At 46.8% G+C, this 144,179-nt stretch overlaps 2 protein-coding genes across 2 annotated transcripts; one reads left to right on the top strand and one right to left on the bottom strand.

The window, feature by feature from the left end:
* The first annotated feature begins 18,111 nt into the window (after positions 1–18,111).
* On the top strand, positions 18,112–18,767 carry LOC139595675 (histone H1-like). Its single transcript, XM_071439207.1, is given in 2 exon segments — positions 18,112–18,262; positions 18,265–18,767. Coding segments are annotated over 2 exon segments (654 nt in total).
* Positions 18,768–28,428: 9,661 nt separating this feature from the next.
* FBLN2 (fibulin 2) lies at positions 28,429–124,081 on the bottom strand. The gene is made up of 17 exons (XM_071440087.1): positions 124,034–124,081; positions 98,022–99,476; positions 63,332–63,443; positions 60,056–60,185; positions 55,652–55,838; positions 54,669–54,875; positions 52,608–52,724; positions 51,047–51,148; positions 44,115–44,249; positions 42,879–43,016; positions 42,448–42,591; positions 38,279–38,407; positions 36,922–37,047; positions 35,804–35,920; positions 34,717–34,845; positions 32,397–32,520; positions 28,429–30,270 (listed from the first exon to the last, which is right to left on the bottom strand). The coding sequence occupies exons 2-17, from the start codon at positions 99,349–99,351 to the stop codon at positions 29,913–29,915; spliced, it is 3,585 nt and encodes a 1,194-aa protein (XP_071296188.1). The 5' UTR covers positions 99,352–99,476; positions 124,034–124,081; the 3' UTR covers positions 28,429–29,912.
* Positions 124,082–144,179: the final 20,098 nt, after the last annotated feature.

Below are 144,179 nucleotides of genomic sequence, written 5' to 3'. Positions count from 1 at the left end.
ACACCCCATGCTGAGGAGGGGACCCTGCCCCACGCTGAGGGGGACATAGGGCCCTGCACTGCAGGGACACTCATGCAGAGAAGGGGACCCAGCATCTCCCGCTCCACACCCGATAAACACCCGATATTCTCTGTGCCTTCCCTTAAAAACCCGCAGGGGGTGGGGGCGGGGGCGGCAGAGGGGTCCCGCGGCCATCCCCGGGCGGGAATTCCTGGGAAATCCCAGGGAAATCCCAGAATTTGGGAATTGCCGGGAGATGCGGGACGGCTGCAATAACCCGAGCAGCCACGAGGTGCCGCTGTTGACTCAAAAAAGCAGCGCCCGGCAGGGCCCGATTTCCCATTTCCCGGGAATTTCCTGCCCCTCGGCCCCGATTTCCCATTTCCCTGGAATTTCCTGTCCCTTGGTCCCAATTTCCCATTTCCCGGGAATTTCCTGTCCCTCAGCCCCGATTTCCCATCTCCCGGGAATTTCCTGCCCCTCGGCCCCGATTTCCCATTTCCCGGGAATTTCCTGCCCTTCGGCCCCGATTTCCCATTTCCCGGGAATTTCCTGTCCCTTGGTCCCAATTTCCCATTTCCCGGGAATTTCCTGTCCCTCGGCCCCGATTTCCCATTTCCCGGGAATTTCCTGCCCCTCAGCCCCGATTTCGCCTTTTCCCAGGAATTTTCCTGCTACACACACAAAGCATTTATTCCATTTGTTCAAATGGGGTTAAGCAGGTTTTCCCCCATGGATGTACTTTACATCAGGAATGCTGATGAAATCCTTTTTGATTTTTTCTTTTCTAGAGTACAGCTAAGGAAGGGGATGTGCAGAAATAGGCTCACAGAAAGATGCCAAGAATAAATGGCACATCTATGCCCTGAAGAGCAAAGGAGAATCAGAGGAAAAAGAAAGAGGAAAAGAGCTTCAGGGCAAAAATAAAGATAGATACTGCTAAGCAGAGGAGGCAGGCGAAGGAGTGAAAGCAAAGTAATACATCCTAACAAATTCTGGGATGTTTTGAGGTTGGAAACAAGGATAAGGTGGCACTTGATATACCTCATGACAGTAAATTGACCCAAGTCATAAAGGCATCATCTGGTAGAGATTTTGTGAGTGGTTACAGCAATGTTCACCTAATAAGAACTAAAAGCAAAATATCCCTAGTAATTGCAGAAAATACATTAAAATTCATGCTGCAGAGAGGGAGCAAAGACCTTTTCTATATTTGTTTGCACCAATAATTTGCATAAGTAGAGCTATGCTGATATAAAACTTTTTAAGAGAGAGCTGGCCTTGTATTTGGCAGCTTTTTTTAAGTTAGATTCTTATGGCTTGGCTAATTGTTCTCCTTCCTTTAGTCCCTAAAGAATCCTGATTGGCTTCAAGTTAATTTGCTGAAAGCCAGAAATCTAGTAAAAATGTAATTTTACCCTTGCTAACAGCTGGAGAAGCAAAATCAATTTCAGCAGCTTGCTGAGTAATGAAATTAGAGGGCTCAGAGCTGACAGGAGCCTCCCCTGCCCGAGTTGAAGGGCAGTGCCATGGCTCTGCTCTATCCCCTGCTGCAGGCACCCTGCACACAGCCCTCAGCAGGCAGCCCCAGCCTGACCTCCCTGAGCTCACAGCATGCTTCTGTTAAAGGTGGATCACAGAAAGGCTGATCTGAGTCAAATCCTGAGCTAACCACAGGGAAGGTGCTCGCTGAGCTCTGATACCCGTCCCTGCACATCAGCCCTGCACAGCTCACACCTCTCCAGGAGCTGGGAGTGGGAAAGGTCCACAGCAGAGTTTGTTGTACTCCCCAGTGCTCCCCTGGGAAGCTGCCAGAGCTGAGCTAGCTGTTTTAAAGCTCAATTCTGCATTTCATTATCACCCAAATTACTGTAGAAGGTGTTGGACAAGCTGCACCATCGTTATTCAGAGTTCAGTTCTGTTCTTCCTGCAGGAGATCTGAAGGGAAGCTGCAAGGGAGCTGACTCGAGGGGAACAACCCTCCCAGTCCCCTTCCAGCTGCTCCTGAGCCTCCCCAGGCTGCTGGCCTCTCACCCTGCACAAAGCTCATGAGGAAAAGGGGCTGAGCTCGCTCCCAGCAGCCAGCACAGGCTGAGCTGGGGTTTGTCTGCAGCAAGCCCAGGTTTCTATCAGGCAGAGGGTGAGAATGACAGAGCTGCATCCCTCACTGCTCCACGGGGGAGCCAGGTTGTAAAACACACCTAGGCTCCTGATGTTCTTCCTACCAGATACACATAACTCCTCTGAGAAGGGGCAAGGTGGACATTGAAAACTGAAATCTCCATTTTGCAAAACTGTGAGCTGAGCCAAGGGCCCGGAGAGTGAACAAATGTCCTTGGACTGTTCTTGCTGCTGCTGCACTGCTTATCTGGCACCCCCACCTTAATCCAGAGGATCCTACAGCCCTAAGAAGGGTGAGCTGAATAAACTCTTAGCTGTTTGTGGTGGGCAGATGGGTGACAGACCTGGAGAGACCTGCAGGGCTGAAGAGGCAATTGGAAAAGGTGCACAGGACACAGCTCTGCCATGTGCTCCTGCTCTGCTGGGTGCTTCTGGTCACTGGGAAAGGCAGGAGGATGCAAAAGATTGTGCCCATAATGAAACCCCCAGGATTCCTCTCCTGCCACCCAGCTTCTCCTGCTCTCTTGGCACAGGCTGCAGGACTTCTCAGGGCACATAGAGTCACAACAAGGGGGAATGATTTTAAAATAAAACATGACAGGTTCAGATTAAATAGTAGGAAGGAATTCCTGGCTGTGAGGGTGGGCAGGCCCTGGCACAGGTGCCCAGAGCAGCCCCTGGATCCCTGGCAGTGCCCAAGGCCAGGCTGTACAGGGCTTGGAGCAGCCTGGGACAGTGGGAGGTGTCCCTGCCATGGCAGGGGTGGCACTGGATGAGCTTTGAGGTCCCTTCCCACCCATACCATTCTGGGACTCTGTGATTCCCCTTCAGAATCACCACAGCTCTGGCAGATGACAAAACACATCACTCTGCCATCAGTAACAGCATTGCCAGTGCAGGGGTTGGGTTTCTTTTATTCCCTCTGGACATGATCTATCACAAACTTGGTAGTATTGTTTTTACAGATGATTCATTTTGCACTTATGAAAACTGACTGCAGCCTCTTGACAAATAAGGAGGAAGAAACTGATGCTTTGCAAAAAAAAAATTAAATGAAGTGATTTAAAGGCAGAAAGGAAGACTAGAAGATGATTCTTTATGCAACCACAGGAAGAATAAAATCAATTAGAGCAAAAGGTTCAAGGACTGGCTTTGGGATTAGAAAATCTGATATTGGAAAGTGGCTGATGAACTTATTTATTCTTTTGCAAGCAGGTTCTGAGTTTGAAGCAGACTGCTTTATATGGCAGTTGATCTATTTATCACCAGCATAGAGGAACCTCCTTTCACATCACCAATTAGTGATGATGGCAAAGTGTGTACCAGGGAATGGTCCTTGCAGGGGGAGTACATTTGTGGGTTGGACTCTCCTCTGAACCGACAGCAGCAGCAGCTGATGTGTGTGGGCATGGAGCTGCTCGTTAAAATCCATGATGTTTATTTGCAATATGCAGCTGGCAGGGGTTCCCTGGCACCCAGCTCTGCCAGCAGGTGAATCTGCTGGGTGAGAACTGCAGCAGCAGAATAAACCAGGTGTTCTCCCATGCAGCTGAAAGACAGGTGAGCAGTGTGTCTACAGGGAGAAAACAAAACCCTGAAATCAGTGTATGCAGCTGTGTACAGCACCTTTTCCTCACCCTTTTCCTCAGTATTTAATCAAAACTGGAACTGGGTTAGAAGCAAACTCCTGGCTGGGTGTGCAGAATTCAATTTAACATGAGCTGGAAGCCCTCAGAACATTCATTGCATCTCCAGCATGAGTACCCAAAGGCATTTCTAGCAAAAAAACCAAACCTAATTCTTTTTACATGCTGGCCACACCAGTTCCCTTCTGCTTTTACTCCTCAGACATAAGAAATAGAGACAATGACAACACCTAGAGAGAGGGAAATTATCTTAATTCCATCTCTGTATTTCAATTCCATTCAGGTCCTGACTCAACTGTACATTACCTTCCTCCCTCCTTTATTGTTTAAACTAATTTCTTTTTCTGAAGAAAAAATAGGAGTGAAACATAATAAAACACAAAATAAACCACAAAAAAAACTCCATAACAATAAAACAAATAGAAAAATTTCCACTCACAAAAAAAAAAAAAACCAACCCCAAAACAAAACAAACAAAACCCTAAAATAAACCCAAATACACACACACACACACACAAAAAAAGCCAAAAAAACAAACAAAACCCAACCCATCCTCACCCCCAAAAACCTCAAGACAAAATACACCCCCAAAATAAAACCAACCCACAGTGGTGGGATTTACTCCACAGATGAGCCATTGAGGCCAAGGGTAAAACCAAGAGGAAAGGAGCAGAAGTAACAAATCAAATCAAAAGAAACTTGGAGGTGTTTGTCATTTTTAAAGGGTACCATGCATTCACATTTCTCTGTAAGGCAAACCACCATACCCTTTTTTATATAACATTTTCATTCTTTGCAGGCAAGAACATTCTGAGAAAACTTGGGACATTTTCCCAGGCTAATACAAGACACCTCAGCATTTATGTTTTGGGGTTTTTTATCACTGATGCAGGTGTATTTATTTATTTTTAACACTAAAGAATAATTAAGGTAGAAGCTTGACATCCTGGCTCACAGCCTAGAGGTCTTAAATTTTTTTAAAAACAAGAACCCCTTGAGACTGTTATAAGAATGTACAAATAAGAAGTTTAAAAACTAAAATGGAAATCTAAGAGGCCATTCTTCAGAAAATTTTCTTCATTTTTTTTTCTCTTGGGCAGGGTCTCCATCCTGGGCAGATTCTCCTGGAGGATACCTTTCAGCAAAACATGCTGCAGAGAAGTATGAAGTAGCTACTGGCATACAACAAATCCTCCCCCTTTTGATTTACTGTGGAGGTGGGACTGTGTAGGATTTACATGCCTTGTAAACTCTGGATTTACAGGGAGCAGGGTTGTAAAAGGGCACTGTGTTTGGGTGAACATTTACTTTTTATATTCATTGTGATTCAAGCATGATTTAATATGCATATTTGCAAAGTTTCCAAGAGGAAGTTGGATTAATTTTGCTCCATTTATTATTCTCTGCATCACTCACTCCAGCAGCCTAGCATTTGCCAAATTTTAATCTGCCTGGGATTTTTAGAAATAAGTGTTGAACAAATAAGTAACTGACTGATCAGATGGGTTGGCCAGCATCCCAGGGCACAGCCAACCTGCCTCAAGAAGAGCTGGGAGTGCTGAGCTGTGCTCTGCACTGCTCAGGATGAAAGAAACCAAACTCCCCTCAGGAACATCTTTCAGCAATGAGATTATTTAGGTGGCTCCAGTTTAATATAAATTCCTCCTGATCTATGCAGAAAAAGCATGGATCTAAACCCATCCTTGCTCTTTGCAACAATGTTCAGTTTGACTTTTCTTTTGTTCAGGAATGTGTGTCTGCAGTTAACCCACCCCAGTCCAAACCTCTGTGAGGTCACTGTGATGCCTCGGGTTTAGCTTCTATATTTTATTCATTCTGTGCTGCTTTAGTGTGTGGGTCTGGGGTTTGTATCAGGGGATGGTGAGCTCTGTGCACAGAGCAGGGAGACAAAACAATTCCTGCTCCAGCTGGGCACCAAGGACAAATGATCCAAATCTCAGCCAAGAGCACAAACAACGTGGGCTGGAGAGAGAAAAACAAGCAGGGTGGGACTGCAGGGGCTAAAGCTGGAATGGGACAATGAACTGCAAGATGCAAATGGAGCAGAACTGATCAAAGTGACAGACCCCGAGCCCGCTCATGCATTTTGGGACCATTTTGGTTCATCTTGGGTGCAGCCCTGGCTGGGCTATTGTGCTGCCCAAGGTGCATCCATTGAGGCCTTTTAATAAATCCCTGCTTTATTCTTTAGCTCCATCCATCCTCTGCTCTGGGTCAGCCTGCACAAGGCATCAGCTCTGGACCCCTCTGGAGCACCCTGCTCCACCTGGAGGACAGCACCAGCCCTGGGCCACGGCCCAAGGGAGACATGGAGCTGGGCTGAATCCAGGGGAGGTCACCAAGCTTATCCCAGAGCTGGACCCCTCTGCTCTGGAGCCAGGCTGGGGGAGCTGGGGGTGCTCACCTGGAGAGGAGAAGCTCCAGGGAGAGCTCAGGGCCTGAAGGGGCTCCAGGAGAGCTGGAGAGGGACTGGGGACAAGGGATGGAGGGACAGGACACAGGGAATGGCTCCCACTGCCAGACGGCAGGCATGGACGGGATATTGAGAAGGAATTCCTGGCTGGGAGGGTGGGGAGGGGCTGGGATGGAATTCCCAAGGTGGGAATTTTGCAAAGCCCCGCAGCAAAATGCCCGGCCGAGGCTCTGTGCCTGCAGCAGTGGAGCAGAGCTGTGCACTAGGGGGTGGTCACGGACCAGCAGAGAGCAGAGCTCAGCCTGGGCAGCGCTGAGCTCCAGAGGAAGCGGAGAGGAACAGAAATGAAAAACATTTAAAGAAACAGCACCCAGCTGGTCCGTGCAGAGCAGATTTCAGCCGTCACTGGGGAGCTCATCCAGCCCAGGGCTGTGCAGACACCACGCTGACACCTCCTCTGTGCAGGAGGGACACACAGGAGCCCCTGGGGCTGCTCAGCCAGGACGGTTGGCACAGCCTGTGGTCACTGTCTGCAGGAGGGGCAGAAATCTGCTCAGAGCATCTTGGAGCTCCTCTCTGACCATCACAGCTGAGGGTGGGGGCTGAGGGGAGGAAGGCAGGGCCCCCCAGGGCCCCTGTGTCTGTGTCTGCTGGACGTGATGGTGGAAGAGGTGCTGGCACCCAAACAAGGTTGTTCAGAGTGGAAAGCCTCCAACTCCCAGCCAACCTTACAAAAACTGCAGGTTAACCTTTTCCTAGAGACTCTGGTTTAGGAGGCAACAGACTCAGATTTTCACAGCCTCCCTCAGGGTTTTGTTCAGAGTGCAGAACTATGCTGCTTTGTCAGGTAGAAAATTATTTTTCCATTAGTTTTTTCTCACTGCAACTGGGGTTTTTTAAGACTCACATTCTTCAAAGGAAACAATTCTAGACCACACATATGAGCAAGCCCTTAAAAGAGCCCTGTGTTGCTTTCCTGTTCCTAGAAGCAGTATGTTTTTAAAACAATGCTTCTCCCTAACTCCTTTGGGCAGTCAGTCCAAGATGAGAAAAGTGAGGGTAGGGGTGGGAGCAGTGCAGTGAGGCTGCAGCATGAAGTTAAATGACAAAAGCAATCTGTTTGGCTTGATTTAAACTTCAGTCCTCACATTAGAGGCTGCAATAGAATTGAAGGTCACGAGCTGCTCAGCTCTGCTGAAGGACAACCCGAGCCCTGTCTGACACTCCAGCAGGGCTCCAGCAGCAGAGTGGTGCTGCAGCTGTGCCACTCATCCCCATCCTGGCCTCCTTGGGTAATTCCAGTGACAGACAAAGGAACAGCACCAGACTGAGAGATTCACCCACAATGTTGTATTTCAGCTTCTCTTCTCCTCTTCTCTTCTCTTCTCTTCTCTTCTCTTCTCTTCTCTTCTCTCTTCTCTCTTCTCTCTTCTCTCTTCTCTCTTCTCTCTTCTCTCTTCTCTCTTCTCTCTTCTCTCTTCTCTCTTCTCTCTTCTCTCCTCTCTTCTCTCTTCTCTCTTCTCTCTTCCCTCCCCTGCCCTCTGAAGCCAGCTGAGGAGGCAGCAGACCCCAGGGTGTCTCAGAGCTCCACAGGCCTTTCCAGCACAGAGAGTTTTCCCCACTCCTGATGCAGGAATTGTGAGGCAGAGCCAGTGCACCAGCAGGAGTAGTAATGGGAGTAATGGGTAGTGCAGAGCTAACTGAGGTGCTGAGGGACTGTGACACTGCCTGACACTGATTGATTAAGAGGTTGAAGCTCTGACTGTGGCACTTGGCTGTTGAGAATAAAAGGAACTTTCACTTCTCCCTCGCACACATCCATCACGGGCAGACAGGCGTTGGCTGCTCCGTAATGACTGCGGTGCCTTTTGTGAGAGGGAGGCACGAGATGGAAATTCAGCTCCTTCTGTGATCTGAAAAGCATTTTAATTCATCAACTTTTCTGAAAGGATCTTCAAAGAAGAAATAACACTCTTTGGTAGCACAGCTGGGTTTCAGCGTGTTCAGCATCGCAGCTATCAAAGACTCTCCTGGCTTGCCTGAGAACCTGGCTGGGGTTTTGGAGACAATGGCTGGGTGCTGTTCCCAGGAGGATGCAGTAGTGCCCAGAGCAGGACAGACACCAGCACCCACCAAAATGCAGCATCTGGAACGTGTCTGCCAAGTCAAGAATATTCCAAAGCCCTGCCTTGAACAGAGAACAGGTATGAATGCCATGAAAGGCATCTCTGTGGTTCCAGCTTGTGCATTACAGGGTGCTCTCACATTTCTGTACTGCCCTGTGTGTACAGCTCCAAGTATTTTGGTTTCAGGATTGACCCTAATGGCAGTTATGTGATCCAGGGCCAGAGAAAGGCCCATGACCACAGAGTCCCAGACTGGTTTGGGCTGGAAGTGTCTTTAAACCTCCTCCTGTTCCGCCCCTGCCATAGGCAGGGACACCTTCCACCAGCCCAGGTGGCTCCAAGTCACACTTCTAGGGATGTTACATCTTAAAAAAGAGTCAAGTGAGCTCCCCTTGCTTTTGTCTTCTGCCTTTAGCCTTAGGGCACCCTCATGCCAGCAGCTCTTCCTGGGACACTCCTGTGGCCATGGGCTGTTGTGGGAAGATACCTGAAAATTTCATCAAGATGTCAAGTCTCAACACTGAATCAATAGGAATAGGTCCATCCAAGGTGCTAGAAAATAAGGATTATCTTTAGGAATAATGACAATACCACAAATCTCTGAAGAGGTAATTGTCCTCAGGAAGAAAGTATTACAAAGTCATTCAAACTGCAATTTGAAACTGTCACTAAATAGAGACGGCAAGTGTGAAAGAACAAAGACCAACTCAGTTCCACATTTAAAGCAGCAAATTATCAGATGAACCATTTACTGCCTGGACTGGCTCATATGCAAGTGATTTGCTGAACCATTCCTCTCAGTGCTCTTGGCTTTGCCATGTAGGAGCTGTGTTACAGTTTCCAGCACTGATCTCTCTTGTTCAGATCATAAAGCGACTTGGGGTTTTGTAAATTAGTTTCACATTTGCCTCAGCTGCATTTAGCTCCAGTTTACTTTGATCTCTCTTGCTCAATCCCAACTTTGGCCTACCTTCAAAAAAAAAAAAAGAAGAATTTACATTATGGTCCAATTAAGGCCCATTCAAACATTTGCCATTTTGAGAAGCTTATTTGCCTTTCCAGAAATAGCAAAATCTTCAACACAAATTTCAGGAGGATCTCATCCATCCAGGATACTTCCAAACTCCATCAGCCTCCTCAGAGTGCTGCCACAGCATCTCAGTAGGATGATGGCTACAGAAAAGAGCTAATTAAGACTACAATCATCTGCAATGCCACTTGCTTGGTTCTCCACTTTGTCCTCCTCAGCTCTGCTTTCCCCTACACTTCATGTCCCTTGTCCTAAGGTGTGCTCCAGCTCTGTCCCAAGTGTTCAGCCACTGTCACCCCCTGCTCTCAGCGCTCTCAAATGCCCTGGCAGCACCAGAGAGCACAGGATCTTCTCTGCAAGTGGAAATGGAAGCTCCCCAAAGTCAATCATTGCTTCATTCAGACCTTTGTGAGCCTGAGGTAAAATATTGTACAAATGTTGACATCGAGTATCAGCATTTGAACAATTCTTTGCCAGGGTTTTTTTCTTTACTATGACCCACCCAAACACATGCCTGCAGCTTTGATTATTCCCCAGACACATACGGGGCTTTAAGTTCTCTGACAAGATGAGCATAGCTTTTTTATATTCTTGAGCAAAACAGACTTCAAAAGCAAAATTAAGAGCTGTCATTTGCTGTGTCCACACTCCCAAGTTAAAATGCAATAAATTCAACTTCCAAGTTAAAATGCAATAAACCCTCAGTGCCTGTCTGTCTGTACTCAGGGAAACACCAAGGGCTGTGAGCCTGGCCACAGCTAATCCATTCAGAAAGTTGCACAGCTCTCTGCAGAAAGCTTTTTTGGAGTAGTCAATCAGTGCAGGCAGCTCGGATGCTTTCCTCTTCAAAGCACGCCAGCCTGTCATGTAGGCTGGCTTTGTGCACAAGGAAAGTATTTTTAGCAATGCACTGAATGGTTTGACATTGAGAGAACTGAGGGACATTGTCGTGCTGCGAAAACTTGGATTGGTAATTCTTGTACTGAGGACTTCCTGGGCCCAGAGAACAGCCTGGAAGCATTCATAGACACTATAATTATTCCCGTTTCTACATCATGCACTCAAAAGAAACTCCTGTTCTCTCATATCATTGTCCAGTCTTCCCAGAGACTGCTAAAATTTTCTTGTGGAGACATCCCTCCTCCCATTTCAGACTCAGGATTTAGGTAGACACAAGGTCAAGGACATTGGAATGGATGCTAAGGAGTCTTCCCTGGGACTGGTGCTCTGGTAGATACAAAACAAAAATAGAAGCAAATTTATTAGCAAATGTAACCCAGTTTCCCAGGGAATACAGAGCCAGGACAGCAGCTGCATCCTTCTGGCACTTACAGTCTCAGGATGATTTCATGATTAAAGGGGGTTTGCACAGAAAATCTCTCCCTTGGTCATTCCTGTTGCAGGAAACAAACCTTTGGTGCCATGGCATCCAACTTGATCTAATTTGGGCAAGAACCCGTCTGAGATGTGGAGCACAGGAAGGTGTGGGTGGATGGTGCCACTGTCCCTGTGAGTGCCCCTTCCCTGTGCCACAGGCCCCAGCACAGCATGGAAAGGACCAAGCAGGTGCCCCAGGAAGAAGCTGCAAACTGATGTTAGAACAGACTAGGAAGGAGAGACCAGGTAGATATAAACACCTACAACCATAAAACTGTATTTTCACATTCACTACAAAAGGTTTTAGTCCTCACATTGACAGTCTGCCCTTGCAAGTGCTGAATTCTGTACTTAGTTAATTAGGAGACAAGAATTATCTATATCATATAAAACAGATCAGTGCCATTGCTTGCTAATACATGATGAAAACCTGCAGTCCTTAAACTATTCAAAGCACAACATTCTTTATGTCTAACTGAAAAGTAGGATAATTAGTCAATATGCACAGCCTTTCATCAGCCAGAAGTCTTAAATTATGACTGGTATTAATTGTATATAATTGAAATTATAAATTTCCCAAGATAAATCATATCTCACTTGTAAATCCTACAAATATTTTTCCCAACAATTATAAATAGTTCTCATTCATAAGCATTTACAGATTAATGCAGAGCTATGGATGTAATTTCTTTGCAAATGAAGCTATGCCAATGTCACTGCTATTCATAAATCTCTAGACTCCATATTTTTTAATGAAGTCTAACAGGTTATGAATCAAGGCAAATTTTTATTGTTTGGTGTATAAGCCTTAAGAATCAGAAACAGGTTTTATAATCTAATTTCCCCAGAGATTATGTAACAAAAGTGATAAATTTACAGTTAGCCCAGCAATGGTTTTGACAGCTATGACTTTTTCTCCAGAAGAAAGTAATTTGAATTTAGATTAAGACACATCACTGTATCTTTCCTTATAAACTGTTGGATTAAGTTTCCTGATCAGTCTGTGTGCACATTTGACTGAGTGAACCAAAATGTGGAAATTAAAAATGTAGGAAGGGAGCAGCTTCTGCATTCCATTGACCTTTATATTAGTTAAGCATTTGAATTTTAATATATGTATGATACATCCTTTAATTAAAGTGTAAATCAGAACTCTTGACTTGCTCAGATTTATGAGCCGTGTATCAGCAAAGCTCCATTCAACCTTTCCAGCAGCAGCTCCTTCATGGCAGCAGCACTGCTGCTGCATGACACACCAGAGCTGATAGCAAAAGTATCCACAGGCCAAAGGTGAGAACTTCTGGCCACTTATCTTTGGCTTTAATTTAAATTTGAATATGAAGGCAATCAGAGGAAAATATTAGAGAGAGAAAAGAATTCAAGCTGGCTGCTGAAATTAGTAGAGACAGAGGAGTATAAAATCTCTTTCTACTTGTACTAATAATTCTATAGGGCAGCCTGTCTGAATTATCCCCCAGACAAACACAGAATCACAGAATCGTCAAGGTCAGAAAGGACATTTAGGATCATTAAATCCAACCATCAGCCCAGCACCACCACCCTGTCCACCACTGAACTGTGTCCCCAGGTGCCACATCCACACCTTAGGGACACTTCCAGGGGTGGGGACCCCCCCACTGCCCTGTCAGCCTGGTTCCATGCTTGACCATGTTCTCCATGAAGAAGTTTGGATAAGCACATCCCTGTAAAGAGTTTACACAGCTCTCTGAGTGAGTGTGTTGGGCTAACAGGGGGTCTGCTGGCTTCCCTCTTGCCGTGGAAGGGAACTCCTGCTTTCAATGCCATTCCAGTTTCCTTTTTTTAAAATTCCATTTTCTTCAATACCATTCCATTTCCCTGTTCAGAAAAAAGGAACAAAAACCCTAAAAATAACCCACACCCTACTCCTCCCTTTGCAAGCCAAAAACTACTCCCTCAGCACAAACTCCTGTGCTGGAGTTGGAGGATGTGATGCTCAGAAACCAGCCCTATGTACATGTTTTATGGAAGTGGAACACAACAAGCACAAATAATTACTCTGGAGGATGTTAAAAAAAATAGTAGTTCCTCAGATTGGCTCTTTACTTCTTTTGTAAAAGTGAGTTGTATATTTAAGGTAGCTGAAATACATTCATCACAATTGCCATTACTCAGTCCAGCATGTTCCCTTTCTCTCCTACCTATTGTCATACTGCACAGCTCCAAAAGATGCCAAAACCAGTCCCTCTGGTGGAAGAAATCTTATTCTGAATTTCCTTTGACTTTCATCAGATCACTCACACAAATAAGTGAGTTCTAGAATACCAGTTTGGATGGAAGGCTCCCAGCAAGTTGTTTTCTTGTTTGGATCACACTTCTCAAAGGGGCACCAAGTGTTCCACAGGAGAGATCACCCTGTGACCCTGCTGCTCCCAAAGGGGTGCACAGCCCAGCCCCAGTCTGACAGCCCCAGGAGTAGCTGTGGTGTGGCTGGAAAGCAAGAGCACAACAGAAATGAATCCCTGGCTGGAAAATTGCTGGAAGTTTGCTTAGCTCAGAAAGAAACCCTGAAGCTGTGAGGTCTGATGCTGGCTATACTTTTTTTCCTGTGTGAGCCAGTGGTACCCAGCATCTTTCTGACTCTTTGTGCTGATGAATGCAGTGTAGTGCTGTGAATTTTATCTGGGTTTAGATCAGCTGATGGTCCTCTTCAAAAAGAGACCTTCATCCTCTGAAGCTGAGGAACACCTCTTGCAAGGATTCATCACGAATGACAAAGGCTTTAACGTGCTGTTGTCATTCTGGCCTATCTGTAACTCTTAGATGTTGTTTCCCCTGGCACAATGTTACCTGAGAAGAGCAGGATGGTTTGGCTGCAGGCTGAGCCTCCCAACCCCTCTGCTCCTGCCTCCTGCCTTGACATGGGCACTGGGAAAGGACAAAAGTCCAGAGGGCAGAACTGCAGGAATGAGGGAACACAAGGAAATGAGAGGCTACCAGTAACTCTAGAGTTAAATAAATCACAGAATCCCTGAATGGTTTACTTGGAAGGACCTCAATGCCCATCCAGTCCCACCCTGATGGGCAGGGACACCTTCCACTGTCCCAGGGTGCTCCAAGTGTTCAACCTGGCCTTGGGCACTGCCAGGGATCCAGGGGCAGCCACAGCTGCTCTGGGCACCCTGTGCCAGGGCCTTCCACTCTCAGGGTAGTTCTTCCCACAGGGAAAAATTTCTTCCTAAAATCTAATCTAAATCTACTCTCCTTCAGGTTGAAGCCATTCCACCTTGTCCTGTTCCTCCATCCCTTGTCCCCAGTCCCTCTGCAGCTCTCTTGGAGCCCCTTCAGGCCCTGCCAGGGGCTCTGAGCTCTCCCTGGAGCCTTCTCCTCTCCAGGTGAGCACCCCCAGCTCTCCCAGCCTGGCTCCAGAGCAGAGGGGCTCAACCTGGTGGCTCTAGGGAAAACTGGTGACCTGCAGTGCCCAATATGTTGGGAAGGTGTTTAATCCCCTTGTGCATGCTGCAGTTTTTGCCTGCTTGTTTCACAGAGCAGCTCAGCACAGTGCTCACCTCACACCTTCTTTGGCAGCCAGGCTACATCAGCTACATTAACTCATAACTGGAGGCAGTGGCCATCAGCTTCTCCTCTATTTCGACTTGGAAAACTCAAAACATTTGCAGAGCCAGAGGGAAGACTACAACCAAGTGGGGAAGGGGCACTGTGATGTCCTTCTTGTCCCACTTCAGAGCACGTGAGCACCCTGTGAGCCCCCCCAGCCTGCAGAGGGCCAGCCTGTCCCAGGGCCAGAGCAGCTCTGCAGAGGCTGACTGAGCACCAGGCTCTGCAGTGAGGGCATTAGGCAAGGTCACTGTGGGGATAGCTCTGCAAAGGCAGGGGATGGCAGCAGGCAGGACCTGGGCTCAGGGCAGGCAGTGCTGGCACCCCCCGAGCCTGGCTGAGAGTCTGGCTGGGGCTGCAGCCAGAAAAGGTGAAGGGATGCAGGTGTGGGATGGAGTTCCTGTGAAAGTGCTGTGGTAAGAGAACTGCTAATTAATTCAATACCAAAATACTTGCTTAGGTAGAAGGCTGCTTCTGAAAATCATGCAGATTGAAACAGCAAAGCTGCAGCTTCAACACCACTCTGAGGTTTGCAGTCCTCTCCTGAAAGACTCCAAAGATGTGAATCTTAGCAAGGCAGTGAGACAACTGCAAACCAGTTCCCTCTCAGCCATGTGTGGTGGGACCCCCATTCAGCCCTTGCAGCAGAGCTCCCACCCCTGTCCTCACAGCAAATTATCTCTAAAACTGTCCTGAAGCCCATTCCTCTCCTCTGCCTCAGTCAGAGCCCTCCAGATTCCCACTGCAGGCAGCAGAAATTCATTTCCCTTCACACATCTGAGGGGTAGAGAGCACACGTATCACTGCCCCAGGGGAATGTAAAATAAATTGAGGAGCACTGGCATGCTCAAAGCCCTGGAACAGCTGCCATCAGTTTTATATAACAGGTTGTGGTTTCCTCTGACAGCTTGACCTCGACTATCATCTTTGCCCTGAAGGCTCCTTTCCTTGGGCAGGTTGGTCCCTCCCCTGCTCCTTCCTTCTCTCTCATCCTGCCCCATCTCCCTCCCAGCTGTGGCTGCCATTTGTTCCTTCCCAGTTACCAAATCCAGTTTTGTCCTGGAAGAGACTGAGAACACCCTGCTGCACCATGCCCCCTCCAAGAGCTCACACAAAGCAGGAAACGTGGTGGCTTCCCAGTGAGCTCTTCTTTCCCCGTGCTGCTGCAGGAGCACAGGCAATGTTTTAATGGGTTGTTATTCCTTCCATTTCAAACAGGGAGGGAGGAAACTCTGGAGCAGGAATGGTGCCATAGGGTCCTGGTGATCCAGGGAAGCTCATCTGAGCTGCACAGCACAACAGGCTGGGCCCAGGGCTGCCACAGGATCAACTCAAAGTGCTGAAACCCAGGAAACACTGAAGGCTTTTGTCAGTTTTTCACTTTACTCCCTATTAATGCTTCACCTAAAGGTGAGCTCTTCAGAAGTTAATGGAAAACATCCAGCCAGCACTAAATTCTTCCTGCCAGTTTTTGATGAAGAAAATCCCTGAAGTTGTAATTTCAATCAATCTCTTAGGATTTTAATATATTTTAATTTAACATATTTTAACATATTTTAATTCCTTATTACTATTATTTCTGCTTATATAGAAGACAAATAATGTAAGATTCAACTCCCTGAGACTCAAGTTTTGCAGAAACTCACTTAGAATCATCCCAATGTACAGCTTAAGTTAGGGCTTGAGTATTTCTCAGTACTTCTGCAAATAAATCATTAGATCTGTACCCATCATTTACCAGCCCATCTCTGCCTGTTCTAATGAGCAACACATTGCATTTATCACCCCCTCTGTCATCATTTATCATGGTGTAGTCCATTAAAATCCTTGAACAAACCTCTCCCCTGCACTGAGGAGCTGCAGGATTTGACCCACTTAAATTTAATAAGAGACAGATTCTTTCTGAAGTCTCTCTGATGTTAGTAATTCACATGGGTTTCTTTTTTTAGATTAGGTATTATTGCCTGGCATTTAAGGCTCAGATAATTAAGTAGATTTATATTTATATTGTCTTATTATTTACTCATGTCTGTTACTTAAAACCTAATAACAAACAATGACATTACTACTCAAGTACTTAAGTTATCCATAATTGAAATTAGGATCCAGTGCAAATGACTGCTTATTCTGACTTGATGGATAAATAAACATTCATCAGTAAAAGCAATGAAGACAGCAAATGAAAAATAAACCCTTGCTCTCTTTATCCTGTGTCACATGGCCAGGACATGCAGCATTGCCTTGAAGGTAGGAAGACGCAGACATCAATATCAAGGATGGGAAAGCAAGTTGGAAAGTCAATATAATTTTGGACATGAATATCTTTTGGGTATAATTTTGGACATGAATATCTTGGGATACAAGCAAGACAAGATTTGAAGGAGGAGATAACATCTTTATTGCACATAGGGATAGAATGATAAAAAGAAATAAGTATTCAGGCTCAAAATGCTTTTTCAGTTTGCATGCTGTAAAGCTTATCTGCTCTTCCAAGTATATCATTATGTCTCAGGAATGATATTATCTCTCCCTGCAGACTCTATAGTGCTTAAAATGTCAGCTCTTCTTGAAGATGTCTGCTTTGCACCTTCCATCTGTTCCCAGGGATGAAACTGCTGTCCATCTCTGCTTCCCACCTCTCCCACAGCAACGTGGGAAAAGGCAGAGAAGGGTTTCCAAATAAAATATGTCTTTTAGATTAATATTAACCTCATTTCCATACCTCAAACTGTTGGCAGAGACCACAGAGCATGGGTATTATATGCCTGCCATGTGAAATACTATTTATAGGAGCCAGCTCTATGAGTAGGCACAAGAAAAAGTTACCAGTTGTTTCAGTGCAATATGTGTACAGTAAAATTAGTCTATAATTCTTAAGAAAAATCTTTTACTTGGAAGAAAAAAGAGTCAAGAAAAAGAGTTGGTGGGTTTAACAAAATTAGTTTGAGTTCTTTCTAAAAAGAAATAAGAAAAAAATAAAGCAAACAGGAAATACCCTAAACTCACATTGTAGATGCTTAGGTAGCATTTATTTTTATTAGAAGTGTACAAAAAAACAATCAGGCTTTTTGTTCCTGTAGTGTGGATAAGGGATGGTATAATCCCCATTTTTGAGAGGGAAGAATGTCGCTATAGGACACAAAATAAAACAATGTGGACACGCAGCTCTCCAAGGTAAAAAAGAGGGAAGTTTAATTTCTGACTCCAACATTTATGGTTTTCCAAAAGTGACAGTGGATTGGAGGGTGACAGTGCCACCTCTCCAATGACACTGGACAAACCAACAGTCCATCAAATTTCTCCTGCTCCATAAAAGAATACAAAACAGTAAGTTATTTACATAAAGTGTGTGAGAAAGTTCGTTACAAGAATATAAACATCAGAAGGCTTAGAAAAACTTAAAAAACAGGGCGACAGATGAAAGGTAGAGTTATCTGGTTTGCCCAGTCACACCACATCCCTACCAGCACATGGAATTAAGCCTTGCTCCTTTCCCAAGGAGGTGCCCATCCTGCTGTCCTTTGGACAGAGCAGCCCCAGGCAGGGCTAAAGCCAAACCAGCCCTCCCAGGGAATTCCCGCCATGGTTTTCCTGCAGGCAGAAGGGAGGGCTGGGCGGCCTTTTGGGCAGCTGTGACAGCGCAGAGCTGGACTGTACATCATAAAAGCTGGACTGTACATCATAAAAGGAGGAAGGTTTGGCCACAGGAGCCAGTGCCTGAGGAGAGCACAGGCAGGCAGCTGCAGTGGATTCCCTGGGTCATGGATGAAGGCCAGCACGATGTTGGACACGGCGCTCGCTGCCCCCTGCACCAGGAAGCTGAAGGCGGCGGCGAGCGGCTCCAAGGCCTGCGAGGCCGCAGGGCCCAGCGTCACCGAGCTGCTCACCAGGGCCGTGTCCGCCCCCAAGGAGCGCAAGGAGCTCTCCCTGGCCATGTCAGGAAGGCGCTGGCTGCCGGTGGCTGTGACGAGGAGGAGAACAAGAGCCACATCAAGCTGGGGCCCAAGAGCCTTTCCAGCAATGGAGCCCTGGTGCAGACCAAGGGCACTGGGGCCTCTGGCTCTTTCAAGCTGAACAAGAAGATGGGTGAGACAAAAGAAAAGGCAACAAAGAAAAAGACAGCTGCCAAACCCAAGAACCCAGCAGCCAAGAAGCCCACAGACCCTGCCAAGAAGCCCAAGAAAGTGGCGATGGTGAAGAAGAGCCACAAGAAGGCCAAGATGGTGAAGAAGAGCCCCAAGAAGGCAAAGAAGCCAGCAGCCACAGCAGCCAAGAAAGCAGCCAAGAGTCTCAAGGGAGCCACACGGGCAGGCCACGCCAAGGAGGCAGTGAAGAGCCCAGCTAAGGCGAAAGCAGTGAAGCCCAAAGCAGCCAAGCCAAAGGCAGTCAAACCCAAAGCGGCCAAGGTAAAGAAGACAGTGCCAAAAAAGAAGTAAGATGACTGAGAGAAATTGAGAGTCTACTCATTTAAATAAATCCTGTCATCTTGGGTGACAGTCTAGTGTCACTAGTCTAGTCCTCTAGTGATGCTCAGTTACCTAAACTGAAGGTACTGGTACAGGACCTTGTCACTCAGGGCAGGGTGTGTGTGTATTCCCACAGACACTGGTATCCAATGGTAACAACCCTCTGCACCAGCTGGATGGAAACCCCAGACCTTTGGAATGACAACTCGCCTGTGACTTCACCTGGACCTCAAGAGTCAGACACTTTAAGGACATTACCAGCAAAAAGAAATGCTCCCTCTGACAGTTTCAAATATTACCTCTGATAGTTTTTAAGTTGGTTTGTTTGTTTGTAACATTCAAGTTGTAAGTTTTAAGTAATTAGCTGGCAGCATGCCAGGCAGCAACATTGTACCTTTGATAGCTCCTGGACATGATAGTAAAAAATTGATGGGACACACCAATACCTAGAAAGATTAGGTTTGTCAGTTTAGTGAAGAATTTCATTCTCCTTGTACTGTGTTTGTTGTCCTTTCTGCAAAGGGGCCCCACAGAGAGATAAAAAACATAGCTTTTATATTTTAAAACAGAAAAGGGGGAGCTGTGAGAGCACACAGCTGGATTGTGTGTGCCATAAAAGGAGGAGGGGTTTGGAGAGCCAGCCCTTGACAAGAATGCAGGCAGCTGTTGGTCAGTGAGCTGGTGGTAACCAGTCATAGCCAAGCAGGTTTGAACATGGAGTATATTGAATAGGGTGTGTGAGAGCTGTGCAAACCAATAAGGTCTCTGCTGCACAAACCATGAGTGCTGTGCTCTCTGTCTCCCCTCATTGTGACAGCCAACAAGGCATCTTTTATACCCAAACCATTTTGCAGCTTTCTGCCAGGACGAGTTGGCCTTACAGTGAGCACAGGTACAATTTACATCCCCAGAAATCCATTTACACACTGCTCAGGTGGTGCCTGGACACCTCAGCATCCATGGAGAGGAGGAACAGGGATCAGTTTCCAGTTCTGGGCTGGCCTCTGTGCCAGCACAGCCACCACCCAAACACAGGGGACAGGTCCCAGACAAACACCTGCATTCCCAGGGGAGACCCAAGCCTCCTGCCAGGCACAGGAGGGGCAGCCCAGCGTTTGTCTCCTTGTCCCTGTGGCTCACAGCCATGTGCCAGCCACGCTCGTGCACGCGGCACCAGCACCATCCACCCACTCTGCTGGCTCCTTCCCTCAGCATTATGTCAGCCTGTTCCACAGCACCAGAGCCAGCCTGCTCCCTCGTCAGAGCCCTGCTCCCAGAAACTCAAAAATATCCCTCCCTTCTGTTCCTGCCAGCCTCCAGCCAGGCTGAGTTCTGCTTGGCTCCATTTCTGAGCCGCTCTCATGCCACACTGCCAGGACTTCACCTGAGTCCAGGACTTGTCTCACCAAGAGCCCAGACCTGAGCTGCATCCCCTGGTCCACAGCACTTACAAATAGTGGAATGTGATTCCAGGCAGGGAGCTCCTAAAATGGAGCTTTTCAACCCTTCCTGGGGAGGCCTCTGAGGCCTTGTCTGTCACAGTGTCCCGCATGGGGCTCCGCGTGCGTGGGGGATGGCTCAGCACTGCTGTGGGTGTGCATTGCTGTGGGTGTGCATTGTCCCTGCTGTGGGTGTGCATTGCTGTGGGTGTGCATTGCTGTGGGTGTGCATTTTTCCTGCTGTGGGTGTGCATTGTCCCTGCTGTGGGTGTGCATTGCTTCTGCTGTGGGTGTGCATTGCTCCTGCTGTGGGTATGCATTGCTGTGGGTGTACATTGTCCCTGCTGTGGGTGTGCCTTGCTCCTGGCTGTGTCTGGAAAACGTGGGCATGGCAGAGGGTGTGGAAATGTCTGGAGGTGTGCTACTTCCCTGATGGGTACTAATTAAAAGTACATTATGAACAGTTCTGTTTATTGGTGCAGAGTCCTAAAGTTTTGCACTGTTAAGGCCAGTTTTAAACATTTATTATGCCTGCCAGCATTAGCTGACAGCAGGGCTGGGATCACTGCAGCTCATTCAGTTGTTGCTTTTACCAATTCTATTTAAAAGAATGTCTTAATTTTTCCATCTGTGACCCTCCCCTCCATTTTCCCCTTCCCCCCACTTTGTTTCCCTTTGTGTGTGGTTCCTATATTTATGGTGGTCCTCTCTGGCAAACTAACAATGATCAGGTGAACAATCCCAGGGAGCAATTTGTCTACCCCTGCCATCCTTCCACACACCAAGGAAATCCAAGATCATCTAAGCTTTTCCCAGGTGTTTCTGCTTTTCCCCTTTTTGAAGTAGAAATACTGCATTACTTTCATCCCTGTTATGAGTTTGTTGATGTCAGAAGTAACATCAGATGTGATTTTGCCCTGTGCTTTCCCAGGATATCCATAGGGAATATTGTTCATACATGCAAAAGCAGGTCACACACATACTAAACCCAACTGAAATTGAGTCAGGTCTTCAAAACAAACTTCCTCCGTACTCAAAGTAAAACACTGAACTATCTTGAATCATTAAGACTACCAAATGACACCTTCTCTTCCAATAAACACATACTGACAATTTCAGACACTTTTCCCCTTTTGTTCCAAGTCAAGGAGTTGTTTGTTGTTTCCAGGATCGTCCTTCATTACAAGAATGCAGGACAGTAGCAATTTCCCCCAGAAGCTCATAAAAATCCTTATTGAGTATATTCCAGTAAATTATTCTGAGGAATAAAAAGAAAATTAGAGCACCCACCTTCCATATTTCTCAGACTTTTTACGTGTATTATGGATCTTGAGATGATTAAATGCCACTGAGTAAGCAAGTAGACTTTTACAGCAAAAAACCCCAAACTTTGTTTAAAATAAATTATCTTTGACCTCAGCATCCAGTTATAAAGGGAGGATTACCAAAGACACCAGTGTTTCTGTGAAGATGGTTCATGAGACACATACAGCGTATCCAACACCTTCCCTCCTGTGGCAGTGACCGTGCCAGCCCCAGTTTTCCTGGGAATTCCAACCCTCCGAGCGATTGCGGCGAGTCCTGGCCCTTTGCCACTCAGCCCGGGATATTCTTGGCAGCAGTGATAAGGGCACTTGTTCCAAATAAGGAGAAATCTAGAAACTGGTTTGTCTCCAAGCAAATCCACCAAAGCTCACGGGGCCGGACACAGGCGGGGGAAAAACACCCACAAAAAACCCAAATGAAGCAAAAGTGAACTTCTGACTGTCTGTCTCGCCAGCACCAGCCAAATCTCATTAAAGAGCCACAATGATGAAATACATTGACAGTAAGTGCAACAGACTTGATGAAAGACCTTAAAATGTTCATGCTAATCCAAAGTTTCATTTTCACGTTCCACACAAGCTTTCCAAACAAGAACAGTGCCAGAAAGCATGGAAGAACAATCTTAACTTTTACCTTTCTAAAAAAATTTTAAAAAAACCCCCTCAAGCACCAAATCCTGTTTTCCATTTTTTTTCTCAGCACCTGCATATTTTGCTGGACAGGTGAAAAGAAAAGGCTTTCCTCAGTTTGCTCAGTTTGCTTGTGAGAAAAACCTGTGTTGGAGCTATGAGCTCCTTCAGAGTCTGGAGGAACAACGTGGAGCAGCTGGTGCCTGATTTACACCATGGAGGAACCACCTCAGTAACTCCACAGTTACTCCCCATGTACCACGGAGGCACCCCTGTGCACAGACTGAATAACTCAGCACTTTGTATACAAAAGAAAAACCCCAAGAAAGCTCCAGTCCCAGTTCTACTCCAAATCCATTATTTAGTCTGACTGCCCCCGCTCTATTTCCTCCACTTTGATCAACTAATGACCAAGAAAAGCAATTACCAGCATAAGGAAAATATATTCTTGGTATCTTTGAACTGCTGTGGCAAGAGTAAATGCATTCCTTTTGTGAGAACAGAGGAAATATTTCTTTAGTGGCTAAGATGAGAAATGAGGGGGAAACAAGTAGGAGGAGGTAGGGGAGAGACTATTATTTTATTAACTAATTAGATCAGCATTGAAAGAAAACTAGCCTGCAAATCTCTGCATTATTGATTGTGCAGATATGGCTGCAATGTACAGCAGAGATGATGAAACACTGGGATGTGCATTTGGAAATGGCTTGTCCTGCCTGGTACACCAACCTACAAAATAACTGAGTTATTGTCATGGGGGGAGGGATAAATACATCAGTGGCAGGTTTGGGAAAATGGTGTGTGCAGGTAACAACTGCTCTTGAAGCCTGTTCTTCAAAGTCTTCCAGTGCCAGCACATGAGAGAGAACAAATCCCTCTGCCATTTCTCTGGGTTTTGTGTATTTCCATGAACATCTCCACTGCCACTGTTCCAATCAGCTATAGCACCACCAAACACACCAGAATAAACCCAAGCAGCTCTGCAATAACAATGGGCCCAAAACTGACTGAACCACTCCAGCACCAGCTGTGGCTGGGCCAGACAGCACCAGAGCAGTGCCCCTGCCCTGCCCCAGACTGTTCCCTGGGGGGAGATGATGCTGAAGGACATAAACTGAAAATCCCAATACCCTCTCAAAAACGAACACATGGGAGCAAATATTTAACATTAAACTCTACATTTCTACAAAAACACTCCAAGAAAGAACAAAACATAATGCCTTAAAAAAATAAAAACAGAGTGGAATTTATGGAAATACAAATCATCCTTTATTAATGATTTCCCAGGGCACTCATTCAACAACACACCCTGGAATCCCAAAGGTACAGAGCAGCTGCCTTCCAAACCTGCAAGGCTGCAGTTTAAAGCCATGGTGTAGTTTAGAATAATATCATTGCTCAGGATCTGGCCTGGCAGCTCAGAGGCTCAGCAGGGCAGTGAACTCCTCATGCTGGTGCAGGCTCTCAGGCATCAAGAAGGGTGGATGTTTCTCTTTCTGAGCTGTGCTCTTTTAAAGGGGAGAGAAGTGATGAAACAATCTCCTGGCAGTGGGGTAGAAGCAAGAGAACCCACAGGAAGCAGATGCAGAAAGGACAGGCTGCAAATGAGAGAAAGAGGTGGAGATTGTTGGGGGTTAAAGGTACCAAAGTTACCAAATAAACTGAGAACTCCTGGATTTCCAAGGGTGGGGAGGCTGGGAAGTGAGGATGGTGAGAGCTTTCAAAGTCCTGAGAAGGTCACACTTCATGGAAAACCAACTCTGCACCACTGCCACAGGACTTGGACTACCCAGGTGAGGTGCAGATGATACGCTCAACACACCCATGGCAGAGCTGTGAACACCCACAGCCTCCCTCTCCACCCAAACCAGCAAAAACAAGGAAAACCTCCTGCAGTCCAACCACCAACACCCAAGCTGCTCCAACACCCCCTCCATGCAGGGGTCAAGGCTGGCTGAAGGCTGGGGAGCCTCACATTGCATTCTGGCAGCTCTTACCCTGCCTCTTGGCTTTGGTGTCCTCCCACACTGGAGGCCTGGCCTTCACCCTTCTCTGAGCACTTCATTTACTAGTGCAAATATATGTTTTTGAAAGAAAATTCAGGTACTTACATGGAGTAATCTCGTTTTTAAATGGCCTTCATCATTATTTATGTTAGCATCTTCCAGATGTGATTCAGGCAATGATAGCAGCACATGTCATTTGTGTGTCTGTTCCTGTCCCCAGGGGAAAATTAAGTTATGATTAAAGCTGTGCCTTCACTCAGCCCATCCACTTCAATGGAGCTCTGCATCAATAGCTGCTTGGAACCTGTGGAAAACTCTTTCTCAAGAATATTAATTCTTTTCCTCATCAAGCATTATTTTCGAGGTGATTGAGGTTGGGGTTTTTGTTTGTTTGTAGAGCTCCTGCAGTTAGCAGGAGGTGCTGGTGGCACCCAGCTCAGCCCAGCACAGCTGCAGGTTTGTGGCACCTGAGAACAAACTCAGCCTCAGCCCTCAGCCACCAGCACCACCTCTGGTGTCTGCTGTAGGAAATCCTTAGGAGAAGGGAACCAACCCCAGTGGGATTTGTTCAGCCTCCATGTTCCATGGTTCACTCAGACTCCAGCAATGGCACTGTTCCACCTCAGGTGTCCTTCATCAAAGATTATCAGCTTTTTTCCCATACTGAAAGTATTCCACATACATTTTCCTCCTGGCAATCAGTGCTGGGGAGGATCTATCCCCTTCTATGGTGCATCTGGATGCAACCAGTAACTCTGCAATCAGAGTCAGCCAAAATCCCTCCCTGGAGCGGAGCCCAGTGCAGTCTGTGCTGCTGTCAGGGGCCCTCATTGACAGAGAGAAAGGCATCTCCTCCCTCCCATTCCCTCAGGGCATTCATGTCTCCTTTTGGGAGGCATTTTCCTTACATTGGATCAACTGGTGTTGCTAATATGCTTCACAACTCCTTTCTAGTAATGGTGGCACAGAGAGTTTAGTGCTTTGCACACTGGACTATTATTCCTGAATAAAATTAGATTTTACATCTGTCCCCCTCCACCCTTCCCCAGAAAGGACAGCATTCCACACTATTGGGAGTTGCTATTGGGAGAAGCTCTGACTCCTTCAGATGGCCTTTCCATAATCAGTGTTTCTCTTCAGAAACTCAGCACTTCCTCGGGAGGTTGAGTGCTCGAGTTACAGACTATTAGCAATGAACCAAATCTCATGAACCTTGCACAGAACTAATTTAATTTCCTTTCCCACACATTCTGGGCTCACTAACCAGACTCTGGGTCACCTGTAAGCACAAGGTACCTCACCTGAGACCAATTCTTCACCCAGAGTGAGCCTGGGCTTTATGTCCTATGGGGCAGTGAGATCAGAGACCCTTCTGCTGCAGCCTAGCCCCAGCATCACCAGTTCAGCCCCTCCATCCCACCACCACGGCACCATCCCATGTTCCAAACATCCTGCTGTGCATTTATGCACTGAACACAATCCTTGGCTGCCACACAAGAACTCACTGATGTACAAAGGCTCTCGTCCCACCCCTCCGGTCACAGCGTGTAGGGCAGGCACCACAATGGCATCCTCTTCCTCTCCAGCCCTTGCTAAAAAGGGAAAATTCACTGCAGATGTTGTCATTTTTAACCCCAAACTAACAGGAGCCTCAGCTTATAGGAAGAGAACGTGCAAGAGAAAAAACTGTGCTTTAAAAGACAAAAGGCTCAAGTTTGTGACTTCAGCTTCACATCATTGAAACCAGATATAATTAAATCCTGCTTTTCAGTAGCCACTTCAAAATGAGTGTCTCTGTAATGCAGAGAACACTGGAAGTGTGAAGACACTTTTTATTTGACCTCAAAATCTATTTTTACTCCACAATCCTAATTCTCCACAGCTGGAACTTTCTCTTCCCCTGGCATGGGTGGGAGCAAAGGAAAGACAAAGGCAAAAAAAGGCAAATGAATGGGAAAACCATCTCCCTAGGTGTGAGGCAGGTCTGCAGAAGGACACAGAGGAACACAAAAGGACAATGTGTGCGTGCCCCCCATGGCCAGGGTCTACCAAAGGTGTGCCAGGGGCTGCCCAATGGAACAGGGGTGGAGAGGGGTCAGCCCTGCCCTCACTCTCCAAGATGCCCTCAGCTGACAAAGGCACTGGGACCTTTGCACAAGAGGCTCTCATGCTCTGAAGTTGAGGAGATATTGCAGAATGGCTCTTATTACAACTTTTTGCTATAAAATCTGTCTGAAATTTATTCTTTTCCTGAATCTGATAAAATTGATATAATTGACTGAATAACTGGTATAGAGAAATAACAGAGAATGAAAGTCTGGTTGGGATATCTTGGAGGAAATGTAAAACTTTGGGCCCATTAACAGCTCCCTCCCCTGCTCTGGTCCCCCAGTGTGAGGAGAAGGAGCGAGGCCCAGGCTGAGCCATCCAAGGCCTTTCCCTGCCCCAGGCTCACACAGGAATGCTGGCACAGGCTGCCAGCACCTGCAGTGACCCACAGACATGTATTTACACACAAAGACATTGTAAAGCACTTCCTCCCTGCTCCAGAAAGGGAACAATTTAAAATATGAGGTAAAAACATCTCTCTCACCCGTGTTCTGCTATTTCAACTCTGTTATGTACATTCCAGTCCAAATAAAACCTGATGCTTCTTTCTGGAATAAACCCACTCAAATTTCCAACAAACACACAGAGGAACATTTCTTCTTCTTTCCAACGGCTCATTTGATCTTGCTCAGTCTCTGGGATCACTGGATCTCCCAAGGAATACAACAGCAGAGTGCAGAGAGGTCAGATTTTATCGAGGCAGGAGCAAGTAAAGCTGAGCAGAGCAGAGCAGGCCTTGCTCAGGCAGGTCACAGTAAGGCCATTTCCATCCTGGGGAACACACCAATAATCTGAGTTTTCACACATATAGAACAGATGCCCCAAGTCAGCTGTAATTCTTTATGAGGTTTGCAGCTGTTGTCTTCCTCATGAGTTTATCAGCTTGCACAGCTCTTGTGTAGCTGCTCTTAATTCACCTCAACCAGGCAAGGGGTGGGGGGGCCACAAAAGAGCAAAGGGAATAAATGAAACCTACTCAAAAGAAAAGAAAAAGAAATACAGCCCAGGCCTGATGTCTTTCCACTGAGACCTCCTGTGCACATAGACACACAGACAGGTTACCCAGCCAAATAAAGGGAAAGAGCATTCCTGGAGATGGGGACTGGGCCTTTGGGAGCTGGACCCGTTGAAGGAGACCAAAATTCCAGTTCAAGGCCATTTACACCACGTGAAAGCACATCCCCCCTGCAGGTGGGGCTGAGGCTGCTCAAGCTCAGCCACAGGAACTGCCCCAGGGCAGAGCTAAGGGTGCAGTGCTGGCTGCTCCTGCTCCCCCTTGAACTGACAGGGAGAACTCTTTGGGTTGGAAAAAGGTTAAACACTCCTCTGGTTCATCTGGAAGCAGAAGAATGTGAAGTTATCTCCTGAAATCCTTCCCCTTGTTTTGACCAGCTGCACTGAGCAACCCTTTCTAACATTTCTCAACTACAGATGAAGACACCCTTCTTCCTAGCAGAGCATTTTCCTTCTAATAGTATGCAAAGCCTTCCCTAAAACTTTCTTCATCAATTACCTGTCTAGAAAATGAAGAGCTGGTGCTAAGAACTGCCAGATCCTTAATATGATTGACTGTGGCTGGTTTTAGTCAGCAAAAGGTCTCCCAGTAACAAATGTCTTGTCCATTTGTTCTCTGACAAGAAGCACAGTCGAGGCCTGCGCATCATTTGTGCTCCATCAAATCCTAATACTGATGGAAAACTCTGGGTTTTGGTGACTCCTGACGTGCCCCAGTGGGGTTTGGAGAAATGTGTCACCCCTGAACGTGTGCAGGATGGATCTGGAAGGCCTGGAGCTGTAAGATAGGAATTAATTGGAATGACAAATTGCACAAGCCTGTGTTTCTCAGCTGGCACTTCCCTGTTACATGCTTACAAAACTGTTAACTATGGAAAACAAAAGATGGATGGAAGATCTTTTACTAAATGGTTTTTATAGGAAAAAACAAAGAGAAGTTTGATGTAGGCAAGCTCACAGATAGGCCTTGTTTTACAGCTGGGGAACGTAAATAAATTTTCCCTGCTAATGGGATTTTATGGTCTCAGATACAGAAAGATTTGCCCTTTATTTTAAGAACATCTAAATTAAAGGAGTGACTCAAAGTAGTAGAGACTGGCCTGGGGATACAGTGAATACCTCTCACCATATAGGTGATGAGACTTTCAGATACAATTTTTACAACATAATAAAATTGTTGAATATGGCATAAAAACGTGTAAGATTTAATTTCTCCATTTCTTTTTGTGTACACATCAATCAAAGTAAGATCGACTGTGGAAAAGAACAGGATTTTGTTTTGTCAAGAAAGGCTGGATCCTTGAGGTCCCATCCAACCTGGGATTCTAGGATTATTAAACTGAAGAGAAATAAACATCCATATCTTGTAGCTATGTTTTTCCTTTAAAACATTTTGCAGAATAATTACAGCTGAAACAAAGGAAGCTCAGAAAATTGCAACACTGGAGCTTTTTGGGGAAGGGAAAAAAAAAAACAACAGCCAAAAAGAAGTTCTGATATTCATTTCTAACTTCTAATAAATACTTCAATTATATTATGCTTTGCCAGATCTGGCCTCTAACTTTGGACTTCATCCAGTTCCCTGAAGAACCAAAGGAAATCAAGCTCAAAACTTTGGTTGTGCTCTTTTCTAAATGGCAAAATACAACCCACCAATTTCACTGGCATTTCATTTGGCAACACCACTGGAGCCATTTTCCTGAAGCAGAGAAGCAAATCCCTTTTTTGTCTATTTAAAACTGCAAGTTATTGCTCAGGGACATGCCCAAGCTTTTAAACAAGGAGCAGTAATTATTATTTCATTATTTCCATTTGGACATTCCTTTAAGAATGACAAAGCTTCACATCTGCACTTACGTATTATAGAGTGAGGAACAGAGGAACACCAACACTTTCAAAGACAACTACTAAAAATGGCAATGTGAGCTTTTACCTTAAAGTGTAACATTCTGGCAAGGCCTTGGTCTTGCAAATATTCAGCACATGAGCATTCCTACTAAAGCAAGATTCATCCATAGGCTTTTTCACTGGTGGATTTTCCTTTTATTTATATATATTTTAAGGCAACATATTATGAAAGTTGGAAGGAGGAAAATAACCTGGGAGCAGGAGGTGGGGTCCCCATCAGTGTCCATGGATGGCCTTGGACTCAGCACCTCAGCAGAGACATCCCAGTGAGGCCACTGGCCCAACCAAATCAGAACTTTGTGTCAGAAAAATAAATCATTCCATGTTTTTTTTTCCCAGTACTCCCACATGAACACCTTCCCTCTCTAGTGCAATACCCTGCAGAAGTGACTACACCTAAAAATAATTGCTAAGAAAAGGTTCCAGCATTTATCACAAGGTCTGTACTGCCTTTCTAACCCTTCCTTTGTTTGCTGGCAGATGATGATGTACAGAATTGCATAGGAAAACAGAACATAAAAAGATAAAAATTAACTTAATTTACACAACCAATAAGAAAGTTTAAAGCAACGAAAGAAAAATAATATAAAGGCTAGATACATGAAATGCCAGTTCAACGGTATTAAGCTTTGGTAGAACAGTTAAAGAGCATAGCACCAATAAAATCCAACGTCAGCGCAGGCTTCAGTAGGCATGAGCTGTGATGAAAATGTAGATTTTGGCAAGAAAAGTGGTGTAGGTTCCCTGGCGCCAGAGTTTCATTTCCACATCCAGCAGGAAGTCTTTGGGCTCCTTGACCTGGCGCTGCAGGTAGACGATGCCGGTGTAGGCGTTGAGGCGGCGGGTGCTGAAGAAGCCCTCCTCATTGCCGCGGGTGATGGTGAGCGCGATGCTGTCCCCGGCGTAGGCGGGCGACGGCCCGATGCGGAAGATGTGCGCGGGCACCACGATGTTGGTCTGGAAGTTGAGCTGGTAGTAGGTGATGCGCACCGGCGTGTTCTGGCACTCCAGGTAGTTGAAGCAGTTGATGCGCTCACACCTCCTGGGGAAAGAGGAGAGAGGCACCTTCAGCGGCCAGGGAACAGCAGGGAAAAACATGAAAACCTGGGGGCATTGCCAAGGATTGGACTGACTGATGCCTTGATGCTGTGGTGTGATGTATTTGCCTGTCTCAGTCATCCCAATTCTTTCCCCAGGTGTGCCAATCACCTCTCCCTTCCCCTCCTTTGGCCCCTGCTGAGTGCTGTCCATCAATCCTGGCATTCCAGCAAGGGCTTCGTGTGATTGGCAAAGTTCAAAAGATGCCTCTCAGCCCTGGGGACATCGGGCCATCCATCCAGGTGTCATTTGTCCCCTGACACTCCCCCCCTTACCTTGTTGGTGGGATCCCTACCCCTTCCCTGCCCCTCTCCCCAGGGTTAAAAGACACAGCAACCACAGCGGTTCTCTGTTCTGTTGGAGCAGTTGCTGCATTCAGAGGCCCATGTGCCAGGAATAAAGCTCTGGATCAAAACCCTCCAGCAGAACCCGACTCCTTTTCCTTCCCCTCGCCTTGAAGTCTCTCTGCCAGAGGTAAACCTGAGCTCCTGCAAGCCTGGACTTGGTCCCAAGCACCCAGCTGCAGCATCCAGCCAGCCAAAGGTGTCTCTGAGGTGAAACCACCAAACACCCAGCTTAGCCAAAGGTGTCTCTGAGGTGAAACCACCACACATCCAGCCAGCCAAAGGTGTCTGTGAGGTGAAACCACCACAGCTGCCACCTCTGGTCAAGCAGCAAGGGCCAGACGAGCCCAGGCACGTTCCATCCGGCAATATTGGGATTTAATTTCAATACCTTAGGATTTCAGCTTTTATATTTTTCATGCATTTGTAATCCTGCAATTCTTTAGTGTATAACTCCAAACTCCATACAGAGTGTCAGCTGAAGCTTTCCCATTTTGGGCAGACACAACAATTCCTCTCTGGGCCTGGCAGTCAAGGACACCTCACTGCCTCAGGCCCCCAGAGATGGAAACAAAAATGAGTTTGGGGGGAGCAAACTTGGGGTAAATTACTTCATTACCTGAAGCCGTAATTGGAAGATTAACCCCCAATATGCAAATGGACCAAACTTATAAAAAAAGTATAAAAACCTCTGACTACACATTTTGGGTGTAGCCCCCGGGGGGGGGGTTTTCTACCCTAAATGTACTTGAAGGCCCTTCAATAAATATAACAGCTTTTTATTCTCTTAATTTTGTCTGGCCTCTGTTTTTAGGTAGTCCCATCAGGACAAACGGCATTCCCAAACCTCAGTGTGTGATCAGCAGCTGCTTGTTCTGCCCTGCCAGTGCCCAGGACACCTCTGGGTGTGCAGATGAGAGCAGCACAGCCCGAGGCACAGATCACAGCCTGGGGAGAGCGAGGGGAAGCTCCACAGGAACAGCCAGAGCCAGGCTGCACGGCACAGAGCCGGGACAGGGAGCCAGGGGCTCATCACCGGCAGGGCTGGGGCACTGCTCCAAGAAAATAACAATGAGACCCCTTGAAAAGGTACCTAAAACACCTTGGGAAACAAACTCCTCAACTGGCAAAGCTGCTCAGTTCTGTAAGGCAGGAAAAGTATGTTTTAAGCCATAAGCAACTAAATATGGGTTCCCAAAGCACTGGCAGCCACCAAGGCAGAAAATGGGCAGGGAGACTTTGGGGCTTCTGAGCCCCAGCTGCTGAGGAGCTGGGGATGTGCCATTCCCAGAATCCTGTGGCCTGGCAAGCTCAGTATCCTCCTCCCTTTCAGCACTCCCTGAGGAACTGCATTGTGAGTATTAAGCAGGGAGCCCCAAACCCACTGTCAAAGTGGAGCACTGAGCAGCCTGGCTGCTCCTGCTCTGATACAAACAGCACAGAAGATCATACTTTAAAACATAATTATAAACAGAGACATTTTAGAGCTGCAAGGAGAGCTGCAGGCTCTGGTTTCTGTTGTTCCAGCAGCAGCTGGAGGGCAAACAGGGGCTCTAGGGCTTGAGAGAATGAAGGATAACCAGACACAAATTCTGCATAGGGAAGGTTTATGAGCTCCAGGTACCGAAGCAGCTTCTCAGAGCACCCACACCCACCCACAAACTAAGCACCACACAGCAGCAGAGGCACTGGGCTGGCTCTGGTGCTGCCCCAAGGCCATACTCACATGTCAGACACCTTCCTGTAGTTGGAAGGGCACTCGAAGGACAGGCAGCGGAAGCTGCCCTGGATGTTGTAGCAAGTCTCTGCAGCTGAACAGTTGTGGCTTCCTATTGCACACTCATCAATATCTAAGAAGAAACACAAGAAAAAGAGGTTCTAAGTTCAAAAGTAAGAATTAGTTCCTAGTATTTTTCAGGAATAAACAAACCCCACCAGGATATAATTGAGCTATGCTAAAAGACAACAGGACCTTCTCACTGACTTTTTGAGACTGGAGAAAGCTGGGCTGTGCCAGAAGAATGCATCTGTGCATGAAGGTAGCTCTGGATTAAAGCAGAGCAACTGAAATAAATCTGGAGTTAAAGCAAGCAAAGGCAAAGTGGTCACTGCTGTCCTAGAGGATCCAGGAGATGTGGAACATGGGAACTCAGAACAACCCTTCAGAACAAGGCACAGAGTTTAGAAAACCTAAATACAAATATCTCCCCATAATGAGATGTAATTACAGAAGACATAATAAAGAGCACTTAAAAGCTCATAGACACCAAAGAATAATGTGGCTACCTAAATAACACATAGCCACAAGCCCAAACCATGGGCCTGATAATACTGAAAGCCAGATGCAGAGACAAGGATCCAGCCTGAGCAGGAAGCATTGGCAGAGCCCTGGCAGTCACACTGTGTACTCCCAAACGTCTAGACAATGCACAGAGGCTTTAAAATGAAATAAATTCCAACAGACAAGGCATGTGGACTGCGTAGGGCCCTGCAGCTCTGTCGATTCTCACAGAGCAGAGACTCTTAGAGGGAAATCACAGCCTTCCACTCCCTCCATTCCCCTGGGATGAGAACTGATCTCACATACTGAACCGGCTGGTTTAAAAGTCTTGCAAAGAAAAGTATACAATAGGAAATAGGAGGGAATCAAAGTCAAGTAAATCCCTTGCTGGTTCTCAGCAGTGCCCGTAGGTGAAAAGAAAATTTCTTCCATATTGCAATCATTGTCATGAAAGCACTCCCTGTACCACTTTGGCTGCGCTGCAAAACGCCACAGGCAGTTTCTGCAAAAAAGATCCATATGCTGAGCCACTACTCCATGAGATACAACTCATCTTTTGAAAATAGGGTACAAGGAACATTCCACCAGTAACTCTTCAGAACTGGTCAGATGATGAGCAGCTGGAGCCAGATCTTTAGCTGGGGGGAACCAACATTATCTCCCTGCACAGAGGAGCCAACAACAGAGCCAATACCAACCCAGCCTTCCTTTGACCACATTTTCAGACACACCTCAGTATCTGCCCAAACTTGTATCTACAGTCCTGCAGAGCTCCAAAAAGGGGATATATCCAGGGGAGCTGCAGTTTTCTAAAGGTGAACTTTATGTAAGAATTTAAGTGCATATGGATATTACCGCAATCATACTTAAAAACACATTTGAAAATATTTTAAAACATTTCTAAAGGATTTTAATTGTCATTTCATCTGCTTCACTGCTCCACAGTCAGGATTAAGTATGCTCATGCTGCTCAGGATTTACACAGAGAAAATTCACTGCCATTAGCACTCAGAATTCAAGCACAGGAGATACATAACCAAATTCTTCATTACATGAAGGGTTCCTGAAAGAGCCAGGGCAGGAAATGCCTGGCAGTTGGTGTAAGGACTGCAGGAATGTGCAGAGGACTAAAGGTAATCATATCCTCCATCAGGTTACACAGGCAGTGCATCGTTTGGAAAGGGGGGTTCAGCTCAGAACCACACAGCTGCACACCAGATGAAAACCACCCGACTCCCAGGAGACATCTCCACAATTCTGAGGAAAAGGGGTGTGTGAGGGGAGAGTACTTGTCATTTCACTAACATTTATTAATGCCAGCACGATTAAGCTTAGGTGACTCTGCTGGATGGCCAAGTTTCAATTACAGCACCAACATTTAATCTCCCAGTTTTCTGGAGGAGAAAACTGTAACTCATAAAACAGCCACAGATTTCTACATCTGGCACCTCTAATACCCCTGATCATTGAGTGCTGTTCCAAGGTGCACACACAGCTCGTGTGAGTCATCAAGTGCCTCAGTTTGAGGGATGAAGTGGGCTCCTGGGGAATTCATTGAAGCAATTAGCTCACACTGACAGCTGAGTTGCCACAGCACTTTCTTCTAGCACAGGAAAACTGACTTTGCAGATACCAGTATTTGGCAACTTTGTCGAAGACTGACTTTGGAACAGTGACTGATACAAAGCATGGAGGTTTGACTGAGCAGCTGTAATGGCTGAGCTGAGTGCAAGGGTGTGAGTGGCCCACTGCTCAGGGCTGTTACCTCTGCAGGTCCTGCCGTTGGCTGCCATGGTGTAGCCCTGCTCAGGACAGGCGCACTGGTAGCTGCCGGGGACGTTGACGCAGCGGAAGGTGCAGAGGATGCCGGCGCTCTGGGCACACTCGTCAATGTCTGTGCAAAGAACACAGTCACAGCCCCAGCACACAAAACAAACCAAAAAGCAAAACACAGATCTGCAAAGGCAGGCTGCAGGACACCAGGAAACTCTCACCTGACACATTTGTAATATATTGCTAAACGTGAGCACAACCATGGAGGGCTGGCATTGCTTTGGTGCTTTCTGAAATGCTGAACACCAGCCTGCTCCCAGAAATACTGGCTGCAAGCAGTACACACTCATGGGAAGGAATAATGAGGGTGGGGCATGTCTGAGTTTGAAGCACTGTCTCTCTCTCTGGTGCCTCTGTAATTGAGAGAATCATAGAATCACAGACTGGTTTAGGCTGGAAGGGAGCTTAAAGCTCATTCCACCCCCTGCCATAGGCAGGGACACCTTCCACAAGACCAGGCTGGGCCTGGCTTTGAACGCTCCGGGGATGGGAAATGTCTCTGGTCAACCTGTTCCAGGGCCTCACTCCCCTTTCAGCAATGAATTTTTCACCAGGCTTCCCTGTGCTAGCAAGGGTGTTGGCTTCATCATTCCTTAAACAGAGACTCTCCAGCATGTCAGTGCTGGTAACTTCAGCTAAAGAGGTAAAACCCTTCCTCTCTATTCTGATCACTCTGCTCCTCATTCACTATGAGCAGCGGTCAGAGCAAACCTTCACTCAGCAGTGCAGGTGTTCATTGATGCAATACAGGAATATCTTCCCACCTGATTTCTTCAGTCAGCTCTGGCCCCATGAAACCCTTACAACAACCTCCCTGGCTGTGCAGTCCCACAGCTGTGCTCCACCCACTGAACTGCACTGTGCAGTAGCTGAGTGACCTTTGGCAGCCTCTGTGGCAGCTGTAGCTCACAACCATCTTCAGGCATCACCTGCAGCATCAGGGGCTGCTGAGGGTCAGAGAGTTCTTCCTGCTACAAGGAATAAACACACGCCCCTGACCTGGTGAGGCAGCACCTTACCTTTACAGGAATGCCCATCTTCAGCCAGCTGGAAGCCTTGCCTGCAGTAGCACTGGTAGGAACCATAAACATTGGCACACTCCTGGCTGCAGGGACTGTTATCACATTCATTCACATCTGCATCCAAAAACAAACACACAGAGATGGTCACAGTGCTTCAGAACAGCGTCTTCTACCCTTTCCTGCCCCTGAAAACCTTTACCTTCCAGTCACAGTGACTAAGAAAGGACTAATTTGTCCCTATTTTTCCTGCTCCCTAGGCAGAATGCCAAGAAGCTGGAGCATGTCTGTTGCACCTGAATTTCATTTCTCCATATGCCAATGGAAACACACACACATGCAGACATATGTTTCAGACTTCATAGATTTCAGTTCACTAAAATATGTAATTGTTCACTAAAAAAATCATGGAGAACTCAAAAATTTTCCATTCAATCCAAAGTCATTTTTTGTAAGTTTTGTCATTACCAAGTTTCATCTTTATCAAAATTTGAATGGTTTCCTGTTTTAACTTTGTTCTGTTCTCCTGTCATCTTAAAGGAAAGCAAAGAGTACATGGGGAAAGAAAGAAAAAGGAGAAACTTGCTGACACTCATCTGACAACTCCAGTGTTTGAGGAATGTTTGAAAGAGCTGGGACTGTTTAGCCTGGAGAAGAGGAGGCTTAGAGGTGACCTTATTGCTCTCTACACCTTCCTGAAGGGAGGCTGTAGTCAGGTGGGGTCGGTCTCTTCCATCAGGCAGCACTGACAGAACTGGAGAACACAGCCTCAAGCTACGTCAGGGAAGGTACAAGTTGGATTTTAGGAAGAAAATTTTCACCAAAAGAATAAAGTACTGGAATGCTCTTCCCAGGGAGGTGGTAGAATCACCATGTCTGGATGTGTTTAAAAAACGACTGGACATGGCACTTGGTGTTATAGTCTAGCTGAGGTGTTAGGACATGGGTTGGACTCGATGATCTTAAGAGGTCTCTTCCAACCTCATTCTGTGATTCTGTGATTCTGTGACTGCAAATCTGAGCACACAAAGGTTACTGCCTTTATATTTCACCTCAAGGCCTCCTCCCAAGGCCCCCAGTTCCCCCAGCAGCTCGTTCCTCACGGAGGAGCGCGGTACCTTCGCAGTGCTTGCCGTCGTAGGAGAGGCGGAAGCCAGAGGAGCAGGAGCAGTGGTAGGAGCCGGGCGTGTTCTCACACGTGTGCTGGCACAGGCGCCCGGGGTAGTTCCAGCACTCGTTTATGTCTGCCAGCAACAAGCAAACCCACAATCAGCTGAGGGACACGAGCAAACGAGGTGCAGGAGGGTATTTATTAAAGTGTCAGAGATTGGTTTGCAGAGCGTGAAGTGCTGCAATCTCGGGTTGTGTGAGGCTGTGTGACTCTGAGCTCTAATTGCTGCACAGGGGGGACCAAAGACAAAGTGCTGTGTCATGGCTCTTGGGAGGACAGTGATGGAACCTTCAGACAGACAAACTCCCACAGCAGCAGAAGCATAACCCACAGGGAAGGACTCTGCACATGGCTTAAGTGATAACCTGCAGTTAAGGCAAGCCAAGGGCGCCTGGTCCCAAATCCCAGCTGGGAGGGACAGAGCCCTGGATGTGCTGCACAGCCCAGTTCTGGAGGTGATGCCACCCTTTTCTGAGGAACTGCACAGCACACCTCAGACTGCAATGGTGCTGAGCTCAGCACACCTCAGGCTGCAATGGTGCTGAGCATGGCACAACTCAGACTGCAATGGTGCTGAGCTCAGCACACCTCAGACTGCAATGGTGCTGAGCATGGCACAACTCAGACTGCAATGGTGCTGAGCTCAGCACACCCCAGACTGCACTGGTGCTGAGCATGGCACAATCAGACTGCAGTGGTGCTGAGCACCGCACACCTCAGCCTGCAATGGTGCTGAGCACTGCACACCTCAGGCTGCAATGGTGCTGAGCACTGCACAATCAGACTGCAGTGGTGCTGAGCACTGCACAATCAGACTGCAGTGGTGCTGAGCATAGCACAACTCAGACTGCAATAGTGCTGAGCACTGCAAAACTCATGCTGCAGTGGTGCTGAGCACTGCACACCTCAGGCTGCAGTGGTGCTGAGCACTGCACACCTCAGCCTGCAGTGGTGCTGAGCATGGCACACCTCAGGCTGCAGTGGTGCTGAGCATGGCACAATCAGACTGCAGTGGTGCTGAGCACTGCACACCTCAGCCTGCAGTGGTGCTGAGCATGGCACACCTCAGGCTGCAGTGGTGCTGAGCACTGCACAATCAGACTGCAGTGGTGCTGAGCATAGCACACCTCAGGCTGCAGTGGTGCTGAGCACTGCACACCTCAGGCTGCAGTGGTGCTGAGCACTGCACAATCAGACTGCAATGGTGCTGAGCACTGCACAATCAGACTGCAGTGGTGCTGAGCAGCGCCGCAGGGCCCAGGCTCAGGCAGGGTGAGCTGCCAGCCCCCCCCTGCCCCACGTACCGATGCAGCTGCGGCTGAAGGCGTCGTACTGATAGCCCATCCTGCAGTCACAGCGATAGCCCCCGGGCAGGTTGTGGCACAGCTGCCCCTCTCCACACCGGTGCACCCCAGTCTGGCACTCGTCCACATCTGCAGAGCCAGAGAGGGCATCAGCATCAGTACAGTTTGCTTAAAACCAGTGTTTATAAAGAGACACAAAAAGGTCCATTTAATGGCAGGGTTAGAAACTGGACAGGAGAAATACCACCAGCTCATCCCTCTGTGCTCTTCTCAGAGGCAGTTGAGTCAAACCTGGGAAAAGCAGAGCCTTACCTTCAAAGTGAAAATGGTAACTGGACTTGAAATGGGGTTCTCCCAGTATATTCTGCATTTCAGTGTAAACACACTTTGATTCTGATCAAACCATGACATTTAAACCCCCCATTCTGATGTTCTGCTATTCCATGAGTCACACCAAGCCATTTAAAGCAAAACAAGAACCAGCCAGAAATTCTGCTCATCCCTTCAATTAAAGCAATTGCTATTTTCATCTCCACCTGCCCTCTCAGTCTGCTCCTGCTGTCTACCTTTTGCTCTTTCTCAATGTTGATTTTTTTCTTTTCTCAATCAGCTCCCATTTTCATATTCCCCACGGCCTCTCATCCAAAATCCAATACCAACAAATTAGTTGCTTCTCCACTCACACACATCATTTCCAATCTCATTGAAACATCCTTGGAGGAAGATGAGAGTTTTCAATACAGGCTGATTTACAAGACTTGCAACATGACTAAATAGCTCATCAGCATCTAACAAATCCCTCTTACCATCTGTGACAAGAAGCATCAAAAAGTCTGATTAACCCTCAGAACTGTGTTTTTCTTCAAGTATTCCAAGCTTTGCCACTTCCTAAGCCAACATATCCTGATTTTTTCCTATTGTTCACATCTTCAACTACTTTTACAATCCAAATCCCTGTTCATGTAATTGTGCAACCTCGTCCAACTGGGACTCCTGCTCCAGACGCATTTGCAAAGGGCTTTGGCCACAAGCCAGGGCAGGCAGGGCACTGTGGGGAGGGGCACCTGACCAGGCCACAGTGGGAAGAGTGGGGTCATGGGAATTAGCAGTATGCTAACAGGACTATCCTGTATTTGGTCAAGTTTCCAGTTCTTGTTTCCTGTTGGCTCCATGCTAGTTCATGTAAGGTCAGGTTCTGAGCTCACCTTCGTGATTGCACCTGTGTCCCTATACCTGTCTGCATTTGCCCTGCCCAGGGATCTTTGGAATCTTGCCTCTGTAACCTGCACCATGTTTTGTTATTTTGGTTATTACAGTTTGTATCTTCTGGGCTATTCCACTGTTCCCATTTCTCATTTATTAGGAGCTCCTCCCAGCCAAGCTCACAGTGAGCTTCTAAGCCCATCTGTAATAATCATCAGGATGGATCTCTAAGGCTGGAAATTCACCATACTGCCCTATCTGAATTCATAAATTTGAGCACTGAATCATTTCAGAGGGCTCCTGGGCAGTTCTCCATCAAACAACAGCCTTGGAGAGGCTGCACCCACACAGTCCCTGCTGGCACCGGGGTCAGGGATGGCAGGGAGTGCCCTCACCATGCAGGAACTCCTGACAGGAACTGAGATTTCTGCTGGAACACTGAGTTACCAGTTTTCTTTTAATCAGAGGTAGCAGCAAAAACAGGGAAGTCTCTAATGCAGATAATTTGTAAAGTAGCAGCTTTATTTGTAATGAATTCATTGTCTGCAACCAGTTTGCTAGTTTGTCCAAAATTCTGCATTCCATTGCATTCAGACTTTAATTAGTTCTAGGGCATTACACCATCAGAACTGTGCCGTATTTCACACTTACAGCAGTTTTCAGCTAAATTTAAGAGGCAGGTTTTAATAACTCATTTGCTAAATCAGAAAATCTGAGCATTTTAAAGACAGATGAATTCTCTAAACAGAGGAGATGACCCTACAAGTGTCGTTCTGCTGAAGAAACACGTGCAGATGATGTTTTTACTACTGTGAAATGAATAAATCTGATTCAGGGATCTAATTAGCTATTGTAATGCCTCACAGACACTAGTCTTTATCACAGAGAGAGGAAATTAGGACCATATGCTTTTCTTCTTTCTTCTCTGTGCTCTCTGCCTACTTTAAAAAAAGCCATTCAAAAAAATACCAAACAACACAGACCAGCAGTAGGGACAGAGTGCACACAGCAAAGACAGAGAAATCACTAATTAACATCAATTATGTTTTCCCAAAATCAAGCTAGAGAAGCCTCCTTATGGCTGCTCCTGAAGAGCCTTGAGAGTGCTGTAAAGCAGAGACTGAAGACCATCAGGAATCACAATGCATTGTGTTATCTCACTGTGCTCTAGAGCAGAGATGCTGGAGGATTAATGGCAATTTCCTCCTCTCTCCTGGATTTACACACAGTAACTTTTTTTTTTAGGAACAGCTGGGGAGAAAAGCTGGATTCTTTCTGTCCCATCAACTTGAAATTTAGGAACATAACTTGCCCCAGCTACTACAGAATCATAGAATCATTAAGGATGGAAAGGGCCTTCAAGATCACCAAGTCCAGCTGTTGATCCAGCACCACCATGTTCACCACTAAGCCATGTCCCCAGGTGCCACATCCACGTGGGTTTTGGCCATGTCCAGGGATGGGGACTGCACCCTTGCCCTCATTTGCATGCAGGGCAAAGGCTGCTGGCCCTGCAGCCAGGACAGCTGTGCTGCTCAGGGCTGACTGCTGCCTTGTGGAGAAATGGCATTCAGGGAGACTCTGGCGTGGTGGTCACCCTAAAAACAACCTTGGGTAACCACACACCAGGTGGTGCAACCATACCCAGCCCAGGTGGCCTGGCTGACAAAGGATTGATCAAAAGCAGCAGCAGAACTGAGAGGTTCTGAGTGTCTGCACAGAACTGAGAGGAACAGCACTTTTGGAGCTTCTAAGAACTGAAATATTCCAGGCTGTAACATGACAGCAAAGAACACTGCACTGCTTTGCCCTGCACTTACAAAACACAGTATTTGGAAGCTTTCTCAATTTCCTCAGTTGCACACATAACCTGTTCCTTCCAAATCTGCTACTTCCAAATCTTCTCCACCTTTCCACTGGCCACGCATGGTCTGGATAGTACAGGGGGCAAATGAGGGGAGGTAGATGATAATGAAGAGCAAAAAGGTGAATGCAGAAATATCTGTGGAAATGGGGTCTAGCTGTACCACTGGTGTGCACTACAAGCTGCTAACCATGGCCAAATTAATGGCTCTCAACACAGTTCCCAGCCACCTACAGCACTACAAAGCACATTTTGTTAATCTGCCATCCTTCCTTTATTCCAGGGGAAGGTAGGTAAAAATCACTGGGATATCACCACTAAGCAAACTGCTGCTTTGTCATTTCTTTTTTTCTTTTCCCCCACTGTCATTTCAGGATTTCCTATCTTATGTAACCTGGAACATGGGGAATCAGAGAACATCCAGCCAGCCTTGCCTTGGGCACCAGGGACTGAGCTTCCCAGCCCTTGGTGCCTCATGTGCTCATTTACAAACAAATGCTAACAAGCACTGAAATCTGCTATTCTGAGTCAGTAACTCCCTAAATACACTGGAACAAACACAAATCAGGATCAAGCTGCATGCCAGCCTATATGAATATTTCATATACTCATTCTCCTCAGAACTTTTTTCACACACTGAGAATTTATCCTAAACACCCTCACAAGTGGATGTAATGGGGAACACCATGCACAGAACATCCCTACAAAGAAAATCCACGTGGTGCTAGTCTTGTGAGCCCCCAAAACCAGCATGCCTTGTTTACTGCAGATCACTTCACTTCCAGGGAGGTACTACAAAAACCACCTAGGCATTGTGGTCTTGACTGACAGGATGAATTTAAAAAGTATTAAAACACACTCTCTCCAGAGTGGAAGTCAGCGAAACCTGCAGCCAAAACCAGTTGCTGAGCATACCAAGAGAAACTCTATGGAGCAATGAGACATCAGGATCCTGCAGCACAAACAAATCCCAGAGCTGCAGGGACAGCAAATTCCCACTCCTCAAACACATTTAGGAATCTGGCAATAACTGCAAATATCTCTTTGGAAATGAAATAGATGTTTCCCCTGGGAGACCCCCCCAGCCCCAGGCTGGCCTCACCGACGCAGCGCGTGCCCTCCTCGTTGGAGTGGTACCCTCGGCTGCAGCTCAGCATGTTCCTCTGGCACGTGTAGGAGCCCACAGTGTTGATGCAGTTGAATCCTGGCTTACAGGGCTCAGGGAGAGACGTGCACTCATTGATATCTGGTGAAGAACATGAACAGAGCAGTGAGAGATGCTGTGTAACCCTTCTGGTCTGCTTTCTTCCAACTGTCACTTCTTTTTCTTCACTTCAGTTTCTCGTGCTACAAAGATAAGGTTGATGAAGGTCTGCTGTGGGGATAGCTCCAAATTCAACATGCAAATATGGGCAGCAGCATTAAGCTCACAGCAGGGTTTACAGAAAACTCCAGCTCCAAGGGGTCAGTGCACAGCTCCCAAGAGGCCCAGGAGCTGAAGCACAGGGCACAGACCCTGCTGCTCACACTCACCCACACAGTTGCCCTCGGGGTCCTGCAGGAAGCCATCCATGCAGCGCTGCTTTGACTCACAGTAGAAGGAGCCCTCTGTGTTCTGACAAACAAAGTTCACCTTGCAGCTGTGAGTTCCTCTCTGGCACTCATCGATATCTGTTAGCACACAAAACACCACACTGGGGTGAGCTCAGCTCTACCTTTCAGTGGCCTTCATGGCCAGCTAACCTCCAGAAAGGAAATTAGGAGGCATTATTTCAACAGACACGTGTTACCAATGGGAAATCTGAGGGTTAAGTGTGTGTGCTGTTGGACATCACTTCAGGATTTGTCAGGTCCTGCAGCAAATTTGATTCAGGTCCCTACTGCCTCATTCACAGCATCTCTTGCAACCCACAAATACCAAAATATCTGCAGTTTCTTACAGGCTACTGTAAAACAGTTTGTAAATATAATAATCCTCTATAATCCATTTTCAAGACTAGAAAGTAAATTAGATTAGTAATAAATGTTAGAAATGCTCTAGAATCAGCCAACAGAACAAGGCATTCACAAAACAGCCTCTTCAAGTAAACCAAGCTTTATTTATGACAGCTGTTTATAAAGGGAGATTTCTGGTAATTTCTATTTTATGGCTTTATGTTCTACATCAAAAGCTAAGCTCTTTCCTTAGGCATCTCTTACTGCAGCTGTCAGGAAACTGTAAAACGTGTAAGTGTAAATAACAGTGAGTTTTGCCCTGAAGGCAGGGCACGTGTGTCCCTTACACACTCCTGTGCTGCTGTGAGCATTGATGTTCCCTTCTTTGTTAGTCACCTACAGGGGCAGGGGGGATGAAGAATAACTTCTTGACCCATTCCAAATGTTTACATGTAAATGTAAATAAATGCTGACAAGGATTCTGAACACAGAAAGGATGGGGCTGTCAGCCCCATGTTCCATTCAGGCTGGGAATTTTTGCTGGAATCATCAGCAAACAGCATCAGCTGAGCCAGGTAGAGGAGCTAAGGGGGATTCCTCCTTTAGGGAGATGTCAAATCCTAATTCAGAAGGTTTTATCCATGTTCTAAGTAATTTACAGTTATCCCTGGAAACCATTTCAAATGAGTGAATGTGCAGGAAGAGCCTGTAAAGCCCAACACCTCCATGTTGAGCAGCCTTTTTTAGCTGCAGCGCTGGTATCACAGAACAGCAAGACCAGAATGCTCTGCAATCCTTTCCCTCTCTGTGTGAGAGCTGAGGACCATCCCTTACCTACACACTCGCCGTCCTTCAGCTCGTGGCCGGGCTGGCAGCTCAGCTCCTGCAGGCAGCGGAAGGAGCCCATGGTGTTGACACAGTGCTCTCTCCTCTGGCAGGTGTGTCTCTCTGTCACACACTCGTTGATGTCTGTGAGAAAGAGGGAACAAATCAGTGCCAGAGGATACCAAGGGATCTCCCTCTTCCTGCTCTTCTGGAGGGAGCAGAAAGCTCAGATGAAGGACACTCAATACAGGCTTTGTTACAGGGCTCTGATGATGGAAGATGCTTTTAGTCCAGGCTCTTTAGTTAGCACAGAGTGACTGAAGAGACACAAATCACAGGGGGATTTCCTCCTCCTCCCCTCTTCCCAAATGCCATGGGGATGGTGCAGGCACTGGGGACGGGGATGGACAGAACTGAGGAAAGGCAGGGTGGGCAGAGGATTGATGACCAGCTGGTGGTGAAGGGATGGGAACTCCTGGACAAGGGAATGAGAAAGGGATTAATGGCCCTTGCTTCTCTCCAGACTTCCACAGCCCAGGCCACTGAGCAGCCCTGCTGCCTTAGGCCAGGCTGCCAGGGGCTGCTGGGGGAGCACAGCCCAGGGATGGGAGCTGAGGCTGCCTGCTGAGCTGGGTCATGTTGACACCTATTCCCTAAGGAATACAGCACTGGGACTGGATATGCAGGAACTCATGGAGAGGAACTCTGATAGCTCAATCAAGTCTGTAAATTTGTATTTAGAGCTTTAAAGAGATTTGATTTCAGCAAGTGGAGTAGTGAAAAAGTTCTTTTTAAGAAATCACTTGAACACAAGATTGCAGAGCATGGGACAGGGAAGGAATATGAAACACCTTTAAAATTATATGTTTTGATAGGCTTGGATGAAATAATCTAAAATTCAGGTTTTGCTTATGTTAATAATGAAAGCTAGAACAGCATGATGAGCAAATACTTAGAAGCAACAAAAAGGGGCAGAGACTGGGAAGAGAAATTTTCTTGCCAACCTCCACAAAACCTCACACATTCCCAGTTCTATATAAAGCTAAGAATTGCTAGAGCTAACAAAAGCCAAATGTGACCAGCACCATTACCAGTCCTCTGGCTGCTCTGTGCATGAAGCTGTTTTCATACTACACAATAAAGCAAGTATTGTTTAAATCAGATTTTCATTTTGGCTGGTAGAACCTCATTCTCAGATAAGTACATCAATATATGACTTCCCCTGTGGAGCATGAAAACAGGAAAAGCCATTCGAGAAGATTTTTGTATTTAAAAATGTGTCAGCTGGTTTTCTAGCAAAGAAATGAGGAGAAGCACCAAAACCCTTCAGTTCCTGGTGGGTTTGGATAACTGGTGATGTGCAATGAGTTTTCCAAGACCAGCATTAGCTTGGTTGCATTCCACTTCTCACTTATTCCTATTTTCCTTTTTTTTTTTTGTTTTTCTCACTGTGTGCCATTGCCACTCTCCACATGCTCTGGGCTTGCTTTCCAAAGCACCTGGTTAATCCACAGCAAGGTCCTGCCCATCACCTGGATCTCTTTCTACCTGTCCCACATGAAGTCTGAGCTCCGGCACTGAGGGGCAGGTCCTTGCCTGCCCCAAAGTTCCTGCAGGGTTATGTCCCCCTGATGCCTGTGTAGTTTCCCACTTTCTATTAATTGGTATTATCACAATGGAGTAGAGTAAGAGTAATTTCAGAAGTGATCTTGTGGGGGTAGCAAAACCCCCCCCACATGCTGGGAGATGAATGTGAGGTGCTGTGGTAGATCCCTCTCACCTACTTAGACTTAGTTCTTTAAAAATTTTGATTTTTTAAAAAATTTATTTTAGAGGAAACCAGCAATGGATGGCCACTTAATAGCACCCAAAGCACTGCAAGACTTTCTGCTGGCTGTACCACAGATCTGAGATTATCTGCTCTTGCAAACCACAAAAAGGCTCTCACATAAACAAACTGACAGCATCACACTGCAGCTCATGAGCTTGAGTCAGTCCAGCACCATGTCAAAAGAGAAAGGATGTTTGTGACATATGAACCAAAGAGGGTAGGAGGCATTCCATGTGATCAGCAGGTGGATATTGAGTAACATGCATAAAAAAAAAGTTGTGATTTAACAGAGAGAAAAAAAATCTAATATGATTTCATGTTTTGTCTATGTTTTTGATTCAATTTTCAAAACTTTGAGTGCTTGAAAAAATATGCAGAACTAGCTGGAACATATCTGAGGAAATTAAAATGATGGAAACTGGCAGATTACAAAGCAGTGTTCTCATTTTCAATGGAAGTTTTGTGCACATGAGACACTGACAAGTCCTACAGCCTGACTGTGAGCTGGGCTGAGCTGCAAGGCTTAAACCCTGAGCCATGGCCAAGCAAGGTTCAGCTCTGCCTGTTCAGAGTCAGGGCAGGAGCCCCTGGCTGTGCCATCAGGCCAGCTGCCAGCCCACCACAGTCTCCTGGCCAGTTTAGCATGCAAACATGCCTGGTTTTGTTAATTTTTCTAAACAAATTCCTAAATTTGCCATAGAATCCAGAGTGCCCGTGACCTGTCTCCCTCCAGTCCTGGAGCCAACTCCACAAGTCAGTAAGATGCTTGACAGAGCACTAGGAATAACAGGAGTTATGTTTTCAGTCTCAAACACAGCTAATTCCAACACTGGACCAGCTGTGGGATTCATCTAACCCAATTAAGGCTCCGAGGGAGGGTAAGATGATGTTTTCTTTAAAAAACAGGGAAAAGAGGAAAAATATCTCAGTACTACACTGAAAACAAGTCACACGGTTAATTTTTGAGGAATCTACTCCGTCTCTGTGTGTGGCAGCAACATTCCTCACTTTATGTCAGCAAAACCCAGAATGAAATGCAATCATGTAATAACTCTTTTTTTTCCACAGAACTGTTGCTGAAAACAGCAACACACACATGATCCCTGAGCACATCTGTTGCACCTAAGAGCTGGCATTTCTGCCATCAACATTTTACCTACTGCTATTTATTTCAATATGCACTTTGACATCAAAACCTCATTTTGATGCACTTTCTATTAAAAAAGTGAAATCCAGACTTTTCTTGTGCTGCATCTGCAGTTTCTCATTATTTTTTCCTCTTCAAATCACCTCAGCTCTGTTGGCTTTATGGGACACATCTGTGCAATGCAGGCACTTTGTTATTTTGCAACCACCCACCCTGCGGATCCAGGAATAAAGAGACCATGTCCTGCTCCCTGTCAGGAGGGAACTGAGGTGGGAGTAGCAAAGGCAGGAGCAGAGCTGTCAGTGTGCAGTGGGTGGTGGGAATGACTTTGCCTCAAAGTCACCAGAAAAGCAACACCCAGCCTGGCTCTTATCTCTGGAGAACACAGAGCTTCTAGCCCAAAGGCATTTCAGTGTCTGCTCCCAAGGACACACAGAGGGGCTGTGTGAGAGCTGTTTAAACAGCTGGGGACTCCTCTCTGTGCATGGCTGGCTTCTGGGGAATCCTGGCTGTCTGCTCCTGAATGCACCTGGAGTTATAATTCCCCACCTCTGACTAAAGGGAACTCCACAGATCAAAGATTACCAGCTGCTTTGTGGCTCTGCAAAGATTGTTCCTCCCATGCCTAAAACATGCACAGAGTAACATCCTTAAACCAACAAGAATTTGCAAACTAATTACCAAAGGTTTTCTCCTGGTGTTTGAGACAGTTCAAGGTGGAGAGCAAACTGCTAGGCTGGAAAAGGATACCCCAGGAGAACAAGGCAGTGAGCAAAACACAAACCACAGTGTATGCCTGTGGCTTTCCCCTTCAACTACAAAAGTAGGAAAAAATGTTAAACATGGCAAATGTTCTGGTGGCACCACACACAGAGCAGAGCTGGATGGGAGCAGGCAGCACACACAAAAAGGGAAGTTTTTTAGGTCATTTAAAAGGATACCTGTAAAAACCGCCCTGCATTAGAGGAACACAGAAGTTTAGTGTTCAGTAAGGGAGAAGAGCTTCACAGATGAGAGTTGTGTCTTTGCTTTCATGAGTAGTGCCTGAGGTTTATTGGTATCAGCCATAATCAAACTGTTCCAATGTCATGGGGCAGAGGGAGAACGTGAGACAAAGGAAGCACCTGGCACCTGCCACAGCAGCTCCTGCCAAGGCTGCAGACACTGGCACTGGTTTAGTCTCAGAACACTCCTGGGAGAGGTGAAAAAGGACAGATCCATCCTTCCTGCACTGTCCAGGGAAAACATCAGGGGGTTCAGTGGCAGGAGTCGGGAGCAGAGCTCGAGGAGGGGCCGTTCCCAGAGCTGCCAGGCTGCTGAGCAGGAGTGTGGGGCCTGCAGCAGGCTTTGGGCACACCCTGGGCACCTCCAGCACCAGCTTCAGCTCAGGCTGAGCTGTCTCATAAAGGCCTCTTTCCTTACAGTGCTGCTCTCTCAGCCATTTCACTGGAACCAAATAATTTCATTAGTTTCCCATTCTTACCAGTGCTTCTGATTTCAAAATAAATAATAATAACAACTAAAAAATAAAAATCCAGTGTCAACAACTTAAGGAACACCCAAAAGGTGGTAAATCACAGTTCTTTGGATTCTGACACTGCAGAAGTTTTCCTGCTCATGCCCAAATGCCACACCAGATGGGATCACAGAGCTTTAAAGACAGGAACAAAACCAAAGCTGTGGTGGTCAGAAAAACAGTGTTATACATGTAGGGAGGAGGACAGGGGTGGAAGAGAGCTCTGCATTCACACAGGACATTACAGCCATGGGCACTGATGCTTTCATGGATGACTGGAGGTCTCCAGGTGCTCCATTTTTCCAGGCAACGCTCCTGCTGCCTCCTAACCCAGCCTCTAGAAAAATACCCAAAAAAGAAACTATTTCACATAAACTGAGGTCCTGGCTGCTGGAAGCAAACTAAATCCTCATAAATACACTTGTAAAAATTGATTGGTTTCTTCCATGAATTCAAACAGCAGGGATGATCCAGCAGAATTGTGATGCATCTTTGACTTTTACACAAAGAAATTTATGCCAGAATCAACAAAGGACTCATGAATTTTAAAATGCCCTCCTTTTGGAATGGATCTTGTCTAGTGCCTGGACTCACACGGATTCTTGAGCTGTATTTCTGAAGTTCTGTTGTTTGGTGGTGCCTAGAACTTGGCAGTACTGAACTCTGCAGAGAGATCAGCTGCTCTGACCCCTGAGCTCAGTCTGCAGCCAGCAGAGCTGCTGTGCTCCCCACCCTGCGGGCTCGGGGCTCCTGCTCAAGGTTATCTGCACCCTGAGATGGCTGGGAAACACCAAACAGCACACAACTCATGAGGTGAAGGGCTGAGCAAATGGTGCATGTGTGATGTGTGTTTGTGCTGAGTGGCTCTGAGATGTCAGATGCAGGGATGGTGGGGAGGTGCTGCAGAGCATGGAGAGCTGTGATGCTGAGGGAGGGCGTGTGCCTCTCGTCTTACCAACACATTTCCTATGCCTGTTGAGAATAAAGCCCTCTGCACACATCCCACTGTGGCTGACACAGGAGAATGATCCCAGTGTGTTCTCACATAACTGTCCGCTGGAACAAGCCTGAGCACCTGTGAGGCACTCATCCAAATCTACAGCAGCACGGGGCAGCCAAAAGGGAAAAACAGAACTCCATTAGAACAGTCCTGAAATGAAACAACATTTCTTTCACGCCGGGGATGCTGAGATGAAGTGTGCTGGAGCTCCCACATCAGCACCAGGCTGCAATACATGCAGTGTTACACTGAAAATAGGGCTGGAATAAACCCTTGGAGATCATTCAGTCCTTGCTCACACTCCTGTACTTTTGCCATTCCAGAAAGAAATATCCTTAAAAACAGGCAGGCATTCACATAGAGACAGTGCACACTCCTTGAAAGAAACCTGTTACAGTGCACCACCCTCACCATCAGATCCTGACTTCAACAGAGATTATAAATGTCCCTTGCCAATGTTTAAACTCACTGCTTCCACTGACAAATACAAATTTTTTCATTTCCTGTAGGAAAACTATTGCCTTGAAATGCCCCTTTTGATGCTGACATTAATTAATCAAATTAGCTTCCACCACACTTGGGTAAGCAGCGCACTGTGAATGTTTCATCTGGTGATATTAAAATCCCATTTTCTTCACAGACTGTCTGGAATTTTATGAAAATGATTTGTTATTCAATAAGATCTAAGATTAAGAGTGATGTGGATCATTTGTGAGCAATTCTGAGCATTGGGAGCTCCTGCTTGTATTTCACTGTTATTGCTCCCTTACTTAGAGATTTATAATTAAGGTATGTCACAGGACATGGCTTCTGACCCCCAAGCCCTCCCTGGGCAAACACATCCCTTGTGACTACTCAAGAATGTCCATTTTAAATGTCTGTAATGTGAATGGTGAGGATGCAGCTTTGGAATTCACTGCTCATCTCTAGGCAGGCCAGAGCTCCAGCAGCAAATTAACACCTGGAGCTGGCCCAGCTCCCATGGCATGTCCTGCCTCAGCTGTGAAGCCTCCCTGAGTTCAGGTTTCCAAGGCAAGAGGAGCTAAAAGCAAACAGAGCAGATGCCAGGGCAGAGCTGTGCCCTGAGGGTGCCCAGGACAGCAAAGGTGTCCTGCTCGCTGCTCCTGCTCCCAGCCAGAGTGCTGAGCGTCCACAGCTGTGCACACAGAGCCTGGGGAGGAACCTCAGTGGGAAGAGAAACCAGAAGGGCTGTAAAAAAGCCTGCAATGTCAGAGGAGAAAAGCACCAGCCCAGGCTTGCCTCCACCTCGCCGGGTAACAGCCACGCTGTGCTTCAGGAGGTATCTGTGAGGCAGAACTGGGATTCCTTCTGCCAAATGGTCTCTCTGGTGGCACTGCAATTCCCAACTCTGAAAATGAGGAACAGCCAGGGCTGTGAGGTACACAAACATTTAACCATGGCTCTGTGGGGAGCCCAAAGCACTCACCTTCACAGGAAACCCCATCAGCCATGAGCGTGTACCCAGCCATGCAGGAGCACACAGCATCTCCATCCACGATGTTGCATAGGTGCTTGCAGGGGCCATTATCTGCACAACACAAAATTGCACAGTGCATCAGGACCCCCAGCACAGATCAGCTGCAATTCCACACTGCCAGGCCAGCCAGGCACAATCCCAGCTCAGGCAAGGGGAATCAGCCTGGAACCAACCTGTCCAGGCAGCCCTGAGCACTGCTTCCCACCCTGCTGCTGCACACAGACACAGCTGGCCCCTCCTGTCTGCACTGCTCACACCCCCCCTGCACTGCTCACACCCATCCCTGCACTGCTCACACCCCCCTGCACTGCTCACACCCCCCTGCACTGCTCACACCCATCCCTGCACTGCCCACACCCATCCCTGCACTGCTCACACCCATCCCTGCACTGCTCACACCCCCCCTGCACTGCTCACATCCATCCCTGCACTGCTCACACCCCCCCTGCACTGCTCACATCCATCCCTGCACTGCTCACACCCATCCCTGCACTGCTCACACCCCCCCTGCACTGCTCACATCCATCCCTGCACTGCTCACACCCCCCCTGCACTGCTCACATCCCTGCACTGCTCACACCCCCCCTGCACTGCTCACACCCATCCCTGCACTGCTCACACCCATCCCTGCACTGCTCACACCCCCCCTGCACTGCTCACACCCATCCCTGCACTGCTCACACCCCCCCTGCACTGCTCACATCCATCCCTGCACTGCTCACACCCCCCCTGCACTGCTCACATCCCTGCACTGCTCACACCCCCCCTGCACTGCTCACACCCATCCCTGCACTGCTCACACCCATCCCTGCACTGCTCACACCCCCCCTGCACTGCTCACATCCATCCCTGCACTGCTCACACCCATCCCTGCACTGCTCACATCCCTGCACTGCTCACACCCATCCCTGCACTGCTCACATCCCCTGCACTGCTCACACCCATCCCTGCACTGCTCACACCCATCCCTGCACTGCTCACACCCATCCCTGCACTGCTCACACCCATCCCTGCACTGCCCACACCCATCCCTGCACTGCTCACACCCATCCCTGCACTGCTCACACCCCCCCTGCACTGCTCACACCCATCTCTGCACTGCTCACACCCATCCCTGCACTGCCCACACCCATCCCTGCACTGCTCACATCCCTGCACTGCTCACACCCCCCCTGCACTGCTCACATCCATCCCTGCACTGCTCACATCCCTGCACTGCTCACACCCATCCCTGCACTGCTCACACCCATCCCTGCACTGCTCACATCCCCTGCACTGCTCACACCCCCTGCACTGCTGCACTGCCCACCCCAGCCTGAGGAGCAGTGGGGAACAACCCTGGAAGCAGAGAGCAGCCTCACATTTCTTCCCCAGGTTTCCCCTGACAACTTCGCAGCCTTGTGCCACAGCAACAAATTAAAGCTGTGCACTGAAATCAGACTGGAGGAGGGATGAGAGAAGTTTTATTTTGTCTCTAAACATTCCTCTGCAACTGACACCTCCAACAAACCTTTGCACTTGTCCTGCTCTTCCTGCAAGGACACCACGAGGATGGGCTGGGAGGGAGAAGCTACTGGAGGGATGGTGGCTTCAGCTTCCAGCCTGGTCATCTGTCCTCTGTCAGGATCTGCAAGGCAAGGGAGGATCAGGGACAGCACCATCCCCACCAGACACCCCATAGCAAGGGGTGAATCCCTTTCATCCCACTCCATCATGGTTTGGAGAAGGAAACAAATATCATGGACACAGATCAGAGAGGCTGGCTGACAATAACTTCTGTAAAGTACTGCAATATCTGAATAAACTACAAAGTACTATTTTCATTTTTAAAACATTTGCTGTATTTTAAATACACTGCCTGTCTTTCATTTGGAATTTGATGGAAAAAAACCCAAGCTTTGACCTTATCCTGTCCATCCTATTTCAACACAGACAAACAACAAACATCTTTACAAGCACAGGGTACTTTGGAATGACTTTTGTACAGCCAAGTGGAAAACATGACAGCTGCTGTCTGCCACTAATATTTTCAACAGACAGTAATGTAAAAGGTATCAGGAAAAAAGAGCTCTGTTACATCAATAAGAGTATCAGTATCATCAAAATAGAAGCCTAAATCCATAGGGCTAAATTGTCCCTTAAGAGGGATGTGTCCTGTCCCCACTGAGTTCAAGGGTCACCTGGAGCAAAGTGTGATCCCCAAAACAGTGACAACCTTAAATGACTAAGGGTGACCGCAGTGCAGGTTTGGGGTGTGGGAAGAGTGATTTCCTTAAACAAATGAAGTCAGCACAGACACATAAAAGGCTGTGGAACAGAGACAAACAAAATTCACCTGCTTGGGGCACAGCCTGAATGATTTCCCCAGGAACACCCAAGATGGGCACAGACACACAGGGACAAGGAGAACTGAAAGGCCACTGTGCCATGTATGGTTCTGCCAAGCAAAGCCACTGAGGCTGCCAATCCCCTCCCTGACCCTCCCTCAGCCTGGCACAGCAAAGGCAGCACCAGCCCTCCCTGCCCTGGCCCCTGCCATGCACCTCTGGAGTCCCACGGCTGTGCCCTGCCCCTGTCACAATCCCATTCCCCAGGTGAGCTCTGCAAACCCCTCTGCACCCCTGGGCACAGCCCTGCACATCTGCAGGAACATGACTTCCCAGATCACAAGATGCTTCACCCAGAACCTCAGCAGAGGCACTGCTGGGAGAAGAACAGCAAAGCAAAGCAAAACCATAAATACACTCCAGGTAAGCAATGAGGCCAAATTCTGCAGTGCTAAAATAAGAACTTTTCTTTGCCTCTTTTGGATTAGGTTCCTTTCCCAGAATTTTAATATAAGCAGAGCAGGCAGCTGCCACAGGAACAGTCAAATGCATTCCTGAGGTAACACCACATTGAGAAGGATGACATACAGAATGCTCATTGTTTGGCTTGGGCAGAGGATTAGAAGCCTAAGGAGCTCTGTCATTGGATGGAAACACTGCTTTTGCTTGTTGAATAACAGAAAGCACTTGTAACTAATATGAGGTTTCAACTTTCTGGGTTATCTGACTTGAAATTGTGCCATTGGAGAACTCCACACATCAAAACAATTACAACACAAGTGACTTTCTTTTCCAGACTTCCACCACACTAGACAAATTTGGAGTTTGTTATCACTGAAGGATGTTAATGATTTTAGATTAAAATCAAAGCTCAGGAAGCAATGCTGTCTGTCTGAACTGAGTTAAGTTTATCTAAACTTATCTAAAGAAAACCTAATTGTGACATATAAAATTAATCTGAAAACAGGTATTTCTTAAAAAATCTTTACAAATCCCCTTCTGAAAAGTGCAAACACTCTTGTTTTGAACATATGAAACACCACCCTTATCCCATACCACCAAACACAAAAATAAGGTGTAACTGAGTGTCCTAAATTACCATTTTTCTTTATATTTTACAATTTCTACAGAACAAATCCATGCATCAACACCCATTAAAAAAGAGAAACTGTAGAGAAACTAAAGAAAAGCTTGGCTGATGAGTGCAAGTATAAAGATACTGCCCTTCATGTCCCTTTTCTCACCTGGAGAGCAGCTGGTGCCATCCTCCTGCAGAGTGAACTCTGGGAAACACGAGCACTTGTAGGAGCCCACAGTGTTGATGCACAGGTGCTGGCACAGCTCCCCCCCGTAGAGCAGACACTCATCCAGGTCATCTCCTGGCAGGTTATTGGACAGCTCAGCCTCACTGCTGATGGACAACGCTTCGTGGTGATCCTCCCTCTCTGAAACTACAGCAGAACATGTCTGACAGCTGTTCTGGCCTTGGCACTGCACACAACGGGGTGGGTGGGCACAAAATGCCAAGGAAAGTCAGATCTACCCAAAACAGTTACTGCAAGGATAAGAACAAAGGAACCCATCCTGGAGATAACACCGTTGTGCTGGAGGGCCACCTCTCCCTTCCCCAGGGCTGCAGGACAGATTTTACAGAGCCACTGAGAAACAGTCACAGGGGAGGCCACAAGCTGACCTTCCACATCACTGCCAACCCTATTCCCACTGACATTTGAACTAAGGCACTGTGCTGAGCCCCAGCTGAAACTGGCCCCACACTGAATTCCAAATTTCAGGAGGAGTTATCCAATTGGTTTGGAAACTTTCCAACATCACAATTTGTTGGCTTCTCCTGTATTAGCATCAGCAGCAGCCTGGGAGCCACTGAGCAGTGACATGGCTGTCCTTCCTACTGCCTTTAAACACCAGCCAGAGCTGGAGCACCACCTGCTTCTATTCCTGACCAAGTATTTCTGTGACATTAAAATTAATCCTTAACTGAGTTTCTCAGTCAACTTTTCTTAAACACAACGCCAAAGCTCCTCGCTCAGTGAGGTCTCAGGTATATTTAGGGATGAGATTCTTTGCTTTCTCCAACCTGCCTTAGGAACAAGGCAATCTGTGCTAGATCTTGAGAGGAAAGCAGCTGTGCCCCTGATGCCCTGCTCCCTCCAGCAGCTTGCTGAAGGCCCGTGTGAGGCAGAGCCCTCGGTGACAAAAGGACACTCACCCTTCTCGGGGGTCACCGTTGGCACGGGCTCCGGATGCCGTCTGATCTCGGGGTGCACGAAGTGATCCCCCCCTTCACAGCAGGACAGCATCACGTGGCTGCAGGGGTAGCCCAGGTTGATGTTGGACTCACAGCTCTTCCCCTCACTCCTCAGGCGCAGGCCCAGGCTGCAGCAATCACAGCATTGCTGCAAGACAGGGGAACATCAGCCACCAGCACTGGGAACGTCAGCCACCAGCACTGGGAATGTTTGTCAGCCACCAGCATTTAGAAACACTGAGCAAACTGCCAGGGCAATGGTGGAGTCCCCACACCTGGTTCAAAAAAGTGTGTGGATGTGACACTTGAGGACATGGTTTAGTGGTGAACAGGGCAGTGGTGCTGGGTTTACAGTTGCACTTGATGGTCTTAGGGGCCTTTTTCCACCTTAACAATTCTATTCTGTGATTCAACACAGCTTCAGGGATGAGTCCACACACACCTGGAACTGATTTGCAGTTTCCTAAGCAGTGGAGCATCTGGAAAAACATTCGGAGTGTGGACAGTTGTAAATATCAAAGCTTTACTTGTGCTTGTTTTTGCCATTCTGCACCAACGGGTCAACTGCAGCCACAACAAACACAAAGTCTGGCTGTACCAGTGATTTCAGCAGCTCCACATGCCAGGAAGGAGTGGTGCTGCACATCTTGCTCCCTCCCAGGCCTTGCCTGTGTCTAGTATGAACAGAAATTATAAACAAAATAATAGAGATCTGCACCTCTTTGCATTAGAGTTCAAACCATGGTCAGTTTGAAGCCGTGTGACAGGAACTGGAAATAACGTGCACAGACATGAGGGTCAGCAGCATCCCAGTCCTGTCAGTGCCAGTAAAGACTCTCCTCTCTGCACTACAGCCCTGCTCTGACCTTTCATTACCTGGCTGTGCTGGACAGCATCCTGCTGGGACTGACTGGAGGGAGGCCAGGCTGTCTTTGATGAGCTCTGAGCCTCTTCTTTCCTTCCTCAGAGTACCTGAACAGCAGCCTTGCTGACATGTTCATCTCCCACCTCTTGCAGTTTGCTCTGCTGCAGGTGGCAGGCAAAACCTGTGTGCTGCTTTACTCAGTCCCAGACAAATCTACTGCACAGTCAGGCCACAAAAGGGCATCAGATAAATGATACCAAACTCAAAAAGTCCACACTGTGAATGCACAGTGGATACCTAACCAAGCTGGGAAGCTGAGGAGCTGAATCTGCTGCAGACACAACAGGGGTCACACCTGAGCTGGAGATGCCTTTGTGGATTTGAATTTAAGTGTCCTCTCACCCCTAATTTATTTATTTATTTGTTCGTGTATTTTAGCTATAAATACCATGTTTCACTGCCAGAAAAGCACAGAGTCTCTTTCCCTCTGCAGCTCCTTTGAGAGTCACCCACTCACTCAGTTTGCAGCCACACTGGAGGAGCCTCCCTGAGCCCAGAGAGGAGACTCCAGCCTGTTCAAACATTCACCCTGTGTAAGGGAGTCAGACACAGGAAATGAGGGGCAGGATTCGAGCTGGCAGCAGGAGCTCCAGGGACAGAGCAGTTGCCAGGAGGGAGATCCCTGAGCTGGGAAGGCTCAAAGAGAAGCAGTGTTCTAAGGAGCATGGAAATGAGGAGGGATCACTTCCCATCATTAGAAATCCTAGGTGGGCATTCCCATTAATCCAGAGCCTGTCTCCTGCAGGGCTATGCATCCACTGCCAGCTCAATGCTCAGGAACTCTTCTCTTGAGCCCCTTTTTTCAGGACAGCACTGGGGTTTTGTGAGCACTTCACACTCAGTGCACAGCCTGGCATGTTCAGCCAGCACTGATGGCTGCAGCTTACATTTTATGGCCCTGCTTCCTAATCTGAGAAATCCCCAAACACCATAAACAGCAGACATTACTCACATCTGCAAATATGCACAGCCATAAGGAGCTCCCTTCACATGCCCAAATACATTTGTGAAAAATTATTTACACTATAGGCCTTGAAGAGGATGAATTATTTTGCACACTAAATAGGCTTAAATTATCTTTTCAAATGAATATTAAAAAAAAAACCAAAAAAACCAAAAACCAAAACCCCTAGCAATAATGAATTGTGGTCATGCTAGAAAAGAGAAAATTCCTCTTGCCATCCTCCCCAAATCCAGAACCCTCAAATTTATGAAAACAAATTATCTTTCTTTGTCTTTTGTTTTAGCCCAGTTTTGTCACCTTTAATATGCAAAAGAGAAGTTCAAGATAATACATGTTTTACTGAATTACTGTAAAATGTGCAATATATGCCTTGAAGACCCCAGCTTCTTTCAGTCATACTTTGATTAACAATTTATCCCATGTGCAGGCATGACAGAGAGTATTAAATCAGTCATACATCTTTAGGCACACATATTTTCCAGGTGAACAAAACTGTCTCATTTTCCAGTGGAAAAACTTGTTCTCTGAAAAGTTCCTTCTAAAATGAAAAAATTGGAATGCCTTGACTTTCTGTAAGCTGCTTTTCGAACTTCCCAGGAATTCTATAACTGATTTAATAGCAAATAAGATTGCAATTGAGAAATCCACCTTGAGAACCATTCTTTGGTTCACAGCTTTCTGCATTCCCCTCAAAACTATTAGCTGGAATTCTGCATAATTGGATTTACCATGGTGGAGTCTCCATCCACTAGGAAAAATCCCTAAGCCTGTGCTTTTGGTGTAAAGAGTAAATAACAATTAAAGCACCCAAAGATTAGGTTGATTTAGCACAGGCTGAACTCCTGGATCTGAAAAACCAGCACTGCCACATTCACCTTAAAGCAAAAGGTGCAAACATCTAAAACGCCTAAAGACCTGCAAATGTTCGTAACCTGGAGATAAAACCCTGGCTTTTGGCAAGACAGAGTAAATATCTTGCTGGGTTTTGAGGCAATTAATGAACCTTTCCATGTTCCAGACAAACTTTTTTGATTTATGCCACTGGATTTCCTAAGAGCAGACAGATCAGGGGAAACACCACTATGGACTGTCAGCATCTTCTGCCAGATCCCCTCTGAAACAATGTTTAACTACAATAAAATTAGAAAACCTTTCTTGTAATACAAAGCATTAAAAAGCAGTACAAAGCTGGATTATTTTGTATTACAGCAGTACATACTGCAATGTTAAAGTAATACGAAGTCTCAACAGTCTCAATATTTATTGATTTTTTTCAAGCAGTAACTGCAATGACTCAAGAGCTAAACGAGCTAAATAGGTGAGCAAAGCTGTTCAGTAATTTTACTGTCTCAGATGGTTTATCTTAAAAGAAAAATCCTACTGGAACTGGCATGAGGAACCATTCCATGAGAGTATTTTGTCACTGGTTTCAGCTCAGCCAGGAATGATGGAGCTCTCCCTCCCCACCTCTGCCTGAGGAATGGCATGTGTAATCAGGTTGACTCCACAGCCTGGCTCTGCCTGGCATGCAAAGAACCCCTGGTGAAAACCTAAGAATAACAGTTCTGTCACATTTCAGACATATTAATGTCTTCTCCTGAATGCACAAATTCTCCTTTTAGTCTAATGACAGACTTCAGACCCAAATTAGCAATGGTTCTGAAGATGACAAATCAGCACAGCTAATTAACCCTTAAACCCTGCAGTGGATGCCCACATTCCCTGCTTTTCCAGGGAACAATTATCTGGGAGAATCTGCGATGTAAAAGAAAAGATAGAACTAATCGGGTTCCTGCTGAGCCCAGGAAGCTGCACTTAAGCTGAGCTATAGCTATGTAAATTATGATCAGAGGGAAATGAATTCTGAAAGGCACTGTTCTGGTGAAAACAGGACAAGTGAGCTGCTGAATCTTCAAACTGGTTTAAATTGGTTTGGCTCCACTGGTTCTCATAAAGCAAATCTCATTTATCTAAGCAGAGGCTGTGGCTCAGGATTTGTGATTTGTGCTGTCCATTAACAGTTTGCCTTTATTTATGAACAAAAGCTTCCATCATCATCTAAATGCTTGTTCATCTAGTCCAGCATTGTGCAGAACTGGGAAAGGGGGCTACAATTCAACACTGGAGCCAAGCAAAGCGCCCAGTAATGGCTTTCACATTATATCTTCAATTAAGTTTTGCCCCATCATTTTCTAAATTCTTCTACACTATAGATATAAAAACTAAAAGGGACTTTTCACCTACTTCAAAGCGAGGAAGCAAAAGCAATACAGCCAGTTAGGTCTACAAAATGGAGATGGAAATTAATTCAAAACAACATTACCGCAAAGTTTTAAAAGGGGCTGCAAACTGAAATGCAAACAGCACCATTTCACTGCCACATTCCTGCAAGTTCATCTTTTCTGTGTCCCACAGGAATGCAGGAACAGATCCCTGCTGAGGCAGGAGGACCTTACACACCCACAGAGGAGCTCACCTTGTAGGAGGAGCCCGCGCAGGGGTCGCTGTCCTCGGGGCCACACGTGTCCCCCTCCTTGGCGGCCACCATCCCGGCCAGGCAGCTGTTCTCCCTCACCGTGGACACGCAGCACTGCTTCTGGGCAATCCTGCAAGGGCCAGGGGCACTGTCACACAGCCCAGGGCACTGTCACACAGCCCAGGGATACTGTCACACAGCCCAGGGACAGGCACCACCGTCACACAGCCCAGGGGCACTGTCACACAGCCCAGGGCACTGTCACACAGCCTAGGGCACTGTCACACAGCCCAGGGACACTGTCACACAGCCCAGGGGCACTGTCACACAGCCCAGGGACACTGTCACACAGCCCAGGGACAGGCACACAGCCCAGGGCACTGTCACACAGCCCAGGGCACTGTCACACAGCCTAGGGCACTGTCACACAGCCCAGGGACAGGCACCACTGTCACACAGCCCAGGCACACTGTCACACAGCCCAGGGCACTGTCACACAGCCCAGGGACACTGTCACACAGCCCAGGGACAAGCACACAGCCCAGGGCACTGTCACACAGCCCAGGGACAGGCACTGTCACACAGCCCAGGGACAGGCACTGTCACACAGCCCAGGGATACTGTCACACAGCCCAGGGACAAGCACACAGCCCAGGGACACTGTCACACAGCCCAGGGACACTGTCACACAGCCCAGGGACAAGCACACAGCCCAGGGCACTGTCACACAGCCCAGGGGCAGGCACCACCGTCACACTGCCCAGGGGCACTGTCACACAGCCCAGGGACAGGCACCACCGTCACACAGCCCAGGGACACTGTCACACAGCCCAGGGATACTGTCACACAGCCCAGGGATACTGTCACACAGCCCAGGGACAGGCACTGTCACACAGCCCAGGACACTGTCACACACCCAGGGATACTGTCACACACCCAGGGACACTGTCACACAGCCCAGGACACTGTCACACAGCCCAGGGACAGGCACCACTGTCACACAGCCCAGGCACTGTCACACAGCCCAGGGCACTGTCACACACCCAGGGACACTGTCACACAGCCCAGGGACAGGCACCACTGTCACACAGCCCAGGCACACTGTCACACAGCCCAGGGCACTGTCACACAGCCCAGGGGCACTGTCACACAGCCCAGGCACGCTGTCACACAGCCCAGGGGCACTGTCACACAGCCCAGGCACACTGTCACACAGCCCAGGGACAGGCACTGTCACACAGCCCAGGCACACTGTCACACAGCCCAGGGGCACTGTCACACAGCCCAGGCACACTGTCACACAGCCCAGGGACAGGCACTGTCACACAGCCCAGGGACACTGTCACACAGCCTGGGGGCACTGTCACACAGCCCAGGGCACTGTCACACAGCCCAGGGATACTGTCACACAGCCCAGGCACACTGTCACACAGCCCAGGGCACTGTCACACAGCCCAGGGCACTGTCACACAGCCCAGGGATACTGTCACACAGCCCAGGGACACTGTCACACAGCCCAGGGCACTGTCACACAGCCCAGGCACTGTCACACAGCCCAGGGATACTGTCACACAGCCCAGGCACTGTCACACAGCCCAGGGATACTGTCACACAGCCCAGGGTACTGTCACACAGCCCAGGGACACTGTCACACAGCCCAGGGACACTGTCACACAGCCCAGGGCCAGGCACTGTCACACAGCCCAGGGCACTGTCACACTGCCCAGGGATACTGTCACACAGCCCAGGCACACTGTCACACAGCCCAGGGCACTGTCACACAGCCCAGGGTACTGTCACACAGCCCAGGGGCAGGGCTCTCTGACACCCCTGCAAATGTCACAGTGCCACCTCAACTACCCCACTCGGAACGCCTAAACATGTGCAGAGAACGATCCTGGCAGAACAAGAACTGATTTTTTTAATGAGTATCTACTTTGTATCTATCCCCTGGATCCCTGGAAGTGTCCAAGTCCAGGCTGGACAGGGCTTCAAGCAGCCTGCGATAGTGGAAGGTGTCCCTGCCCATGGCAGGGGGCGGATGAGCTTCCAGTCCTTCCAACTCAAACCAGACCGGAATTTTACAATCTTTGGGCAGTGATTTGAGCTGGAGCAGACTCCTGGGAGCTGCAGGAATTGCAGGGTTATAGCACAGGTAGTGCCCTGGGGCTGGAGAGGGGCAGGGTCACCGGCTCTCCTCACCGGCACAGTTCCCAGTGCCAGCAGCAAGATTTTGTCCTTGCTTTCCAGGCTCTGAGGCCACATACTTGAATACTTTTGTACATAAAACATTTTCTTTAGACGTAATATTTATGGGCAGGCTTAAATCTTTAAAGCAGGGACACAACTGAAATTTTACAAGTAAGACAATTCAACCCCTGATGTCTTACTCCTTTTAATCCCAGTAGGTTCACAGGGACTGAAATATTTAGGATCTGGCTTTTTCATCTACAGCCAGCCTCAGATGTGCAGGTGCAACTCATTCATGTACTGGATTTGCACTTACTTAGGCCGAGGCTGGAATTTTTAATCTGCCTTTACTTCACAGACAATTGGGATGTGTCAGTTATTTCAGCCAGATCCCAGCAGGAAGGACTTCAATCTCCCAGTAACTACAGAAAGGTGCAATGATACTAAATTTGATAAAAGGAATTATGCCAAAGTTTTTCACTGCTCTAAATGATGGGGTCAGTCTTCGAAAATGTGAGTCTGGAGTGAGTTTGTCTCCACCTCCCCAAGGGCTGCTCCAGGCTTGTGGGCAGGGAGAGGGATAAACTGCAGCTGGTCCAGGTTACCTGCACCCATCCCTGTCCTCCTGTTGTGCAGAGGGAACCTGGCTCCCTCTCAGAGCAGGTGCTGCTGACACCAGCAGCAGGATCAGGGTATGGTCCCACTCCAGCAGAACCAGGGGCACTCACAGAGCAATGAACACATCCCCTAACACACAGATAATCACTGCACTCAGCACTTGCCAGCTCTGCCCTCCCACTGAACTGCAACTCCACAGACGGGCGGAAAACGGGAAATAAAAATCTGTGCTCTGCTCCTGGGACAGACAAAAAGAAACCTTAAAAAGCTTTCGTCTAGATTAGATTTGGGCAAATGGAGGGGGAAATCCTGGCTTCTAATTAGCCATGAATATTGCCAGCCCACAAATAATTCAGACAATGAATGACACTGTTTCCAGTCTCCTGAACATCCCATGAAGTACATTTGATTTCTTTTCAAGGGCCACTCTTTATGCTTACCGAAAATGTTCAGTTTTACCTTACGTACCTGCAAATATCACCATCCATGCCACTTACAGGGATTTCTGTGCACTCCCCGTTGTCTATAGCCCACTGCTGGCCAGCTCCACAGCAGCTCTCAATCAACTCCTTTGTGGAACCTGTACAAAGCATACACACAGATTTTTTTAGATTATTTTGTATGGAATGGATTTGGTTTAACTTTGCTTCTTAATTGAGAAAATCTTAAAAACAACGATTGTTCAGGGTGAGGTTTTTCCCTTTATTTCCACATTTTGTTATAAGAGACAACTGATACCTAAAACATCTTGACATAACTGATCACCTGGTGACGTCCTTCAGGGAGGAAAAACAGAAGGAAATTAAGACTTTTAAATGTTATAAATTACATAAATGGTTTGAAGGACATTCTATGTTTGACAACTCTGAGCAAAATCCTTGAAAAATCATGCTTGGCCACTTGGTGCAAGTTGATTTAGTCATTATGCTGCTGTAACAGTGCTCTCACTACACAGACTGGGTTAGCATAGAGTGCCCCAGCCTTGCATGGTTCAGCTGGCTTAAAAATACAGTGAAAAGGGTCTGGGAGTCATAACTCAGACTGTTACACTGACACTAAGATGCAGTAAGAGAGATGGACATGGAGAATGCTGCTCTAGCTCCCACATTTGATTCTGTGGTTTTGCACCCAAGATGTAAATGTGCAGTTGCAGTGAAATGGGATTTTCTGGATCCTCTACACCTACTGCATAGACTTGGGGCACTTTGTTCTCTTCGAGCCTTGGGGGAGGAACAGCCCAAACCAGACCTGCAGGTGCAGGGGGTTAATGACCAAAGCCATTTGTGTCTCCCCACCTGCCCAGCTCCTGCTCACACACGGGGCAGTGGCACCACAACAATCTGCACATGGCCCCCAGGCTATGCAATGGTCTCATTTTATACAACACATTAACAGCTTTAAAATATATTTGAGTCCTGAGAGCTCTATTAGGTGTAAGAGTTGCTCTGTGACATTGGAGGGTTGATCTATGCAGTTAAACTGGCAGGAAATATATCCAGTACTAGATAATTACCACACATTGCTATAAAACAGTGAAATTTTAACATAGTTCTAATTCACCCCCTCGGTGGAAACTCCATTCATTTTACCAAGTGCTGAAATACATTTGTTGCTCTTGCTGGAACATGAGAATAGAGCAGAATTTAACTATCTACATTGCAGTAATCTACATGATTTATAATTCAACTAAAAGTGAGTTACTCATTCCTCACTGAAGATTCAATATCAGCTTGCTCTACTGAAGTGCCATACTATTAAACAGTCATATTTGCAAAATATATTGCCTTTGCTGTGATCTTATGAATAATTAAACCCAGAATGAAGTTATCATAAAATAAACAACCTACTGCTTTTTATCTTCATCAGGAATTTAAAAGAACCTTGAATAACTCATAATAGGACTCACAGACATTAGCACAGATTTATGATATTTTAATTCTCCATTAGGGAGAACAAATATATACAACTAAATACATGCACAGGACTGGGGATCACAGAGCTTCTATGGTGGAGAGAGATTTTCAGCTCTGCGTGTAACAGACTTTGAAATACAAAAACAATCAAACAGAGCTTTGTTTATTTGGGGCTTCCATGATATAAGCAGATTTAGAAGCAGATTTGCATCTGCTTATGGAAAACAAAGTAATTTTGTTTGAGAACTCTGTAATCCTGGTTTGTTTTTTTATATATACTGTGTGAATCTTTAAAGATAAAGTCATTTCACAACCCACCTGCTAATAGATAATTTGCTATTTATAGATGTCTTCACTAGGGAAAAAAAAAGTGAAGGCTGCACTAGAAAACAGCAGCAGTTCCCTCACTTGTTTGCAATTCAGAAACTCACCTTCTGTAATTACCACTCTGCATCAGTCTAAAGACATGAACTACAGAACTTTTTGGCCTGATCGCAAAAACTGGTGTATTGTCTTTTAAAGACACTTAGAAGTTAATTCAAATATTTTAAATAACACTTCTCCCTCCGAGAGTTTTAACCCTTTCCGTGTCTGTGCTTTAAAGTTGTCTCAGTGCCTGATCCAACCCTGAGCAGCAGCCAGATGGCCTCAGGCTGACCCAGGGACACATCCAGGTTTTCCATGGTCACACAAAATCCACACAGCTTTTACAGGTTAAGAATTTCAGCTACAAACATCTGCTGTAGGTGGGTGTATTTTAACAAGTTTAGTTGAAGTTCAAACTGAGAAAAACACACAGTTAAAGGCTACTAAATTATTTCCTGCCACTGTGACAGTGAACCTTAAGTTTGTTAAAGGAGCAAAGGAGACAAAGTGGATTTTCATAAACTTTCCTCCCCTTTTTCCTTCCCAGTGTTCACAAATTATGTTTCCAGAGTGATAAATCATCAGCCAGCTCTAGAAGGTCAAGAAGGGATAGAGTATCTCAGTTTCTTGCCAGAGCTTTCTTGATACTGAAGTTTTCCTGATTTCAGCTTCACCTGAATTTCCACTCAGACCATTTCACACCTTTAACACCTCCAATTTGCTTCCTCCCATTCTCACTTCGGGTCTGCAGCTCTGCAGAGCATTTGCATCGATTGAATAACTCCTGTTATGCAAATGCCCATTCTTGGAGCCAACACTCCTGACTGAGCTGTCAGCAGCTTTATCCATCATTCCCTTCTAAGCGGTTCTTGTGTCTCAGTAGAAAGACAGACAAACCTTAAGACATCAGCACTTCCTCACTGAGCCTGATAAAGCGCTGGCACAGGTTCCCAGAGCAGCTGGGGCTGCCCCTGGATCCCTGGCAGTGCCCAAGGCCAGGCTGGACAGGGCTTGGAGCAGCCTGGGACAGTGGGAGGTGTCCCTGCCGTGGCAGGGGTGGCACTGGGTGGGCTTTAAATCCCTTTGCACACAAACTGTTCTGTGAGTCTGCGACTCCTCACATGATGGGAGCAGCAAGGACTGACCCACCACACCAACCAACCCACCCAAGCCTCCAACGCACAAGTGGACAATTAATTCCCTTTCTACTAAAATTACTCCAGGAGCCATGACATTGAGGAGTCTCAGACAGCAACTTCAACTACAGAGAGACCCAAGTGAGGCAGACACAGTGCAGGGGCCTGGACAGAATCACTTGCCTTCAGGCAGAGGTGAAGTTCAAAACTGGTATTAACACCAGCACCAATTATCTATAAGCCAGGGAAAGGCAGAGCACTGCAGGAACCACCAGGAGGATCAGGGTGTCGGGCAGGGCACACCAGCCCCAGGCACCCACCTCTCTTCCCTGCTGGCTTTAATTCCAGCTGTTAATTGCTGGATCAGCACTCACATGGGAGAGAGGCAAAGGTCATACCACCAAAACTGAGCTGAGCTCCTGCTGTTATAATGGGACTTCCTATTCCATTCCTACACCTGAAGAAAGTAGTTTATCTTCCCCAAATCTATAGTATTTACACTTGCACCCAGCACATACACTTAACAAGAACTGGAGAAAAATAAGTTGTACTTCCTTATCAAATACCTGCCTGAAAACATAAAGCAATATATTATGAAAAATAATGACAAAAACCTCACAGGATAACTTGGAGGAGTTCTTAAAATACTAAAAAATAACTGTTTCCAGTGGGTCTTTTTTTCTGCTCCAATCTCTTCACCATTTAAAGCTCTAATAAATATATAATAAAGCACTGTGGCTTTACCCCTTAACAGGTTGTCATTTCCTATCTTATCAACAGCCTGAGAGGCTTTATTAAACTCCCTCCTTGAATTTCACAATCTAGGTGTGCACTGTAACATGTTCTCAACTTGGTTTATCTGGGATGGCTGGGAAGACATTTTAATGAGTAAGGTAAAGAGGAGAAGAACATTTATCTTGGCAAAGACAGGGGAGGGGAGAATGACAGCACAGCCCCAAAGCCAGCTGCTTTCACTCCAAACTGAGCTATCACTTACGTCATTGGGGCTGGTTAAGCTCTCCCAGGACCTGTTCCCAGATAAATGAGCAGAGGGTTTTACTCTGTGCAGGTTCCTGCAGGCTCCTCCAAGTGCCTCAGTGCTCAGGACGTGTCTGACTCTAAATCTCCCTGAAATGAGGGCAGGGCTGGAGTGTTTCCATGACCAAACCACAGTTAGCTCACTGCTCAGGATGGGGCATTAACCCACGTGCTCTCCTCAGCCTTTGAGGCTTCTCTCCTTGGAAATGATGGAAAAGCAGATTGCAGAAGAAATACAGGCTGAGCTGAGCACTCAGCACACACCTCTTGGATTCAGTTCAGTGCCTAATCCTTTTCCACCATGCTCTTCAATTCCTGCCTGCCATGCCATCACCACAGCAGTGCAAGGGAGGTCCATCACACTTGGAGCAACCTGCCTTCATTTTAAACCTCATGCAGCAAAGTGTTTTTCTGTGCTCTCCTCCATCCTCTGAAGGTACCCACGTCTCTTAGGGAATCCATCCCACCACTCATCTAGGACAAGTTCCTGTTATATTGCCTTCACTCTTTGGGAAGCATCTGCTTTCTATTTCAACATGAAAACATTCTGTTTCCTACATTATTCTTTTTTTCATAAATTCCTTATGCTGGCTTGCTTGGCAAAACATAGAGAGCTGTGTCTGCCCCAAGGCACAATGAAAACCGGATAACCCAAGCTGAATGTTCATTTTACTGTGCACCATACAGTGGAGACATACATCAACATGGCCTCAGCCAGGCTTGTTTGGCAGATTTTGTTCAAAGTGTCAATGAATAGCAACCTAATACTCCCTCTGGCTTTAGTTCTGGGTAATCCTTGTAAGTCAAAACTTGTATTACCTGTGGCAGAGGCCAGATAATTTAGACAATGTTTGGTCTTTAAGGTTTCCATGACAGCATCCTTTATTAGATCCAGGTTGAAAGAAGGAGGGGGGGGGGGGGGGGGGGAACACAACTAAATAAATTCTTTAACCCTTTTCACCAGCTACAAACCCAAGCAATTCCTCTGCCTGCCTTGCAGAATGTGTCTCATTTTGCTGTATCCTTCTGCCACGGAGTTTGAAGCAGAACAGTTCATGCACAATCATCCTTCCATCAGTTACAATGATAACTCAGAGCAGGCAGAATGTTTCTTGCCCTTCAGCCCAGTCTTGGCTGTATTTTCCCCCTCAACCCTCCTTCCCCAGATATTGCACAGAGCATATTTATGCTGGCTATTAACTTTCAAAAGAGCTGAGGCTTTGGAAAGCCTGGTTCCGATTATCCTTGTAATTCCTGTCTGAAGAATTTTATCTTGGGGAGACCAAGCTCTTTGCATGATCTGTTTTGTGGCTAGGTAGGCTCCTTTCTCCAAAGCACTTCCACCTGCCCTGTTTAATTTTAAAGTTAAAATTCGGAGGAGTAGTGTTTATCAGGGAATGTAGTCAGGGATTGCCTGTCAAAGCACTTGGGAAAATCAGGCAGGATCACTAAAACTGCTGCAACTCAAACACTGAGTAAGCCAAGCACTTCCACGATGTTCTTAACCAATTACAAACTGAGCTGAGGTTGTAATGGTAACTAAATTACAAAAACCAAAATTCCTTTGTCTTAAAAAATATAAAGGCAAACAAATATAAAGAAGCAAATAGATGTGTTTGTAAGGCCTTCATTTAGTATATATGTTCCCCTTATCTACAGAAAAAAATGCATTCATTTCACCATTACCCATTCACACCCCCACACTGCAGTGTTAGGAACAGCTATCCATTAAGACACGTTTCTGCTTGAAATTTTAAAAGTTTAGCAGTGAAAAAGGTCTTTGTTCTGGACTGAGAGCATTGATCAAGGACAAGCCAAGTTACTGTGCCATTTTAAAGCCCAATTGCCTAAAACCACTACACATACTTTAATCATGCAATCCATATAAATATGTTATTCATTCTCACACCAAGCACATGGGAATTGTATTTTTGTTGGAAGCCTGAAGGAGGACTGTACATTTATATCTGAACCACATCTGACTTGCTGTGGCACAGACTGCACTGTGCACACCCTGGCAGGGCTAACATGGGATAGGGAACTGCTCACGGATGCTCTATGAAGCCGACCCCAAAGGTCAAACATCCTTCAGGTTGCTGTTGTGAGCCTTTAGGGTTTTGAGTTTTGTAAATCTGGCAACTGAAAAGAAAATCCCCAGCACCTGCCCAATGCTCAGTCCGCTTCCACCAGTTCAGCACACACAGAACAGGCTAAAAAATACACAGCCTCATTGCTCCCAGGAGAACCCATCAGAAATTGTTCACAAAGTCTCAAATCCATTCAGGAGGGGGAAGCCAAGATTTTCATTTTCCTCATGACCAATTCACCCAAAGTAGAAAAAGTGTAAAATTCATCCGAGTGAACTGAGTGTTCATCTCTGTTCAGAACACCACTGAAAACGGGGCAGATTCACCCCCTGACCCAGCTCAGCTGCTGGTGTCAGCTTGTTTGCTCTGCCACATTGCTCAGCACAGCTTTCAGCCACAGCACCAGCCTGCACATCTGGAGAAGGTAAGAACAGAGAGGAAAGGACGTGACAGCAGCAGTCAGTGACCTGAACAGCCCCAGGAGTGCTCCTGACCAAGTATGTGCCCTCCAGCTCCGTTTGGCTGAGGGCTGTTGACAAAAGGATTCTGAATAGCAGAGGAAGGAAACCTCTGAGTTTCACCGAGTTTCTAATTAGTGAGCAGGGATGCTTAAACTGAACAGAAGAGCTGTTGTAGAGCTCCATCTCCTTATTTGGGAGCCCTCCAGGATTCCTTGCTAGTCCTTGTCAGGTTTATAATCATAAATTACATTGTTCCTTATTTGACGATGATGTTCTGAAGAGATCTCTCATTTCCTCAGGCTTTCCTTTATGAAGTTTTGTAATCAGGGTTTGGGCAAGAATTTCAGCAGTATTGATTGTGGCCCAGGGCATTTCCTGGATTAATGACAAGCTGGAAGAGCTGATGGCTCCCGGTTCTGCCTTGATGCAGTAACCCCAAGGAGGTTTAAACTCTCAAGGTTGCACCCAGCGCCAGAGCAGTTATTGTGAAGGAATTTCAGTGGGACACTTAAGTCAACAGCAAGGAAACAAACCTCCTTTCATCCCTTACAGAAGTAGGAGGAAATACTAATTTGAATGGGCTGATAATGATGTTTAGATTGTTCCAGGGGAATTTAACAGCCCTAGCAGGAAGCACAGCAGGAAATCTCTCCTTTGCCATGCAGCATGCCTCAACCACAGATGTTTGGAAAGAAGGGGGTTTAGTTCCCTAAGAAAGTAATGGTTTAGGGTAGAAATTAGGCAAATGGAGTTTTTAACTTCTAAATGAAGCACCTTGTTTGATGCTGTTAGTGTGGTTTCACACAGCAGGGATTGGGTGAACCATTTTGCTAATTCCCACTTCAGACTTTGCCTCCAGCTCAGACTGCAGCTCACTGTAACCCCACGACACACCAAGAGAAACACATTCACATGAACTGTTCAATTCCCAAAGTCCTTTCTCCCGGTGAAAGATCTACACCACTCAGATCACACACAAAATTCCTACTATTTGTTCCAATTCTATCTTCCCAATTAAAAGTAGTGAGTCCCTCAGGTGGGTGTTCATCAGGATAAAGGACACTCCTGGAATACCTGCCAGCACTGCTAGTGGAATCACTTTCAAACAAGGCAACATTTTAAAATAATTGTAAACTATGGCAGAAGTGGCTGTTTCCACCTAAAGCTGGGGTTTGACCCCATGCCCAGGGAAGCCCACAGGCACTGCCTGCTCCTTTATCAGAAATTCAAGCACAAAGCCCTTGAATGCAGAATCACAGAATCCTTAAGGTTTCTGTGGAAAAGACCTGAGATCAAGTCCAGCCATCAGGCCAGCACCACCACCACTAAACCATGTCCCACGTGCTGCATCCATGCCTGTTTTGGAACACTTCCATGGACAGGGATTCCACCACTGCCCTGGGCAGCATTTTCCAATGCCTGACAACACTCTCCATCAAGAAATTTTTCCCTAATATCCAATCCAAACCTCCGTGGCACAGCTTGAGGCCATTTCCCCTTGTCCTGTCCCTTGCTCCCTGGGAGCAGAGCCCGACCCCTCCTGTCACAGAATTGTGGAGAAACAGAAGGCTCTTCCTGAGCCTCCTTTTCTCCAGGCTGAGCAACTCCAGTTCAGCCTGGGTTGTTTATACATAGAGTAAATACAAACATATTAATATTTAGGGCAGTCCTTAGTGCAGCAGCACTGATGGAGCTCAGGCAGTGCTGATGGCCACTGCTGGCCCCAGCCCCGCCGAGGCACAGCAAGAACGGGCGGGACAGTGATTCCTGCAGGGAACAGCCAACAAGCAACAGCTGCGTGTACAAAGCATGAAACAATCAGGAGGATGCTGTGGACAGATCAGCATTTCAGCCTGTTATGGATCAGTATTTCAGCCTGTATCTGTCTCTACAGAAGCTGTTCCAGCTGCAGGGACAGCCCCAGTCCCTCTCCCACCACTGCAGCCAACACAAGCACGGCTGCAAGGACACAGCTGGCATCGGGCTCTGCTCACATTCCTCCTGCTGCTCCTGAGCAACCAGAGACAGACAAATCTGCCCTGGGGCAGGTTCCACACCCCACATGCACAACCTAAAAGAGCCACAAGCTAAACCCCAGCTGCAGCTCCATCTCCTGCAGTGCACTCTGGCTCACATTTCCTACTTGGACAACACAGGCTGCAGCCACTTGTAAAGGAATTTACATTCCCAATCACATTCCAGTTTGGAATCAGAGATGAAGAGAGAGAAAAGGCACTGACTTGTGAAAAGCTCCAACTATGTGATTTAAATGTGTTTTGGAGCATTTGGGATAAGGCAGCAAATTCTAATGAAGGGTGGAGGAGTCTTCATCTCTCCCACAAAGACTCATTACTGTTACTTTCTGCAAGAGACACCTAAAAGAGAGTAAAGGAAAATATGAGAAGAGGCAGAACTTCACATACCACTTCATCAATGCTTTTCCAAAAAACCCCAGTCTTTATTACTTGTGTGTAAATAAGTAGAGTGCACTTCTCAGTTTCTCTCTTTTTCAATATTTAACCACACGCCAGAAACATCCATTCCCACACAGCACTTGTGCAAATTATAAGTGAATGTTCAAAATATCAGGATGGTTGAATTTTGAAGGTTTTTACCCAGGTTAGAAACAGCTCGTGATGAGAGTAAAGCCTTAGTGCTGCCCAGGGGCTGTTGAAAATAAGATCCATATGAGGCCCTTTGTGGTGACGCAGCAACAAGAAAGGAACAAAGTGTCTGGATACTTAAAGGGAGACAAGTCTGGACATTGCTGGAAAAAGACAATAACTTGCTGAGTCATCAGCCAGGAGAAGGGATAGAAGTGGTTGGAACCCTGGGCTCTGGGTGCCTGAGAGGGTTTGGAGCACCACCAAGTTTTGCACACCCACACACACAAGCACAACACTGAGGAAGGCCAGAATACTTCACATTTTTCTCAGAATTTAATTCAGTAACACAAGAAAGGTCTTTCCTAAATTACTCCATAGAAAGAGGTCTGTTTTAAACTACTCCATAGAAGCAGGACCCTGCATACTATTTGCTCTCTCCAGCAATTGTTACAATTTTGACTTCTTGCTGCCGAGATCTATTTTGTTTTTACTTGGGTTCAGCAGTTACACCTTTCTCTGCTGTGTCTGCAACCACAAATGGATGTGAAATGGATCTTTAAAGGCAAGATACAACACTGGGGAGCACTGACAAGCAAACCCATAGATCTCAGTAAAGTGCCAGTGGCATCCCCTCATTTTCCTCATCAGATGCGGTTTCTTCCTATTAACCTCCCAAAAGTCCTCTTGTCCTGAGAACTGGCTCTGACAAAGCCAGCAGCACATCCTGCACATCCCAAATGGGACCCTGGAGGCAGGAAAGGACACGAGTTCCTCTGGGAAGTACCCTCCTTACCAGGCTCCAGGTCACATTTACACCCACTAAGCCTCATCTCAAAACCCAACCCCTGCCAGGGGAAATCCTCTCTTACCTCAGAAAAACTCAAACCTTTTGAGACTTCAGGGAGGAAAGTGCTGCACTGCAGACGAGCTCTGGCACGATGGGCTGTCCCTGACAGCCAGGAGCTGCCCCAGCCTCCCTGCCCCATCACCCCTGAACTGCCCAGAGCCCAGTGGGAAGCACTGGGGGACACGTGTGGGGTGCCATGGGACAGGAGAGCACGTTCTGGGCACCAGCCAGACCCCTCCCTGCAAGGAATGAAGCTTTCCTCATCAGGGGACAGGGTCACCTTTAAACTTCAGCTTCTCCCAGCCAACAAACACTGGTGCTGAACTGTCAGCTGTTTCCCAATCGCTGCAAGACATCAGCTTTCACATGGAACACAGCCACACAGTGGGGAGAGGTGAGGGACTGCTCCCCTCCACTACAGAGCTGGAAACACAGCTCACAAGGAGTGGAGGGAAGGTGAGGTGTAAATGGTGATGGCAGTGTATCAACACATATCCCTGTGGTGTCTGCAAACCAAAACAAAAGCCCAAAACCCTTCTCACATCAGACAGGTGACTCCTTGTAACAACTTGAAGTAAAATCTCAACATGTTCAACATATTAATGCTCTGGAAGGCCACTGACCCAACCAGCACAAGCTGTAGGTATCTAAGATACATTTTGGTTTGAAGGATTTTCCACTCCTTCCCATAGATAAGACAAAGCTTTCTGAGCTTTGTGGCTCTGATCCTCAGCACAAGGTCATGGGAGAAGGTTTTCTGTAACAGCAGCACAGTTAAAGGCTGAAGTTGCCAGGCAGGGGCAGCTCCAGAGCTGTGGGACAAGAGCTGGGAGCTGCACTCCCTTCTGCAAGGGTGAGGACCACCAACAGAGTGTATTGGCAAGGCTGCTTTTAGGGAGGAGTTGTTTGTTTATAAACTCAAGTAAAATGTGCTGCAACCACATTATAGTGAAAGATTGGCTATCTGACAAAAGCCAGTATAAACCCCATTGGGATCACAAGCTTTCTAGGCAATTTGTTAGAAAAGCTCTCATAAAAAATATGAATATTCCATTTTCAATAACAGAAAAGTGCCATCCACATCTTCCAGGTTAGGACCCCTCTCTTCAATCTTCCTGTGTGAGGCATATTGCAGGGCCAGAGGCAGGGCTGTCACACATGGATGGCCTCACAGTGACAAAAGCAGCAGTGACCCAGCTGCTGGGACAGACAGGAGTAACTATAGCAGCCTTACAGCACTAACAGTCTCATCTGTGTCCAGCTGGAGTCCTGTAGCTCTCACCCTTGAAGGTTTTCCTGTTTCAGTACTGCTTTTCCTCTCTAGAGTCCCTTAGTCTTCTCCCTTTCCTACCTGCACACATTACCCCTATTTTTCTTGACCCTTTTCCCTATCTCCCCCTCAAACCCTATCTCTTTTCCCACATCTCTTCAGAAAACCTCCAGAAAAAAAAAAAAAAAAAAAAAAAAAAAAAACAACCAAAACCAAAATATAAACAAATCCATTTCCCTCCAAGTTAGGACACAAAACAACAATCCAGCAAGGCCACCACTACTGATGCTTCATTTCTTACCCAGTCTGCCTTTTTCAGCCCCAAACCTCTGTGCACATCCACTCACTGACTCAGCAGAGGTTCTGCTTTCAGTCAGGACCAGAGCTCAGAGTGCTCTCCAAGTGCCATGAACCCTGAGCTCGTGTTCCACAGGTACTGGGGAAGAGCAGATCCTTTATCCTGCTGGAGAGCAGATCCCTTGTCCTGTTTCAGAGCAGATCCTTTATCCTGCTGGAGAGCAGATCCCTTGTCCTGTTTCAGAGCAGATCCCTTGTCCTGTCTCAGGGCAGATCCCTTGTCCTGTCTCAGGGCAGATCCCTATCCTGCTTCAGAACAGATCCCTATCCTGCCTCAGAGCACATCCCTATCCTGCCTCAGAGCACATCCCTATCCTGCCTCAGAGCACATCCCTTATCCTGTCTCAGAGCAGATCCCTATCCTGTTTCAGGGCAGATCCCTTATCCTGCCTCAGGGCAGATCCCTTATCCTGTCTCAGAGCAGATCCCTATCCTGTTTCAGGGCAGATCCCTTATCCTGTCTCAGAGCAGATCCCTTATCCTGCCTCAGGGCAGATCCCTTATCCTGCCTCAGGGCAGATCCCTTATCCTGTTTCAGAGCAGATCCCTTATCCTGCCTCAGGGCAGATCCCTATCCTGCCTCGGAACAGATCCCTATCCTGCCTCAGGGCAGATCCCTTATCCTGCCTCAGGGCAGATCCCTTGTCCTGCTGGCAGCACCTGCCCGTGCTGTGTTTGTGCTGCAGCATCCCCTGCACGATTGCTGTGTGCAGCCCCTGGAGCCAGGGATGGAATCACAGTAATGTGACACTTGCACTGAATCCATGCAATTGGAGCAGATCTCATTCCTGTGCAGCAGCTCAGTGACTCCTCAATGACTTCTAATTCCCACTGTCGGCACAGGAACTGACTGGCACCACGACCCAAGAGTTAACATTTCAGGAACCTGAGAGAACATGGAAACCTGAGTTCAGAGCTTCATGAATACCCAGCAATGCGAAAATGACTTAAATGTACAGTGCATGCAGTGTAAAGCACCACTGCCTCACACACTATAACCATTTCTGACTGAAGGCTAATTACTTTTCCTCACCATCATCTGTTAAAGTTATGACCAGCACAACTCCATGGACTTGATTTGTGGAGGAAAGTTAATTCTTTAGGAAGTAATGTTCAATACTGAACAGAGTGAAAAGAAGCCTCCTAAATACAATTCTGCTTTCCACATCCTTTTATCTCTACCAATGTTCCCATGTTATAGTTTCCTAATTACCTGTGAGTGGAAAAACTGCTTAGCCACTTCCAGCTTTCCAAGGCTTCATGTCAATTTTGAAATGACACAAACAGGCTTAATGACATCCACTGTCACTGAGAATTAGTCATGAAAAAGGGTTTTGTTTTTTTTGCAAACCTCTGTACAGTAGACTTGGTACATAAAAACCAGCTGCAAATGAGGAAAATACACTGGCATTTAAACACAGAAGGTTACATTAGTTCTCAAGAATCAGCAACTGCCTTCAAACAAAATCACCCCAAAAGCCCAAACTGTCCTGTTCTCTGCCAGCACCATGCAGATCCAACTGAAACAGAAATACCATGGACAGGTAAAACTTTCCAAATGCTCTTTCCACAGAATAGCTCCAAAACACTTGATGTGTTTAAAAAGTCAATTAAATTTGATATGTTTGCTTGACATCCGGTGATATTTGGTAAAAGGAAAGACTCAACCTTTCTAACTCTTGATGTAGTATTTTCCCAATCCAGTTTGGTGCACAGAAACAAGTTGCAAACTGAATTTAGGAACTGTGTACCCAGCACCATCCAGCACCAGCCCTGCTGGAGGAATGCAAGGGATCTGACATTCTACTGAGCTATAATCACTGATAATTGTTTTAATTGATGATTGTAGGTACAACTCCAGCCACACCTCCACAAATGCCCAGCCTGTCCCAATTCTTCCACACTGCAATGCATCTACTTTTCTAGCAATAATTTTGTGACTTTAAATTCTGAGGACAGACTGACCTGACATCAATTAAAATGGCTTCAAGCTGAGGATGCTTTCCCTTCAACATGGCCATAATTTGAATCCCAGCAGTCTAACTCACAATAATCTCTCTCTATGCACATCTTGACAATCTCCTCAATGCCTTAAGAAATGTCTTGGCTGCTAGCAAGAGGTATCATTCCCATCTCTAAAGATATGTACAGCACAGCTCAGGTCATCTTCACATCAGACAGATCTCAGATGACTTTTTCCTTCCTTTTTCACCTCAGTTAAACAAATGGGTCCATCACACCTCACAGAATACTTTTTTTCTTTTTCAAAGCAGGACCCAAGCCAACATGCATTTTTGATGTGTTTTTAACTGTTTTATCTCTTAATAGTGGTAATCTTCACTTACCAGAGCTGGTACAATACAAATTCCTCCTTTCAAACCTTCTTCCCCCATGAAGGTGATTTTTCATGTTTTACAAATCACAGAATCATTTTGGTTGGAGGAGACCTTCAAGATCATGAAGTCCAGCCACTACCCCAAAAACCACATTCATTTTCTCTTTGTAGCTGGCAGGATTTGGGGAATGCAGGGTGCAGGGATGATGGCAAAAGACAGAAGTGTGGCAGGGCTGACATCCCCTGGGCTGTGACAGCAGCAGGGAGGGCCCTGCTCCTGCAGCCAGCCAGGCCAAAGGTGGAGTTCTGCTCCACATCACTCCTCCTGCCAGCCCTCGTGCCAAAAGCCTTGTGCCAAAAGCCTGGCTGGTGCCAAGCCACAGGGAGGGGAGTCTGCAGCCATGGCTCTGCACAGCAGTGCCAAAATTCCCTGGAGCTGCGTGGCCAGACACACCCAGGTCCTGGGATGACCCTCCAGCTTGGAATGGCTCCCAGGGCTGGTCTCAGGGCAGAGCCCAGCCCCTGCCAGGGCTGAGGACACTGCAGGGCCCCCGAGCAGCCCACACTGCTCCTCCAGCTGGGAGGGGGCCAGCAGATCAGCCCCTCCACGCTGGAGCTTCTCAGCCATCCCAGCTGAGCAGGAGCTGGTGCAGACTGTGTGCATCGTTTGCCTGATTTAGCAGAGTGCATCAGCATTCCCACCTCCCTGAGACCTTGCTCAGCCAGCTCCAGCTCACAGGTATGAGCATCTGAGGGAGCATTTACCCCCACACAGGTGTGAGCACTCTCAGTTAGGATTTACCCCCACACAGGTATGAGCACTCTCAGTTAGGATTGACCCTCACACAGGTGTGAGCACTCTCAGTTAGGATTTACCCCCACACAAGTATGAGCACATCTCAGTTAGGATTTACCTCCGCACACCTATGAGTTTATTTCAGCAGAGGAGGAAAAAACCAAAGAGGCCAGCCATGTGTCCTGTTTGATCCACTTTTTACAGCTTAACCTGACTGGGTGAAAAATAAAAATCTGCCTTGTCTCATTGCACATGGCTTTTGAATGACATTCCTGAGGAATACTTTTGTAAATAAATTATAACTGGAGTAAACTGAAGGACAAAAAGGCTTTAAAAAAAGGACCATTGCCCTGGCAAGAAGCCAACAAAAAGTAAGAACTACACCTACTACTACACTTCTTTTTGATTTCCTTAAAATATGGATATTGACCAAAAATCCTCCACACTTTACATACTATTCAGTGTTTCTTTGAAAATATCTGCAAATTTGCACTGCCAAATATGCCTGTGTTTGTAAAACAGAGAGGAAACTGCAATTACTTGCCCATTTCTATCTCCTTAACCCAAAGCTCATTTTTTCCCTATTTCCCACAGGATTTCACAAGCTGCAAATGAGAGAAATGAGTTTTTTACCTGTAGGGATTGATGCTGTTCATCATAACCCAGGACCCAGAGGTAAGTAATTTTTTGTACAACAATTGTTGTAGGAAGAGCAGCCTTAAAACTGAATGACAGCTGAATTAGGGGTCCATCACCCCACTCTCTGTTCCATAAGCCTCATGGCAGCTTTCAGCCCCGTGTGATGAAATGCTGGTGGCTTTCCCAGACTGGAAGAAGAGAGAATTAGCTTTTCCTTTTCCTTCCTGGCTGAAGAGGAATGACCTTTCATTTGAGCATGCTAAAGTGCAGGCAATTCCCACAGCCCTGTGCAGGACTCCCTGCTACTCACTGCTCCCTCAACCCATGTGTCATCTACAGGCTTTGAAGCAGGAACTTTTAATTGTAAATTTCAGATTAGAAAAAGAAAAAAAACAAAACCAAAACTAAAAGCTGTTGGGAGACCCCACTGGATCAGCACAAAGATTCTCCTCTGCTCTTCTGGCTTTTCCCCTTCCACATGGTGTGTGAAAGAGAAATGCCCCACAGAGCTGCACATCTCTAAAACAACCTCCAGTGTCATACACTGTGTTCCATTCAGAGCCTGGAGGAGGAACACCAGCTTTGCCTGGCTTTGAAATCCCATCTCACAGAGAAGCTTCCAGGTGCTGGCAAAAGGAACCATGGAATCATTAAGATTGGAGAAGTCCAGCCACGAGCCCAGCACCACCCTGTTCCCCACAAAGCCATTCCCCAAGTGCCACCTCCACACGTGTTTTGGAACATGTTCAGGTGACTCCACCACTGCCCTGGGCAGCCTGCTCCCAAGCCTGACAATTCCTTCCATGAAGAAATTTTTCCTAATATCAAACCTAAACCTCCCCTGGTGCAACTTGTGGCTGTTTCCCCCAGAATGAAGGAATTTCGTCCTCCCTAAAGCTGCACCAAGGGAAATATAGGCTGGATATTAGGAAAAAGTCTTTTCCGGAAAGGGTGATAAAGTTCTGGAATGTTCTGCCCAGGGAGGTGGTGGAGTCACCATCCCTGGGTGTGTTTAACAAAGCCTGGATGTGGCGCTGGGTGCCAGGGTTTAGTTGAGGTGTTGGAGCTGGGTTGGACTCGATGACCTTGAAGGTCTCTTCCAACCCAGTGATTCTGTGAATTCTGTGATACTCTCTGATCTGCTGTGGAACCTGTAACACACAGCAGAGAGGGACTGAGAGCCCAGGTGCTGAATTCACCTCTTACAACTCTGCTCTGTTCCCTTCCTTCTTTTCAGACAACTTCAGCTGCACATATGCAGTGTTTCAGCAGCACTAAGTTAAATCCCAGCTAGTCCAACAGTTAATAAACCACTTTTATTTCCCACAAAGAAACATCACGTTGCTCATCCTCTGTTTTGGTCTCATAAATCCTTGTCACAGAGCAATACCTCTGTTGGCCTTGGCCCTTCCAAAACCAGCTATTACAGTGTCATAGGCATCCCCTAACAAGGAACAATTTCTTCCAAATATCAAATCCAAACCTGCTCTTTTTTAGTTTAAAACCATTCCCCCTTGTCCTATCACAATCTACCCAAGTAAAAAGTCACTATTTACAGAACTGAAAATCATTTAGCTCTGGCTGTGTAAATTCCATCAAGCACAAAATACACAGTAAAAGAAATATCTCTAAAGAGAAAGGTTGTCATTCTTTTAGCTGGGGTATTTAAACTCAAGCTCCATTAAAACCAGTGGAAACTACCACAGCAGGCTGATACCTATCCAAGAGATAACAACTTCCATTTGTAAAAACAAAGCCCTGAAGTGACAACCCACAGTTTCAGAGTGATAGAGAAACCTGCTTACCTGCTCATTAAAAGACAATTCAGAAATAAATTCCTCATTCTGATGAACCAAATTGCTAGCAAACAGAGAGCTATTAAATGCTACCTAATAAATCTCTGCAAGCCTCAGACTCCTATTTTCTTGATTGCATATGTAATAAATACCAAGAGCTCGAGGTAATACAATATACAAGAGGACTGAATCATTTTTTGGCCTTAGGAAAGGAGATAATTTTAAAATGTTATGTAATCCTAACAGACTGACAGCTGAGGTAACCACCTCATGACAATCTAAGGAACTATATGAAGCATGGCACTGTCCCAAAACTCCCCTCTCTGTCATCATTCATTCAGTGAAAACTCTCATCCATGTGCAACTTTTAATACTAGAAACTGCTTTCAGGATGGAAAGGAAAACTTTACCCAAATATGACCTAAGAAGCTTAAAGTACTGCCAGAAAAAAAGTGGAGAAGTCAATGAAAAGTAAAGAGGTTGTGGTGCAGTGAGTCCCAGCTACATCCCGTGGTACAGGTGACAGAGGGCAGCTCCATGGCAGTGCCAATTCCATGGGCTTCACCTGAGTAATGAAAGCCCCAGACAAGCACAACCAGTTATATATTCACTGCAGTGCACCCTTTATTGAAAACCAGGTTCCATTTTGCTCCTAGGAGGGTGAGGTTGACTTCAAAAAGGAAAAGAAAGCTCACCAACATTACCCAGGAGTTGGAGAATGAACCTCCAGCCCAAACCTCACCTAGAGCAGCACAGAGGGAACACTGGGAGGAGAAAGAAAGGCTCATCTGTGCAAGATTCCTCCTTGCACACATCCCACCAGCCTCCTGGCAGGAAATTTTAGTGTTTCTTCAGGATCAACAAATTCTTGTAGCCTTTAACAAGAAGCAGAGGGAAGTCTTAACAGCCTGTTTACAGCCAGGTAATTCTGATGGGAGGTACAGCTGGTAACAGCTGCACCCTCCTTTCCTTCAGCCCAAATGGCAGAGAGGGTCAGAAAAGGCTCTGCTGTAACCCCAGAGCTCACAAACATCTCCCCTAGCACCACAAATGTCACGCCAGCCCTGCCCACAGCTCTGCCCCAGCTCTGGGGGCTCTGAATTCACACGTGGAACATTCTGCATGGACCTTATGGCACCTCAGAGCACTGCAGCCCTCCAAGCTCCAGCAAAAATTTCTTTAAATCCTGTGGTTTTGTCGCTTAGTTCACCACCCACCCATCAGCCTTCTTAAAACTTTATATTTACCTATAAAATTCAGTAGCAGCAGCTCAGGCCTTGTTACAGAAGTGACAGCTGAGAGGTACAGTCTCCATTTAGACCCTTGCACCCCATCACTTTTAACCCCTTGAAGTTTAATTAAAGCTGTAGGAGGCACACATCACATTTATACAGGCAACCACTCACTGAAATCCTGAAAGGAAGAAAGATTGGTTCCTCTCACAGATACACACAAGGACAGACATACACATTTCTGCAATCTGGGCTTCTCAGCTCCAGATCCAAGACTTGAGACAACTTGAAATTTTGACATGTGAATTTTTAACCAAAAACCTGTTAAAAATTGGAGTTAAATTTAAAAGCGCAGCCAGGAGCACCAGTCATCCTTAGGCTGAAGGGCTCTGCAGGCAAACACTCCATGAGCTCCACAGCAATGGGAGGAGATGCTGATACACAGGAGCTGAGTCAGATGGGGAACAGGCAGCTTGAGAGCATCTGCAGAGCAGAATGGATGAGAGCTCTGCTGTGATGAGTCACCAGAGAGACGCAGGAAATGAGGATTACTCAAAACAGGAACCACTATCAGAGCAACATTATGTTTTATAATGGGAAATTAATGTTTTATTCAAGTGATATTTGCTAGATATAATTCCTTGTAGCTAAGTGAGTCTAGAACTCCAGCTCCACCTTGGATTTGATTTTCTGCCCAGTTCTGAACTCCCCCATTTGCACAAGCCTCTTGATTGAGCCTTTTCACAGGCTGGGAAGATGAATGGCATGAATGGGATTTATCATATATAATGGGATGTAGACGTGGATGAACAGGGGTTCTTAATAGATAAAAGCTCTTTGGGAACAAACATTTTTTTCCAGTACATGGTATAAAAGCAAAATAAGCACTATAAAATTTCCCATAGATTTTAGGAAGGACTGAACCTCAAAGAATATCCAGCTCCAGCCTTATCTAGAAATGTAAACAGTTTAAGGGGGTGGTTGTTGTCCGCAGCCTGAAGTAATTAAGCACTAATTCTCTACCACCTACAGAGCAAGAAATTGGAGAGGAAACATGGCACATTGCTAAGTGTGCACTTTTCAGTCAGATTCCTGCATCTCCATCCTCCTCACCCAGCCCTGCAGATCTGCCCTCCCCATCCCAAACCCAGAGATGACACCAGAGATCCCCAAAGGCAGAGGGACAGATTGTTATCTCAAAATGAGGCATTTCCAGAGTCAGCTGCAATTGTCCCAAAACATCCATCCAACCGGAGGCTAGGGAGAAACATTCCCAATTCCCTCAAGCGGGGCTCTCATCTGTGATAACTAAATCCTTGAAAAGACCTTCATTCATTTCGCCACAACATTTTCCACGTTATTTGCAGAGTTTTTTTCACCGAAAGAAGATGAAAGGCTTAGTTGCCTTATCTGTAATTAGACACGCATTTGCTACACATTCCTGGGACAAATAAACCCAATTTACCTTAATAGGGTGCTTTTATCCAGCTGAACTACTTTAAATTTGCTGCTGCTTTGTTGCACAGTAACATTTCACAAATAAAAACCAAACCCAGTGCCACGAGAGCAGCATTCCATGGCGTTTTTTCCAGCTCTACAGACCTCCCGGGGCAAAAAAGGGAGGAAAGTGTTTGAAGCATGAAGGATTTTTCCCTTCCCAGTCTCCAGGCCCAAGCAAAGCCTTGCTGGAGCTACCTGGTGACATCAAACACATCCAGACATCCCCATCCTGGGCTGAATCCCTGCAGCACCACAGTTTTGTGGGGCTCCTCTAGCCCACACCAAGGCTGGCTTTGACACACTCCAAGCTTGGGCCTCTATTTTCAATTTAGACAAGTATCTATGGCAACTGTGGGGCTATTTTAAACCATTCCCATTTAGCCACCTCCAGGTTGAATGTTAAATAGACACAAAGCCCCAGCCTACCCCATCAGGCGCCCCTCTAACAGCTCAGGGCATGTGACAGAGCAGGACACTCCTGTCTGCTCCTCTCCCTTCTCCTGCAGAACATTCCAGCAAGGCTTCCTCTGCCCTCTCCCGTGACTTCTGGGGGTCTCAGAAAAGAAATGCCTTAGTTTGGCTCTCATCCCTTCAAGCTGTCTGGTTCCTCTTTGGTTCTTCCTTGTTGCAGTGACCTCAGGTGCTGCAGGTGCACCCACTGCTGGGAAAGGTGTTCCCAAACCCACAGGGAGAGGTGCTCCCAAACCTGCTGGGAGAGGTGTTCCCAAACCCTGCAGTGAAAGGTGTTCCCAAACCTGCAGGGAAAGGTGTTCCCAAACCTGGAGGGAAAGGTGTTCCCAAACCTGCAGGGAAAGGTGCTCCCAGGCTCCCAGCCACCCCACCACAGCCCTGCCACCACCCCACCCTGCCTGAGGGCCTTGGTGGCTGGAGAAGGACTGCAACAGCAGAAACATGAACCACAGAATCCCAGAATGGGCTGGGTTGGAAGGGATCTCTGAAAGCTCATTCAGTGCCACCCCTGCCATGGCAGGGACACCTTCCACTGTCCCAGGCTGCTCCAAGCCCTGTCCAGCCTGGCCTTGGGCACTGCCAGGGATCCAGGGGCATCCACAGCTGCTCTGGGCACCTGTGCCAGGGCCTGCCCACCCTCACAGGGAAGAATTCCTTCTAAACATCTAATCTAAATAGTAAAGTCTAATGAATAGCTTTTAATTTGCTCTCTCTTTACAGGGTTGGTGCCTTTTGTTTGGTTTTAAACATTTGAGATTTAGTTTTTCTCTCTGAGGAAAACTGTGACCCTCCTATTTTTCTAAAAAAAAAAAAGTGTTTTAAATGAAAGTTGATGGCTTAGGACAGCCACAGGACTCCAGGGAATGGACCCTAACAAATAACCTCATATATCCAATGATTTGAAACATGTTGTAGAATTTGGCATTCCTTTAATTTCGTAGGTGATGTCCAAGGCATACATTTCCATGCTGGGAAGAGTTTATTCATCTTCTTTACAAGCACAACCCCTGACAAGCAACTTTAACCTCATTCTAGATTAACACTCTTCCTTGTTCTGAACATGACTTGCTACAAAAGGCAGAAATCTGTCAAATTAATCCGTTTGCATAAGTGGCAGTTATGGAAGAAAAATGCAGCTAAACAGGAAGGCAGGTGCAGTCTGTTTACACATCCCTGTTATCAAGCTACAGTCACAAATGCATTTGCTGTGCTGTGTTTGCTTTGCAAACCAGGCCCTACTTTTCATCACTTTGAGGATTTTCTGAGCCCTGGGGCTCAGCTCAGCTCCCCAAGCAAAGGTTCCCTGTTTCACCTCCCCTGGTTTGATGTCCAGTGACCAAACCCCTGGGGCTCTGCAGCACCTCACTTTAGGGACATGCCAAAATTTCCATCTGTCTATATTCCAAGTGTTTACACTGAGCTAGCCAGCATTCCCACAGCACCACACACACCTGTGGAGCAATTCTGCCACTCTGAACTCCTGCTTACAAAGGTTTTATTTTCAATTACATAAATTGTGGTAACAGCCATCACTGCTGCAGAACTGAACTCTCCCCTGCTTGACAGACTATTTCAGGGAAGGTGTTAGGAGCTATTTTAGCATCTGATAAAGGTGCATTTTTAGTCCACACAAGTAGTTAAAAGCTGCTCAGCAGTTTGAAAGTTAACAACCAAGTTTTACTACGAGGGAATCAGAGGGCAAACAAGACAAAGGCATCTTCCAGCCTCAGCAGGCAGCTCCCCAGCACACAGCTGAAGTTCCTCTGCACCTTTTTTAAGGCATTTGATACCCAACAGTCACACACACGTGCCCAACAGTGTTGGCTGCATTGGCACACTCATCCTGCACGCTGTGGGCAGTGTCTGTGCAGAACACCAGCTTTAACTCCTGTTGTAGGGCCCAGCCTGCACATCCACACATGAGGTACAGCTTTGTGCTGACTCTCCCCCAGCTGCACACACAGCCAGGCCTCTGAGCTGGGCTGAGGGAGCCCACATGGAGCCACCTTCTCTTAATTACACCAAGATACTTAATTAAAAAAGGTTAAACTTTACCTTCTCCACCCCATGAGAGGCAGGGCCAAAAAAACCTGCACTGTACACTAGAACTGATGGAGCAGCAGAGAGGGGACAGGTGATGAGAGCAGATAATTTGCTTTTCATCCTTGGGAGAATGCACAGATAAGGCAAGTCATAGCCCATACTGAGAGTGGGCTACTACACCAAAAACATCCTCAACACCCACTGCCAGCCTGGCTTCTCCTTGCACGCACCAACACTTGTTCCCTCTCACTTGCCATGAGCTTTGGCAGCTTTCAGGTTCTGAATCTGGAGCAGATTCAAGCAGCAAAAGGAAAATCTCAGCAAGGTGGCAGCAAACAGCCAGCCAAAACAAATGAGAATAGGTTAGGAAACCTCAAGGGGAGGTTCATCTTAGGGAACAGAATCAATCACCACGGCATCAGCAGCGTGGTCCCCTGGCCCTCCAGGAATGAACTCTTTCCTGAACCTTGCAGGACAGTGAGAGAGAGAGAGAGAGAGAGAAGTGAAAGCTTGGACTTGATGATTTCTGAGTTCTTAGTTTCTAACCTTACTGATTCTTTGATTCTATTATATATATACATATTATATATATATAGATAGATAGATAGATAGATAGATAGATAGATATGTTTCTTGCCATTAAAATATAAAATAGGAAACTGCTGTGAAGATTTCTTCACTAATACCAGGACTACATCAAATTAAGCCAAGACTTGTTCCAGGACAAGCAGCATCCTGACCTAATATGAATGCAGCACACAAGGGCAGCACACAAGGACAATTCTCATGCTATATACTTAGAAAACTGTGCAATTCCTCTGGGTGTACAACTGACCAACTGACCATATGGCACAAAACCAATCATAGTCCAGATATTTATGTTCAAGGGCAGGATTAACTTTCTGTGGGAGTCTGAAGCTGTCTGTGCCACACTTGAAACAGAGCAGTGGGAATCTCAGTTCTGTGACCCTGGCAAGGGTGGGGGAAGCATATGAATCAATCAACACCAGCTCTTCTTTCCCAAAGGAATGTGTTTGGTGATGCTGGATGAGCAGGCATCAAGTCCTTTCCTGCCTGTCATGGGAAGGGGAGCTCACTTGTGACCCTCAGCACCGTGTGGTGCCAGGGGCCCTGTGTTATCAACTGCATGGCCATAAATGTCCATTATGCAGACATTCAGTTTGGGGAATTTACAAACAAAAGAGACAAATGGCTAAAATAATGTATTTATATAGTTATCGTATGGTTTATGATGTATTCGTTTACTATAGATTAACTCCAAGTTCTGGGAGAGGAATTTGAGTCTGACCAAAAAATATAACAAACAACTAAGTGCTTTGTTACTGCAAAGGAAGCCTTGTGAAGTGAGAGCAGCTGCTGTATGCCTATGTGAGATGTAAGGAATTCTTTCTTAAAGACAGCATTTCATTTTTAAAATTTCAGATGCTTAACAGTTGCCCTTCACCATTTTAAAGTAATGTCAGAGGAGCAATACAGCTAAAATGAATGTATACCTCACTGAAAGTAATGAGGTTAACATGGCATTGACAAGACAGGGTCTGACCTTCAGAGCCTTTTTTCAAGAAACATTACTGACTCCATTTAAAAGCTGACTAACAAGCAAGCACTCTCTCTGAAATAGCAGGGTCAGATTTCAAAGCTGTGTAAATCTGTTCACCATACCAAGAGGAGACTTCAGTATTACCTAATAAAGGTCAGATCCCATGGTTGAAGGGTTTGTGCAGACAAACAGCAGTGCTGATGATGCACTGGCTCTCTGCATGGTCCAGAGTGAGAATGGGGACTTGGGGCTGGAGGCTAAAGGAGGCTCAGGCTCAGCCCTGCAGTGCTGAACTGCTCATCCTCCCACAGGAGGTACCAGTGCTCAGCCTGCACTGCCCTCTCGGCCACAGGCCACAATTTCTCCGCATACCAAATTATTCACACTGGAAAGCAAATGCAACTGGCTGACTCCAAAAGCTCCTGTTCGTTTAACTGGCTGGTTACATTCCTTCAGAATAAGAAAACCAGCAGTGTAATTCTTTTTTCATCTCAGTTGGTTAACTTCACATGGTACCAGGGCAGTGAGAGTCCCTGCCTGTCCCACAACTTGTTCTTGGCCATGCCACAGCACAAACCTGCTCCTCTTGGCCCTGGCGGCCAAGGGTGAAGGAGAAAGAGCAAAGACACCACCAGGAAAATTTTCCCAGGGCCATAGGCTGAGCAAGCCAAAGGTCTGTACTTCAAGAACACACGCAAAGCACATTCATCACTTTAAAGCATCGTCCAAAACTTCTGACACCGCAGCACAAGATCTTGGAAAGTCTCCGTATTTATCTTCCACCAGCAAAACCACCATAGTCAATCCAAACTGACTGAAATTCAACATTTATGGAACCTTCTAATGTAAAGCCAGCCATTACTGATGGTCACTACGCTTCTGATTTCAATGCCATGAGTTCAGACAATGCTTATCAACTTTGATCCAGAACCAGGAAAAGTACAAATTTTATCATTATTACATGAGACATTACTTTAGTGTATGTTATCTTCAATGAAAACAGTTCGCCTGAGTGAATCTCTCACAAAATCATTCAGCTACAACACTGTAGGTTTGAATCTGGAAATGAAAACTACTAGTAATACCATGAAAAGCAATTCCAACACCAGGAAAATTAATGAACATTGCAGAGAAAGGATTCTTGGATAAGAGGGAGAACTATATTAATCTTCAGCTGCTTATAGGCCATAAACAAGATGTTTTATAGACATAGCTGCAGAATTACAGTCGGGTGTAAGGAAACTTTAAAGCCATCAGCTGGAAGTTTGGTAGCCAAACCCTGACAGCACTTGGCAGGGATGTGGGATGGGTGTAGGGCTCTCCGTGCCACCAAGTACACAGTACATTGCCTTCACACTCTTATCCAGAAGCCTTCTCACAATCATTATTAAAAGTAGAAGAAAGAAAAATGAAAGACTCCTTAAACACCATTAAACTCACTCAGAGCTTCTTGTTCAACGCAGAAGAACTCTTTAACTTTACAGAAAGAACTGTAAGAGACCACCACTATATAAGCTCCATTTTCATTACAAAGATATGTTTTCACATATTTTCATTTTGCAGTCATGAAGTTCACTTTTGGAATGACAGAGCAGACAAGTTTGGACAGGAGTCCCCTCCAGAGAAGCTCTGCTCTCACAGCTCGGCCGGCCAGAGCACAGGGTGTGCTTTGCTATTCAGTGTTTGCTTTCCAGGGAATTCTCCTCCCCACCACGGCAATGTCTGTGTGCCTGGAATGTCTTTTCCCTGTGCCATCGGCATGCAGGAGGTTTGCTATTGAGTATAACAAATGCTGTGCTACAAACCACTGACAAAATGTAATGGGTTCCTAAGTCCCTGCAGGATGTCTACCTTAGAACACAAATACAAGAAGCACTTTATCTGATTCACTTCATACAAGATGTGTAACTCCCTAATATTAATCAATTTAACTTGTGCTCACAAAATTATTCCAGCAAGTTGCACATACAATGTCTTTGAAGACCCAGACTGAAATTAACATAAAATAGTGAGAGGTTAGAAGAGAAGGAAACTGAGGTACAGCCAGATGTTCTTGTTGCAAGAGCTCATTCATCTTCTCAATTCTTTTTCCCTGCCTAGGAGCCAGCTCCAGTCAAACCCCAGCTCCCCTGCTCCAAACACAGCTGATGCTGCTGCTCTTAGAGAATGAAACAAGGAATGAGTGTTATTACAGATCAGTGCCAGACTGGAGCCCTCACACAGCACTAGGGGGATTATCACACAACAAGCATCTCAGTGCCATTCCAAGACCAGAATATATTGCATCAAATTGGCTGAAAATTTTCTGGACCATGTAAGACATCCATGGAATATTCCTTTTTTCACATCCCATACTCTCTTCCTTTTCAACAGCGCTCACTGATGATCCTGTACTGAGCACACACTTGCTTTTCCAGTGATTTGGATTTTGGTAACCTGTTGACTTCCCTCACACCACTGGAGGCATGTCTGCCTGCATTTCTTTCCTGCAACTCTCACAGAAGAGTTCCTGTACTGGTCCCCAGTGTCTGGTGGCCAGCATCAGGCTGCAGGGTCCCCACACCAAGTCCCCATGCTGGGCAGCAGCTCAGCAGCTCCCCCACAGCTTCTAGAAACAACATTTCTACAGAGTGACCTCATACAAAATAAAGCTCATCCTAAGAATTCAGCATCCTTACCCCTGAGGCATCCTCGTGTGCTCAATTCAGGTAACCTTGGTGGAAGGGTGTTCAGTACAGGTCACTGCAGCTGCAAGGAGTCACTTGCCCTGTGCATGGCACGAGTAAGACCATGAGATCTCATCTGATGATTTTCATTATTTTTAAGATGTATAGTTTACACACAGGAACAGCTCACAAGAGCATCAACTTTTACACCTTTTAAAAGTTACTGATGCAAATCCTCCCCTTTCAGGCAACTCTTAGAACTGTTAAAAGCTTTTAAACACAGAGCTGTTGAAGCCATAAACATTTATTTTAGTACTTGGTAATTCAAAACTATGGTCAAACAACTCTGAGCCCTTCTGAACACAATCGGCCTCCCTGTGATTCACAACAGCACCAAAAAAGCAAGCAGCACTCAGACACCAAGGGGAAGGAATTACTGCCCGGGGGTTTGTGTGAACGGCCCCATTTCTGGTGTAGGAAGGGTTGGAGAAACTGCCGCCAGAAGTGCAGCAGCATGGCCAGGCTGGAGAGGGCAGGCAGAGCTGTAGAGGGACAGGGCTGGAGAGGGACAGAGCTGGAGGGGACAGGCAGGGCTGGAGGGGGACAGGCAGGGCAGCCCCAGCACAAGCCCCCCACCCACCCTGGCTGCCCAGACTCCCTTCCCACCCCACTGCACCCACCCGAGCCACTTCCACCATCTCAGAGCCACCCCATCACCATCAGCCACCCCATCACCACCAGAGTATCCCAGGATGAAGGGAAAGCTGCAATTCCAGCAGGCAGTGAGCTGCTGCAGGCAGTGACTCTGGAATGCTGCTGCAGGGTGCTTGGTGTGTCCCAGACACCCACACGTGGTGCTGGAGCAAGGCAGGTGGCTCCTGGGGGGCTCTGCAGCCCCCTGGCAAAGGCAGGGAAGGGGAAATGTGCCGGGGAGGTTTGCTGGCCCAAAATACAGCACAAATCCTTCTTTCTCCTACCCCTCTCCCAGCCTTTGCTGAGCAGAAACATTCCCAGTGCTTTCAGATGGTCATTTAGGACTTTCTGGTGGCTTTGGAAAGGAATTGGTCATCTCAAGCAGAGCACAGAGAGACTGGGAACAGTCAAGAAAACATAAAACCTGCTCACACATAAGGGGATCTTTATAAAATTCCAATTACTTGCTGGCGTGTTACCTAAGAATCCCTGAGAGGTAAGAGATATTGCTCACTGTGAGGCCCGGGATAATGAAATTACAAATCCTTTCATGAGTAAGCATATGCTGGAAAGCTACGTTTATTTGGCCTACATATTTGAAACTGTTCAAAAGGTTATTGTCTCACAAAATCTGGATCAGGAATTACTACTTATACTTTCCTTTCTCTAACAAGGAGCTACATTCAGAGTCAAGGTTTTAATTCCTTGGTGATCGATTAGAATAACAGACACATTACTGCAAAGAAGTCTCATTTAAATTCTGTTTTCTGAAGGAGTATCAATCATGCATACCAAAAAAATATACTCTCAGATACTTTTATAAATAGCCAGCAAATGGAGTCCCCTCAAGAAACCTGCTGAGCCCAACAGCCTCGTCTGTTCAAGTGGGTAATTAATTTATGCAAAAAAACTCCCATCTTATGTTCATACTTTGTCTGCAGCATGTTTGAATTTCTGAACTGAGATTCAATGTTCTTGTTGCAAACCATGTATGGAGCTGGCTTTGCATAAATAATGATTTTTACCTCAACAGAACAGGTACGTGAGATGGGTTTTCAAAGGTATTTTGGTGCCATCCTAGGTTGGGTGCCTAACTCCAGCTGTATTATGGCAACAATTTGAGATGATTTAAACTATCTTAGTACCTCAACCTCCTGAAGGCAAGGATATCTGAAACCCCCCTGTGTTCAGTGTCCCTGTGGAAAGCCTGTCCTAGTAGGCACTGCCCTGGTTTTGTGCTGCAGGGAGGATGGGTCTACCCTGCATGCCCCAGCCAGGTGTGAATGCTCCATCCTGTTCCACTTTCAGTCATCCTTTGCACATTCCCTTGGTGCCAGACTGAGCACAATGGATTTCCTTATACAGAACACTCCCAGCCAGCTGTGAGTAACTCCCTGTGCTGCAGCACCAACAGCCTGGAGTATAATGCACTGTAAGCAGAGGAAGTCTGACTGCACCTCACCAGCACACAGAGCTGTGTGTGGGACAAGAAGTGTGCTCTTCAGCGGGTACTTAATGGAGGCAGGACTGGCAGGAGCTGCAGGAACACACGTTTCTCCCACCTTGTAGACTGTACCTGCCTGTCGTGGTCCCCAGTGATTCACACTGCAGGCAACAGCTGTTACCTTAATTTTATGAATAACACAGGGAGATGGAGAGCCACCTTCTTACACATCTCTGTTTATGAGATTGGCATGTACTGGAGTTTGAAAAGAAAAGAACTCAAGATCTGAGCATTTCTTAAATTATTTAGGTTCTTAGAAGTCGGCAGACACCTGACTGTGACAGGCTACACAGCTTTTAGCAAAGCATGGCACCCAGTGTCGGCATTCTGCATACCAGGCTTGTGCCTGCATCACTGCACAGATCTTTGCAGCTTTAAAAAGGATCATCTAAACGATATTTTCTAACTAAAGACCACTATTCAATATACAGCTATGGCTTAAAATACTTTTTAAGATAAGGAGCAAAACAGCCCCATAAAAGCCTGACACAAGAGTATTGGTAGCCAGGAGCTTGTGACCTGTGGTTAATATCTCTGTTTTAGAAGGAAGATGCACATGAGGAATGGGAGAAGGACAGTGGTGAGGAGGGTTTGGGCTCTACAGGGGAATTCCTGCAAAGAATAACATTCCCAATGCAGAGCCTGCAGCTCTGAGAGGCTCCCTGAAGCCCAGACAGCTGGAAAAGCAACAGCCTGATCTGACCCAGAGCAGCTCCCAAAACACAGCCAGGTGAGCAGCAGCCATGCAGCAACATGCCCAGAGCCATCACCCAGACACAAACCACAAAGCACCGGCACTGACCTGAAAGCATGCCCCTAGGACAGGTCTGGACACTGGGAATTCAGCTGCTGCCTGCGTGCCTGGGGCTCCCCAGCCCTGCTCCCATTCCTCACACGGGGCTGCTCCCATCCCTCACACGGGGCTGCTCCCATCCCTCACGTGGGGCTGCTCCCATCCCTCACACGGGGCTGCTCCCATCCCTCACACGGGGCTGCTCCCATCCCTCACACGGGGCTGCTCCCATCCCTCACACGGGGCTGCTCCCATCCCTCACATGGGATGGGACTGCTCCTGGAACTGCTCCCATTCCTCACAGGGGGCTGCTCCCATCCCTCACACGGGGCTGCTCCCATCCCTCACAGGGGACTGCTCCTGGTACTGCTCCCATTCCTCACAGGGGGCTGCTCCCATCCCTCACACGGGACTGCTCCCATCTCTCACAGGGGACTGCTCCTGGGACTGCTCCCATCCCTCACACGGGGCTGCTCCCATCCCTCACACGGGGCTGCTCCCATCCCTCACATGGGGCTGCTCCCATCCCTCACATGGGGCTGCTCCCATCCCTCACACGGGGCTGCTCCCATCCCTCACACGGGGCTGCTCCCATCCCTCACATGGGGCTGCTCCCATCCCTCACACGGGACTGCTCCCAGCACTGGATACAGACCCAATGGAAAGCAAGAGCTGAGGTAGCAGAGAGCCAGGTCACATCTGTGCCTGCAGATTGGATACTCTGGCTACTGTTTATTTCAGAATCTGCAAACATCTACTCTGAGTGCACTCCTCTGTGTCATTTGGGTACATTTGGGTTTTCCTTGCACCCTCTGCTCACAAATCCATGCCTGAGGTGACAAGGGAAGAGTGCAGGGAAGGCTGTGCACCAGCAGCAGTGAGGGCATCAGCGCCCCACATATCATACATGGGATGTTTTCATTAATAGAAATGGTTGAATTATTTCCATTTTTCCTTCTAAACTAACATCTGGCTGCCTAATACAGTACAAAGACCACTTTTTGCAGAACAGATAGACAGTTTTTAATTTTATAGTATTTTAGTCTTCCTCTTTCTGCAAGTATCTCGAACTGCCTTATTCCCATTCGTGCTCCCTCAGAACTCCAACTACCAAAGGAATCACTGAACACTATCACCCAGGGCTGTAATTCATGCTGATTCACACTTGCTGGCCCAGAGACTTTTTCTCCTCATACACCAGTCTCCTGAGGTTTATTTTTATTCCTCAGATATCCTATTTTGAGGCCTCAAAGCTCATTTCTTCCTGTTACAGAAAGGACTGGGATAAAGTAGAGAACACAGGATTAAGCCTGAGGTAATTCAAGTAAAAATGAGACAACACTTCACCTGATAGCAAAAAACCCAAATTAATTGCAAACAGAGTTTGTTTCTGAAGGACCATGCAAGCATTCTTCCACCTCCAGTGCTTTTTATGGTGGCAGTAAGAGGAGGAAAGGGTGGGTGAGCTCAGGGAATGCTTCCAAACCCTCACTGCAGGTCTGCTTTCACAGAGTTATAGAATATCCAGGAAGAGACCAAAAGGACCATCAAGTCCAACTCCTGGACCTGCACATGGATCTGTCTGCCCTCATTTCAGAAATTCAAGGTCATCCTATTCCAGGAGTTTCAGAATCAGCAAACATGCAGCAGATGGGTAGGTTGGAATCTCAGCTACATCCTCAGAAGTTTCACAGGAGCCTCCCAGAAGCTCCTGCCTGAGCAGGATTCACTGGCAATAAATGCCACTCTCACATCCACTGATCTCAGCTCCCAAATTGGTGCAATTTACTCCAGCTCGAGAACAATTACCTTTATCTCTAAAAGCCACCACGGGAAAAAAAACACCAGTTATGGAGGAGTTTAAGTGGAAAAACACCTCCACTCTGAAACATGACAGGTCCAGCTAGATCCAAACTACTGCTGAGCCTGCCAAAACCAGAATGCAAATCATAAAACTTTCACAGTGAGGCTGCTTGCTACCTGAGTTACATTTATCCAAGGAATAGCACTCTACTGCCAGAGCATGGGGAAATGGAAGAAAGTGGGAAAATCTTAACAGAATTTGACACTAAGTTCTTGAAATATATTTTAGTCAGCCCTCCCCTGATCAGGGCATTTTTAGGATGAGGAAATAGGCAATACAGAAATTAAAATTCCCCACATTTGCTGCTCTTGCAGTAAGTGACAGGGTAAGATCAATGTTTGTAGAGAGACTGTATAAGGAGAACAGTCTCCATTAATCTCATCCCTTCCCATGGTGAAAGCACTTAATTTGTACTTTCTCAGCTGAGTAATTACCTCTGCTGTACACTTACAGCTCCTTTAGGAATGGAGTAGCTGATGTGAACACAGGGCAATACGACAGATAAAAACAATGCTAAAAAGAAGAAAGAAAACCAAACCACAAAATTAACCTTTCCTGAGCACCAAAGTATTCCATGTTGTTTCCACCATTAGATTACATATGAACCAGCAAAGATTTGGGAGATGAAAACTCAGCTACATATAAAACCAAAGTGAGATATGTAAAATACAAGTAATGAAGTGAAGTTTTTAACCAAAGACATCAGGACCCAAGCACAGCAGAATTCTGGGGACAGGATACAGCTAAACAGTAGGAACAAATGCAACAGCCACCTAACTTGGCCTGAAAGCCTCTCTGGAAGCTCACAAACTTTCCTAAACTCTGGGGAAAAAGAAACACTAAACAAAACATAAAAATAAATCTGGAATGGCCATAGAGTTACAGAAATGTACCCCAGAGCACTCTGCTGAGAGCTGGTCGAACAGAAACCTGCACACTGCCAGAGTGGCTGCAGCCTCATTAGAGAACAGCCCAACAGCCCCACAGGCTCTGAAAATCAGGGGACTGATGTAGTTTACACCATGCTGACAATTCCTGAAGGGAGGAAATAAGTTATTTGGCAATTCTGGTAGATTTTGCCATTTTATAGTTGGAAATGCATGCACAGGATTTATGTTTTCGTTCTGTATCTGTAGGCAAGATTAATTTTTCTTTCAAGTCTGACTAGTACCTTCACTCCTCCTCCACCACTGGTTCAGAAGTCACCAAAGACACAAGATGTATGTGTTTTATTACTTGAAACATATGGAGCTACTCCCATGAATCACAACCACGTCAATTACAGCAGCATAACGAGTGGAAGCACTGCTGTCCCTAGGCACGAGCGCTGGTCATGGCAAAAGAGAGCCCTCATTTTTTGAGAGGCCGCAGTTCCATACAGATCTTCCACCAATATTCCTGATGAGAATGGTGGGGCAGATCAGGGGCTGCCTGTCCAGGTCCCACCTGTCAGTGACTGTGGGTGATGGACATGGTTTGGTGGCACCAGTGCTGGCTCCCAAGGCATGCAGCAGCTCCATGGGCCAGGGAAGCAGCAGCCTTGGAGTTGCACCATCTACAGCCAGTCAGAGAGTTCTGTGCTCCCATGGGACATTTATTTCTCATTTCTACCTCTGCAATATTTAAAGGAAATCACAGGTATCTCAGCTAAGGGGAAAATGGCACCCAGTGATTCCCAAGTCTGCTTCTCCCAGCTGAACAATTCATGCCTGACATGCCATCCATCACATCTTGCTCCAGGCACCTCAACCTAACCCATCCCCCAACAATACCTGTCTCAGCCAAGCAGTTCCTGGGAATCACAGACTGCAAATCGCCCAAGCAGACTCTAAAATTCAGTATTTAGTTCTGGTGCTGAACACTTTCACCCCAACAGACTTTCTTAAACCCTCTCATTGAAAGTTTCAGGGTGCTCCACCCATTTATCCTTTTTTGAAAGAAGAAGAAAAGGCAATTTTATTTAAAAAAAAATCTTCTTTAAAGTGACATCAGGAAACAGGTTATTGTGTGTCAGTCCTAATTCAGGCCCATGTATCATACACAGCCTTGGTGCACAGCTCAGATTTTGAGGGAGGCTGAAGCAAATAAAAGGGAAGTCAAAGAAAAAGGAAAAAGCTGCCATCTCCATCCATGGACCTGGCACATTTTCTGTTTGAACAGCCACGAGGTGCTGTGTGTGTCGGGACTTAGAGTCTGAGCTCCAACTCTGCTCTCCTCCTCCCGTCTGCCTTAAACTTTTCCAGGAGATGGACTGGATAGCTCAAGATTTAAGGGCTACTGACACAGCCCAGGAGAAATGCCACTGCCCAGGGACTCATCAGTATTCTCTGCAAGCATCCTCCAGCTGAGTCTTGGGAGAACATTTTGTGCCACATCTTGAAAGAGGAGGTACTGCTCTTGATTTGATGAAAAATGAATTGGAAATATAAGCTGTATATGTGCTAATTTACAGCGATGAAGTTTGCATTCATTACAGTAATGAGCATTGCATAAAGTGTATAATCAACATTCCCTGCAGATGTCAAGAGGAATCCAGAGGCAGGGAGGAAATACGTATACTTGCCACAGCTGATCATAAACATCATAAACTTCCAGCCCCATGAAAACATAAAGAAAGAGAGAGCCCTTTTTCTCCCTACTAGTCCTCAGGGGTATTTGAGTGTGTCTCTCGAGTTCTTGAACTAATGAGCTTAGACAGCCTTTCAACCATGAGATAAACATTACAAGTGCTCTAAATATTTTTATTTAGAAAGTGAAAGCACAACTGTTTCACTTCCTTTCCAGAAGAAGACAAAAGCTACAAATGTGATTACACTGAGTTGGTAACTGGAGATAATTAAATCCTTCTATGCCGAGGAAGAGGTTTCTTTAACATCATAACAGAAGTTAAAAGTAATTGAAGAAAAATGCCAGAGTTTAATCAATCATCATCTGAAAGAAAGTTAAAATACCAGAAAACCCCATCCACTGTCTGTGAAATCAAAGCAAGGAGGACAACAGTGAAATGGTACCTGTTCTATGAAATGAAACACAAACCACCTCCTGAGGGGATGGAAGAAAGGTTGGTGGTGGTTTGGTTGGTTTCAAGGCCACATGCAACAGTAAGAACAACACAGCAGAGGATGAGCACCAATGTTACCACAAGTAAGAGTTCTCTAGACACCCACAATGGAGTCGTTCTTACCTTCTGGCAGCCTGGGGTTAGCGTGGATGGAGTTGGGGTCCCCGTCCTCCTCAGGATGGTACCGGTACAGCGTCTGCGACTGCTTTGGGGAGGACTGGCTGCGGTCTTCCTTCAGAGCAACAGGAGGAGAGGTTGTTGCACTGAACTTCACCTTGGGGAAATCATTCCCCTCGAGGCCTTCATGGGATGATCTTGCTGAGCTTGACTCTGTAAAGTTCACCTCTTTCAAGCCCTGATACATGCTATTGTCTAGCTCTTCCTTCCTGGCATGCTTTTTCATTTTAGAGTGGGGGGCTCTTTCTTGCTCGTGCCTCTCTTTGTTCCCTTTTGGCCTCCTCTCCAACTCCTCCAGGTGCTGGGATGCCTCGGTGGTGGCCGTGGTGTGCTGGGAAGGAGCCCCGGTGGTGGCTGGTGCCTCCTTGCGTGTCCCCTGCTGGAGGGAGGGTGCGGTGGTGCGGGGCAGCCTGCGGCGCTCGCCGCGCTCTGTGGCACTGCGGGCCTCGGCGGGGCCCCGGGGCACGGGGGTGGGGCCGGGCGCCGCCGTGCCCTCGGTGTGGGGGTCAGCCAGGGCTGGCACTGAGGGAGCCACACTAGCTGCTAGGTAGTCATAGTCCTCACCCTGCTCCTGGCTGAGGCTCTCATGCTCCAGGTGGGACGAGTAACTCCTGTACTTCTTTGGAGACTCCACCTGGGTGTTGTCTCCCTCGGAGGCCTCCTGGTCATAGCTGTAGGGATCGTCGTAGTGCCGCTCGGGCTCGCTGTCCTCGGAGTCCCCCGGGCTGGCCGTGTTCAAGGGGAACGTGTCGCAGTCCGGCAGCTGGTAGCACATCAGCTCCCCGCCGGCGTTGGGGCAGTGGCAAACCTTGCAGGGGGGCATGTGGAAGGTGTGCCCCGCCACGTACTTCTGTCCTTCGTGCAGGCAGCCGATGCGGCCGCACTGGGGACACCCGTCCGCCGGCACCACCGCGTCGATGCAGTTCGGGGGCAGCTCCGGGCACAGCATGAACTGGCAGCTGATCTTGCCCCCTCCCTTGGGGCATGAGCACTCGGTGCTGCCAAAGTCCACGAAGTAGGACTGTCCCTCGGGCACCTTGCCGTTGACGAAGCCCACGTTGACACAGTCGTAGTACTGGTAGCCCTCGCAGGTGCAGCCGTGCTGCAGGCACGTGGCACAGCACTCGCCGGGCTCCAGCACGTCCTCGATGCAGTTCTCCAGGGCCTGGCACTCGGCGCCCGTGCAGTCCCTCTGGGCCTGGCAGCCACCCGAGCACAGCAGCACCAGGAGCAGGGCGTTCCAAGGGCTCTGCTGCCAGCTCCGGGCCCTGGCCATCGTCTTCCCGAAGGAACGCGGCTCCGCTCCAAGCTCGCACGTTCAGCCTTGGCTGCTCTCCTGGAAGGCTGGGGCTTCAGCTCCGAATCTGCAGCAGCCTCCTAAGTTACTTTTTCTCATAGATCCTGGAGTTATGAAAGAAAACTCTGTTAAAGACTACACTCAGCACATATCCTGTTAAACATTAGAGGTCTTTAAATGTTGGGACGAAATCCAACATCTGGAAACCTAAGGACAAAAATTAATCATAATGTCTTCCAAGCATTAGAGGCACTAAGTTTGGAGCTGGATGCTTCCCCCACCCCTGTTCTGAAAAGGAAAGGAAGAAAAAAAGGTTGTGACTGCTCTGTTTTGAATCTGTTGACAAAACATATATATTTCAACAAAAGGAAGGCCCTTCTTTATACTTCAATGCCTTTTTGTTAATCTTTCCAGCTAAAAAGATTTTTTGGCAGAGCATAAGTAAATACACTGTTCTTCCTCTGCAGATATCAGCTTAAGATAATTATTCTTTATGTTTTAATTACAAAGACTCAAATCTTAAGGAATTTTTATAGACAAAACTTAGCCTTGGGACGTGAGAATTTGTCTGTACACATGTTAACTCAAAATCTGGATTTTTTCTGCCTCCTTCCCCCACTGAGCAATCTCTTGCACTTCAGTCTTCAGCATTAACAGTTATTTCTTTGCTCCAGCAGGGCTAAAATAGAACTTCTTTGTGTGTTGTGGTTACTTTGTGGTAATACTAACTATCCTGTAATACATATTAAGGGCCAGATTCTCTGCTCACAGAGGTTGGCACAGCTCCACAGCAGGACTGTGGTGCACAGAGGGATCGACTCCAACTTCACTGGAGGACATTTACAACAACTGAGGTTGTGCCACCACTGGCAACCACTTCTTTTAGTTTTGACAACACCAGTGGTACTTTTTAGTGAATACTAAATACTATACTATACTATGAACACACAATATACATCTATACATACATGAACTGCCATAACAGCACTGTTAAAATGCCTTGAAGAAGAGAAAATGGTTTGCTTTCTAATTACTAAGCCCTTTGAACATCAAAAAGTTCAAGGGTTAATCAGCTGTTGTCCTTTATATCAAAATTCTGCTCACAAAGCTACACAATTAACCTGGAAAACCACTTACAACAAAAAACCAATTTGCCTATAGAAATTTTATAGAACCAGCAATCTGATTATTTTCCCAGGACCCCTCCCATCATCAAAAAAAACCAACAACCTTAAAACATTTATCTAGGGGGTAAAATACAGCCACATCACCCAGAACAATGAGCCATACACACAACAGGAGTTGTGCCAGAAAATCCATTCAGAAAGATTACTTCTCCCATTCAAAGGGGGCTTCCAACAAGTCTGCTCAGTCCCTCTGGCAAGAGGCCAGGCTGTGGGAAATGCCTGCCTGTTCTGATAAGATATGGGCAAACCGTGCTAAGAATTTCCACAGTTCTGCCCTGGAATCCCAATTACTTCAGTACCTTATACAGAGACAGAATTCTTACAAATGTGGGTTTCCTACTACTAATTTGAGTATATTAGCTGAGTGTGCTAAAGGAGAGTGACTGAAAAATAAATTTGTCAGAAAATACAATAATGGCTTGGAACAATTTCACTTTTTCAAAATCTCACTGCTCTCAAAACCAGGCTATTTCTCATGAAGGAGAATTTTCAATATGTGGTGCTGAAATTAATTCCTCAGAACGTAGCCTGGGAATTAATAATTTATCCTGCTTTCAGCAGCTTTTCCAGGTAATCCAAATTTGTAATTGTTACATTGCTTTAGCTGGGAAATAATGAATGGGAGAACAACTACAGGTGACTTCTGTAAGGGGCTCACAGTAGGATTTTGTCACATCCCCTGCCGTGGTACCTCCTGGCTGTGATGCCTCAGTGCAAACCCCATGGGGAGGCAGCTGAGCTCAGCTCTGCCCTGGCCATATTCCCTTTTTTACATCAGGTGTCCCAGAGAGCCCCAGCACCCAGAATGGGCCATGTGGGTGTCAGAGACACAGGTGTGGCAGCCTCAGTGTGCACCAGGGCAGGGCCAGGCATCACCTGTGGGACAGGGAAGGGGGAGCTGGTGTGAACACCCCTGCCCAGCCAGTCTGTGCTGGGGCACAGCCCCAGGTAAAGGGTGCCCCGAAACGCCTCAGGCACACACTCCCAAAAGAAACCCCTGTGCTGAAGCAAGAGGCAGAGAGCAGTCATCCCTCACAGGGAGAGCGTTCAAGGACAGCTGAGGGCTCATCACAGGACAATCCTGCTTTGGAGAAAGGAGTTGTTCCCCTGTGCTGTCACCCCCTGGCCCCCTCACCCCCACCTTTTTCCATCCGAGGGTTTGTTTGCTTGCCTGGGTCACCGCCGGTCTTTCCTCTGTTCCCATCCTTGCTCCCTCGCCTCTCACCCACTGTCCCTGCCTCTCACACTCTCTGCTCCGTGCCCTGCTCAGTCCCCCGTGCCTTCCTTTTCCCACCATTTCCACATCCCTCAGCATTTGGGTTTTCAGGCTTAACTGATAAGGCTGAAATCCTTATAAGCCCTTCCTCCATGAATGACACCACAACCTTCCCTTTCCTCACCTCAGGCTCACTTTCCTTCCTCAGAGGCTGCTTGGTTTTGGTGCAATGACACCAACAAAAAGTATCTTTTCATTCCTTTAAACCACTGCGTTGCCCTGTGCTTTCTCCATCTGTTTCCCGCACCCCTCACTCCCCCCAAACCACAAACTCACTTATCAAAGAAACAGCCTCTACTTCAGGCACAGGGAAAACCATCTTTGAGGGAAGCACAGACAGGGCTGCTGAGCACCACTGAGCCCCCATCCCTGCACACAGAGCCGTGCTCCTGCCAGCCCCCACAGCTGGTGTGCTCCACCTTGGACCCCTGCCCTGCCCCAACACTGCAATGATGCTCTGGAGACAGCAGCTCATTACTGGGGAGAGGCACCAAAAGCTGGAGCTGTAAATAAAGAAAGGTCTCTGAGCCAAGAGGGTAAAAACAATACACTAGCTCTGTAGGACAGGGGAGTTTAATACCAGCAGATGTTATTGCAATAATTTGTTTCCATTAACTATTTTAATGCTTTCCTTGATGTCCTTTTAAACAACTAGGGCAATACACAAGGGCTTCACTAAAATGAGAATTGGTTCTTTGTACTCTCACCAATGTCCTTCACCACTCTTACTGATGTCACTGACCTTTGCTGTTCCGTTGAGGGACAAATTACGCCCTGCACACCTAAAATAAAAGTCTTTCAAAGGCTCTGTTGAAAGCTTTACAGAGCTCTACAGCAAGGGAACCATGTGCCACCCATGCCAGCCCTCATGCACTGCTTCACGTCCCAGGAGAATTCCATTCATGTCCACTGTGGAATTTCCTAACCTGTATATCCTGCCCTGGTTTGGTTCAAGGGCTGACCCTGTTGGCTTTACTGGGCCATTATTAAAGAAATTGTTGCCATTCCTGTGCTCATAATACCTCCTGAGCAAGTAGGAGTGCCTGTGCAAGAGAGGGGCAATGCTCTGGACTGAGTGTGAGTCCCTCAAATTCTACCCACATAAACATGTGAGGTAAACCAGCAGTAAATGGAGGATGGTCACACTGCTGCAGTTCCTTATGCCTCGATTCCCTCTTGAAAAAGTATTCCTAGGAAAGTCAGAATAAAGACACTTTATGTAAAACCAGCTTTAAAAACAGTCCAAATAAGCATGAACTGCAGGCACACATTTTCATGGGAAAGGAAAGCAGATGAACCCAGTATCTGTGTGATGGGACATCCATAACAGCAGCAGCCATCAAAATTGTAACTAGTCCTGGCTGAAAAACACCATATTCCTGTCTCCTGGCAGGGGAATAAAACAAGATTTCAAGATGCTTATTTCAATGCAGTTTAGGGCCAAAAAGTTATAAATTTTGACATTTTTTCAAAACAATATACTCCAAGTGATTTACTTCATTCAAAGCCATAACATAAAACCAAAAGGAAGAATGTTGACTTGATTAAAATTGTTCAGTCGTATTACTCTAAAATGTTGATGAAACCAGTGTGTTCCCACAGAAGATCTAGACATTTTAAATGTGCAAGTTCTTTAAATTAAGAGGAGCATTTTATTGGGAGATTCTTTTTCCAGATGGTTTCATTTCAGTGCTGAACCAGAAAGCTTATTTTAGGTAAGCAGAGGTGACAGGAGGCACTCTCCTTCAAAGATTTCACCCAAAGACAATGTCTCTGTGTGAAGGGTGCCCCAGAGACATACAGAAGGTGGGCACATGTGGAAGAGATGCCACAGGAGCAACACAGGAGCATTCTGTCAAATGTTCACTGAACAAAAGGAGACAGCTGTTTATAAAGAAAAAGCAGTAAAGAGAATAAATCCAGTGCACTGTAGGAGAACTCACTGATTTCCATCTTTAAGATGTACCGGCAATTTCACCAGCCGCAGATCCCTGTGAAGAGGTTTTGACAGAACAATTCTTTCTCTGTCCCACCTCTCAGTCCCTCACTAAATTGCCATGTTTGAGGATGACAGTAACAGAAATGCTGGTTTGATCTGTATCTTCTACTTTTGAGAGTGAGCGGTGCCAGATGCCAGGCTGATGTAAGAGCAGAAGGTGGCAGCCATCTGTGCAATCCCTCCCATGCTGGGTACTGGGAGCACACTGGGTGTAACTGGGCTAGCAGCCCCCAAGCCTGCCCGGGAATCCACACCTAAGGTTCAGACACACAAAGAAAAAACCTGTGGGAAAGCCAGTGCAGGGCTGGCACTCGCCGCCTGTGCACAAAGCAAGTTCATCAGCCCACAGAGCTGCCACGAACATTCTCCTGCTTTACCAGTGCCAGCCAGATGAAATTGGCCCTGCAGGCTCAAGCTGTACATGAGCAGGGACCAAACACAGCCTTGCTCTGTGCTGGTGAATCTTTTGGTGCTGCTGAATCTCTCTCACAGCAGTGAAAGCTCAGCAGAAAGCAGGGCAGCAGGCAGAAGCACATGTGCATACCCATCCCGAGGAGCAAGGGGAATGTATTTCCCCAGTCCAAGCATTTTCACACCTCTCCCCAGCCAGAGCTCCGGGCTGCTGCAGCTGCCAACAGCTCTCCTTGCCTGCGGTCACAGTTTAGACTGAGGGAGGAAGAAGGGAGGGGACGGAAGGAAACAACAATTTTAAAACAATCCCTTTTAAATGCAAGAGAAAATGGAAATTTGTGAGAGTATTTCAATCTTGTATGAAAACCAGGAAAAAAACCCTAAACCCAGTAAGTCCTGACTGGGCTGTGCCAGCCCATGGATTAGATCTTCCTTTCACACCCTCTCAATCCAGAAACTTGTGATCTCACCAGGCGCTGGAAGGGATGGCTGCTGGAAGGGACTGCTGCTCTCCTCGCAGAGGGAACTGCAGGCTATTCACCGGGAGGATGAATGAAAAGGGAGAAGTGTTTCCATCACTGCTCTTATGCAACATTCAGGCCCAGGTCTCATCATCTCTGCCTGCAAATTATGGAATCTGAGCTGAGCTGAACCCCTGTGTTGGGCAGAAGGAGCAGAGGGGTAGGATGAACCTCAGGGTAAATCCCAGTCCAACAAGCTGCTTTTTGTTATTGAAAGTAAAGCACTGTGGAGTTGTCAACACTCTGGTTCTTGGCTAAACAAGGCTGTGTTCGGGAGTCATAGCTTTTGCAGGCAGTTTTCCTCAGCTTTGTTTTCAATAGGAAGTCAGTTATCATTAACCCCCTTTTCATGGAAAAGCTTTTAAAATTGGACATTTGGGAGTCTTGGGGATTTTTACTCAATTCAACAGTGAACTCAAGAGGAGACAAACAAGAAGAAAGCAGGATGGGATCAAAACTCATGCAGCCTCCCAAAAGAACTCCAATGAGAACTCCCTTCCCAGCAGAAGCGCCCTTGGGCAGAGATGCTCCAGAAACTTCTCAGGACATTCCCCACGCTCAAATCCAAACAGGAATCTGACATGCTGCAGTAATGGAAAAGCATCACCCAAGGTATTTCAGCTGAAGTAGCCAAGCATTAACAGAAGTGACCAGGCAGCTCAGGGACTTATTCTTCCTCAATGTGCAGGGTTTGAAGGCTTTCTGAAGTCCCAGAGCACAAAGACAGCCTTTTTCCAAGGGAATGGCAGAGCCAGGGAGGGGGGAATCGTGTCTTGGGGCTATTGTGTCAGTGCTCCCCTTCAGCCCAGCCCAGCACAACAGGGCAGGAACTTGGATTCCAGAGGAATGAAATTCTGTGTCATTGGGAATCGCCAGTGCAGCAGATCCAAAGTGAATCAGTGGGAGCACAGCAGTTGCCCTGGAGCCAGAGAGGAAGGGCTCACATGGGACATGGGGAGCTCAGCACAGGGACCAGAGCAGCAGGGACCGGCCCAGGACTCTGCCACAGGGACCCTGACAAACCCACATGGGATCCCTGACAAACTCACTGCAGGATCCCTGACAAACCCACCACGGGATCCCTGACAAACCCACATGGGATCCCTGACAAACCCACTGCAGGATCCCTGACAAACCCACCACGGGATCCCTGACAAACCTACTGCAGGATCCCTGACAAACCCACCACGGGATCTCTGACAAACCCACTGCAGGATCCCTGACAAACCCACCACGGGATCTCTGACAAACCCACTGCAGGATCCCTGACAAACCTACTGCAGCATCCCTGACAAACCCACATGGGATCCCTGACAAACCCACTGCAGGATCCCTGACAAACCCACATGGGATCCCTGACAAACCCACTGCAGGATCCCTGACAAACCCACATGGGATCCCTGACAAACCCACTGCAGGATCCCTGACAAACCCACTGCAGGATCCCTGACAAACCCACATGGGATCCCTGACAAACCCACCACGGGATCCCTGACAAACCCACATGGGATCCCTGACAAACCCACATGGGATCCCTGACAAACCCACTGCAGGATCCCTGACAAACCCACCACGGGATCCCTGACAAACCCACATGGGATCCCTGACAAACCCACTGCAGGATCCCTGACAAACCCACATGGGATCCCTGACAAACCCACTGCAGGATCCCTGACAAACCCACATGGGATCCCTGACAAACCCACCACGGGATCCCTGACAAACCCACATGGGATCCCTGACAAACCCACCACGGGATCCCTGACAAACCCACATGTGATCCCTGACAAACCCACCACGGGATCCCTGACAAACCCACCATGGCCAGGTTTCTCTCTGGACAATGCACAGGAGGCTCAGCAAGTCCTGACAGCGGGGCCAGGGTCACAGCTCTGCTGCAGAAGGAGCCAAACTCTTACACTGGAGTGAAAATAAATGTGTTTGCTATTGATACACTTTTTTCTCTTCTTTTTACATCACCAAGTTTCAGGTGACTATATATACTCCTCAAAAACACAATTAAATAATCCAGCTATTTCCACACCAGCCAAAGAAATCTGGGAAAAGATTAAAGCAAACTCAGCAACAGCCACTCAAAAATGTTTCCCAAGGCACAGCCAACAAAAACTTGTCAAAGCTCATAAGTTATGAACTAATTTGCACAGGGAGAGCTCTTTTGGCAGCAGGCAGGTCCCTGAGCTCCACAGCACCTTGAGCAGCTGCACACATGTGGAGACAACCTCGTGATGGGGCAGCACAGCTCCCAGGAACCAGCACCAGCTCCGGGCTCTGGGCTTGGGTGAGCACTGTCAATGCTGGAGGCTGCTCTGATAAGTGAAATAAAGAATTTTTTCTCATTTATTTAAAGAGCTGCACTCCTCTCTTTCCTCTCAGGAAGGAACAAACCCCTAGTTTCCAAGATGTTTCCCACTATTTAGATATTTACCATTTCCCAAAACTAACCCAAGCACAACCCCTGCACAATCTCACAACCGTGCCCCTCAAATATATCCTTTCAAGATCCTGGACTAGATTTCTCACTCTCTGCTTCCTTCCTCTAACCTCCCTTCAGGATGCTCCAGCCCCCTGCCCCTTGCACAGTTTTACAGAGCTCCCATTTGCAGGGCTGCAGTGCCCCTCACCAAGGAAAGAGCCTGCTGCAGGGACAGTGGCATGCAAAACCTGAGATGTCATTCCCACTCCCCTCTGTGATTCCCTCTCCCCATTTCTCCTTTCCTCCATGAAAGAACTCTGACACTACTTAGAACTCTCTCTAAGCAGCACATTTAAGTTTTGCATTTGTTTATTTTTCATAATCCAGTCCCCTGTTATGCACTTTGAACCCCACTACCCCCTAAGCAGTGACAATAATACAGACCTTTTGTTGGGAAATGCGTTGGTTGGAACATCTGAGCACTCCCCACCTATTTCAGGCAGCTCTTTCCAAGCAGTTCAAACTGAAAATTCCCCCACCCCCATCTAAAATCCAAATTAGGCCAAAGAAAGCCTACTATTTAACTGACAGCTTAGCAAGTGGCCTTTCCTGCCCTGTGCGCTGCCATGTGGCAATTTGAAAATAATTAACAATGGTTTTCATCCAGGGAAGGCTGAAGAGAGCTGCCAGGCAGCTTTGCACAGCGTACCTGTGAGCCAGAGCTGCCTCCATCGTCTGAACTTCAGCTTCAGAACAGAGGAGTGGATCTGAGACCCTCCAGAAGAACTCAGAGGGGTTTGCTTCAGTCTGCCAATTCATTCCAAATCAGTGTTAAAACAAAATGTCAATACAGCAAGTTTGCAGCAAATAATTTTTTTGTAATTGCGTCCCGACTTTGTCACTATCGTGATTAATGGTGAAAGTCTAGCTGTTGGGCACTGAAAAATACCCAATTACTGAATCTGGTTGAGCATCTGACAAAATACATGATTCTTTGGTCTGAAGAAAAGGAACTCAGACTTGTTTCAGCATTCCTGCACATGCCTTCTCAACCTCCATGGACTGCAGACAAGAACATATCTGGAGTATGGACTGGACGTACTATGAGGCATATTGCCAATTATAAATTAATAAAATCCAGAAAAAGCAACAATGATCATTCCCTGGGAACAGTTTCCTCTCACATGGTGACAAAACAAAGTCCATATCAAGGTTATTATATATAGCAATTAAATTCTTCAGCTAAAACAAAACTTGGTTAAAATGTTTTCATTGAAATGTTGGCTACCACAGGCATTAAACAAATGGAAATCAAAGCCTACCATTTGTTGAGCACTTTGAAAAGTTTTATTGCAAAAAAAAGTGCTGGAAAGAAACCTTCAATTTTTCCTCATGAATTAAAGTAAATCCCTGTAAATGAAGCTGCATCTATCATGCTGCTAATCAGTCAGCAGCCACAGATGTAATCCATCAATCCCAAGTGTTCCTGAACAAACTTTCCATAAAAGATAATGGAATTAATTTGGTTTGGTGGGTACCAAACTGAAAAGGAAAGAAACCTGCTCTGCTATTCCATCTCAGAGCCCATCATGCAGAGACAACAATAATTCCAGGTGGAGCTTACAGAAGTCACACGAGTATGGCCCCATCTTCCACCTCGGGTTTATCCTGCCCTTTTGCCTGCAGCACACGTGGAATCCTGTATCTTGACTCCCTTCCTTTCATAGGGAACAGATCCAAACTGTCCAGGGGGTAACCTTAATTTGCAGAATAATTTCCTGGAGATAGGAGCACGAGTTTTTCCTGTTTCTGCACAGAACCCCAAGCTGGCACACTCAGTGATAGTTTGCCAAGTGTCCAAATGCACTGGGACAGCTTCTGCCCTCAGATGCACATGTGCACTTCTTGTGTTCAGAACAACTTGTGGTTCTGTACCATATTCAATCTACAAACCAGAATGAGATTAGGAAAGCAACTCTTATTTATTTTGTAAATTACACATGACATTTTCTAATACCACAGGAAGTTACAGTGATCTGCTGGGTAAGCTTGCAACCCCGACTCTTGAATACTTTAATTTACTGATCATCACCCAATACAAGTAAACCCATGATCACCTGCAACCACAGGTGGAATATTCAAAACAGAAATCCCAGTAAACCAGATGATACTGCATTAACAAAAAATGCTGACTGAATAATTGTATATGTTACCTTATAGACACACACATAATTTAAACAAGAATACTTTTTTTCCTTTATCATCATCTTGGTTTTGTTGAACACACTGACAAAACAGTAAATTCAATCTGATTTTCATCACAGCAAACAATACTCCAGCTAAAGTGGTATTGACTAGTACAAACAATTTGTTTGGTCTTGGCACATTAAAATACATATTTATGTTTTGGTCAATGATCTTTTGGAAGGGAAGGAACCTATTTTATTTTCCAGCTGAGGAAATCCTATAACTCTAAAGATAATTAATACAAGAGGAAGTAAATAATCAGTACAAGGGGAAATAAATAATTAGTACAAAAGAAGAAGAATGAGTTTGTAGTCCCTCCTTCCACATCAGTTATGTACAATCCAGCAGATGACTGAGAAGGAAAATTAAGATGGAAAAGTTACTAACATGAGAGATGAAATGAAATTTCCCAAGAGTAGAGAATATTTGGTATTTACAACAATGAAAGGAGGACAAAAACCCCACCAAGGAAAGCAGAGGGGGTGCAGTGGGAGGTATTTCAGCTTTCCAGACTCCCCTGTCAGTGCTCCCCGAGGCTCTCTGAGGCGAGAGGCACCTGCAGAGAGCCTTCCTGTGGCACGGCCCTGCCTCACCCCGCCTGATGGAAACGCTCTGGCAGCCCAGCCAGACGTGCACACCCAGCTGACTGAGCTGGAGCCTGCCACAGGGAAGATTCCCACGGGGTTTCAGTAATAAACCGGACATTGAATTGGAAGGTGCAATTCTGAAAGCAAGGGGCAGATACCACGGTCCTGGGTATCCCAAGTACAAAGAACAAGAACAGAACAAAGAGGTCCCTGAGTTTAAGTTCTCAGAAGATCACTGGTGCTGTTTAACATCAGTTTTCTAGAAGTCACCTCGCTGATGAGGTTCTCTACAATCAGTGGAGGGCTGGGTAATTCTCCAGTGGGCAATTAATAAACTGTTTGGGATGGATACATTGTCCCTTTGCTCTGAGCTTTACCACAAAATTCCAGGCTGGTTTGGGCTGGAAAGGACCTTAAAGATAACCCAGTTCCACCTTCCACTGCCCCAGGTTGCTCCAAGCCCTGTCCAGCCTGGCCTTGACACTTCCAGGGATGGGAAGTGCTCCAGAGACTATACATGATTTACATGATACATACCTTAATTTTGGGTGGATAAAGCTGCAGAGCCTGTGATTTTTCACTTTGCAAAGCAGGACTCTACAGGCAATATGAACAAAGCTGGAACAGAATTGTAAGGAACAGAAATAAACTGAAGGGGATATTCCTTCACCAAATGTGGACCACAACACTGCAGAGGCCAGGGAGGAGAAAGCAATCATTCCCTTGGAGGTCAACTGGGAGAATCCCAGCAGAGCTCTGAAAAAAATTATGGACTCCATCACTCCAGCAGTTCCTGGTCATCCAGAGGAATGGAGAAGGAAAATGGTGCAACACCCCACCATTCTGCCAATCCTCTATTTCACCTACAAGACAAACTTTTATGAAGGGTGCAAGGTGTGCATCCAGATGGAGGTGTTCCTCTCAGTAATGTGGGGGGGGCCACATTACACATGAGCACGATAAGGACTGTCAGGATCTGGATTTTCGTTGTTTCCATGCTCTTCTCAGAGAGCCAAAGCTCTATAAATCAAACAAGATATAAAAATAATGTGCTCTTGTTATACACAGGCTCCTGTCACACACTGACCATTCACACCCTGACCACTGCCTCCCAGGGCCTGATAAAGGAGATTTCCTGTTTGGGGTGTTTCACCAAGATAAGTGTTCACCTTTAAAATAATATTAAGCAGTACCTTTCCACATTACTTTCCAATCTGTACTACCATCTCAGCCCACAGGCACTGTTCTTCCTTCAGCAGGAGATTTTGAGTTGTTTGACTTTATCTTGTTTACTTTACACAAATGCTATTCCTTTCTTACAGATGGGTATGATCTGGTGAAGACCTGGAACATTTTATCCCATAGCAAATCTCATTCAAAAGTACCATCTGTTCTTCCTGCAGGGGCACAGTAATACCAGAAACTGTTTAACATTCCATAAATTCAGACCATAGAATGGATAGCTCATTGTTAAAGTGAAGCAAGGCATCATTTGAAACCTGATGACAGACATTTTGCTGGGGTTTTGTCTCAAAAATAGTACCCAATGTATTATTTTTGGTTTGCTTTTAAAACTTCATATTCGACATTAAACAGCAAAGGTGGGTCACAACGTGACCTTAACGTCTGGCTGAATCCCCACTTCCAGCAGGATCCTGGCTAATAACTTCAGGAAGAAAGAGACTTGGGAGTGGGCCACTGGGTTATAACAAATTCACTGCAACACCACATTCTGCTCGCCTTGCCCCTGGCATGTGTCTGTTGTAGCTGCAGGATACACTTCCTAAGAGAACAGAATTCAATCTTCAAGTTTAAGAGCCATTAAAATATGCCTTATTTTACAGATATTGCACTTACTGCCCTCACACACAGCTCTACACTCTGCCTTTCGCTGACTGACAAGAAACCCCATGTTCATAATGGTATGAACTGCCATTTGCCATTCCTTTCCACACCCCAATGCTACAATGTTCAATCAATAAAAAGGCTGGACATGAAGTCCTGCTATGAGTATGTACCATCTGAGTCAACACTGAAACACATTCATACAAGAAAACCACAGACTAAAGAAGGGGAAAAAGGAGAATTACAGCAAAAAAACCCAAAACACACACAAAAGCAATCGGGAGTGTTTAATTGGAAAAAAAATGGGTTCTGTAGAATGCTGCCCCCAGAGTGGGACACAGCGGCCCCATGCCCAGTTCCTGGAGTTTGCTGGGGCCAGGCAGCCCCTGTCCCCTGTCCCCTGTCCCCCTCAGCTGTGGGAGCCAGGCTCCAGCAAATGCACACAACTCACACTGCTTGGAGCAGGAACCCAGCCACGGACCGTCCCAGTGACACAAACCAGCCCACAGCGCTTGCACGCTCCCAGGGATAGGAACGAACATCTCAAAACTCTATTATTTCAGCCCAGAAAGTTGTCATTTAACACCCTTTATGTAAGTGTATACAATCATTGCCATGTCTCTGGGAAGCTCTCACACTGCTATAATAAAATCCACAGAAGTAAAACGCACTTTTAGCCCAGCCATTCCTAATCCTAGAGACAATGCCTATATTTTTCCATCACATCAGATCCAGGATGGTGGGGGAAGGGCAGGAGTGTGAGGAGACCGGGGAAATGCAACTTGAGAAGTGGTAAGTGTGTCAAAATCTAAATTACTTGGAGATATTTTGCAGCACAATTCTCCTTTATGCCTGTGCAGCTCGGTTCATATGGCTCACATTCAGCCTGTCACAGTGAATCACTGCTACTCCTTGACTAACATTAACAAAAACAAACCTAACTTTCGCTCCAGCCTCCTGTGAGGTAAAACTTTGAATTCCCAGTCAAAAGGCCAGAAGTGGCATTAAAAATAATTGCTTTTGTAAGAAGCTCATTTTCAGGAGAAAACAAAAAAAAAAAAGCCCATGAAGATCTGACTAATAGCACAAACACATGTGTTGCTTATGGAGAATTTTGCAAAATAGCAAAAAGCTTTGTCCACAAGCAGCAAAGACCCAGCTTTAGCAGCCTTAACTAACAAAGCAAACCGCCCCTCTGTACTTAAGTCTTTAAACTGCATCAAACTGGAGATATTTAGCAACAGTTTTAGAGCCTAAAGAACAGTTAAAAAGTAAATCTGGAAAACAAAGTACAAAAACCAAAGTGAAACTCAGCCAGACACAAGCTCTGCAACTAGCAGAACGCAAGGCACAAATCAAAGCCAGCACTCAAACAAAGTTATTTTACACTTCTCCCAGCAAATTTGCAACAAATGTCCAGTTAGGAAAAATTTCTGCTGACCTGTGTATGAGCAGCAGTGCAGATGTGGCGAGTTCTCCTGTCACCTTTTGTTCCCAGCCATGTCAGCTGTGCTCTGCTCCAAGTGCTGCTCACACTCCCAAATCCCCTTTTCCAGCTCTATCTTAGGAACTGCCCAGATTTTGTAGTGTAATCTGAGCAGGGAAGTACCATGTGCCTATGATATGGTTAATTCACTTTCTACCCCCTGCAATGCTTAAGGAAGCTGCTTCACATTTCAAAGCTGAGCCTAGGGCTGCCTGACCCAGGTAAAGCCAGGGCAGCGCCGGGGCTGCCTCCTCCACCCCAATGGGGCCCTAAAATAACTCATTTCCCCCTCCCAGAGCCCGGGGGGATTGAGGGGCTGCTGAGGCCCTTGTTTCCCTTCCCCTGGGTGCCTGGCGCAGCAGAGACCGCAGTCCCAGCAGAGAGGGGACTCCTTGCTGAGGGCCACCACCATCTCCAGGGCCAAAGCCAAGGCTGGTCACTGAGGCAGCTCTGGTGCGGCCCCTCAAGACCCAGCAAAGCCCTGGGCATCTGGCCTGGGATCTTTGGCAATGAAGATGTTGCACATGTTGGGGTGGAAGAGTCCCATCTGATCCTCTCCAGGTTTGCCATCAGCTAAGCAATTAACAGTGTCCAAAAACCACTAAATTTTATCAATTAACTCTTCTGTTAATATTCTTCTATTGTTATTGATCTACTTCTGGTTTGAATTTGCAATTGCCATCATGCTTGACAAGAACACTACTCTGAGAGAAGGAGGAAATGCCTCTTCTTCCCAAATTGTGCACAGGGGGGAGTTACACCCGCTGTGAAGCTGCCAAGCATGAATGAACCAGAGAAGATGCAGAGGAGCAGAGGGAGAATAGTCCCCAAATCCTGTCACTGCTGCTGGTCCGGCCCCAGCCCCACACTGAGGTCCCCAATGCTGTGCACCAACCCAGGGATAACAACCAGCACCAGCCTGCTGCAGGCATTTCCTGAGTGTTTGCTCAGAGAAGGGTGAAGTGCAAACTGACACGGGCTGTGCTATTCCCCAGCTTTTGTGCAAGCAAATTCCATGTAATCCCAATGTCAACATGGTCAATGGCCCAACCACTGCTAAATCAAGACAGGGAGGCCGAGGGAGTCCCACATGGCAAGGGAAAGGGAGGTCTCTGCTCCTCTTTCCACCAGCCGTGGGCAGATGGGGGAGCAGATAGAGCTGCTTTTCAACAGCCAAGAGAGGGCCCCTAAAAGAGATTAAAGGGAAGAAACAGTCAAGGATCCTGGAAGAGGAAAGATATAAGACAAAAAGATGGAAGAAAACAGAAAACCTTTGGGGGGTCTTTTAACTCTTGGCCAGAAGGCAGCAAAGCAATTTCATGTAAAGAACCTGCTTTTTAAATCCTTGGCCTGATATTTAACATCTGCAAATACCTTGTGTGGGATTTCTAACAACTGCATTCTGCATCTTTGAGCTTTCCTGTCTTCAAGCTCTTGACCTTTACTCTAAAGCAAAGGTGATAGCTCTATCTTCCCTGTTGCATAATTTACTAAACCCAGATATGTTTGAAATTAGCCTGTTGGTAAGGTAAAACTTGGAATAATTTAATGGACTATTTCAGAGAAAAAATATATATTCTTCAAGGGTCAATTCAACATCTCAGCTCAGAAGTTTCATCTCAACTGGGGTGACAATTGCTTACAAAACAAAAGCAACAAAAAGTGAAGTGACCTCAAAGGTTAGGAATGGATCCAACAAGTCGTCTCTGTCAATGGCTGTGTTTATAGTACAGTATCATGGAATGGTTTGAGTTGGAAGAGACTTTAAAGCTCATCTTGCTCCACCCCCTGCCCTGGGCAGGGACAGCTTCCATTGTCCCAGGCTGCTCCAAGCCCTGTCCAGGCTGGCCGTGGGCACTGCCAGGGATGCAGGGGCAGCCCCAGCTGCTCTGGGCACCTGTGCCATGGCCTCACTGTGAGGAATGCCCAGCCCCAGGCAGCACCTGCACTGTGCCCAGCAGCACTCCATGCTCCTCACCCACCACCCTGGGGTGCCCCTTGCCTGACTGGGGTGGGTGACCCCGATTTCTGTGCCCCCCCAGCCCTCCAGGTGAGGCCAGGCAGGGCTGCACGGCCAGGGCAGGGCACAGCTCCAGCCAGCTCTTCACTGCCTAATTCCATAAGCCTGCAGAACAGGCTGTAATTTGCTGAAATGATGATTAATCAAATCTTATTTTTCTCTAAAGCAGCTAATGAACAGCCAATTAAGTGTCTCAGTAATTCTCAAATAACAAAGGAATACTCATGGAGTGACAACTACCAGCTATTTGACAGCACAGGCCCAGCAGTGAAAGCCAGCCTGGCTGGAAGGGCAGGAGGTGTGGGACCACCACATCGTCCCAAAGCCACCTTTCTTTCCCACTTCAGATCCCCACCATCCCCCCGTCCTCACTGCTTGCTCCCAGGCCTTTGTGCCCACGGCTGTGGAGGGACAGGGAGCCCTTGTGGTGCCACCGAACAAGGGGGTTGGGGATGGGGCGCCCAGGGGACAGGGGTGCCCAGAGGACAGGGGTGCCCAGAGGACAAAGGCGCCCAGGGGACAGGGGATGGGGTGCCCAGGGGACAGGGTGGCCAGGGGACCCCACAGCACCCCCACATCGAGCTGGGCACCCTGGGCCTGCCAGTTCTGCCTGTCTCATGGTTCAGTTCACATCCTTTGCAGACTCCAAACAAATCCATGAATGCTTTGTTTTGATCATATCAATCAGGGTAAGATTAAGATACATAAACACAGCGCAGTTACCCGAAAAGCAAGGAATGACATTTTAAAAAGAATCCATAATCTTTGTTTTTTGAAGTATTTCTTCAGTGGGAATTGTGTTGGAGCAAAGAATGCAAAACCTAGAAGCTTCCAAGAGGGGGTCATGTGAAATTACTCTATTTCAAAATTTTTCCAAATCACTAACATTTTGACTCTGAACGTATTTGTAAGAATCTGCCAAAAAAACATCAAACCAGTCAATTTTTTTTGCAGTTCATAACTGTCTCCTTTTTTCCCAGGTCTTAAAAAATGTTTTTGTAGAGAACTTATGTCATTTCTGTAGAAACTTCTGCAATCCACAATGACATTGCACTTTTTTTTCAAGTAAAAACAAGCCTCCCAATAAAGAACAAAGAACATCCTTTGTTTCAGACGAAGAATTTCAGGAGAAACCACAAAATGTTCAAGCAAAACATTAAACATTTGATTTTCCACCCATTTTGCCAACAGTCTAAGTTTTCCCATACTTCTAATATCAGTGTCACTAAGGAGGGGAGGGGACAAGAGGCAGGTCAGATGGATGACAGTCATTCTGCAACTTAAGACCTGTTAATTAAAAAAAGATGAAAATAGAATGTTTTGCAGAAAGCAGTTATCTTCCTTCACTTAGCTTTTCTTTTTAATGAGGAAACAAGCCCTGCTTGATTTACCCATCAGGAAAAAACAGCATTGAGGGAAAACTGGAAGTTGTTACTTGAGTTACTAGAGAAATCCTCAGCTCTGCTCCTGAGAACACCCAGCTCTGCAGCCACCTTAGTCACCGATATGAGAGTCCTGCCCTTTGTTAAGGCCCAAACATTACTGATGGCAGATGTTATTTAGGCTCTTTAAACAAGTTTTTGAAAAGCAGGCTTAAAATCAAATGGAAACGTTTAATTTTGAACCCACTGGAGAATATGTGAAACACACCCATGGTTGCCTGACACACTTCACTGCCTGTTTTCACAGAATGGTTTGGGTTGGAAGGGATCTGAAGATCATCTAGATCCAACACAATTATCGAGTTCCAGTTCCCAGTTAGTGGGGTTTTTCCCAGTGCAAAGCCATCCCCCAGCTGTGGCAGCAACATGGAACTTTGTGCAGCTGCATGTTGGAATGCCACAGTGCCCAGCACTGCACAAAGACACAATTTACACAATTTAAGTGCTATTTACACCCTCAGAGACAAGCAACTCCAAACCACAGAAACATAACCAAGAATTACATACATGAGCTGTCTGGTCTAGGCATATGCTTCATTTTCATGGCAAACATCATAATGTGCTGATTTATTTTTTAAATTGTTACAGAAAGAGAGATTTTAGTAAATTTAAGTAAACCCCAGTGAGTTTCTTGCACTTCACTCTATTTAAATGCAGGAATAGAAGTGATGCACTCAAGTTAACCTGTTTGCCCAGACTGGAGAGACATTATTAAATGTTCTTTTACACATCCTAAATATTCAGACACTTGCAGCACCCCAGGGCATAGTGTGCTATGTCAACACCTTGAGAAGAATGCAAACATCTTAATAAAAGCGAGGAGAGATTGCTTATCGTGCACTCTTGCTGTTAACATCTGCATTTTACAAAAGCTCACGAATTATTACACACACTTTCCACAGGACATATCCTCCTGGATATGCAGGCAGCCATGCCAGGAACCAAACAGCATGTCAGAAAGCAGACTGCATTTTTGGTTTTGCTCTAAAGGCAAATGAATGTTTCTGAGCATTCTGCAGCTCTCCTGAGCAGAGCCATTTACTCTACTTCATCAGCTCAGAACTGAGCAGTAAATCCCCCAAACCAATCTGCTCTGTATCACATTATATCCTTCCCAAATAGCCATCCAAGTTTTATACATTAATCATGCCCAAGATCCTACATTCAGGATCATCAGACTGGATGTTGTATGGATTGCAGGACAGAGTTCCACGCGTGAGCAGATGAGATCAGAACAGGACGTGCCGTGCCACCAGATGTGAGTGTCCTGCTTATGGAAACTGAATAAATAAAAAGTTGGCCTCCACAGAGCTGGCAGAGCCTCTGGGCAGGCTCAGCAACTCAGCTCCTTCAGGTGGATGGAGGAACAGCCTCTCTTAGTCCTCTCTGATTCACTTCAGGAAAAAAGAGACAAACTCAAAAGGCAGCAGGATTATCTTCAGTAGTCTAATTAGTGGCTCAAGATAATCCACTTGGCTTTGTCTAAAGCAAATTAGGGAGTGCTCGTGGGAACTGTGCAGAGGCAGAGGCCAGCAGGGCCCGGAGCAGGGCGGGCTGGCAGTGGTCAGTGGGGTCAGGGATCTGCACCATCTGCCCAGCCCTGACCCTGGGCTCAGGGCGTTTCAGGAGGTGCACGCCAGGCCAGTAACTCTGCCCAGCAGAGCTGCTACCATCTTCTCTGCCAACTCCTCTTTGAGCCGCTTAGCAAAGCAAAACTAGATTAAAAATAAAACAAAATTGGGCTTTGCTATCAAAACTAAAATCTGGCAGCCTGTTCCCATGCAAAATCCTTCACAAGTGATACATTTGTGGAGGACAGCTGGAATAAATCCATTACATTTAATGACATACTAAAAGCAAACCTTGAACAAACAACTTTAAATCATTTGAAATACTACTGTGAGTAGATGAAACTCTGCAGCACTCACATGTTACAATAATTAATCATTTCTAAACAGTAGAGTTTAATTATTTTTAAAAAAATCTTTTGCAGAAGTGGGTGTTTTTCCCCATTCCAGACATATATTTAAAGTAACACTCTCCTGTGAAAAGGTTTCACTTCAGAGTTTTAAATGCATTCTCCCATTCTGATCTGATTCATGACACCAGCAAAGAGTTTTTCCAGCTTTCACCTTAATTTTTTTTATAAGTAACGTCACCTCCAAAGCCAGAGCATACCATGGAAAAGCAGCAGTCCTAGAAGTTTTTTCTATAAAACACTTCAAATGTGATTGCCACAGAAACTGAGACAACACATTGCCTTATAACTTAAATGGGAATTCAGATCCCATAGGCATCCCCTAACCTCCATGCATATGCAGTATCATCCTAAAAGGTTCACAAATGCCGGGCAGAAGAACAGGTCTGCCATTCCCTGGGAAAAAGAGCTGTTCACTGATGCCCTGAAGGATTTCAGCTGGCCCACCCTGAGCACCAGGGACCTGTGGAATTTCCCAGGAGGGACAGCTATGAGATGGGGGCAGGTACCAAGCTGAGATGATTTAGGACAGCACAAACAGTGTAAGGGGCACATCTCAAGCAGCTGCTGGTCAAAGAGGCCAGCTCTCATTAAGTGAAGCCAGGGGACACACGGACGGTGTCTCCTGGCCGTGGCTACAGCAGGAGCTGGCTGAGGACCAGCAGCTGGCTAGTAGTCCCCCACCACATGTCTGGCAGGAGGGACAGAGGGAACATTCACTGTGCTAGTGCAGACTCAGCTACTTCAAGTCAAAAACAAAGGTGGTTTGAGCTAACCTGGCTGGATTTGCAGTGAGGTGGATTAAGAACACCCATAAGACCCCTTCTGCCAGCCCTGGTGGGGATATAATCTTTGCTGGTTGTATTTTCTATTTCCAAAATGTCATGTATGCCTGCCCCAGGAATTGCTTTTTCTCTCTCTCTCTCTCTCCATCAGCAGTCTAGACAAAACTGCTTTAAGATCCTTTCTTGACTTATGTGTACAGGTGTAAGGGGTTAGCAGTTACTAAAAGGTTTTCTGGATACAGGAAAAAATGAGCTCCTTGTCTCCAAGGTATTCTCAGTGAATAGAGTCAGGAGCAAAAACTAGAACTAAACTAAAAGAAGTTTCCTGCCAAGGATCACAAAAAAAAAAAAAAAAAAAAAAAAAAAATTCCTACCAAAATAGGGAGAAAGTCTGCGAAGTGTGGAGGGGCACTTCCTCAGCCTTCATGTCACAGAAAGAGTGGGAGGTACCTGCTGGTGGCAGCTCCTGCCGGGGTGCCTGAGCCCAGCCCATGGCAGCTGGCTGTCCGTCTGTCTGTGCAGCTGTGCCAGGGACCCACAGAGCATTCCTGGCACCGGGCTGGGCACTCCCTGCCTGCCTTCATTCATAAAAACCAGCCCACGCTGGGGAAAGCCCCAGGCTCCAGTGCACCCAGCAGTAAATGCCAGTGACATCTCTGCTCAAACACACTGCCCTGGCCTCATCTGCATGCTGAAGTCAGTGATCAGTGACACGGCTTCAACTTCTCCCTGCCTCTGGCTCCAACCCACGGAGCTCGTGAGCAAACGAGACAGACAGGAATGTACGCCTGCCATAATGCAAAGCAAGGGATGTAATTAACACAGCTTAATTTTCATGAATAATGGGTTAGGTTTGTAATGCACTAGAATGAAAACGTAGCTCAAATTGTCTGGTCTTGCTCTGGTCACGTTCAACAGGAGGAGGAGTGGCCAGGCCACAAGTGAGCTGCATTTCTTCATACCTAAGTTTGTTTTGACTGTTTGATTTCCAACAGAAAGACCACAATAACATAATCAGGAGAGAACAAACCACTTTTTGGAAAGCCCATTTTTCCAAAGTTTCTTCTGTTTAACTCCTGATCTGTACGAACATGGAATTGGAAAGGACTTCTTGGGATATTAAATACAGGCCCCTGTTATTAAAGGCAACATGTCACTTCCAGCAGAAAGAAAGGTTTATGTTATGCCAATGAGCTGGAAGGAAATCCAAATTTCTAATGCACGAGAATGGGGGGAAAAGCTAAACAAAAGTGAATGCATGAGCCCATATCACGAGATCAGAGCCTTATTCTAAACATATGGGCTGGTGGCACATCGAAGAGGAGATAAGAGGCACAATAATTGAGTCATGGTTCTTTCTGTCACTAGGGATCTGCATACAACTAAGAAAAACACCTCAGCACACTCAGCCCTGGGACAGAGGAGGAAGGAGAGCTCCCAGGGCACTGTGAGGCCACCTGAGATCACAGTGGCCCCGAGGTCAAAGGCTCATGAAGAGGCAGGCAGGCCTCAGCCAGCAGAACTCTGGTTTCCTCTGCTGAACAGCCAGAAGGCAGCTGGAGCAAAGTGTGTGCCCACTGCAAGTCTTTCAGCAGCCACCAAAATCTCTGCAGAATGTAAGAGACACTTCTGGTTTTGGCAGAAGCTGCTAAATCCCACCTTGTACCCACAAACTATGGGAAGAAACTCCCAGGCATGGAAACGTTTCCAAAGGACAGTTTGAAAGGGAAGAGCAATCCTGTAAAGATTTCTTATCTCCCTGGATTAAGGAAAGAAAGCAGCAGAGAGAGGTGTGGTTGGCAGGAGGCTTGGTTTGCTTTACATGGGGGCACAGGGACGATGGGGAGGGACAGCCACGGTCCCTTCCTTCCCCAACAGTCTCCCTGCAGCCTGTGAGACCTGAGTTACCAGACACAACAGCAGCGAGAGCAACAGGAGCTCTCAGAGCTTCCAGTACACACAAAAAAGGCACAAAATCACAGTGTGGAAGCAGCCTGGAGAAGGGCTGCAACCACTCTGCTCCTGCAAATCCAGAGGAAGGGATGTCCTGCAGTGCTGAAAGGGTTCTGGCAGCATGGAAGCCCCAGCAGTGTCCCCTCCTGGAACTGAGGAACTGTCCAGCAAAACAGTTTCCAAGTGGTCCAACACCAGGACTCCATCCCAGCCGGGGACAGATGATCAGATGCACAAGATGCCACTTCCTGACTGTGCTGCTGTTCCACTGCCATCCACCACCTGAGCCCCTGGAAGCAGCCTGGGGGGCCTGGTGGGCTCCATCTCACACACCTGCAGGAGTGACTCAGGAGCACTCTGGTGAGGCTCCCTGGGAGCTCACAAGCCTCTTCCAGTGGGATCCAGCTGATCCTCAGCCACACTCACCCCCCGCCCCCAGAGATGGGGGTTGTTGTTTCCCTCCCACTGCTCATGCCTGAGAGGGACAGAAAGAGCTTTGTTTGGAATGTCATCTTTAATGCCACCAAGCACTGCGGGGGACTCTCTGCCCAACATCACCTCTCAGAGGCCACCTACACTCAGTGCACAAAACTGCAGAACGCCATTTCTTCCAGCTTCAAGCAGATCAGAGAAATTTAGAAGTGTATAATATCACATGATTATCTAATGCAACTGGAAGGGTATTAAAATGGATGGATGGAAAGTAAAGAGAGATCTCTTCAGTCACAAAAACTGACTTAAACTAAAAGAAAACCATTTTACCTACTATTTATATACACTGCAAGGCTACTGTTTACTCATTATTTATTCCACTATCACTTGCAGAATAGCCTGATGCAGTGTGCTCAGACCATCAGTTCCACAGAAGTGGGGTACCTGAGGAGCTCTCAGAGCTCCATGGCTTTGCCATGAGTTTCTGGTCTTCAGTGGAAAAGTTAAAGCTCCAGGCTCTACACTAAACTCAATAAACCCTGCTCAGAGCACTGCCTTCATGACAGAATACATTGATGCAATTAAAATAACATGGCTCTTGAAGAGTAAGGCAGCACCGGGAAAGCTTTGCCAACAAAGCAATGCCAATTAAGAGTGTGATTTTTGGAAGATATTTTTAGGCCAACATCAGCCCTATTAATGCTGGTATAACTGTCTTCAAAGTGATTTTGAAGGTCCAGCTGACGCCACTCGGGAGAAGAGCTAGTTAAAAGACTAGGGTTTGGCCTCTATAGGCTCCATTCTGTCATCAGGGGAAAATCTTTCATAATAAAACTAATTTCATCCATTCCACTGATAAGGGGGGTTTATGTCCAAAATCTTCTCAGACAATTTTACACCCGTGACCTGTATAGCATGAGCTGTAGTTTTTGTTGTTAAATGACGTAAGCTACAAGTAAAGACACATTTATGGGATGTATCCATAGCTTCCATTTGCATCTGAAAGGACCAGGATGCCTAAAGCAAGAGTGTGTCATGAGGAGCGGGAGGAAAGGAGAGAACTCGGGTGCTGATGATCTGTTAGAAAACCACACAAACTCCAAACACCGCCCCTCTGCTCATCGCCTATAGGTGCAAAGAAACCAAACTCGACGCTAATATAACTTGGCAATAACGGCAACTTTCCTTTCCAAAGAAAACCAAAGGCTGAGGGAGAAAATTCGATACCAGTGGGGCACACACCAGCTCCAAGGCCCTTCCTGCAGGTGTTACAGACCGTGTGCCCAAACCCTCCTCCTCTGACCTCATCTCGGGGCGGCTCAGCTCGGGGGGACCGGCAGGCTCCTGCTGAAGGCTGCGGGCGATAGGGGAGGAGATAAGGTGAGGGGAGGCATGGGGGCCGAGAGCCGGCTGGCGTGGGCTCAGCCCCGCACGCACGCAGCGCTTCTGCGGCCGGCAGCTCGGCTTCCCGCTGACCCTACGAGCCTGGTGCCCCAGCCTGCCCCAGCACATCCCTGCCCTGTCCCGCCGGAGCTCCCGCACAGCCCCCGGTCCGTTTGAACGCCGCTCACTCCAGAAATCCGAGCATACCAGCAAGAGCAGGCAGAGAGCGCTTTTCTTAGCTCTGCCATGTACCTTCTCCTCTTCCTTTCGCACTTCCCATTGGTTTTCGCTGGGCTCACGAGCCTGCACGGCTCGGCGGACGCGTTTGAGGAGCAATCCGGGCAGCTCTCCCCCAGCGCCAAATGACATTTGCTTTGCAAACACTCCCCCCGCCCCGCGGGCCGCTCTCGCCTCCACCCAGCGAGTTGTTTTCAATAAACCAACAGCTCCGAAACATCCACAGCAACTTTTTTTCCTTTGGAAAACTGCCGCTTTCAAACCAACAGGAAAAAAAAAAAAAAAAAAAAAAAAAGAAAAAAGAAAAAAAAAAAAAAAGAAAAAAGAAAGAGAGGAACAGCACAAGGAAATATCCGCGCATTTGTCCCGGGAAGGGCTCTGGGTAGAGGGGCTGCAGCGGGCTCCGGGAGCGCCCGGGGCTCCGCGCCCCGCACTTACCGGGCCGCGCCGCGCGCTCGCTCCGCTCCGCGGGGAAGGGGCCGCGGGACCCCGGGGCCGGAGGGAGGGGCCGGAAAGCGGCGCCGAGGCCGAGCGGCGCCGGGGTTTGTCCAACCTGACAGCGGCCGGGCGGGACGGCAGCCCCGCGGAGCGCGGCCCGACACGCCGGGACAATGGGATGGAATGGGATGGAATGGGATGGAATGGGATGGGCTGTGCGAGGAGGCTCACGGGGACGGGAGCAGCCCCCAGACGGGCTCCTGGGCACCGCAGCTACCAAGGAAAAGAAGAAGCCGGGGGTGAGAGGTGAGCGCTGCGCCTGCTCCGGGACTGAGGGGCCTCACCTGGCTCTGCCCGGGTTAACGCCGCTCTGTCGACCAAAGGTGGCTTCGAGGTTGTACTATAAGGGCTTTTCAATTTCTTTTTGTCCCACAGCTGCTTACTGAGATGTAAGCAGCCCCAAACTCACCTGGCCGTAAGCCCTCAGGGAAGCTCTCGATGCTCGGACCCCGATCTGCTCATCGAGAGCGTCCCGTTGTTGTCGAATGACAATAGCGACTGTTTATAGAAACCCATCCTGGGATAAATTAGAGACAAGTCCCTGGGACGAACCAAGTCCCTGCAACAAACACTGTGTCATCGGGAAAGCATCCCTCCTCAGAGGGTCTCGGGAGTAAGGCCGGTGCTTCTCCCTGCCAGACAGCGGCTGTGCCTGTGAGCTCAGGGGGCTCAGCCAGAGGGAGCCGCTTGTCCTGGATCGAGAGCTCTGCCACCTCTCTTTGGGCACCACGCTCGGCTTCCCCCTGCCCCTCTGTCCCCTCAGTACCGGCTGTTTCCAGCCAGGTCCTCAGGCCAGCCCTGGAGCTCTGTCCCTGGGGCAGACAGCTCTGCGACACAGCTGGGATGTCCTCACACCGAAGGTCTCCTCTGTCTTCCCGGGCATTTGGTTACAGGAAGGAGAGACCCTGTTTGGTGCCTGTTGGCCCAAGCCAGCAGGGAAGAGCAGCAGGAGCATGGCAGTGTCCCACCGAGGCCACCTGCCCAGCCCAGCAGCACCAGCCTGGCCTGGCCCGGGCTTGGGGACAGCTGCAAACAGCTGGTGGAGGCACCAGAGGCTCCACGGCCTGGCTGCCAGCTTTGCATCTCCCAACAGCCAAGGCATGCAGCAGAATCCACTGCTGCAGTCAGGGCTGGGAGCTCCCTGCAGTGCTTGGTCACCTTCCTCCTCCACACATCAAAGTCAGCCTGGCCTGATCTACGACAATATAAATGCAACATTTGAGGAAACTTTGGAGCTGGTCCTGGCTCTCAAGTCCCATTCACAGGCAAGACTGAAGTCTGCACAGACAAAATGTGCATACAATTAGGGAAAAGTAGCAGGGTAAGAGTTTCCATTTCTGAAATGTGGTATCCTGTCTCCAACACAGCCAGTGCTTGGGAAAGTGGGACTGTGTTATTGTGTGATGCTGCAGTGTATGTGGGAAGGGTCCTGCCAATTGCTGCTGGACACCCTGAGGGATGGACTAACTACACAAAATCATTGTGTAACTTTAACCAGAGAGAAAAATGCTATTTACTTTGTCAGCAAACAATCAGCCCTCCCAAAATGTTCCTACACAGTCTTGAATTTCATCTGGAAGAAAAATGAAAGCATAGAAGGAGCAGAGGACTCTGATTTCTCTCTCCATCTGTGGAGATGCAGTGTGAGCACTGCTGCTCTGAAAGCAGGGTCACAGTCCCCTTAAATTGTGTGGTGAGCCCGTGAGTGCCCCTTGCTGGCCCCCACTGCAGCAGGAGCAGAGGGGAGCAGCAGAGCTGGGGCAATGCTTTATCTGGGGTTTGCACTGAGATGGAGACTGGGACTGAGCTGACAGCAAGCCCACATCTGCCAGCTCAACACCCTGAGCTGTGTGTTTGAGGAACACCAGGAGAGACCAAAGGAGTCAGGACTGTGATAAAACTAAAACAGGAATTACAGGAGACTCCCAAAATTACTCCAGCAGCAGCTTTTCCTGTTATAGCCATGATGCCCTAAGCAAGGTAAAGTCTGTAGCTAAGTTTAAATCTCATCAGTCCAATTGATGCACATGGGAGATACTTTCAGGCTCCCAAATCCTTCCTCATATCAAAGGGGGGGTGCAAGCTGCACCTCACCAGAGCACCACACACCTGGATAAATTCAGGAACTCCTAAACCTAACCCAAAAATTGGAGCCCTTTGCTGGTGGCCTGTCCTCAGGCAGTGCTTTCACTCAATTTGTCCAAGAAAAAGCATTACTCTGTTTCTGAGCCATATTTTTAACAACATAAGATCACTTAAAATATTTTTCATTGACTTCAAGTGACACTGAAGAACTAATACATCCAGGATTTAATGAAATGGAAATATCCATCATTTCTGAATGAAAGAAAACCGACAACATTGTCTGGGGACTGAAAGGATAAGGCAGGTCGTGTGAATCTACACAGCCATCCTCATGGGTGGGATAAGCACATACCCAGGGACTAGCTTTGGAAAGCACAACTAACTCTTTGGAAATGTGATTTCAGGAGAAAAGTTTGGACTTCAATCCAGCCCTGAAGCTCTGAGCTCTGCACTGTGCACCAAAGGAGAGAGGGTAGCACTGTCCCCTTCCAAGGGACAGACAGGGAATCAGAGCACAGAGAAACCTCTGTACATGGGGTGGTTAATCCTTGACCCATCTAGAAACAACTTATTTTCCAAACAAAAGCCCCACAGAAGTGGAACCAAACCAGAAGAGAGATGTGCCATTTTAAAATTCCAGAACTAAGAGATGATTAAAAAAAAAAAAAAAAAAAAAAAAAGGTCTCTAGTGATTCCTAAGCAACAATTTCCTACTTGCAGACCAGTGGAAAAAAAACCCACCAGTGTCCTCTGCCCCTTTCTTCTGCCCCTGTAAATTGTAGGACCCAAATTTGCCACATCTCTTCCGTGACCCTCCCTTCCACATGGCTCTGGCATTCCCACTTTAAAGTGGTGCTGCTCTGGTTGAATAGCCATGGAGCAGAGCAGACTCAGACTGAAATATTTGTTTGCGTGTCCTCATCCAACCACGGTTTTTCAGAATTTGGGAAGATGTCACAAAGCCACAGAAAACAATGCCCCCTTGGCCAAAGTCAGGCCACTCCACAGCGTGCCTTTCATTGCAGTGTATGGTTGAGAAACATAAGAAATGCATAGCTCACACAGGAAAAGCTTTCAGCAGATGTTGCTGCTTTAAAATACCAGAGAGTCACTATTCTAGCACATTTCATACAAGAGAAATCAACTAGCTCAATCCAAACAAATCCATTACAGTCTGTGCATACTCTGAGGCCGTGCAGAACAGCTCACACCATTCTGGGGATTTCTGATCATCACAACTTGTAAAGGTTTGCTGTGACATGCAAGTTGAACTTGTGACAGGGAAAAGGTAAAGAAGCAGCTCACAGGAGAAGATTCCTGCAGTGTGAAAAGTACCCACAGTAATTACTCTGGTTCTGAGCCATATTTTTAACAATATAAGATCACTTAAAATATTTTGCTTTGACTTCAGGTGACACTGAAGAACTAATACAACCAGGATTTTATGAAGTGAGCCTAATTAGAAATACCCAGCATTTCTGAATGAAAGAAAACCACAGTTTAGGAGGGAAACTATCTCCCATTCCTTATCATCAGCCAATTTTTCTGCAGGTATTTGGTCACATTTACTCTCTGCTACACCCATTCAGTGCCCTGAGAGGAAATCAGGTCGTACATGTGAAACAGAGTAAAGTCTAATTCTTCAAGCCAGGAGCGAGCATGCCTGACAGTGACTTGCCATTAATTTAATGTACTGGCAAGGCAAGGGCACTTAAAAGCTGCATTTGATAAAGTATTCTTTCAGATTCTTACATTTTACTGCCAGTGTCTGAGAAATGTACCCAAATCTAACATCAAAAGGCTCTTCAAGGGAAATAGCACAAAAATTATCCCTATCTTGGAACCTGATTTGACTCTGCTCCTGGTTCTCAAACTTTTCCACCACTAGTAATTGATGGAAATCAGCATCTGACACCAGCAGATGTCACCTCAGTGAGGAGCCTTCAGGTGGCAAAGGCTGCAAGGACAGCCAAGGCGAGCCCTCCTGCTGCCCCATAGCTGCAGAAAGAGCCCCTCTGCCAGGGCTGGTTACCTTCAGTTTTGTCACACGTAAAGCTGCCAAGAAACCCAAACCAAGCACGTCAGACACACTTTAGCTTGGACTGATTTCCAAATCACAATAGAGGCTCAAGTCTGACATCCATAGAGGTGTGCAGTGAGCAGGCAGAGTGGTGGTTTTTCCCACTCTATCTCCCATTTCCTCCTGGACATCCCAGTTCCTCTCACTGGATCCTCTGTACCTGAACATTTTGAGAGTAAGGAAGTTGAAGATGCAACTGAAACAACGCATTTCTTCTTATTGTTTTCTCTTTTGAGACTGTCAGTATTGACCTTGAAAGTTTTCAAAGAACAGGGGAAGCTCTGGTTCTCTCCATGGTGGATGAGCTGACTAATGCAGACTGTCAAAATCCACTTTAGATTTGCTGCAGCACATTACATGCAGGTTGTAAACAAAACAAATGTCCAAGATAACAGTGACCACCAGCAGGCTGCATCCCGTGGAGCCACCATGACTGATGTTATGACTCTGAAACATGCTGCTATTTTAGAAAGGCTAAAGCATTGAAAAACCATTTCAGCAAAACTTTACAAACATTTAAGGTTGCCAACCAGGACCCAGAGCCCACGGGCTCTTTCTGTGTGGGCTGTTTTTATGTGTTTTTTTTGCACCCACACCCAGGTCTGCTCCATCAGCAGGATCCTCTGTGGGTGCAGAGATCTGTCTGCTGGATATGGCAGAGGGTAGGGCACAGGAGAGACTCCAGTGGGAAAGCCAGAAGGGATGCAGAGAGGGGGAAGATAGGAAGCAGGAGGAAGTCTAGAAATTTGTAAAGGCATCATTCTGAGCCTGGGTATTCCCACCTGGATTCCAGCTGCAAGTTCACCTCCCCTGTAACACACTCCATTACCCACCCAAAATGAGTGGATTGTGTTTTCATCCCTGAGGTGAGGTGGGATTTCCATCTGCTGTTTCTGCATTTCACTGCACAGGAAGTCTCATCTCCAAGCTCTGCTTTGCTGTCTGGAGTTCCCTGCTGACTTTGCCCACTTGCTGAACTACCAGAAAATTGCCAGAAACATCAGCCCTTAAAAACCACTCAAATCATGAACAGGACTACCTCTGTCTCATCCCAGTGCTCACAAACACAGAGGGAAACGCTGCTTAAGCCTGCCACAGCTCCCTGCAGCAGGATCTCAAATCGCAGCAGCACTTCACACCACCTCCTTAATGAGGCTGTGGCTTTGTCTCATCCCCTCCAACCCGCGGTGCTGCTCTGTCCTCACACAGGACTCACACACGAGTCTGTCCCAAGCAGCACCTGCATTTTGGAGAGGAGCCTGCTGTGAGCCCAGCCAGGTGACACACAGGACATAGAGGGGCTGTCACTGCTGAGGAGAGATTTCCTGCTCAGCCCACACAGGCAGAGACCTGCTGCCAGTGAGTGTGGGTCATTGGCAAGCTGGAAGGTACAGCAGGTCCCATTTGACAATGGAGTGCATAAACCCTTAAAATTACTCGTCACAGATAATTGTTTTCTTCTGGTGAATGGCTTAAATAAAAATGTTTGCACTGAGGCCAAGAATGCAGGGTCTGAGGCCAGGCAACATCCTGCAATGGTAATAAATACCTACTACACAAATAAACTACCAGAATGGCTCTTTCCCCAGATGTCATGAAGTTATCCAGTGCATAAGCTGCTCTTTGATGCTGCCTGCTATCCCAGCCTCAGGCTTGCAGCATCTCTGCCACAGAAAACCAGTTTTCTGTTAAAATAAACCAATTGGGATAGAAACTAAAGTGGTGTTATTGAATATGCAGTTATTGTCACCGCTATTACCTCACTTCTTTGAAAATGCAAATGATCCAAAGCAAAAAGCAAAGCCATGTTTTGAGTCCTGTGGGAAAAGGGGTGACAGTCACCAAGTGCTGGCAGACCAGCTCCCTCCTCCAGCCAGAAGGAAGGCCTCACATTAGAGGCTTTGCAAATTGGATAAGGTGTGGAGCTAATAAAAACTTGAACCAGCCTGGAAACCTGATGATTAAATCTTGGAAAGCTGAAGGCCATGTGAGGTGGTTAGTTCTGACTTGTGCTGTGATGGATCTCTAACAACATGTGAAAGTTATCATCTCATGAGGCAAACATCCCTGTTGTTGGGCAGCACAGACACACAGACAGCCAAGTTCTGAACAAAACCAGCTCACAAGCCCCACAGGGACTATTTGGACATCTCATCCTGCACAAATATACCCAGTTCACACAAAATAATCTCCGTTCAAAGTTAAAAATGATTCCTAATGTTACCTGCTCTGGAAAACCCAACTGCAATGTTTCATTTTCTGTTTTTCCACCATAGCTGAAACTGCAGCACTGGGGCTGGATCCATGCAAGAGGCATCCACATACAGCACATAATTCCTTGCTGAATTTATGGATGCTGCTGTGCAGGAATATAACAGGGCTGGAATGCTGTGCAGCCCTGGTTAGCTCATGCTCAAAGGCCAGCCCATGATTGCCTTGGACATGACTCCCATTCCTACTGAAGGGAATAGCTGACCCTATAAATCACACTGCAGCAACACTCCTTTCACAGCTGTCTCCAGGCTCCCTCCTAAACTTTGGCTGGGTGTTTACTTTGAGATTCAGAGCACACATGTAAACTGTTTAGGGATATTCCTATATCCCTGTTTCTCATTAAAAGTGCTAGAGAGAATGAAAAATGTAGCCCATTAGTGTTATAACCATCAGAAAGAAAAATAGATAAATGGGGAAAAAACGCTCTAGTGAGGGTTTGACCCATAACAGCCCAGTCTGCTTCCCCAGCACGTTCCAGTTTCTGCGCCAGTGCTGCTCTGGAGAGCTTTTCAGGCAGCATTGGGCAGATCCTGCTGACCCCAGTGGTCTCCAGTGTAAGCCATGAACATCTCTGGGAAAAATAAAGGGTCATGGAGAAATCTGTGTTTGTTTATTGTTGTCCTTAAGGTGAGATCTGAACATCCCTGGGGTAGCTGCTTATCAGCACAGACCCCTCTGGCCATGCTGCTTTCTTGCTTTTTTCTTTGGAAGCACCTTCGGAGCAGTGTGGCAGTTTCCATTTCTTATGGTTTCCACACACAAAAATGATCCTTTCCCCTGTCCTCAAGGCTGAGGGAGCAGAGAAAGGTTAAAATGCCACAGGGCTGTGAGGAAAGAAGTGTCAGAAGCAGCCCACTGACACTCAGGAGAGGAGGGGGCAGAAGGTGTTCTATGTTTTTGTTTCTGACCACCTCTATTTTAATCAGCAATAAATTAAACTGTTTTCCCCCCAAACTGCAATGCTAATGCTTCTGTGGCAAATTAGCACCAGTCACAGAGAAACTGGAAGAGATAATGGATATTTCCCTCTTCAGTGTTATCTACACAGAGTAGCACAAAGTGTAGTTAGGAATTACTGCCATGAGCAGAGAGCCTGGTGACATTTGTGATGAGAGTGGCCACAGCTCCTCACAGTCCCAGACAAAGCCATTCCAGGGCCAGCACCCTACATCCCCCTCCACGAGGGGAGGCCCTCAAGGTGTGGGGAAATCCCTTCTCTAGCATAGAAGGGAGCTCAGGTGTTTAACCAGAGCTTGGGAGCAGCTGGGGGATCCTCTGGAGCCAAGGACACTCACATTCCCACCCCTGCATCCAGGAACTATTTTGCAGTAAGAAGTGGTCCAGCAGATGCTCAGAAGGGCTACATTTAACAGCTACCTTGCTGTTAGTTAAGAATTCTTTTATTTTTTATTTTAATGAGTCTTATCTGTAGGCAAAAAAGCTCTTTGCAGAAAGAGTGTGTGGGTTTGAGGAGTGGGAGAGAGCTGTGAATAGATTCAAGTCCTTCAGCAATAACCAACAGTCTGCTTGAGATGTAAATTCATCCTTTTAGCACTGAGATCTTTAGAACGTGTGGAGACCTGAGCTGATACTGGCTTTTTTTTTTTTATTCTGTGTAGACCTTTATCTTCAAATAATAAACCAACACTTTGCCTTATGCAAGGCAATGAAGAAAGAGTGAAAATATCCTTTATCACCTACATTCTTGTTATGTGGCATCAACACAGCATTTAATAAAAAGCATCATGATATAATAATAGTTTGAAGCTTATTTTCCAAACAGAACTGTTGTTTGCCTAGAGTAATGTAAATTTGTGGTTCTTCTTTACACTTCACAGATGACAAGAGAAAAAGATCTTAGGATCTCCCCAAAGGAGAGATTTAATTGTAAAACAAAGCACTAAGTATAACATTTAGCTGAGGATGTAAAGGTTACAGTAATTAAAAAGTACTAAAACATATGGTGCACTTCATGAGGCTGGTTAATATCAGCTCCCAAACTGAACCTTTTGGGTGCGTGAGAAGAAACAGGAAAATGCAAATATTCTCCTCTATCCTGACAGGAAAATGCAAATATTCTCCTCTATCCTGAACCATAAAAAAAGCCTTTGCTCTAGTCCTCATGAAGCAGGAATAACACTCCCATCTTAATTCTCTTAATCTGGAGGAGGAGGATTTCCTTTCACCTGCTAAGTGAGATATGAGCAACTGTTGTGATCTAATAATGTATTTACCATGATATGATATGATATATGATATGATATGATATGATATGATAGATATGATATGAGGGAAGGAGATTGTCCTCCATGGTGTGTACTGGCCTGGCAGCCCAGGGCAGTGCCACACTTGGCTGGAGAAGGGTCTGATAAGCAGCACTTAGGTCACCCTTGGAGCACCCTCCCTAAGCCCATGTGCTGGGTCATATTTCAGTGATGAGAGGAGCACTGTGGACCACAAGGAGCCCTTTGCAGCAGGCACCAAGCTGGAGATGTTGCAATATGGTCAAATCCCAGAACAGCAGAGATAGAAACAAAACAAACACAAACCACAACAACAGCTTGTGTAATCAGATCATACAGAGGAGCTGGGAGCCAGGTCCCTGGCTGGTGCTAACCAGCATAGCTCTTTCTACACTCAATTTCTCCATTTTGGCTTCAGTTACTATCATTTCATACCTTTAAAGCTCTACCTTCCCACTTCAACATGCAGAAAGTCTATTATAAACAGCAGGCTACCAGCCTGAAACTGTGTTTTTTGAAAATCTCTGCTCAGATGAAACCCACAAATGTCTTTTCCAGACATTTCCATCTCTTGCTGCTGTGGGTGCTGGGTGTAGAGTCTGTTTCTGTCAGTGTATCCACACCTGCTGCCCAGCACAGCCCTCCAGCTGAGAGGGCACTGGCAGTTGCACTCAATGTGATGAGCACTCACAGCTTTGTGCCCTTCAGGAAGATAGTCCAAAGGGAAGCCAAGGAAAAGGGTGTCCTTTTTTTTTCTGTTCCCTGAAAGGGTGGTCAGAAAAATAAGAACATCAAAAAAAGGCAAAATATATATATATATATGTATGTGAGACGAAAAGCAGATTAAAAAACACATCTAACTGCCCTGGAGCCAAACATTATTTAGCACCCTCAGCTTACTCCCATAACCCAGGCGTGTGGTGTATTGTAGAATTACAGAATCACAGAATGTTTAGGGTTGGAAGAGACCTTAAAGCCTGTTGGTCCCAAATTCACAATTCAGTTCTTAATCACAAGCAGCAGCACCCATGAGCCTGTGCTTTCACAGCCATGCCTGGTGTAATGACAGCCTCTCACAGGCAGTGGCTGCTCCACCCCACACAAACTCAGCTGGGAGCTCCATTCACTCAAAGTGCCTCGTTCTCAGGCAAGGAGAGGGATTTTGGCACATTTTCTCAGGAGGGAAGCCTGAAGCTCGTAGCCCTCTGCCAGCACTATGTATAAGACATAATTTGCCCAATTAAATTATATCACTGGTGGAGAAAGGTGGGCTGATCTTGCAGACCTGCAAAGTAACAAATGTCAGTTCCAACAGCAGTAGAGAGCAAGTACATCACCATGAGTAGCCCAAACCTTTCCCAAATTCAGGAAAATTCTCCCTGAGTTACACCTTTACTGAAAAATAATAGCAAGCTCATTAATGCTGGTGATTTGTTTCTCTTTTCTTTTTTTCTCTTCCGTACAAGTAATATGGAAACAGAAGAAAGAGGATAATTTCTCTGGTACTGAAGTGCTTTCTGACTGCAATTATTTCTGAATTCCCCAAACCCAACATTTGCAGTTTCATCCCAGGAGAAAAAGATGTAGTTTGCATTTTTAGGAGAAAACCCCTCCGATTAATTTGTGCAAATTTGCATATAAATGACTTTCAGGCTCAGCATCCATCGTGATGGCAAGTCTGGTTTGTGACTCCCAGCTGTCTGTGGTCTCCAGGAATCACGGCAGCCTCTAGGAGTTCTCTCCAGTTGGGTTTGCTTCGTTTGTGTCTGAGCTCAAAGGCAAAATATGTTCTCTTCTACCAGATCTTATTCAGATGTGATTTACATACGGGAGAAAAGCCTGAGAAATATCAATATTTGCATTTTAAACATGATTTCAGGATGTCTGTCGTGGTTCATTCATCTGTTTTTTGGCTCTTGCATGCATTTAGTTCACTCTTCTTTGACTGCACAAGCATATGGGTCTCATTAGCTTAATGACACGCTTATTTATCCTTCATCCTTGCTGGCACTTCTTATCTGCAGGACTGGGGCTGTTAGGTAAGCTGTGTTGATATTCACAATTATCCTCATCATAGCTAACCTGATTAGCAGGTCACTGATCCCAAGGAGATTTTAGGGGATGGTTGTCTTCATTTTGCTCTTTTCAGGCCAGATGTGGCACCTTTGTGCCAAGCAGAGGCTTTGGAGAGGGAAGGCATCGAGGACAGCTGAAGTGTTTGCTGAAGGTGACTCAGGACTCGTGGCCTCCAGGTTTTCATGTTCTGGGTGGGTTGTCTCGGGTCCAGTGAGGCTCCCAGAAACAAACATCCCTCCTGCTGGATGAGAGCACATCCTGCAACTGGGCAAAGCCAGAGGGGAGGGAGGAGCAGCCTCTACAGGTGCTGGGAATACCCAGTTTAACACAGGCACCATGTGTGCTGCTCACTGTCCCAGGGGGTGTCACAGGTGCTTCCCTGGAGCCCAGGGCAACGCCCAGAGCAGTCACTCTGTAGGTCCCATGGCCACCTCCAGCTTTGGTTTAAGCTCCATGACAGTTTTCCATTGATGTCTCTGCAGGTTCCCTGATCTCCTCAGTGAGTTCCACAGGGTCATGGCTCTGATAGTGACAGAGTAGCAGATATTTTACCTCTTCCCTGAAGGAAAAGAGCTACAGATACATAAAATCATTAAATGACTAAGCCAGCATTAAAAATCTGTGTGCTTAGATATGTTCAACAGCCTCAGAGCACACAGAGAGAAGGTGGGGAAGGAAGAAGTGCTGCTTGGAAAAGCTACTGAGGAAATAAAGCAGCTGTCTGTGCTAAGGAAGTTCTGCCACAGCCATTTAACACTCCAGGCTGAGCCCACAAGCCCTGGAAATGTGTGGGTAATAAATGTGTGGGTAATTCACCACTTACCAAGTGAGAGAGTCATAAAGAGTCCTCAGTGGGAAGGGATGCACAAAGAATGTCAAGTCCAACTCCTGGTCCTGCACAGGATCCCCCAAGATTCCCAGCACGAGCTTAGAGCATTGTCCAAACTCCCTTTGAACTCTGGCAGGCTCGGTGGCCTAGGTGTTGTGTGTTGTTCACAGCCCCAGACCTGTGCAACATTTGCAGGAACACTCCCAGCATGTCTCATTTTTCACCCTAATCCAACTGATAAAAACAATAAAGCAGCTTTGACCTTCCATATAAATTGTTTACTTTACTACTTCCATGGCTATTTGTACTTCTCCTCTCACCAGTCCTGCAGCCTGGGTGATGACAGATCTGGAGGCAGGACCCCTCCAGCACCACCCTGCACCCCCTGGCCCTCTGCTGCTGACACCTGGCTGGGGCTGCTGGCACTGACTTCTTCTTCACAGCAAATCCCTGCGCTGGTCACACCATGGAAGCATTAACACCCACCTGACATGCCAGAGATGAGAAAATTGTTGAAAACTGCAGCAACTGAATTTCCTGGCTCATCAAATGGTGCTGAACAGCCTTCCCCTCCACCTCCAGATTTCACACTGGAGTCTCTCATCTTATCTTTCTGTAGTTCCACTGCTGCTGAGGAGCTTTAACTGTGCAGCAGGTTGTAGTGATGGAGAGTTGGTTTAAAAGCTCCACAAACCCCCTGCCACAGGGGCTTTCTAGCTTTTCACCTGCCCTCATTGTGCCTCCCAAATTCCATCTGGTAAGTTGCCAAAATTATCTTCTGATTTAAAGTCTGCTTTGTACATGATACACAAGAACATAATTTCCATAAAAAAACAACTTTGCAGCATAAAGAAAAATAACACATGAGAAGGATTAAATAGAAAACTGGTTGTGTTTCAAGAAATTGGTGCTGTGACAAAGAGCCAGCAGCTCCCAAAAGCAGAGATACTTTCCCTTCAGATTTCTTCATATAGCCATCAGCGATATCTATAACAAGTAATTCCACTAAAATATATTTTAAAAAACCAACCAAACAAACAACAACAAAAAAACAAAAACAAAAACAAAAACACAAACAAAAAAAAAAAAAACAAACCAAAAAAAAAAACACCAAAAAACCATGTCCTCCAAACTAAAGTCTTCTAAATGCAAGGGCAAATGAAGATGATGAGTTTTTACAGCAAAATTCACTCTGCTGCAGAAGGAATGTCCCTGGGGCCCAGGGATTACATGGCTTATCCAACCTGTCCTACTCCCTGTTGCCTCTTGCTTCTGCATCTCCCACCCAGAGGCTCCACCAGCTCAGGGTGCTCGAGCTCACAGGAGCCTGCAGTCCCGTGGGAGCTGGGGAATGCTCAGAGACCCATTTCCACTTAGCTCAGAGAGGCAAAGCAGAGTTCTGAGCGCTTCCTCAGGGGGAGGCTGGCTTTGCACGCATCACTGCTTGCATCCTAGGCAGATCCCAAAGGCAGAAGCTCTCCACTTCTCCCAGGGGCCCATGGGCAGACAGGCAGCTCCTGGCAGGTCACATGTGCTGCAGACCTCCAGCCTCCTGGGCACAGCAAGTCACCTTTAGCTGATTTCCCCTCATTGCATACAGAGCCCTTGCCATTTTTGTTGCTTTCCATGTCCTTTTAGGGCTATTAAATAGGTATCTACCTACAAAGCATCTAAAAACTGGAGAAAGCCATGAAATATAACACATTTCTGGCAGTAGGAACGCATGCTGAACTCAGAGCAGCCTCTCCCTGGGGTCCCTTCTTTTGTCATTTACCAATTCCACACTCCATCTTATAGATGACCTTAAAATGCAGGGGGGAGTTTCACCCATCCAGAAAAATAACCTAATAAAGCAGTTGGTTGCTGAAACGCCCCCAACTTCTCTCAGTTCTGAAGTGTTGTGCACAGCAATCAGTTTCACAGGAGCTGGGACACGAGCAGTAAAGCAGTGGGTAGCATCATTATGGACCAACATAGAGAAGAGAGGAAATGAGGCTCACTTGACATTCTGTTTGTGCTTCTGGCATGGCAGTAAAAAATGCAGTGAAAGTGCCAGGGCAGCTCTAAGCCCAGAAAAGAGGAGAATCTCACCAGAATGGCAGGAACTAAAAACCAAAGGTAGTGACTCTGCAGTGCTAATGCCATCAGTGCTATGGCCCCATTCTCTGCAAACTCAGGCAAAGTTAGCAGTGGTTTTACTTATAGATGGAATGCCAAAAAGAGCATTAAATTGGTCTGCTGTGACGCCAGAGGATCCTGCCTGCGAGTGAGGCAATGTGAGCACCAACAATGAGATGTTGCTGGTGGGGGCTGGTAAAACAAGCACGTGTGCAGCCTGCAGTGTGAAGTGTGTGAGCACAGCCAGGCTCCCCCACTCCAGCAGCCCCACCTGGGGGTCTCCCTCCCCTCCTGGCCAAGGGTGTGTCTGACATCACAGTTTAACCTGAGCAAGCTGTTCTGTGTCTCTTTAACGGACTATGGCCCAGTATTAGGAAATGTTCCCTTAATATTTGGAGAATTAATGACACATGAGTAATGCAGCAGCCTGATCCAAGAAATGTTCCAGTATACTCTCATATTATCAAGTTTTTCCAAACACCTAATTTCACGGGTACCCACAGAATACTGGAGGTGCCTGGTGCCCATTGAGGAAGCAGTGGCCGTGACTGGAGCAGCTGAGGCTGTCCTGGTCCTTGCAGGCTCACCTGGAGTGTGACAGGGAGGATCCTCACCAGGCATCTGTGACACACACATCCACTCACTGGAGACTGCACAGCTCCCAAAACTCACTCACACAAGTAATTTGTATTGATTTAGAATTTGCAACAAAACTTTTCCCAGAGAGCTGTCCACAGGCATTGGACATTGACACTGTCTGCACCTCCAGGCACTGCCCGTGCAGCGCAGCTCTGCCTGGGGACCTCCAGCCCTTCTTCCTTCTGCTCTGTCAAACCACAGGATTCCTTCTAACTCAAACCCTCCTTCTAATCAGAATCCCTCAGACTTGAAGAGGTTTTGGAACTCAGAAGATCATAGGGGGTTACTTAAGGAATTGCATGTTTTGTCTTGCTCCTGCTGGGTTTTGGTAAGATGACACTCACCAGTGTGCCTCACTGGCAGTGTCTGTCAGCTGGGCACCCCCCAAGGTGTTCATGTGGTTGTGTCACAGTGCAGGCAGCTTCCACACAGCTGGAGGATGGCAGCAGGTACCTGAATTTTAGCGTCTGTTGTGCTTTCTTGCTGAATTAACCAGAAAAAAAGAGCCATTACTTGCCAGGGACTGAACACTCAGCTGCATTTCCCTTTCCCTTCACAATCATTAGTGTGGGGTCAGTAATTACTGACATTCTGTGCTGAGGACACACACATGAATTTGTATTAGTATCTCCAAAATAATGGGTAAATTTGGGCCTTTTCAAAAGTATTTTGCAGCTGTGTATTTTGTGCTGTGCAGCCCCAAAGCTGGGGCTGCACAGCACCTGATCCCACAGGGCCCATTGTGCACAGAGCCTTTGGTTCAGCTCCAAACTCCTGTCAGTGACTGCTTTTTCCCAGTGCAGTTCCAGTTGGACACTGGGAAGCTGGCCTGATGGGGTTTCATAACACCCTGGGAATCCATAGGAAATGATAATGTATGCTCAGTTTACAGGGGGATTGTTGCCTTTTTATTTATTGCTAGGACTACAGACTCAAATCTGGGATCTGAAAGCCAAGCTGGATTCTTTCCTGGACATGCCATAGCTGTAAAGATGTGTAGAAAAACCTTCCTTAAGCCTTTCTGTATAATGAAAACCATCCTAAGCTCTGTCTCCTGAAGCTCTTGGGGCTGAAATGTTGGGAGGGAGGAGAGGACAGGGCAAGGGCAGGGCAGCCACCATGGAGTGGAATTGTACCTTCACCAATGGGCACCTTCAGAAACTAGGCAGGGCTTTAAATAAACTTAAATATTTTTAATGCATTTAATTAAATTAATGCATTTCATCAATGAAAACCAGAAACGATTTCACATGAAAATTCAGGTGATGATTAGAATTGCAGCATCACTGTTAGGTTATCCACAGTTATTTAGACTGACTGGATAAAAGGCAAAAGCTTTGACAGAGCAAAACCAAAGGCTTTGTTTGGTTCTCTCATTTCCCTGCTTTAGCCCCAGTCTCACTTTCCAGCCTTTGCACCACTCCTCAAGGATTTTATCTTGGAGGCTGATCTGAATTTTTGGTTTTCTCTAATTCTACCCAAGTTCCTATAGTAAGTCTCTCAGACATTTATCACCCTGAGCCTCAGCCCTCTCTTCTCAATCTTTTCTAGGCTTTTCGTGTATAAAATCCTCTTTCAAGCACTTGCTGCTTAACAAAAGTAAATGCTGTGGCTCTGCTTCCATCCACCCTACTCCAACTGCCAGGCTGACAGAGCAGTGAATATGCAAATATTCTGCTTGGCAATCCTGGCTGCAGTAAGAACGTTGTTTCTTAAACTGAATGTAATGCCCAGAGAAATGAGTTCCTGTTTATAATGCAATATACAGTACACAGGAATGTAGGCTCAGATTTCTGTACCTGTTATGGAAAGAAAACTGCTATAAAAATCCATAAAAATATTAAAGCAATGTATGAGCTGGAGACATTGCTCCTGGAACATGAGGGACAGGCTGGTAGCTGCAGTTTGAATATATACATGTGAAAATCACACCTCATTTTATTCATAACTAAGGAAATGAGATTATCTGAAGAGATCCCTGAAGTGCAAAACAAACTTACCCTTTTTTACTGTAAGACAGAGATGACAAGTCAGTAAACAGTTGGATTTTAAAGAGCTGTGCCAAAAAAATGCTGAAGCTGCTGTTGTACCCTTGACAGGCAGACACGACCACATCAACGTTTCCTGTAAATTCTTATGTGGTGTGAAAAATAAGTGTGGTTTATCCAGCTCCTGGAGAGCTACAGAGAAAATTGCTCCACCTCTTTTCCAGAGCAGCTCGCCATGCTGTTGTGCAATGGAAAGACATTCCAGCACCGTGTCAGCTTGGGACTGGATTTCAAAAATGCTGGGGCCTTCCTTCATGGTTCATGCTGCTGCTATGCAAGAACACCAGTGGGCTTTCATAAGAGGCAGTAGTGGCCTTCTTGCCTATCCTTTGGTGTAACCAGTCACAAAGAGTCACAAGGCCAATTTAGAGTGGAAGGCAGTTTAGCAAACAGAGAACAACTCACAAAAGTAAATAAATAAATAAACCCCAACACTTTTTCACTCATCCATAAGCGTCTCTACCTTGTACTTGACCAGAATACTCATGCCTCCAATGAAGTCCAGGGCTGTCAGGTCTGGTTCTTATTTCCAAGGCACCAGCGATCTGCAAGATCTCAGCAATCAGGCTGCTGCCTGGAGCAAACTGGAGAGGAGAGGCTGTTGTGAGGCAGAGAACAGGCTGTGGCAGTCAGTTCAATCATCTCATTCCCAGAGCTGCTCCTGCCATCCCACCAGAGCCCCATGCTCCTCACCCTGGCTTTTCCCAGCTGAGCAGGGCTGTTCTGGGACCCCTTCCAGCCCTCAGGAGAGTTCATTCAGTCTCTCCTTTCCCCAAAAACAATCCCTCTCCTCCCCTCTGTGCCCCTCAGCTCATTCCCCTCCAGCAGCACACACATTCCCCACACCCTCCCTGGCTGCAGGCAGGGAACACATCCCTTAGATCTGTTCCTGCTCCCAGCTCCAGCCTTGGGGAGGCTGCTGGAACCTCATTACACCTGCAGCATTTTGGCCTTCAGTTTTGCACCTCCTCTTCCTCACTGCTCAGCTCCTCAGAGAAATTCTGCATGGTCAGCTCATCAAAACCAGCACTTTTAAATGTGGTTTGGGCACTCAGGGCATTCGACCTCATGTCTCCCTGCAAATCCCGGGCACACTCACCTTCCCAGCTTTTCCTTGCTGCAGGCTGGCTGCACGGCGCCCATCCTTGCAAGCTGGACTGCACTGTGGGCAGTACTGGGACAACACAGCCACCACTGTCACTGCTGGCAGCTGAGGCAGCCCTAGAAATGATGAGAGTCTCCTCATGCAGCCTGAAGAAATGTTCTGTGGCCACCAATGATTTAATCCAGCTCGTCTGAGGGTCTTAGAGCTTGTCTTTGTGTGTTTCTCCATGTAGTGGGGGGAGGAATACAGAGCAGTGTGACCATCCAGCTGGTTCTGGAGCCACCGAATATTCTGGAGCCAGGAGGAGGCTGAAGCTCTGCATACAGCAGGCTCAGAAATTCTCCTTTATCACACTCACATTCCCTGCTAACAGCAGAGGCATTTCTGACACAGCAGTGGCCAACTGGCAGGCACACACAGAGATCAAAGGCTTTCCTGTGGTCCCTGGCTCCCCAGCAGATCGCTCTCCGCAGGTCAGGCCAGAGCTCTGTGCTGTGAATTGTGTGACCCCCGTGAACCTGCTGAATCAGGGCCAAAGAAATGTTTGTCCCATCCTTGCATCTGTAAAGCCTACAAAGAGCAAAGCTATTTTTCATTAATTGCTAACTATTCCTCTTGGCAAGCCAGTTTGCCTCCCACTTTCATTCACTTTGAAACAAAACCTATCAAGAGCCCTTTTAGTCCAGCACTACAATGGGCTGATAGTATATCCCTAGTTTGTCTTCCAAATTCCCATACAAGCTATCAAATGTTGGCTCATAACAACAACTCATCCAGCCTTTCATCTGTTGAAACTTTTGACTGGTTTTTGTCACAGCCTGATATGTCCATCTATGAAGACGTTTCTAATACAAAGCTCACACTTCCTTTTTCTTAATGTCACGCACATTTGCCTTTTTACTTTACGTAATTAATTTCTTCTCACTTGTATTTTCAAATTTTAAATATTTGTTCTGTTTCAGTCATCCTTTAAGCGCCCAGTTTGTCTTTAGTTAGAGTGGGAAGCAGCACAGCCATTGCCTTGTTGCTTGGGAAACTCATCCAAGAGTTGTCACCATCAAATGAACGTGTCAGCAAGGTGCTCTGGCAGGCAGTACCCAGAAATAACTGAAGATTGCAGCAGACCCACAGCACATATCTGAAATTCACCCCTCTGTTTCTTCTCAGGTGTGAATGAACCTTCCTTCCACCAGCAACTTGAGTATAAGTTTTGATTGTGATTTAATAAATTTGGGAGAAACATTCCTATTTTAACTTATAAAAAGTCCAGCAGAAAAAAAAATTAATTAATTACTGTAAATCCTGAGCCCCCCTGTAAAGCACCCAGTAAATGTGGCTCCCCCAAGGTTTGGCAGAGCCAACTCTCAGCCCTTCCTGGGCAGCTGGCTGCTCTTTTCCCTGGTTTGTCAACCCCAGAAAAGGTCTTTTAAAAAGCAGTGACCCAGGATAAACTTGTAATTAGAAATGCTGTCTGTTTATGAAATGTTATTTGATATTCCTGAGACACAGACTCAGAATAACCTCTTTTTTTAAACACCTATTGATTTTGTCACTGACTTGAACATTGGCCGAGCAATAGAATTTGTATCTCATAGGTGATATTTTATCAGAGTCCATCAGTAGGAGCAAAAACCTCTCCAGATTTTTCAAGACAGTTGTAAACAGAATTTCTTCTGAATGCTCATTAAATGATTGAAACAATCCAAGTTGGAAATAACAGGATACTAACATAGAGCAAAATTACATAGAGAACACATTAAAACTTTAATGCAAAACCAGCATCACGACATAAGCCCAAATCAGCTCAGCAGTTTGTAAGAGCACACTGGTGTACATGTGCATCAGTCTAACCTGAAAATCTCTGGGGAGAAAAAGGTACTGGATGGTATTTCATCACTAGCCACTACCTTTGGGCAATATTCCATGTTCCTGTCAAGTTTTACATCAAATATATTGTACCTAGGGAAGAAGAAAGATGTAAGAGAAAAACCTTTATGATGAAAAAAAAAAGTTATGTACTTTCTTTTGAGTTAGTAGTTCAGAAAATGCCTTCAGGAGGAGGTCTTCAAGGAGCTCAACTTCAGTTCTGTGGTACAATGCTGGAAGTTCATGCAGCCAACACTCCATGGAGCCCCAAGTGGTGTTAGAAGACCCCAAGACAGCACTTACCAGGCAAAACTGGATTTGGCCTTTCTGTTTTATTCATTTTCCTCATTTCCTTTCTATTTTTCCCCTCATAGCCATGGGATCCTCTTGGCTGACCTCCCCCTGCCCCAGGGCACACAGGAGCTGACCATCAATCAGCCCCTTCTGCCTGGAGCTGCAGGTCACGAGGTGCTGCAGCCCTGCTGGCAGGAGCACGGGGCTGCTCTGGCAAAAAAGCCCAGGGGAATCTCTTTATCTACTGGTATCAGCAACCAGCTCTGCTGCAGCCTGACAAAGCCCAGGAGGTGAGGCTGGCTCCAGGCACATCCAGCCAAACAGCAGGAATGAGCAGAAGGGTATTTCACAAGGAGTCACTGTTGCTGCAGTGCTCACCCTGATGATTGCAAGGCCAAGAGAGGTTTCCCTGCAAGTTGTTTTGGGTGC

Source organism: Agelaius tricolor, unplaced genomic scaffold (genome assembly GCF_023055355.1).
Source record: "Agelaius tricolor isolate 1412-34295 unplaced genomic scaffold, bAgeTri1.0.p SCAF_14, whole genome shotgun sequence".
In the NCBI taxonomy this organism is placed as follows: domain Eukaryota; kingdom Metazoa; phylum Chordata; class Aves; order Passeriformes; family Icteridae; genus Agelaius; species Agelaius tricolor.
This window is presented reverse-complemented; position numbering and strand designations above follow the sequence as displayed.

What these genes read in the sequence shown, in the direction of transcription:
- FBLN2 (XM_071440087.1), bottom strand. Translation starts at nt 99,351, where the DNA reads ATGGCCAGGGCCCGGAGCTGGCAGCAGAGCCCTTGGAACGCCCTGCTC. An exon ending in TGATGGGGTTTCCTGTGAAG is followed by an intron (nt 44,250 to 51,046) that starts GTGAGTGCTTTG and finishes TCTTTCTCACAG; the next exon opens with ACATCAACGAGTGTGTGACA. An exon ending in CAACGGCAGGACCTGCAGAG is followed by an intron (nt 32,521 to 34,716) that starts GTAACAGCCCTG and finishes GTTTCTTCTTAG; the next exon opens with ATATTGATGAGTGTGCAATA.